At 43.9% G+C, this 144,179-nt stretch overlaps 1 protein-coding gene across 2 annotated transcripts; it reads right to left on the reverse strand.

Moving 5' to 3' along the window:
• Nucleotides 1–278: 278 nt before the first annotated feature.
• Nucleotides 279–95,882, reverse strand: KLHL2 (kelch like family member 2). 2 transcript variants are annotated; one of them, XM_056114093.1, is made up of 15 exons: nucleotides 95,753–95,882; nucleotides 83,457–83,582; nucleotides 68,304–68,410; nucleotides 58,994–59,115; nucleotides 36,995–37,157; nucleotides 23,212–23,321; nucleotides 20,343–20,459; nucleotides 18,476–18,625; nucleotides 13,177–13,294; nucleotides 10,764–10,961; nucleotides 10,134–10,235; nucleotides 8,268–8,396; nucleotides 7,072–7,212; nucleotides 2,603–2,746; nucleotides 279–1,388 (listed from the first exon to the last, which is right to left on the reverse strand). In XM_056114093.1, exons 1-15 carry the CDS (start codon nucleotides 95,776–95,778, stop codon nucleotides 1,360–1,362), a joined length of 1,782 nt encoding a protein of 593 aa, XP_055970068.1. In that variant the 5' UTR covers nucleotides 95,779–95,882; the 3' UTR covers nucleotides 279–1,359. The 2 variants fall into 2 exon arrangements, with proteins under 2 accessions (XP_055970068.1, XP_055970069.1); XM_056114094.1 differs by lacking the exons at nucleotides 58,994–59,115; nucleotides 83,457–83,582; nucleotides 95,753–95,882 and having other exon boundaries at nucleotides 68,304–68,393.
• Nucleotides 95,883–144,179: the final 48,297 nt, after the last annotated feature.

Below are 144,179 nucleotides of genomic sequence, written 5' to 3' on the forward strand. Positions count from 1 at the left end.
TTTTTATCTTTTATCGTGTGTTCTGTGCAGTTTAGAGAATGAGGAATAGAAAAGGATTAAATTTCACCAATCTTGGGAATTTCATGAATGGGAAGAACAATTTTTTAAGAGCAATTTTGAGCAACTTTAGTTATTGATTTGACATAGTTATTTATGTCATTGTGACAACAAACTAAAATCATGAAGTCAAAATGCAAATTTTATAAAGAACAGAGAAAATGAACACGCAACTTCCTTAATGTCAAATTAAATAAATAATAAGGACAAGATGAAACAAATAATATATAAAGTTTTATTCAAAGATAATTCAAGAAAGACATGTTTTGGTCATTTTTTTAAGTGAGAGTACTTGAAGATCTCAGAAAAATTTTATCTGATCAACGCACTTGGCTACTCACAGAAAATTCTCTCTTCTGTTAATAGCAGCTATATTTAACCACAGAAAAATTCTTAAGACCATGCAAATTCTGTTGAATTCCATACATTCATTATATTCATCAAAAACCTGCAGTTATGTTCATGCCAAAGTGTTACTTTTAAGGAAAAAAAATATACACCAAAACATGACCAAAGTTAAACTAAAGGAAATAATAAATAAGCATAATTTATATTTTATTTAAAAAAGTTTGGCATCATCACACATATTCAAGTGTGTTACACCATATTCATTCCTCAGAAGTGGCATTTTTAAAGTGTTAAGCATCGTTAAATATCAAAAAATACAACTCTGTTTTACAATGTGGGACTGGCATAATTCAAAGTACTGTGCCAATTATAAATAGTATAATCAAGTTTCAAACATTTTTTCAAACATATTGAAAGGAAAGCATATAGACACACATTTTATGCACACAATTATACTCATGGAATCAAAGATATTTTATAAAAGCAAACAGTTTTATCCCTCAACTAGGTCGTATACTTACATAGATTTTTGATGCCTGTTCAGAGTTTCCGTTTCTGTGTATCCAGGTTCTCAGGAGGAGGAATAAAGAGAAAAGTCAATTTTACAAGAGCACATTTTGCTTTCTCCTCCTTTCACAGAGCAACCCACCGTCACTGAAGACTGCGAGGAACCAGTCTTGATAAAAGCGACTGTTGCCTAGAGACTACAGAAGAAGTACCGCGCAGCCCACGGTTCTGAGAAAATTCAGTCAGCTGCTGCTCGTTGCAGAAAAAGCTCACACGATGCTTCTGCCAAAAGTAATCTTCAGTATCTGAGGCCGAGGAAGGCAGAGGAGCTTAGCTTCTGCTGAGACTTAAGGTGCAGCTGCAAGTGGAGCAGGGCTCCAGTCTCGTCACTTCAGAAACTCTCGGTGAAGCCTGTTGTGTCTGAACACGCCGGCGGCGTCTGCAGGCTCATAACGGTTTGTCAATAACTGTGACCCCTGAGCACAGAAAAGAAGCAACAGAACACAAGTCACAGGCAGCACTCTAGCCGGGACACACACAAACGCCTGGGTTTTACTGCTGAAGCAACAGCACCGAGCAAACCATGTGTCAAGACCTTTCTTCCATGTTAATCATTTTCATCAAAATGACCATGCACTCTGCGTCTAGTTTCGGACCACTTACATCTCACTGTTTGGTCCTGAGCTGGTCCTAGAGTTATAACTAATGAAACAGAACTTTACTCAGGAAATATTAAACCCACTGAATACTAAAAAGGAGACAAAGAAATCTATGGGGGTTGGGGTTAAATATTTTCAATACTTGAACTGTGGCAATAGTTTCATGGACATTGGTAAAAAAATAATTGTACACTTTAAACTTAAAAAAGCATAAATAACAGTCCTGTTTAATTCATGTAAATTTTTCTTTATTATAATATTAAAGCAATATAAATATCTATTATACTAGAATAATTATTCTGGAACATTGCGCTCCAAAGATTCATGATATTTATTAAAGATTTCTCTTATTAAAAATGAACCCCAAATGGTATGTTTTAATTTAACCTATGTTATTCTTCAGTAAGAAAACATTCCATACAGACTTTCTGGAATTCTATTCTATGACACCCTGCCAGGGGTGCAGTGAGGATATTTTTGAGGTATCTGAGTGAAAAAAAAAAAAAAAAGGCTTACCAACACAGTGAATTTCTTTTTAGTACAGATTCTACCCTACTGACCTGATGATCTGATGCAGCCCTGGAAAGGTTTGGGATTTGAATACAAATGACTAGAGAATGACCAAATAGCAATGCTTTATTTCAGAGAGCATACATTGAAAATTAGTTACTTTAATAATAAGGAATGGGGCGATAGCTCAGGGGAGGAGGCAGTGCCTAGAGTGTGGCAGACATGCCAGCCCTAGGTGCAATCCTGGCCCCCACGGCCCCCAGGGAGCACCGCCACACCTGAGCGGCACCACACAGCTGGGCCCCAGCTCCACAGTATCATCCCAAGCCAGCTGCCACCTTTGGGGGGCCGCCCACTCCACACCTACCCACTCCACTGGAAGAGACGAAGAAAATACAGTCTCAGAAAATACTCTCCTCTTATCAAAATGTTAATAAGTGGAAATGTTCATTTAAAGAAACCGAATAATTTATATGCTTACTGCGTAACAGAACACTAGTAAGAAATCAGACCATTATTACCTGCATAACTTCTCCCCGTGCTCATACAAGACGACACGACTGTCCATTTATCAGTTGTTGGGTTATAATATTCTACTGATGCCAAGTTACAGGAACCATCATCTCCTCCAACTACATATAACAGACCATTAACTGCACAAACTCCTTTAAAAAATGACACAGAGAAAAAGCAATTATTTAAAATGTGGATGAATATGACTGTCTGGTGAGTTGATCCAGAGAGAATGATTAACTGGCAAAGAAGCAAGAGCAGATAGTGCTCTTGGAAAAATTTTATTTCTAGGTAATAGTTTAATTCCACTTCAAAGCTCTTACTAGTGTCGTTTTTTCATCAGATGCTTTCTATCTGTACTATTTTACCTTATAGATTAGAAATATTACCTTACCTTATAGAATAGAAACTATTTTTAATCCTCATTTTATTTAGGTATAAATTATTTTATATTTTATTATACAGAAGTTAGCATTTTCTCTCCTTTGAAAGGGGAGAACAGTATTTTGTCATTAGAATAACCACTACTCCAAAAATTTTAAATGTGCAGAAAAGTATAAAGAGAAAAAAAATTACCTCTAAACCTTTACCACTTACAATCATGCGTAGTGAAATTCTGACCTCTATCTTTGCTTTTTTCTAGTACTCAGACACTTCATTTTTAGCCTCTGAGCAGCTCCAACCACATATACTTTTTCATTACTCAACCACTTCCACCAAATAATGTACTCTGGGCACTTGTCACATAATAAAGTGCAAACCTCTATAACTCTTTTTTTTTATTTTAATGTAGGAGTATTGCTAATCATTCTGCCATTGATTAGGCTGACTGAATTGGGCATGAACTCCACCACGCCTCCACAACTCTTAGTGGCTGCACTGCATCCTAAGTACGGTACTATCATGCTCTTGTCTTTTACTGATGAGTATAATTTTCGGTGTTCAGCTCTTATCTACGGCACTACCATAAACACGGATCCTTCTTGCATCCTTTTCTTGGCTTCTGCACGCAACTGTTTTTAAAAACACAACTCTGGAAAGAAAACTGCAAAATTTAAAAGCTGCCTCGGTAGAGAGGCACAGGTGCCGGCAGGGGAGCAGCTGAGCGCGGCCCTCAGCACCAGACAAAGCATGCTAGAGACAGACTCAACACCCAAGCCCAGGGCTGCCGAGTGGCTCAGGGGCCCAAGGTGCATGGTCTTCCGGGGCAGGGACCGGAGTTTGATTCTCAGCACCACACGGAACCATTCCAGCACAGTTCGGTGTGACTCTGGCAGCCTCGAGCACCACTGCCAAACTCTAGCATTAAACTAGCTGGCCCAGCTGGCCAAGCAGAGCCAGAAGGGGCCTTTATGATCCTCCAGGCACGCCTGGAAAGACCAAAGCAAAACAAGCAGAAGAGAAGTGCAGAATGTCCAATGTGAAGGCCCCAATGACAAAATTCACTGGAGAACACAACCACCTTTTCCAGGAGCCTCTGCGGTGGAAAAAAAGGTGCTGTGGCTGATTTGAAAGCTAAGGTGTGCTTTTGCAGGATGGAGAAGTAGTACAAAGACCCCAAAGATGGAAATATTGCCCTGAAAAAATGGAGGGGCAAGCCAAAAACCAGTGCCCGGACTGGAAACAGCCGAAGAGCTGGCATCACCCCAAAATAGAATTAGAAAAGAAATAAGACAGACTCACAAGATGTTGGAGGCCAGAGCGATAGTACAGCCGGCAGGGTGCTTGCTATGCATGCGGCCCCTGACCCCCACCAGGAGTGATCTCAAGTGCAGAGCCAGGAGTAAGTCTCTAGCACTGCTGAGGGTTGCTTCAAAACAACGAAAAACAAAAAAAAAAAATTCTGGAAACAACTAGTGCTGACAGGGTGAGAAGAGAAACCGTCACTCAGTGTTGGTGGCAAGGTTGTCTGGTGCAGCCTCCATGTAAAACAGCATCTCAAAAGGTGAAACCCTGAGTCTCCCAGCAATTCCAATCCTTCTCCTCAACCTCAAGAACACAAAAACATTAATTCAAATGATGTGCACACACTTAAGTCTGCTGCATGCTTTTTACAATGGCCAGTGTCTGGAAATCGCCCTAAAGCCCAACAGGACTGAAGAATACAGAAACTATGCTAAACACACACACTCACACCGAGCAACAACTACCCACTCGGTGAAATCTTGCCCTTCGCTATGACTTGGGATGAAACTAGAGGGTGAAGGGGGCTGGAGTTAGGAGTACACAGGGAGGGCTCCTGCCTTGCACCTGCGTATTCAAAAAATGAATACGAAACCAGGCGCTCTCTCGCGGCCTGCGTTCGGTGTTCACTTTCCCAACCCAGAATTTTTGACAGCAATGGGCAGACAAAGGAGGAAACAAGGGTCAGCCCGGGTGGTATCAGCTGCAGTTTTATTCCAATCTCATCTCTGTTCTCCTCCCGATTCTCCTTGATTCCACCCCCTGCCCACTCTTACAGCCTTAGTTATATTCCAGATCATGAGGGGTAGGGGGTAGCAATTACACATAGGTGTGGTCATACAATGTATTTACATACAAGTCCTTCCCTCAGGGGAAGCTTCTTCCAGGACAAATTCTCATCCAGCAAGATGACCCGCTGGAGGGGGAAATACCAACTATGGGTGCGTCTCTCCTTTCCTTAGTCTAACAACCATTTAAACATTCATCTTAATTCTACTCCTTAATAATATCAGTCATTCTGTATGGACACCGTAAGAAATACATTAAGCTTAGAGGATGCATGGCTCTCCTGGGGACATCTCACTATAGATCTACAGTACTCCGGCCAGATTAGTCTTTCCTAATCCTACCAGTGTCCTAAACCAGTTGTTACTCCTTGGATCATGACAGAATCTGTCTGTGATCATGCTCTTAACTTATAGTTAAGTATTATGGCTCTTGGCTTGGCCCATTTTGATGCCAGGGTAGCTCACAGTTTGCCCTGGATCCATTCAGTCTCTTGTCGCAACCCTGCTTCTGGGGTGCTAGGAAGTAAGGGCAACTGAGGCTTAAGTCCAGAAAACAGATGCCCAGAAGTGAATATTCTTCAGAGTCAATTAACTCCCAAGTTACGAAAGCATAGCATCAACTGTCTTCCTGTGCCTACACAAAAAGGACATTGCTCTAAAGTAACTATGCAAAGGACCTAAGGAGAAGAAAAAAGCAGTATTTCACTTACAATTACAAATCAGTGTCCTAGAAGGATCTGATCTTACAAGTCAACGGTCTGATAAGTGGATCAAGTTGACTGACCAGTTGGGGAAGCAGAGCACAGAGAAGAGGTTACAGATAAGCACAGAGGAATGGGAGTGCCAGGAACACTGTGATGAGTGTAACCCAATGAACCTTAGCTCCCTGTGGCAGGGGAGAAAGGACATACCAGTGTTAAACCTAAAATGTTTAGAGCTATATTCCAACAGCACACTACCAACCTGGGTTCGATCCCCAGCATATGGTTCCCCAAGCCCATCAGGAATGATCCCTAAATGCGGAGCCGGGAGTAAGTTCTGAGCATGACCAGGTGTGGCAGGAAGGGAGGGAGGGAGGGAGGAAGAAAGTGTCATGTAAAGCGAAGTAAGTCAAAGGGTGAAGACAAATGTGGAATGTGTGTTATCACTAATGTGTGGTATCTAATCAAGAATGGTGACAAGGCCTGAGAGACAGCAGATACTGGCACTGCATTCAGTCAACCCCAGTCTGAATCCCAGGCACCACATATGGTCTCCTGAGCACGGGTCACTCCTGAGGAAAACAGGCAGACACAGCCCCTGAGCAGGACTGAGTATGGCCCTACCCTCACTCCCCCAAGAGAAGGGGGATGGACAATGAACAATGAAAACGAACACTTGGGCTTCTGACAGCACCAATGAGGTTACCAAGGATGGGCTGGGAGGGATGAGGTGGAGAGAAGTGACACAGGGACACTGGTGGAGGGTTTAGGGCACACTGGTTGCAGTCGAAGCGAAATTGCTGTCCTCAAAGGTATAAACATTAACAGTGCCACAGGTCCCATGACATCAATAATAATATTAAATTTAAAAAATTCTTGTTACTATTGCTATCTCGTTTCTACTTACTAGAAAATCTGAAGCATATATCAGGATTATTTTTTGCAAAGTTCCCCTCTGCATTTGGAGCCGAAGCTAGATATAAAGCTAGCTTTTAATCTGGCATAAACTTATTCCATTAAATTCTCAGAAAACTGGGATCTCTTATACACGATGCACAATATGCCCTAAGAATGTTCATGGTAAGAATATGTTTAGTAGCCACTGAGAGAAATTAAATAAAACGTCAGAGACTTCGTGTTCCAGACCTGTGCTTCAATAGAGAATTATCACCTAAATGCCTGGATTGAAAATGACAGTCAGTTAGGAAACCCCGGCTCAGTAGAAAGACAAGGAAAGGCAGGTGGTTGGCTGAGAGTTTCAGTGGAATTCAAGAGCACGTTCGCCCTTGGATACTGGACAGATACCTGCATTTCTTCTGCACATGTTCATATCCGCAGCCTGTCGCCAGGTGTTGGTGGAGGGATCGTACACTTCGACACTTTTACGGACTAATGGGCCGTCATGACCCCCTACCGCATACAGTAAGTTGTTCAACACACCAACACCTACGAAACATAAGCAAACCAACAATAGCAGAGCAAAAGAAGACACCAAATGTGCAACACATGAGAGGTTACTCAAGTAAGCTGTAACTAAAACTTCTAAAATTGGTATTCATAGTAAAAGTCAGGCGCTATTGAGGAATGCAACGAAGGAATGAAAATACATAGAAATGAGAAATAAGAATCTCAGTAAGATATATTATTATAAACAGTGGGAAATCAAATCGAAATGAAATGGCATGTAAGTAAAATAGAGTTAAAGAAGCTCCTTAACACAATCCTTTTGTAAAACAACTGTCATGATAAATGCAAGCCAGGGCACAAAAAGCAATGGGACCAGAGTGACAGTACAGCAGGCAGGTGTTTGCCTTGTACCCAACTGACCTAGGTTCGATCTCCAGCACCCATATGGTCCCCAAGCCCTACTGCGAATGATCCCTGAGCACAGAGCCAGTACTTAAGAGCCCTGAGCACAGCTGGGTGTGGCCCCTATAATATTTAATAGAATTGGATATAAAGAGACTTCATGATTAAATTCCTCAATAAGCACAGGCAATAAAAACCACAAACGGAATACTAAAGTAAAACTGAAACAAAGCACTTAATATATCAAACAAATGAAAATTTACAGGCCAGAGAGACAGTACAGGATTAAAGAGCAAGCTCTGCATGCTGCCCAACTCGGCACCGCACAGTTCCCTGAGCACTGCTGGAAGTGACCTCCTGAAGTACAGAACCAGGAGAAGCCTTCAGAGTGCTGGGTGGAGCCCCAAAATGTGAAAATGAAAGGCAGGGAGGAACATGGACGGAATGAAAGGAGGAATGAAAAGAGAGAGAGGAGAGAAAGGAAGTGCCCTTTATGAAGCCAAACTTCACTGCAGCTTCCTACCGCTCTCAGAATAATGCACAAAAAAAGACATTTAGCAATGTCGTCTAAACCTGTATACAATCTGTTTTCTGATCCACAACGAGATAACAATGAAAACATCTTTGTTGCCACGACTGTCTGGTGACTGCCACCATTTTCCGCTCCCAGCCGCCCCTGTGCTCCCACTGACCTGCTCCGCTCCTCCTGGTGCCCATTTCCGCGATGTAGGTCCACTCGTTAGTGGTCGCATTGTAGCACTCGACTGTGCTAAGACACTGGCGGGAAGCACCGTCGTAGCCTCCTACTGCATAGAGCAGACCTAGACACGGAACACAGCGAGAGTCACGGCCACTGAAAGGACAAGGAGCGATCCTCCAAGTCGGAAAGAACGCACGCTCCCCGAGGGGGCAGATTTCCCTTAGATGGAGTTTGGAGGTGCGCCACTTGTTCTGCAAGCACGTGGTCCTGGGTTCCACCCTCAGCCCCACTGCATATATGGACTGTTACTGATTTTGTGAATTCTTTAAAATCTTAACCATGAGTGAGAGGCGGAGTGACAAGCTCTACTAAGACTATCAGGTATATGTAATAACATTAAATTTATATTTTCTTCAATGATCAGATCTATAGAACAGAAATACACCAATAGCTTTGAATATGTGAACAATTTTCTAGAAAACAAGTACACAGTTATCTTAGTAAACTGAAGGAGAGAGTTAAACCAAGAGTTAGTATTGGGGAGTGAGCGAGATGGCATAAGGGTGAGCCTCTTCTTGCCTTGTATCCCTCGGACCCTGGTTCACATCCCCAGCAATGCATAAGGGTCCCCTTCAGTACCACCAGAGGTCACTCTTTAGCAGAGAGCCAGGAATAGCCCCTGAGTACTGGTATTAGCCAAAAAACAAAATAAAAACAAAAGCCAAGCAAAAATAAGTAAATAAAATAAACCAGAATACAGTGAAGTATTTGCCAATAAAAAGAAAGGAGGTATAGTAAATGTTATAGCGTGAGTAGGCTATGACAAAGGGACCCGTCTCCGAGGATAGTCAGGCTTCAATAACAGGGCAAACTCTGTTGTGAAAATTTAGAGAGGATAAAAGTAGGTTAGAGGTTGCCAAGAGCTGGGAGGACAGGAATCACAGCAAAGGGAATGGGGATGTTTTGGGGGTAATAAAAGTGTTCTGGGATGAATTATGCTCATGGAGTATATTTTAAATGGCTGAACAGTATGGTAACTGAATCTCACTAGAATTTTCTTAAAAACTAAGTGGTGGGGCGGGGTGGGGGGATGGGGGGTGGGAGGGATGCTGGGACCCGTGGTGGGGGAGAATGGGCACCGGTGGAGGGTCGGGTACGATCACTGTATTACTGAAACCTAAACGAAAGTTTCTAAGTCTACAACCGTACCTCATGGTTTCTCACTAATTAAAAAAAAACAAAACTAAAAAGTGCAAAAAATTATGCTCAGAGTGAAATGGGAATGGGAACCCAAAATGTGTCAAGCATATCTGAAAACAAAAACAAAGAGTTTCTTATCTTCTGTTGGGATGCAAAATAGTGTAATAAGTAACAGTGGCAGTTAATTTATCCCTTAAGTGCCAAACACCTTATCTCCAGGTACAGTGTTTTACATATGTCATCTGATTCATTTGCCGAAGGACCGTACTAAGATCAATTCCCAACTTCCAAAGGTTACACCTACACACCCTCTATCTGACACACACAAAGGAGAAGGAAAGGAGGGAGAAGGTGAGAGAGAGCCAGAGTCAACTCTGGGCAAGTTCCAAGAGACAATCGAATTCTAACCCATAAACCTGGGCTGTTTACATGCTCTATCACCAAGCTACCTCCCCAGCACTGACAAAGGGAAAAATCAGAAATTATAGTAACTGTCAGTAACTGTTCCCTTCCCCTTTTTTGAGTGATAATCTCCTTGGCCAGCGAGAAAACTAGGGTTTTGGTTACCAGAACAAGCCTCCCCACTGCCCCGCCACACACACACACACACACACACACACACACACACACACACACACCTTGAAGGGTCAGCACCTACCTCCCACGACACCGACCCCAACACTGCTCCTCCGCGTGTTCATGGGGGCCACATGGAACCATTCATTGGACTTTATGTTATATGCTTCCACAGATGATAGACCTGTAATAAAGCTCAATGCTCTTCACTGCCTCCTTTAAAATAAGCAAGGGACTATTCTTTATTATGTAGTAGGGAAAAGCACTTCAGGTATGTCAAACTGGGCTAAATTTTCAGGCATATCATGAAACGTGAGCATATCAATTACACTGATACCAAAGATTTCCTGTCCAAGCTGATGCTCATCAGCCATCATACCTCGTGAGATGATACCGACAAGTAAATAATTTGGAATTTAAACACTTAAAACGATTCTTGATGAAACTTTCTCACAGCTTCATAATATCTATAAAAATATACAATGATGGGGCCAGACAGGTGGCTCAAAGCGCTGAGCATACGCCTAGCATGCAGGAGGCTGGGTTCTTCCCCAGCACTGCCTGATTCGGAGCACAGAGCCAGGAGTGGCCCCGCACGGCGGGGGAGGGGAGGGGGCAGCCCCAAACACAATCATAACAACAAACTCCCAAGTCTGCCCATCTGGTGACGATGTCGGACAAGGAGGCCGGCGGAAGGGCGGGAAAGCATCACCTGTGCTGCCGTCGAAGCCGCCCACAGCATACAGCAGCCCGTTTAACACAGCAGCCCCCAGGGTGCTTCTGCGGTCCCGCATGTTGGCCACGCTGGTCCACTGATCTTTCACGGGGTCGTAGGAATCCACGGTGCGCACTCGTAAGGAGCCATTGAAGCCCCCAACAGCGAACACAAGCCCGGACATGTAGACCATCCCTGCAAAGGCCAGACAACCGTCAGTGCCCCTGCGAGCCCAGATGCTGCTGAGCAGCAGACACTTGCAGCAGCTCTTGGCACGTGCGGAGCCATGTTGTCCCCGGCACTCCCGCCCCCTGCCGGGCACGATCCCACCACGGCTGCATGTGAAGCTGCACTCCACCGCGACGGTTGGTGGGGTGCTGCTCGGTCACCAAGTCCAGGTACCCAGCGCACGAGTGCAGCCCTCTCACACCCACCCGCCAGCCTGTTAGCATGTGACACCCAGGCAGCCGCCGGGCACGAAGCAGCAATGCAGCCAACTGTGACCCCAACACTGCGACAGCAACGAAAGAGGACGATGAGCCTTAAAGCTGCTTTCCAGTAAGTCTACAGCTGCGGCCAGAAAATCAGGTTCCTGTTTGCAGGGTCCTGTCTGAAGAGATCCTGCCCCGGAAACACTACTCATTAGCAAGAGGGTCAAGGGGGCCAAGTATTGCCCTCTCAGTGACGACTGAAAACACAACGGTGGGTGGAGAGAAGGTACAGTGGCTAAGGCACTGGCCTTGCACCTCACTCACCCTCTGGGGCTTGGAACCCTGCACTGCAGCCAGGTATGACCCCAGGGAGGTGCGTACGTGAGGGCCACACAATATGAATATGTACAATACAACTCAAAGGTTGCAGCCCCAGGCGAGCAACCAAACAGATGTGCAATCTGGTCATCACAACCTCAAGAATGAAGGGAAATGAGGGCCCAAACCCAGCATGCTGGAACAGAACTTTCCAGTTCTGTGTAAGAAACAGATCTCCAAATCCAAAGATGAAACTCTGATGGACAGGACTACATAAAAAGATAATTTTTCCACGGTGAAATAACACCAGTAAAAAGATGAAGATTACTACACTATATATAGAGAGAGAAAATGACAAAAAGGTCATTTTCTCAGCATGCATCTACCAAATTAAAAAAATATATATATAAAAGAAATCAGGAAACTCAAACAGACAGTTCAAAAAGGTATTTCATTTTTCTAAAAGAGAGCTATGAATTAAGATAATAGCACTTTGTGCCAAGAAGATTGGCAACTCACAAAGCGTTTAATTATAAGGTGTTAGGAATGTAGAGAAACTGGCACCTTCATAGTTTACTATTAAGGGAAACAATAATTAGTGTATCCTCTTAGGACACCCTGTGAGCCAGTAATTCCAGTTTGCGATTTATCGTCCACTAGAGTGGCAGTGGGGACTAAGAGCTAGCACAAGAGTTAAAACACTTGCCCCACAGGAGGCAGACCTCAGGATGATGATGGCTGTCACATGGTCACCTAAGCATTCGTGGGCCCAGGGCCCCACCACCGATGACCTGGATGGCACTGCAGCCTCAGTCTCTCACACGGACTCACTCTGGGCGTTCAACCCCCAACCTAATTGGCTGCAAATCTCCAGGAGGGGCTCCCCAAGACCCATGAGCACCACCTTGGAGGCTCCAGATCAAGAGAGAGAGAGAGAGAGAATTTCTATAGTAGCAAATCTACATGATAATGTTTGCAAAGGATTTACTATTGTTATAACACGTTTAATTAAAGAATAGTAAAAATTATATTCCATCTAATAACCCCAAATAGAACAAGTAACTCCAGGATGCTGAAGTGTAATAAAGTATAACAATCTCCATGAAGGGCTATTACACTAGCACTACCAGAATGAAAACGGTCCATTACACTGGGAACTGTGTTTTCACTCTGAGAATGGTGCCATTTTGCTGTGGGTGAGAAGAATTATGAATTTAACTTCGAGTCCCAGGAAGAATCCTCAGAGTGTGTAACGGCCTCTCCTGACTGCAGTGCCGCCTCGATCTGGGCCACTTCAACGAACGTTTCTAAAGTGCTGTCTGGAAGGAGGCAAGTATGGGCACAGGCTAAGTGAGAAATTTCCTAGAACTAAGGCCCCAGCCTAAAGAGTTCCTTCTGAGCACAGTAGCTGAGCAACTGGGAGAATGCCCAGTACAGTGGCAAACTTCTCCATCTTACACGGAAGAACAGAGATATGAAAATGAAGCTGCTCTCCCTGTCCATACTTTTTAAGTTACATGGGAGCCGCTCAATCATCATTCAGGCACACAGCGATTTTCATCGAAACTTTTCTTAAAAGGCTCCTTCTAATTCATAATCCGCGATCTTCTGAGAGAAGCTCCCAGTGACCCGTGGAAGTGGTCAGGATGCCTCCCACTGACCTGCTCTACATCTCCGGGAGGGCAGTTCAGCAACCTGGTGCCAGCGCTCTTCCTTAAAGTCGTAGCACTCCACGCTTCGGATAGCCTTTGGCGCCTGGCCCCCAACCACCACCATCAGCTGGAACAGAAGAAAGGGACACATTTGAACAGACCACCGGCACCGATGTGGGGATGGTAAGTGGCTTACAGAGACATCGATGATGAGAGTGTTCGGATGAAGATGGTAGGTAGGGTGAGTGGAGGGGAAACACCCAGTCGACATTTCAAAAACATCAACAAAGGGGGCACAGGTTAGAACTACAGTTCTATTATCTAGCACATTTAGTCAAAAGTAAGGATTTCAGAAACTACAGGAAGTTTCTGATCCTTCAAGCAAAAGCAGTTTTTAAAGCCAGAATACAGCAGGCAGTGAACACTGGGAAGGCTGTGGGGTCAGGGGGCGTTTCTAAACCAGGGCCTGGCTCTGTTGTGACCAGGGACTCGAGCTCCCCAGTCTGGGAGAGCACACAGAAATGAAATTTGTTAGTAGGCAGGTGAGGTGAAAAACACAGTAGAGGAACAAAAGAAAGATGGAAGAAAGGGCCTGGGGTGTCTGGGGGTGGAGGGAAACTTGAAAAAAAAAATGAAGATTAACTGAACTGGAGTTCACAAGAGCAGAATCCTGAATCTCCAGTAGAAAGACCCCCTTGATGCCCTACAGATAAAGTGACCTGATGTGACAGAGAGTGTGATACCAAAATCATAATGACAAATGCATGATAATCTAGTGCTAAGTGTAAATGAAGTACATGCATTTCTTCAATTCAACAAACACTAAGTGCCTATCACCTATACTTGTAAAACCTGTGCTAATTTTGATACTTAAGATATGAACACATGATTTCTGACCCCTAAGAATTAATGGAGCCTGCTAAGGAGATAAGACCCATGAACGATTCAAGAAAATACACGATTATAAATAAAAACAGCAAAAAGCTACAGCAGTACAGACACTCATCGATATGATCAGAAAATGGAATACTACCAAAATTTCATGAAAGCCTCCCAAAGGGGTGGAACCCTGAGCGAAAGATGGAACTGGGTGGTCTCTATGTTTGTGTGTTCAGCCTGAGGACATACAGGCACTTTCTGGCAAGACTCGAAACGGCCCCCAACTGGGGATGGCACACTCTAAGAGAATGGACCTGGGCGAAAGATGAGAAGATGACAGGAAAGCCTGGCACTTGGAAGAAAGGAAACTCACAACATGAAATGTGCACTCATACAAAAAGGATGAAGGCAACCTTGAACAAGCAATGGCCACGTGACCGTAAGGCCTACGGAAAGATGACTGCACAGAAAACACAATAAATACCAGCTTTTCAAAGAGAAGTCTATTTTAGTTTAATAGCTGAAAAGTTAGGAATTTAAATTTCAGTAAGATGGCTGGATGCAGACCAATAGGTTTGTAAATATTACTCTTTTTAATACAAGCACGTTCAAAAAATTAGAAAATCTACAATACCCCTCTATTACCAGAGTGGGGGAAAGGGAGGAAGGGCAAAGCTATAAAATCATAGATAAGATGATCAACTTTCAACTTTCTGACTAGAGATTTATAGGAGAACTGTTTACAGTCCTAACAAAATATAGCTGAAAGAGGCCTCGCTAATATCTGAGTGAATTCTGAAATTTCAGAAGAGAATATTTTAAAAAATCCTTGAGAATCAATAGAGGTTTTATTCTTAAATTGTGAAACTAATTACTTCCATGCAATAGTCCACTTTTGAACATCAAAATGAAGATGGAAGGGAAAATGTGGAGAATGATAGTAGTACTTGTCCATTACTACTAATTCAAGAGAAATAAAATGGAGTATGGATTTGAGATTTCACATGTTCAAGATGCCAAGGACAAAGAAGAATATATATAGGAATATAAGAGAGCAGAGACACTTTTATGAGTTCAAAAGACTCCTAAAAACCATTGCACTACTTACCATCCAAAAAACGCTCAACCCCAACACACAGTTACATCAAGAAACCATACTTTCATATACTAGTGTGACAGAACTTAAAAACTAATGATATAATTTTTATGTAAAAATTAAATATATTTAAGGAAGACAAGAGGTGGGGAGTTAAATTTAGGTGATCATTCTAAAACGTAGGTTAATTTGGTTATGTTCTTTTATCTTTTCACTTAACTGTCCCCTAAAAATCCAAGTTTTATAATTTTCCAACTGAGGGTCTTGATAGATATGCTGAGTTAAATATAGAGAAATATGTAGAGGGAACTATGATAACATATAATAAAACACAGATTCCAAAGAGAGAAAAAGAAAAAATATATCAGCAAAATGTATTTCTATATTATGGAGTCCAGATCAATACTTACACTTCCCTAGAAACTATGCGTTATAGATGCGAAGCTAACATCTGAGATATAAAGAATTATTTGGGAAAGTTTGTAAGACTCACAAAATCGGAGCCTAATACAAAAATCTACCCAAGTAGAAATATCAAAATCTTATAGAACTTTACTCAGGCAGCTTTTGTTTGTTTGATTTTACTTGTCATTACTATAAAATTATACATTACCACGAAACATTCATGCCCAAGCAATTGTTTCCCGCATCGTTGTTACCTTTCTATCTAGACAGAATTAATCTCAACTACAACTGCTTTAAAACAGAGAAATGTGTTGTTGAAACAGTACTTGCCACAATTCACTTTCCAACACTATGAGTTTTGGAAATACAAAAAAATAAAATAAAATACAATTTAAGAAGAGAACATGTGATGCAAAGCAGCGCAGCTCACTGCTAGCCTTCTCCTCGGTCACTGTGAAGGAGCAAGGGAAAGAGAACCTTGAGCCTACAGTGACAGAATTTTAGCCTTTCTGAATCAGAGAGATTTATCCAGAAGTCTAAATCTCTCCAACTCTTACAGGGAAGACTAAATAAACTAGGTTTGACTTATCCAAGGAGAAGGCAGACACCTGAATCTGAGCATCGTAACCCCTATTAACTGCGCCTTGCCTGTAGTCAACCATCACTGGACTGCCCCCTTTCCCTGACAACAATCCTCTAATATCCTGCGTTTCTGGCTGAAATCATATGAAGAAGTGACTTAAGCCATCTTGGTGAGTGTCTCGATTTTACTGGGTTTCTTTCATGTGTGTAATATATCGTTAAAAGAAAACAGATCCTTCATAGGTTAGTAGAACTACCGTATGATTAGAAGCTAAAGAACTGAGAAACTCAACAGTGTAACAGTTCGAACTGCTACTCCGAAACTATGTCCAGGGAAAGCCAGAATCATTGTCAACTAACATACTTTTTACAGGATTTTTATCAAGAACTTTAGAAAGTTTTCAAAAGTGATAATGTTTATTCCAGAAATCAGAAGCAAACTGGTTTTTGTGCTAAAGAACTCTTCAACACAGCTTAAGATGGCGAAGGTAGCAATGCCAGTAGGACTATACAAGTTAAGAATATACCAATTAAAATATTTAAAAGGTATCTTATAAGGCAAATTATTTAGAAGCTGAAAGACCATTATGAAAGATATGGTAACTGAAATGAGCTAAGATTCTAAACACTTAAAAAAAATCATTTTTTTGTTTGAAAGAACAAAACTGACACCAAATAATATAGACAGGTATGAAGTATGAAGACTTATAAAGATGGCTACTTATAAAAGCAGGTTAAAGGGCATTTGGAAAATGTAAACATTTATAAAATCAGCAGACCCAGATGGCATGCATACTAAGGGTGTTAAGGGAACTAGCTAGTGTACTTACTGAGTCACTTACAATTATTTTTGAAAAATCTTGGAGAACTGAGGAGAGATCAGAAAATTTAAAAACGGCAAATACCAATTTTCAAAACAGGGTAGGAAGTGAATGCCTTGTAAATATTTCTTAAGTGATAATAATTCTCAGTAAAAATTCAGTATATTTTGAGAAAAGCATCTGAAATTCTAGGGACTAACAAAATGATGAGTAATACACAGAAGGATGCTCAATGTGAATTTTTGCCTAATTTGAATCTATCTGATAGTGAATCTCATCAGATGTCACATGCCAACTAGCATTTAGGCTTAAGAAATAGATACATCATATGAATTTAAACTTTCTTCGAAAGAGCTATGTTAGTGAGTGGCTATTTCTAATGAGGTGTCACCAGGGAGAGAGTGTTGAGGTCCAGCCTGATTTAAAATATTTACTAGTGATCTAGAAGAGGTAAACATCATACTGATGAAAGCTACCGTTGGTTCTAAATTGAGAACTGTTGTCAACTCTGGGAAAAAAGAGAAAAATAATACTAATGTAGATTTGAAGCAATCAAAAATGTAGACTCTAAAACAAAACTTGGAGGAAAAAAACAACAAACCAAAAAGCACTGAAGTGAAAGAATTCAAAAGACAGTTCAATGGAAAGGATAGAGTAATAACCAAAGATGATAAAAGAACGAAAAACAATCTTATTTCTTAATCCATCACTGCCCCCAAACACACATTAAGAGCTAAAAATAAACACATACACAAAAGCAATATATTACAGATCATTCTGATCAGACCGTACACAGGGGTGCTTAAAGTGTTGTAGGTCTTCTAGAATTATAAGGAGGCCATCAGAGAAGAAGAAACTGCCAACAGACAGAAATGAGGTGTTACTTTGTAAGGAAATTAAACATGTAAATTATGAGTAGCTACAACTAAATAGATGAAGGTAAAATGGAAGAGTCACACAGCAGAAAAGGAGTGCTGGAGAGGTGGGAAGACAGGAGCTATCTACATTCAGTACTGCAGAGTCTGTGTGTCCACATCAACTAATAATAGTCTACAATAGGAAACAGGGAAGGAGATTACCTCCAGGAGCAAAACTATTTTTTTAATTACATTGTATCTTTACCTTTTAGATCCTTCATTCTAATATATATTTCTGTGTAACAAGTTTCAGTTATTATACAAATATGTAGCTTATGGAGAAATTTTTCTGTTTTGTCTGATTTTCCATTCTACTGTAATTAGAGCTGGTAGAAAATAAAAAGTCTTTAAAAGGACAGAAATCAGCTGCTTTCTGTTCCAGAAGATTGGCATCAATGTATTTTTTAAAGAGTAAATGAACCCAGCAACCCTCACCCTCTATAAGCAAAACAAACAGAAGCTGAACTATCCACAGCATTATCCACACGATTCTAAACTCCTGGGAACTAAAACAAGGAAGCATGTGAATTCCGATGAGTTAAAATATTAACAGCGCCATTACGAGCCTTTCCGAAGGGGTGATAACAAGCATAAACAACAGATCCTACTTTGGGAAGGTTCATGGGGGTCCTCAGTCGGGTCCGGACACTCTTCATTAATATGCGCTGCTCTGTGGGGAGCAGATGGTACTTCATAGCTTCGATGAGGTAATCTTTGCAAGCACTGCTGTTCTTGACTAGCGTTTCCTCTTCGACCCGCTGCAAGAAGGCATCAAATATACCCCATGAGAAAGCTATTTCATGGCAAAATGGATACTAAGGGGCAGGGGATGAGGGGGGAGATGGGGGAAGGCAAAATCTTCTCTAGTTCGGTCTAAAAAATCACAAATAAAGTATCATGCTAAGCAAAATGAGTCAGAAAGAGGAACAGACATAGAAAGACTGCATTCATCTGGGGAATAGAGAGTAACAAAATAGGAGACTAACACCTAAGAATAGCCAAAATAAATACCAGGTGGTTTACTCCTTGGCCTGGAGGCCAGCCACACATGCTAGGAGTAAAGACAGCTCAGATAGAGAAGGGAGCACCAAATAAAGGGTGTTGGGAGGATCCTTCCAGAATGGGAGAAGCATGCTGGAAGTAGACTATAGACCGAACATGACTGCCACTCAATGCCTCTTTTGCAAACCACAGGCAGGACCCAAAAGGAGAGAGAGAGGACAAAAGGGAATGCCCTGCCACAGAGGCAGGTGGGGGATGGGGGGACTGAGGGGATTGGGGGGTGGGAGGGATACTGGGATTAGTGGTGGTGGATAATGGGCACTGGTGGAGGAATGGGTACTCGATCATTGTATAACTGAAACCCAAGCACAAAAATTTGTGTAAGTCTACAACTGTACCTCCTGGTGTTTCACGAATAAAAATTTTTTTAAATCACAAGCAAAAGCTTATGAAAATTACTAAGAGAAGAATAAGTGAAGAGTCAGAGAGCTCAATGGGTAGAGTACGGACTCTGCATGCAGGGGCCCCAGCTCCAGCCCCAGCAGCAAGGGGTCCCCAAAGCAGTACCAGGACAACTCATGAGCACAGAAGTTGGAAGTAACCCATGGACACTGCTGGGGGTTGTCCCCAAAACAAAAACGAAGAGAAAAAAAAATGAATGAAGCCAAAATGTTCTCAGGTACTTGGTTAGAATAGAAAAACATGTATAAGTAATGATAAGAAACTGCAATAAAAATTACACAATTCGATGTCAGTTACAGGAAAATCTTAAGATATTGTATTCATCTATTTCTCAGTTTTAGATATGGGGCAAATGGTAACAAAACAACTTCAAAAATGAATCATGAACTCTTCAGGTGGGCAAGATAACGAAAGAGACACTTTCCCAAAGACAAGAAGGCAGTAAAATAAATATCCAGGAAAGGGATTCAAGATACTTTATCAACAGAAGAGCCTGCACCATGAACAACCTGTGCAGCTGTCCTGGAACTGCTGACGCTGGAACGGTTTCCTCTGTTCCATTTCTCAACGGAAGAGTGCTGGACGATTACGCACATCACAACAAATGAGGTTCAGAAAATCCTAAAACGTTCAGATCTAATTTCTCCATACAGAACTGTTCCTTTAGATGAGTCTAATGATAAACATGTTGAAAAGGTCCAAAGAAGCTATTGATAGAAGAACCACTTTAAAACTGGAGACGACTAAAAGTGATTTATCCCTGTATGTTTCCAATAACCTAGTCTTCACTGGCTTAGAAATAAAGACAGAAACCAAATGCACGCCACACGTAGAATTATGAAGAAGAATCAAACATTGCTTGAATACATACAACAAGTACCTTTACTGTGCTTTGTCCTGAATCCGTGGATCTGCATTCTGCAGCTCTTATTACCATTTGACTGTAATCTACGTGCTAAATGCCCAGTGCCTGGTGCTTCATATATTTATATATCTTGCTTATGGTTTTACCTGAACTAAATATTCCCGAGGAAGCAAGGGTAACCGTACGTGTTCCATCAGCCGAGCCATAAATTCTTGTCTTACATCCTTGTCATGATTCACCCAAGCTATTACTGCTTCAAATACCTTGAAGGAAACATAGAAGGTGGAGGGGAAATGTACTGAGTTAAGTTATATGATGAGACTGCATTTTATATATAATTGTCACTAAAACATTCAAGTTTAAACCAGGGATCAATATTTTCCAAAAATATGGACCTGTGAGGGGCCGGAGAGGGTACAGCAGGTAGGGTATTTGCCTTGCACGAGGCTGACCTGGGTTCGATCCCAGCATCCCATATGGTCCCCAAGCACCACCAGGAGTAATTTCTGAGTGCAAAGCCAGGAGTAATCTCTGAGCATCACTGGGCGTGACCCAAAAAGAAAAGAAAAAAAAAAAAACTATGGACGTGGGAGGTACTGTAAAAAGCCTTCACTAAATCTTTTTCTTTTTCAAATTTGTTATCCAGGAATGACTTCTTCCTCAGCATTACTGAGATATAACTTCGTAAAGTCCCTGACCCAGAAGCAGTGATACAGGAACTATCTTGGATATTCCCGACACAACCAGGTCCCCAGTCAAGCAGGAACTCGTCCCAGACACCTGCTCCAGTAGAAGCAATCCAGTTCTTCCCAGACAAGTCATGTGAGCTGTAAGCCAGCATATAGTCTGCAAGATTTTCTTCCTGAAGAACTGCACGCATAATAAAATACTTATCATTTCATATACCATTATGTACTGGTATAAATCTCAAAAAAAAATCATACAATACAGATATTATGGTGGCATTCTACTGCCGAAAACCCTTTAGACCCTCTTCATCACAAGAATAAAAGCAATTTTCTTTAGTATTACTAAGGCATTTCATGATTTCATCTTTCAATCTTATCTTCTACTGTGGTTCCAAACATTTCAAAGCAATTATTCTTTCATGTTTCTAAATTTACATATTCTTCTTCCTCTACCTGAAAAACCCTGCCATTCCTATCCATTTCTCTGGCAAATTCACTTTCAAAACTATACATACGGAGTCCATTCCCATCTTCATCCTAGGAATGATTAAATGCTCTTTCAGTACCCTCCACAGCTTATTTTTTTTTTTTTTGCTTTTTGGGTCACACCTGGCGATGCACAGGGGTTACTACTACTGACTTTGCACTGACGAACTACTCCTGGAGGTGCTCAGGGGGCCAAATGGGATGCTGGGAATCAAACCTGGGTAGGCCTCGTGCAAGGCAAATACCCTACCCACTGTACTATTGCTCCAGTCTCTTCCACAGCTGTCCTCCCATTGTTCATTGATTTGCTAGAGTGGGGCCAGTAACATCTCCACCGTGAGACTTGCTATTACTGTGTTTGGCATATTGAATACGTCACAGGTAGCTTGCCAGGCTTTGCCGTGTGGGCGAGATATTCTCGGTAGCTTGCCTGGCTCTCCGAGAGGGGCAGAGGAATCAAACCCGGCTCAGCCGGGCCGGCTGCATGCAAGGCCAATGCCCTACCACTGTGCTATCGCTCCAGTCCACAGCATTCTTAATAATTTATTTACCTCCGTCACTATCTTTCTGTCCATGAGTAAAGCATTCTACACTGTTAATCTTCCTGTATACAGGATTCCATAGTAGTATCTGGTACCCAGCAGATGCTTAATAAACATCTGTCACTGTCCTCCCGTTGTTCATCGATTTGCTCAGTCACATCTCCACTGTGAGACTTCTTGTTACTGTGTCTGGCATACTGAATACTCTCGGTAGCTTGCCAGCCTATGTAAATAGTAATGTCTTCCTCTCTTCTAGATTTTAAGAGTGCCAAGGTTACACATTTCACAAAAACTTCACACTTTTTCTTTATTAAAGTAAATGTATATCTTTACTACCTTAAGTAAATGAATGAATACTGCCAGAGAAAAGAAGTAATGATCATACAACTTTTAGTGCAAACACACAAAGGAAGGAATCGAGTTCCATACTTCTTCAATATAGCTTGTTGATCATCTTTTTTTTCCAGAGCCCTGCTTCCACTGGGCTGTGAAAACCTAGCACTCGACGGGAAAAAGCCCATTAAAAGAAGCTTCTCTCTCCACCTGGAGGAAAGGAGCTGACAAAGACTGAAAAAAAAATAAGAAGAAGAACCTCAAAATAGAGAGACTGGGACTGCAAGCGGATAAAACTGCTACAAAGAATAGTGGAATGGAGAAAATCAAATGCTGGCTGTGGCAGGGTGAGAGCAACAGGGGTTATCTTTAGAGAAAAGGGCTATCCCGGATGTGGAGTCTGAAAAAGCTAAACTTTAACTCGCTGGGGAACCTGCAGCACCATTGATAGCAAAATTTATTTGGTTTAGAAACTAATTCTATTAAGGTTACAGTTCTAGGCATCTAATTGAGAGAAGAAACACAGTTTTGCCAATGCCCTCAAAGAATACAAGTTCCCGCGATGGAGGTCAGATTCAAAACACTGTCTAACATACAAAGTATTATGAAAAGAGATTCCAAACAAAGAATCCTTTGGGTTATCACTCATTATTAAAGGAACAATAAAAACATTCCAAAACTCAAGAATTCAATGAACTGAATTTTCGAATTCTAGATCAAAGACCACCAGCTGCTTCCTCCCACCAACACACACACACGATTACAAAATCAAGGTTGAAGGAGAAATAAAAACATTTTGGAACACAAAAAGTCAATGAGCTGAATTTCTGAACTCTAGATCAAAGAACACCAGTTGTTACCACACACACACACACACACACACAATTTTAAGACAAAGAAAAATAGAGAAAGGAAAAAAAGTATATCTCCGTACACTTAAAAAATTATATATATATATACTTTACCTTCTCTTCTGAAGAAATGGTAAGTTTGTCACTTGAGATTAAGCTACACACTTGTTCAATGCCAAGATTGAGAAATTCTTCACTAAGCACTACATCTGCAAAATGTTGCTCTATTTGAAAGTAAAAAAAAAAAAAAAACCATTAATATTCCATTATCATAGTTTTAAACTGAATTTTAAAAACAAGAGTTTTCTTAAGCTAAGAACATTATAATCATCTATACCTTTCAGGCAAGAAACAAGAAAGTCAGACTCAAACTACTCACCGAAAGTATTAATCTGTACCAGAGTGCTCTGTAGCTATTACAGGGAGAGAGGAAGCTGCCTTACTATACACTGCTGAATCATTTCTGTGATGACAATTCTACAAGCATTCTAATTTGTATACTTTTTTTGAGGGAGATGGGAGACGGAGAAGGACCATACCTGGCAGTGCTTAAAGCTTACTCTTGGAGGGACTCGGGCAATCGTAAGAGGTGTTGGGGATCAAACCCGTGTTGGCCATGTACAAGGCAAGGCCCTACCCAATGTACTGTCATTTCAGCCCAAATTTGTATATTCTTTTCATCATACAAATCAGGAAAAGTACATGGTTTACACAATGTATTACATACAACATTAAAGAGTTCTAGAAGATCAGGGAGATCAGGTAGGGAAATTTGCCTTCTGAAACCTAGACTCAGGGTCAACTAAGTAGTAGAGAATATGAATGGATTTTTACTGGTGAACTTAATGTAATATATACATATGTAGGAATGTGTGTGTTTGTGTGTGCGTGTGTTAAATGAGTAGAGAATCCTTTTAGACCTGAAAGGATTCACACCAAATAACAGAAGAGTATATGTGTGTGGTGTGTGTGTGTGTGTGTGTGTGTGTGTGTGTGTGTGTGTGTTTGCATGCTGGACATGGTTACTCCAGTAAACAAAAGAAGAAGAAAGGGGAGAAGGAATTGAGGGAGGGAAAGAAGAAAAGGAAGGAGAAGTGGGAGGGGGAGGGAAAGAGGAGGAGAAGAGAAGAAAAAGAAGGGAATATCAAGCCAAACAAACAAATCGTAAATGCTGGTCACTCTGAATATATGGCCAAGGGTGCCCACTTGAGCAAATCAATGACAACTGGAGGACGGTGCTACAGTGCTTATGATCCAGATAGATTTATCTGAATTCTATTTAAGCAGTTTATTTGGAGATCAAATTAAATTATTTCAAACACCTCCTCCCAGTAACTAGTAAAATTAGTCATTTTTAAAATACTTAAACCTACTCCAAAATGGGTTAGAGTGAGGACTTTAGCATAGTGATGATCTTAAAGTTTTTTCAAGAGACTAACCATTGCTAATAGAAATTTTCTTTAAAAGGTTTTTCTAAGGTAAAACAAAAGACTTAATTCAAATTATGCCTCTACACATAAAAAGGTTAGTTGGCTTCTCTCAGAAACACCTGAAAAACAAAACCTGCATTACATGTACTGCACACATCAACTTTTTCGCTTTACAAAAGTCTCATTCATCATTGATTCAAAAATTAAAACCGCTTGAGGATAATTATAAAATGACAGAACTTATGAAAGTTCAGCTGTCAATCTTTTGAAATGCAAAGCAAGGTATTACAACAAAACAAATACAAAGAAAAAAACTTAAGAAACGAAGAGAAAAAAATCATTGAAATAGATCAGAATTTCAATACAGGTCCATACAGTCAGAAAATCCATATAATGAGGCTTATATCACAATCTTATAAATAAAGGGTTTTAAAAACTTTAGAGACAATACCCTATGCTGATAATTATTCTGATTTTATACAAAAAATAACTCCCCCACAAACTTCTGTCTTTGATGTTACCGTTTACTGTTGTGTGTTTTTTGGCGGAGGGGGGAGAGAGGATAAGAGAAGTGTTTGGAGGATACCCCAGAAATGCTCAGGGGTTATTCCTGGCTTTCCCCTCAGGGGTCACTCGCTCCTGCGGTGCTGGGGAAACAGATGGCTCAAACCAGGATCGGCCATATTCAAGGCAAGTACCCGACACACTCCTCTCTCTCCAGCTGCACCATTTGCTGCATTTTCCATTATAGACTGACAAATTATTGTAACTAGTCATTTGTAGCATTTTTACCCTTTCATCTTTTACGAGAGTTAATGTATCACCATATTAGCATTTGAGTATGCCCGATTCCCTCCTTATCTTTACCAGTATGTCACATATTTTCCTGTTTCAAGTTACTATTAAGTGTCCTTGCTTTCACATCAACCTGAGGAACTCACGTGGAAGGCAGCAGAAACGATAGTGGTAACAAGCAGTCCTCAAAAATCCTCAAAGTATCACCTCTTTGGGTCACTGACCTCAGTCTGTTCTTCGTGTGTGTGTGTGTGTGTGTGTGTGTGTGTGTGTGTGTGTGTGTTAAATGAGTACGGAATCTTTTTAGACCTGAAAGGATTCACACCAAATAACAGAAGTGTGTGTGTGTGTGTGTGTGTGTGTGTGTGTGTGAGAGAGAGAGAGAGAGAGAGAGAGAGAGAGAGAGAGAGAGTTTCTTAAATTTTCTACTGATGGCTTTGTTTCATTCCTTGATTTGAAGGTTAACCAAAAAAAAGTCTGTGTCTCCTGATTATCCCTTCAAAACAGACCATGCTTTTCCTGTGAGGAAGCTGCCTCTGGCTATTGCTAATCATGTGGACTACCTGACTGCTAGTTCTCCCCAGTGTGATCAACAGGGAGAACTCCCTTCTCACAGTGCCCGGTCATCCTCCGACCCCTGTTCCCCTCCTTCCTGTGCTCCTTTTTGACACCAGGCTTCTTCCATCACACAGACTCCAGGATTAAACGGACGTCTAGTCACAGCTGGCTCTTGGCTCCTTCCGTTATTTATATTCTGGTATAATCACATAACATGAAATGCACCTCCTTGACCACTGTTAACTAAACAGTTCAGGAGGCTAAATCTACGCATCCTGCTATATAATATAATGTCCCAGAACACATGCATCTTACACATGAGAAACGCTACACTTCAAACCCCAGTACGAAGGATTTTAACGGTCATCTAATACTACCTTCATCTTTCAGAGACTGTCCAAAATGTGCATACTCACTAGTTCTCTGGCTAGTGTCTGTATATCAGGAGGCAGCATGCAGCTTTGGCTCTCTTTAACACTTACTCTAATTGGAATTTCTTCCTAAGGTCACATTAAAATCCTTCTTAATTTATGTAACACTGCAGCTACTTCTGCCGACTACAGAGAAAGATAAATCTGTTTCATGAAACTCCTTCAAACTTTTACAAAGCATTATGCTTTGATGGCCTCCACATTTTCCTGCCATGGTCCATTAATGACCCAGTGTTTTGACCACACATTCTAGAACAGTTTGGTGTCTTCATCATTATCCTGGCTCTTAATTCAGGACTGCAGTTTACCAGTCTCTCTCGAAACACAGAATCTAAAAATACACTCAGTTTTGTAGAGATAGTCTGAGCCACACACACAACCCTAATTATTTTTTAGAAACTATTCCATATTGACTACCCTAACATCTTCAGATTGGTTTGGACAGCATACGTCTAATATTAGTCACAAATCTAAGAAATTCTTCACACTGAATTTTCTGAAACTCTTTAAATTATCTTTTGGGCTATACTATTAACTGCTCAGAGGTTACGTATGGAGGGGTTTGGGGGACCATATTTGGTGCTGTGGATCAAACTGACATCAGTCGCATGTAAAAGAAATGCCTTATTCCCTGTATTATCCCTCCAACCACTGATTTTTTTTCTCAGCATACTGTACGGTGAGAAGGTATGCTGAGTAAAGATTAGAAGCTACTGCACACTAGCCGTAAATACTCACATACACAAGCGTTCCTACAGAGCATTTGCCTAAAATGTAATGTAGAGCAGGTCACCTCAGAGTTTCGTGCTTCCTCTATACATCTCCAGGGTGAATCCTCAAATTCACAATCTTGCTGAGATGCCTCTATCTTTTCTTATCAGAGCTCACTCTACTACCAGTCTTAACTACTGTTTCCAACGCTCACTCACATCTTAATAGATTGTTCTGTTAATATGTTCCAACTTTCACTCTGACATAGTAGTCTGTCTTTAGTAGCCAATGTCTACCACTGAGCCAAATGGTCTTGCTAAATTGTCCTATAACAACCAAGTCCTTCTCTCTAAACAAGTCCCCAAACTGCAATAGGGCTCTAGTCCCAGAGTATGTGCCACAAATATGCACTCAAGATGAAATGCATATGTTAGACATACAAAACACACATATGCCATCACATATATGCATACATACATATATTTATATTTATGTGGATTCTCTACATCTCCTAGAACAGCTAAGATTCCCATTCGTTTCCCTCCTATGAGCCCTACAGGAGTGATCCCTGAGCCAGAGCGGGAGTAAGGCTTGAGCACTGCTGGTTGTAGCCCCAAAACAAATAGAAAAAAAAAATCCTTGTTTAAAGAAACCTTTGATTTGTTTACCTATTCGACGTACCCGAGACTGTACAAAGAAAGCCTGCCTAGCAGGGTCTGGAGAGATAGCATAGCAGTTAAGGTACCACGTGGGCCAGAAGAGCGCCCCAAGCACCACTGGCTCTGACCCAGAAACAAAATTTTCTTGAGTAGAAAGTGTTCTGAACTGGAAAAAGTTCCCCACAAGTGCTACTTTGTGTGATTCTTAGCTTCTCAATATTATTAGCTCTAGGAGAGAAACTCATGCATCTAGATCTCCAGCAGTCCCATTAACAGTCAATTTGGTGAAAGCTGAAGAGTCAGCTCATCTCAGCTGCAGAAACTGTAGTGGAGCGGAACACAGAAACTGCAGAGTTTTACTAAGGCACGATGGAGAACTCTCGGTATGAAAATACAAAAATGATTGATCCTTTTTTTAAGTATCATCTAAGTCAGCATGAATTCAATCTAGAAGTGCTACACAAAATACACTCATAGTTCTCCAAAGGAAGACTTTTCTGTAAATCAGTAAATTAATGATGCTGAGTCCCTCGAATAATCAGCACCTCTTCTTTCCTATGCCTAGCATTCACTCAAGACTCGTGGTGACATTATTAGAGACACCCTCTTATCATAAGGTCTTTTCCAGGGGGCAGCTTTCAAAACCATAGGCTTGCTTTGACAGAGGTTCATCCCAGGCCATGACCTAGCTTGTGTTACAGAAGAAGGGGAAAATGGCTGAAGAATTCAGATTGCAGAAGAAACTGTTACTCTGCCTTCCAAGAGAATAAGGCATAATGTACATACACTAAATTTGGGTGTGCATTAAATACTGGCCTCTAAGAAGGGTGGATTCAAGTGTACTGAGTGTTATCCTTCAGGGCAGTCTGAGTAATGTCAGGTACATAAACAGACACGATTTCAAATGACTGACCACTGGGTTTAAGCCGCACAGCCAACAGACGGCGAGAGAACGGGGAGCAGAGAGCACATTTCACCAAGAACAGCACATGCGAAGGCAGGAACAGGATTGTCACCCGGTGACCTGGGAGCAGCAGGTCGATTTCAACATGGTTTAAAACCGACAGTTCACAGAAGTGGTCGAAAACTACAGACTGATGGCACAGCAGACATGACCCAATGACTGATGGGCAACTGACAAGTTTACTCAGGGCAGGCAATGATTATACAGAGGCAAAAAGCAGGCGTATGTTAAACAGGGCGGGGGGTGGGGAGAAAAGATTAATGGTTTTGTGGCAACACGCAGCTTCAGGGGCACACACACATTCAGAGTCTCTAAGTTCTCTATACAGAAACAAAGCTTATACTCCTTTGAGGTTTTCAAAGGCAGCCCACATCCCCTGGCCCAGGCAATGGTAAATTATTAATTTCTACTATTCTCTGGGGAGCCGGCTTGGCCCCCTGGCATCAATCCACTGCCTTTGTCTGGACTCAGCATCCGAAGCCCTTGCCTCCAGGAACCCCGGAAGGGTCTCACAGGTTCTGCAGTCCAGGTGGCTCTGGAGCTGTGTCCGCATAAACTCCAGCACTGGATCAGTAAGAAGGCTGAGACCTGCAGGCTAGTTGTGGTCACAGGTGACAAACGGGCTGATGGCTGATGGCAAAAAGATGCTTGCCGTGACTCAGAGGGCGAGGGGAATGCTTTGCGTGCTGGAGGCCCAGGGAACCCCATGGACCCCTGAGCACCAAGTCGGCAGGCCCTGCCTGAGGACTGCTGGGTGAAGCCCATTTAATAACTTTTTTTTTAATTAAAAAAACTTAAAAGTAAAACACAGTTGTCCTTTGAGTTATGCTCTGAGGCCGCTGGTGGCGGGAAGAAGAAAGGACACAGAGGGTCACAGAGAGAGGTCAGAGAGCAGTGTGCGTGCCCTGCACGTGGCTGACCCCGGTTAGATCCCCAGCACCCTAGAATGGGTCCCTAGGCCCCGCCAGGAGGAACCCCTGAGCACAGCCAGGAGTGGCCCCCAAACAAAGGAAACAGAGGACAACTGAGGCACCCACAGTAGAAGAATGCCCTCGAGAGAGAAAGGGGCAGGGGCTGCTGCGGACCAGGCAGCCACTGCAGGGCTGAGGAGACAGAGAACAGCCCAGTGGCCCAAAGGGGGCGTCCCTCGACCCCCTTCCCAGTGAGGGGAGAGGAGACCCACAGGAGGGCTGGCTTCCGGAAGTGTATGGTCACTTTGTAAGTGAGGGTAAGGCTAAAGCAAAGAGGCTATGAGACGTCTGGGCAGGTGAAGGGCAGAGCAGGGCCTGCCGGAAGCAGCTGGAATCTCAGGCTGGGACTCTGGGGAAGGTGGCGTGGAGACTGGGATGAAAGCTGCATTGCCAATTCCCCGAAGGCCAGGAACCAGTGGCAGGAAGGAGCCGCACAACTGTTGAGTGGGGAGAGGTCGGGAATGACAAAATTCTCAGACTACTGTTCCCTTGAAATCTGTTTAACATTCTGAAACTCAACTATGAGCTACTACTGTATATCAACAAGGAGATTATTAAATGAAGTTTATATTTCAAGTCAAAGTAAACTCTGGGGCCGGAGAGGTAGTATAGCAGGTAGGGTACTTTCCCTGCATGTGGCTGACCTGGATTCAATTCCAACGTCCCATATGGTCGCCTGAGCACTGCCAGGAGTTATTTCTGAGCGCAGAGCCTGGGGTAATGCCTGAGCATCACCACATGCGATTCCAAAACCAAAAACAAAAATTAAAATGCAAGTTTTAAAACACAGTCTTTTGATAAACTATTAACATCGATATAAACTTATACACAGGGGGGCACGGGGTTGGCAGAGAGTAGTGTAGCAGGTAGGATGCTGGCCTTGCAATCCAACCAGATTCAACCCCTGTACCTGGTATGGCTCCCCTGAGCCCACCAAGAACCATCCCTGAGCCGAGCCAGGAGTAAGCCTGGAGCACTGCTGAGTGTGGCTTAAACCCCTACCCTAACCTCCAGGAAAGAAATAAAAGAAAGAAAAAATTCCGAGTTCAGTGTTTTTGCATGTAGCTGACTAGTTTTCCCAGCACTGCTTGCTGAAGAGGATTTCCTTGCTCTACTCTGTGTTCTTTGCTCCTTTCCGAAGATTAATATGGTATACCTGAGGGTCTGTCTGGGGATAAGCAACTCTATTCCATTGATCTGAGGGTCCGCCCTTATGCTCTTTTAACTACTACAGTTTGAAGTTGGGGAAGGTAATGCTACCTATCTTTTTTTCTCCAAGGATCGCTTTAGCTATTTGAGGCTAATCGCTGAATTTGCACAATGCTTTGGGAAGCATTGCTAATTTGATGATATTAATCCTCCCAATCCTTGAGCAGGTGACGTGTTTCCATTTCCTTGTGACCATTTTTATTTCTTGAAGTAGTGTTTTGTAGTTTTCTTTGTATAGATCCTTTACCTCTTTAGTTAAGCTGATTCTAAGATACTTAATTTTCTGAGGTACAATTGTGAACAAGATTGTTTTTAATATCTCTCTCTTCTCCTTCATTATCTGCATAGTGGAAAGCCATGGACTTTTGCATATTGTATTTTGAAGCCTGCCACCTTACTATACAAATCTATTGTTTCTAGGAATCTCTAAGATTTTGTAAATATAGTGTATCATCCGCAAGAGCAAGGGAAGTCTCTTCAACAAGTGGTGCTGGGAAAACTGGTTAGTTACATGCAAAAAACCTAACTCAGACCTCTTTTTAAAACCATGCATAAAAGTCATATCAAAATGGATTAAAGACCTTGATATAAGGACCGAAACCATAAGGTATTTAGAGGAAAATGTAGGCAGAACTCTCCATGGCATTGAAGCTAAAGGCATCTTCAAGGATGAACAACTGTAACCAAGCAAGTGACAGCAACGATAAACAAATGGAACTACATTAAATTAAGAAGCTCTGTACGTCAAAGGAAACAACCAAAATACAAAGACAGCCCATGGAATGGGAGAAACTATTTACCTAACACTTATTTAATAAGCGGTTAACATCCAAAATATACGGGGCACTGGTAGAACTTTACAACAAAAAAAGCATCCAATACCATTTTAAAAAATGGGGGGGAGGGGGGCTGGAGCGATAGCACAGCGGGTAGGGCATTTGCCTTGCACGCGGCCAACCCGGGTTCAATTCCCAGCATCCCATAGGGTCCTCTGAGCACCGCCAGGAGTAATTCCTGAGTGCAGAACCAGGAGTAACCCCTGAGCATCACCAGGTGTGACCCAAAAAGCAAAAAAATAAAAAGGGGGGGGGGGGGAGATGAACAGACACTTGCTCAAAGAAGAAACACAAATGGCCCAAAGAAACAGGAAGAAACGTTCCGCATCACTAATCACCACAAAGATGCAAATTAAAACAACAATAAGGTATCATCTCACACCACAGAGACTGGCACACATCAAAAAGAACAAAGAGTTCTGGTGTGGATGTAGAAAGGGACCTTCATTCACTGTAGGTGGGAGCGCTGGGTCCAGCCTTTCTGGAAAACAATATGGACATTCCTCAAAAAACTAGAAATTGCACTTCCATGCAACCTAGCAATGCCACTCCTGAGAATACACCCTTAGTTGTCCAAGAACGAAATGAAGAAAAGACCTTTGAACCTTTCTGGTCCTTGCTGCACTTTCCACAACAGCCAAAATGTGGAAACAACCGAAGTGGTGAAGCATAGATGACAGGATAAAGAAACGGTGGTACATATACACAATGGAATATTACTTGGCCATAAGGAAAGATATAAAAGATAAAGAAGTTTGCAGCTACATGGAGGGACCTGAAAAATAACAGGGCGAGTGAAGTTAGTCAGAGGGAGAGAGACAGACACAGAATGATCTCTCTCACACGAGGGAGTACACGAAAAGATAATGGGAGAATAATGCCCAAAGACAACGAAAACAGAGGACAAGAGAACTGGTGGTGAGCAGAAAACATGCCACCTGGGGGGGGGGGGGGGGGCGCGGGGAGAGAGGCCAGAGGGGGACAGGACTACTGTGGAGGGAAGAGCATAGAGGAGAGGAGGCAGTGCTGAAAAGCGGTGAAGTGTTGTACGAGACCTGATCAGCAACAGTATAGTAAATCTCGTGTTTTTAAAAGTTCCCCTGTAGAAGCAGACTGGTAGGTGGGAGGCAGAGGGGGTGGGTGATGGGGGAGATTGGTGAAGGGAAGTGGGCACTGGTGAGGGGATTGGTGTTGAGACAATGCATGCCTGAAACCCAATCATAAACAACTTTGCAATTTCGTGGTGGTTAATAAAAAGATAAAAAAATGTGAAATACCCTCAGCCTCTCAAACTCAATAAATAAACTGCTATATTCAGACTGAGGAGAAAAGGAACTGCACCCAGTGGTGCTCACGGCTTATTCCTGGAGGTAGTCGGGGAACCATATGTGGTGCCAGGCACAGAGCTGCAGCGTGAGGTGGGGGCTGACAACCCCTGTGTCATTTCTCTGGCTCCTACAACTTTTTAACTCTTCTGTAATTTGGGTCTGGCAAAAAAGAGCCGAAAAAATAAAGGTTTCAATGATTCCAGTAAGGTTTAGAATAGAAACAATATTCGAAACAGTCAGAGTCCACAAGCTGGCCTTGTCCAAACGTGCCAGTGTGCTTGGAGTCAGGTGTGAAATTTTCCATTTTTAGGTGTGAAGCCAAAAATGATTTCATACAGTTTTTGAGCCAGGGAAAGAATGATTCTAGAGCTGACAAATAATAAAGGCTGACCGTCACCCAAAACACCTTTTTTGACACTGGCGTCATTTCTCAGGTCGCCTCACTGTCACAGCCTGGAAGATGCTTAGGATGTACACTGCAGGACAGGCTGTGATGGCCAGTACCGAGCTGCTGAAGCCACGACAAAACACAGGGTGAGGGTAGACCTCTCCTCATCCGTCGCCTCAACCTCATCCTCTCCACACTCAGCTGGCTGTCACTTTTGAGCCAAAAGGTGGTGCTAAGTGTTCAGGAAAGAGATGTGCGTGGAATTCTCTCATCACACATGCAGGATTTAATTGAGTTGGAATGAAGAGAGAAAGCTCACTTCCTGTCTACAAGAGAGGCAGTGAAGCAGAGCTAGTGTCCAGCATCAAAGGACCCAGAGTGCTCTGGTTTCTTGAGACATTAACTGGAAGTTAGGCCATGTTTGTCCCTCCCATGTCCTACCCTGCAGACTTTCATTTAGAAGACACAGAAGACGATGCATTGAAAGTGAAGAATTAGGGGCTGGAGCAATAGCTCAGCGAGCAGGGCGTTTGCCTTGCACGTGGCCGACCCGGGTTTGATTCCCAGCATCCCATATGGTCCCCCAAGTACCGCCAGGAGCAATTCCTGAGTGCAGGGCCAGGAGTAACCCCTGAGCATCGGCTGGGTGTGACCCAAAAAGAAAAGAAAAAAAAAGAAAAAGATAATTATCAAACGATCCTGCTCTTACTTTGAACAGAAAGAAACAAAGCAAGAGATCAGACAAGGCCTTAAATTAGCAGACTTTAAGGGCAGCCAAGCCGGGATGGAACGGGATCTGGAGACAGTGGTGGAGGGTGACAGGCAGGCTGATGAAGGAGGACTTCAAGTACAAAATAATAATACAGAAACTCGTAAATCACCTTACTACATTAAAAATAAGAAATACATTCAAAATGAAGAATCAATTTTTTTTCCTTAAAATTTTTCTGAAATTGATACGCTTTTTCACTGAAAATTCTATGGATGAAGGAGGACTTAAAAAACTATGATGAAGAGATGTTTTCGTTGTGATGGAAAACTGTTTATATTCTAAAGGATATTATAATAAATTTCAGATTTAGAAACGGTGAAGAACAAAATCAAGTTATCACTTGGGAGCACACAGTGCATGAGTAGCTTTGAATATAAGTAGAGCTAAGAGTTCTAGTATCAAGTGAACTATGCAAGGAAAATGCTTCTTTATTCATTTTCTCCTCAGCCACTCTCTCCCTTTCTCCTTAGAGTCAGTAATATTACCAAGCATATGTAGATGGTATTAAACAGTGATTGCAGGGAACAAAACTACCCAAAAATATAAAATATGGGCCAGAGACATAACCAAAGGGTTAATGTACTTGCTTTGCATGCAGCTGGTCCAAGTTCAAGAATCACCAGAGCGGGTCCCAGGGCGCCCCCTCTCCCCCCAGCCCACTGCTGGGAAGGAGTCATTCCAACCCTCCATCCCTCCTCCCCCCAACCAAAATACACATACATACAAACACATATACACACATACACACTATACACACATTCATGGTTTGCCTAATAGAAGTCACATGCAATACTGTATCTAACAGTTAATCAACATTATGGTATTAGAAAGAATAATTTCTGTTTAGCTTAATGTGCACTGGAACACATCACTGACTCCAAATTTGTCTTTAGTTTTTCCTACTAATGCCTTATCCCATTCAAAAGGATTATATAAATATTGTCACACATTATAGGCATCCCCAACTTTTAGAAGGGGTGTGTTCTAATAGTTTGCATATAAATCTACTTTCCGGAATGAGGATCATATTTTCCCACTGAAACAAGTTTATAAAGGAGATATAGACTATTAGGACACTCTACAGAAATCCATAAACCTCAAATTAGCTGGACCTAGTATGTTTTGTTGAAGCACTACTATTTTCTGACTTCTGTATTATTATTTCTTTGATAAACACATTCTTTACACAGGTGCTCTCTCTCTCTCTCTCTCTCTCTCTCTCTCTCTCTCTCTCTCTCACACACACACACACATACACACACACACACACCCCTCACCCAGGTCTATGTGTCAAAATGTCCCTCATCTTCAGAGTAAGCACGACAGAGCAATATTTACAGGAGGGGCTCTGGCATTTGAAGGCTGAAGGAAGTTGGGGATTAAAGCTTATTAAAGGGCAATGTTCAGAGAAGGTTCTGCAGCAACTGTTATTATTGGAACTCAGAAGCAGGACAGATGGTAAACTGTATTTTCCCCCTAACTTTACCAGAAAAAAAAAGATTTTTAATAATAGAAAAGTTCCAATCATCATCTTAATATATATTTAAATGCTTACAAACTATGGAAAAAATTACAGGTTATTTTTGACCACAAACTCAATCCCAAACAATGGCAAGAAGTTCCAACTACCCTCTGTAGTTGGAAAGATGAAGATCTGGGGGCTGGGGAGACAGCACAGAGGTAAAGGCATCTGTCTTGCTCTCTTGCTCAAGACTAACCCTGGTTCCACCCTTGGCACTGCATATGATCTCTTGGGCACTGCCAGGAGTGACTCAGAGCACTGAGCCAGTAGTAAGCCCTGAACCACCAGTGCTCAAACAAAATGAACAAAACCAAAGTAAATAAAGAAGAATATCTGGGAGTCATGCACAACCCCCACAGTGACGGCTGCTGAAATAGCACAGGCCCTGCCAGAGGTCAAGTGCCACCAGTGAGCCCTGTAAATCAGTGTGAAATAGAAGCCAAGTACATTTGGGATCTACATTTCCATTCAATGCAAGGGCTGTCACTGTCACTGTCACTGTCCTCTCGTTGTTCATCGATTTGCTCGAGCAGGCCCAGTAACTTCTCCATTGTGACACTCGTTATTGTGTATGGCATGTCGAATACGTCACGGGGAGCTTGCCAGGCTTTGCCGTGCGGGCAGGATACTCTTGGTAGCTTGCCGGGCTCTCCAAGAGGGGCGGAGGAATCAAACCCGGCTAGGCTGGGCCGTCCGCGTGCAAGGCAAACACCCTACCCACTGGGCTATCGCTTTTTTACCTATTTCTTTGAAGATCTGCAACCAATATGATTATTTTCATGGATGCAAAATTAAAGTGACCAAATTTCATTTGCAAACACTTTCCCAGAGGCCTACTAACAGGACAACTTGAAAGACATTACTTTTTACCCAAAATTTTATGAGTGTGTTTCAGTTATGCACAGTAACAATAATGGGTCTCGTTCCTCTGACCCTGAAAGAGCCTCCAATATGGCAGCATTGGGAAGGACGAGTAAGGAGAGGCTGCTAAAAGCTCAGGGCTGGGACGAATGGAGACATTACTGGTACCCTCTAGAGTAAATTGATGAACAACGGGGTGACAGTGCTACAGTTTCAGTTACGCAGTGCCATCAGGAGATTTTAAATAAAAACTTTTGAGGGAGAGGAGCACTGGGTTTTGACTCCAGGATTCAGATGTGTGAGGTAATGCCCTCCACCACTGAGCGGCATCACCAGTCCCTCAATATTACTAAATTCGAGATCCAGAAACATGACACAAAGTTCTGGAAACCACTAGAAAATCTCGGCCAGACTCTGAGACTTTGCCAGGTGTCAAGCTTACCCATGGTCTGGTCTACTCACCTGCATAGGTGTTGGCCTTGTTCAGGAGGTCTGTGCATGCATGCATGTCAGCAAAAGCCCGGATTCCTAAGCAGTTAACAGGGTGAAGCTGAGACTCTAAAAATTCACAGCAAGTCTTCTTCACATCCTGTAACTGTAACAGACCAGCTGCTGGGAGAAGTACCTGCAATATACAAGTAATCATGGTTAGGCAAGCGGCAGGCACGAGACCACCTCTCTCCTATTTGCCTCTCCAGTCCAGGGCATGAAAGTTCATCCGCCAGTCACACTCTACTTCTACATACAAACTTTCCATTTAATACGAGGCAACAAGTATTTGGACGTGAGGGCGATCTGGCTGCAACATCTGTCACACCACTGACCGCCAGGGTAGATTCGGCTAATCTGGCTGGCTAGGCAGGTGTCCCCTTCCTCCCTCAACACTCCATGTGCGTCCCTCCTGAAGCTGCACACTCAGTCGAAGAGGACGGCCTTCCCCGAACGGAGACAGACCGGTCTTCGGTCGCGGGTATACGAGTAGCTGGGCTCCCCTGCTAGAACCTCCAAGCAAGCTCTCAATTATATGCAAAAAAAGGGGGGGAAAAGGTGATGCTTTCCCCAGTTCTGGTCTTCTTTATGAAATCTTTCAAAGGCCTCTTCTTGATCACAAGAATATAAACAATATCAGATTAATATCTGGGTAAGGCATTTACCTTGCATGCAGCCGACATGGCTGACCCGGGTTCAATTCCTCCGCCCCTCTCGGAGAGCCCGGCAAGCTCCCAAGAGTACCTCACCCACACGGCAAAACCTGGCAAGCTACCTGTGTCACATTCAATATGCCAAAAACTGTAACAACACGTCTCACAATTTGTTGTTACTGGTGCCCTCTCGAGCAAATCGATGAACAGCAGGAGGACAGTGCTACAGCGCAGGGCTATAATTTTAACCATAATGCTGACAAACATTCTCATAGACATAAACAAAATGCTCCCTTAAAATTTCAAAACAGGCAGGGTGGGATAGGAGGGATACTGGGACCCGTGGTGGTAGGAAATGGGCACTGGTGGAGGAATTTGATCATTGTATAATTGAAACCCAAGCACAAAAATTTGTAAGTCTACAACTGCACCTCATGGTGTCTCACTAATAAAAATTAAAAAGAATTTTTTTTTAAATTTCTAAACAAATCAGAAGGCTATGGGTTGCTGTGGTTCAGAAAAAGTGGTTTTATTCCTTTAGTTCCAGTAATCATGTGTTTCAATGATCTGTAGGGAAGGGGTGAGTACAGAGTAATAGACACCACAACAAAGTCTCGTTTTTTCATCCACTGTCTGAATAACATGATAAACTGTTTTCCTTAAAGAATAGAGCAAATTCAAATTCAACAGTTTCTAGTTATAATCAGCTGGTTTCTCTAAAATGTTAATAGACATGCTAGAAAAGAAAACATAAAAGGTAATTGCCTAGCGCTAACTTTTAAAGCTGTGTTTTTTATTTGAATAACCCAATAAATGAAAGCCTAGTGGTAGGTAAATCTGTGGGATCAAACCAGCGCCTTTATTATAAATTTTACGTCTCACACGACCGCTTTCCAAATCAATAAAGAAAATATTTTTCCTTGTGAGTGAGTTAGCAAAGTGTTATGTTAAAGGCCACATTTGAAAGTCAAATTAAGAAGGAAACTTTCACTAAAAAGGAATTCTTATATGTCTGTTGTTCGTTTATAAAAGTCAAAAAATAAAATAACACTCAACTACTTGAGCGACAATGCATTCTGGCACTGAAAATTAACTGGAGGATATCACGTTATGCAAAATAAGTCAAATGGGAGGAGACAATTTCCAGATGATTTCACTCACTGTTGACAAGCAGAGACACAAAGAAGTACAAACAGATAGTAGAGAATGATGACAAACCTTCGGCCTATGGATTAGAAAACTGAGATTACTAAACAGTGGGAGAACATGTGAGGGAGGGGGCAGATCAGAAGCGACCCTGAGGACAGTAGTGGAGAATGTCTTGGGCACTTTGGTGATGGTGAAGGTACAGTCACTTTGGACACCACAATCGTAAGTTAACTATTGCAACCATATTACCTACACTACAACACCCAAAAACTATACCCTGAAACTACATTCCTTCAGGAATTAACATATACATTCCAAGCTGCAGTCCAAAGATAAAAACAACAGTGGTTTTTATTATCTTTAATAATTTTCCTAATCTATATAACACCTGGGCTGGGCAATAGCACAGCGGGTAGGGTGTTTTGCGTTGCACACGGCCAATCCGGGTTCAATTCCTCCATCCCTCTCGGAGAGCCCAGCAAGCTACCGAGACTACCCCGCCCGCACAGCAGAGCCTGACAAGCTCCCTATGATGTATTCGGTGATATGCCAAAAACAGTAACAAGTCTGACAATGGAGACGTTACTGGTGCCCGCTCCAGCAAACTGATGAACAACAGGAGGACAGTGCTACAGAGCTACATAATTACCTAAATGTGGAGACAAAAAAAGTGTGTTCAAGTCTTTAACACAAATCGTATTTTCTTAAAGGAATCACAGAAGTTTTAAGTTTTACCTCATATGTAACAGCCACGTATTTGCAACATCTACACAATCAAATGGGAAAAAAATTAAGAACAAATATGGTAACTTTTTATATTTTAGCCCAAAGTAGTATTAACCAATAAGCTGATGTTCATGTTAATTAATATTATCTAACATTAATTAATATTCTCTCTGAAAAGCTGCAAATAGTATCTAATGATGCCTTTTTCATCTGAATTTAAGAATAAAATGTACAAATAATGTTTATGGCCAAATCTTTTGCATAATATGTGTAGTGCTTCATTATGTTATGAAAATGACTCTCCACGGAAGGCTTTAGTTTGTGGGTAATTTGAAAATTGGAGGTTTTCTACAATGGTGTAATTGTGCTCTGAAGCAATGTAAAGTACATTCCAAGATGCTTACCAGCACAACCATTTAATTCAAACACTACAGAGTTAAGAAAGCGGTCTTCTGAGTAAGATTCAGTTTGTGAAATTTGCAAATAGTAACGATCACCCATCTAATCAGCATTTCCCCAGAAATAACATCGTACAGTATACTAACAAGAATCCTTGGAAGAAAAAACAGCTGAGCAGAAAGCTGCTCACTCAAGCATTGCTGGCGGAGGCATATATTTGGCTCAACCATCACTAAGAGCAATTTGCCTATTTCAATCAAAATCAAAAACGTACACATGCTCTGAACTAGCAATTTTAATCTACAGAGACACTAACACATGTACATACAAGATACTCATTAAAGCATTATTGTGGGTAAAACCATAGCTAGAAAAAGTTCTAAATGTTCATCATCAAAAGATTGGGTAATTATAATCACATACTCAGTGCAACACTCTGCAATCATTCAAAAGAATGAGGAAACCATATGAATGAAACAATTTATAAAATATATTCTTCAGTGAATAAAATCTGTGATTGGTTCATATTACGCTGACACACACATGAGTCTTTTCAAAAAACACCTTTGAAGTTTTTCATTTTATCCGACCAATTTCAACTTTATCACTACCAAGTTCAGATCTCCCTTATTAGGAGATTCAAAGTCATAAAATTTTAGAATCTCAGATCTGGAAAAAGATCTATCAAATGTACCTCAATTTGGGTCATGGTACATAGATATTTTGGGTTGATAAGCCGAATGGTCTATGCTTGGCAAACACATATTCAACATATCTTAAATGTCAATCAGATGTATAAAATGAGTTTACTCATATTTTCATATTGCCAGTGTTTGGATTACTTTGAGCCTTTGGAAATATCCGATTTTAAAGAATTAAGTATTTAAAATGTTCCAAACTTCAGGTGACTCGCATCCAATAATCAGAACCACACAAAAAGTAGGCAGGCTGTGAGATGGATGGATGCTTTGAGATTAGGTCCAAGAAAACCTCATTTGATGAAATTAAACCTGAGAAAGGCCAGAAGACCTGACCATAGTCACAGAGCTGGACGAGCATGCAGTTCGTTCAGAGGTCACAACACGTGCCTTATATGTTAGGCCCTGGTTCTTAGCATCAGGAAGAACAAAAGGAAAGAAAAGGAAGGGAGGAAGGAGGAAGAGAGTAAGAGAGAAAGGGGAAGGGCAAAGGGAGGGAGGGAAGGAAGAAGGGAAGGAGAGAGGGCAGGGGAAGAGGAGCAATTTTAGTATACTGTGGAATTAGGAGATGTTGCTGCGTGGTCCAGAAACTAAAGGGGCAGGGGACCTGGAGGAGTCTGCAGAGAGTCTTTGTAAAGCCCTGGATTCAGGCCGCAAGGCCACTAACTAGGCTGCTGGTGGCGACAGCAGCGGCATGTGGTGCAGCTGCCTGGGTTTCCACAGGGTGGGTACTTGAGCTGCTGCTCCCCCGCCTCCTGTCAGGGGGACTCGTGTGCTCATGAATGGCAGCTGCTTGGCCTGCATCTGCTTGGAGACTGAGTTTGTGAATCAGAAGAGCAGGGCCAGTGAATGAGTGGACATGGCTTTGGCCAGGGGAGGTGGGTGTGGCTGCCTGGGCTTCTAGATGGACGGGGGAGGTAGGGGGAGACTGCCCATCCCCACTCTTGAAGAGACCCCAGAGTTCTCGGCCCAAACAGGGGTACCTGGAGTTTATGTGGTTTGGAGTCTCTGCAGAGATTCTCGGTGAAGCTGTGACATTAGGCCACAGGCCGTTGCTTCTTTATTCATTCATCTGTTGCTGGACATTTCTTTCCAGATTCTGCCTATTTTCAAATTAATGTTTTTGTGTTGGGGGAGATGGCAAGAATCAGATTCACTGGTCACCTGGATACTTTTTTTGAGAACGCTCCATAGTTCTTCCATAGAGGCTGAACCAGATAATTGGTAGGGGGTTAGCATTCTTTACAAGAATGGGAGGGAGAAAATAATTTTTTTTCATAAATAACAGTATCACAGAGGGTCCCAGCTTTTATCTATTTTATATATAAAATATTTTTATATTTTTTTCTCAAGGGAATTAAATTGTTTAGGTTCTTAGATTATCATTAACATTTAGAACACATAGCCCATATAATTATTTCTTCTTTGATGTTTTGGAATAAATTTCATGATTTTAGAGTGCTTCAGAGTTGCCTTCCTCAATCTCAGGATTAATAACTAGGAAAGCATATGGAAATTGAAAGTGAATGGGAACTTCCCATTAAATCTTAATGCTCTATGGCTGTCATTTATTATAACTATATAATTTTATTTCATATATGAAGTAGTACTTCTAAACTTTCCTTTGCTCGAGAGAGATAAAAAAATATTAGTTTTAAAGGCAAAAAATTTATTCTTCAGACTTCTTAATTACAATACCCAAGATATTTTTTGTGACCTAATGAGCAGATTAGAAAACATTACTAACCACTTCCCCCATTTATTATTATAAGCAATTTTCTGTTTTGTGGAAAATGAGCCATGGGCTTATGACAGCACCAGATTAAAGCAATTATTTCGGAGATACGTAAAGATAACAGGAATCAGAATGATTAGGCAATGAGAGTACTACTAAATGGCTCAAAAGGTGGGGGGGGGAGGGGGGACGCAGCGGGGAGTTGGTCGGGAGAAGGAGGGAGGCAAGGGGCCAGAAGAAGCACCAGGCCAGGAATGGAGGGTGTTGGGCACTTGGTAATGGAGACGTGATAGCTGTATTGAGAGAGAGAGAGAGAGAGAGAGAGAGAGAGAGAGAGAGAGAGAGAGAGAATGGTCTCCCCAAAACAGTCTTGATCGGGGGGATCTTCAGATCAGAATGGGGATCTTTGGCCTCGGCTCTTTCCCCTCCCTCCGTGTTTCTCCTGCAGTCCATGAGCTGAGCCTCTCGATTCAGACTCTGGCATTCCCCTTCTCAGACTCCTGCATTCCGCCATCATCTTGGTTCCTTTGGGGTCGCTACCAACAGCCCTGCTCCACTTTATTTGCTCTATAATAGCTAGCTCTGTCAAAGAAGGATCTTAAGTATATGCCATGCTCACTGTCTTTCTCTCTCTCTCCCTGCAAAAGAATACAACCCCTGTGAGAGCAGAGTCCAATGTTTCACCTGCTCTTCTACCCTCAGGTACCAGAATTATTCATCAATCTGAACGCAAATTAACTCCATGGGTATCTGTATGTTAAAAAAAGAACCAATGTTGGAAGTCTTTTGAACCAACCATACAAGCACTTTTAAGTGATGGGGTACTGTGTCCCACTGCGAATTCTCTCAGCGCCACTTCCCGCTCAAGCAGCCAATGCAGCCAGTAGGTGTGAGCAGTTACCGCTCTGTGAAGATGGGCCTGAACAGCGCCTCCCTCCCAGCCCTACCACACCTCTCTCTGGGAATGCAGTCTGTGGACTGGGTGTACGGGGGAGGTAACGCAGCAGGGGCCCTGAGTTGTGGAGAAGGGTACGGAGGACGAAAACGGAGAAATGCTTCTTCCCTATGTTCCCAAGCAGAACATTCTGAGACATGCGCAGAAGGCTGCTCTCAGAGTGCTGAAGAGAAGAGACACGAACACTCGGCTATGGCCATACACAGAGCACTGGGAACTAGCAGTGCCTCCTTTCCAGTTCAACGCCCTCATTCTCTCACTGCTTCTACTTTGGATCACTTTCCAAATAGACAAACTGCTCTAACACCTTGCTTTCAGGGGAATCCCAAGCCAGAATATGACATGTGAAATAAACTGAGGATGCTTACACATAGTGACAATAAAAATTGGAAAGAGGGACCAGATAGAGCAGCTAAGGCACTTGCTTCGTCCATGACCAAACAGGGTTCAAACCCTATAAGGCCCCACCAGGAGTGATCCCAGAGCATGGAGTCTGATGTAAGTCTTGAGCACTGCCAGTGTACCCCAAAAATCAAAACCAAGATCAAAAGTAAAGAAGAAGCTCATTTCTAAAGAAGACATATTGAAGGATCACCTTGCTTTGTAAACATAGTACAGGTGAACACAGAGACTACACCAGAGGGATATGCCACAACTATTGATAGAGAATATCTTGGGACAGTGAGCGTATTTAACTTTTATTTGTGTTTTCCAAATCTTCTACAATTTAATCATTCCTACCGAAACAGTTAAATATGATTTAAAAGAAAGTCAAGAAGAAAAAAAGCACAGAAGTTTCTTAGGATCTCTGAAACTCTAGCCAATATAGCACTGTTGCTATTCAGCAGTCAGGGGGACTACTGAGCGAGGGACTCTCGCCCACCGCCCACCACCACCAGACCCTGCGGGACCTCTGTGTTGAGCACCGTGAGTCTCAAAGGCCTTTAAGCACCAAGCAAGTGCCTTACAGAGCCTTAAGAAGGAACTATATATTTTTTTCTTGTTCATGTATTTGAGAAATATGAAATACAAAGAATATGGTCACTTAATTAAACATCCTCAAGTACTACCATTTGGTGAAAGAAGAAAGGAATATCTTTACCCCCATTTCTGATCCCAACATAAACCAAATTACAAGTGAAGACGTTTTATACTGTGATGTTTCTCCAACAAACAAAGCAGTGGGGGTGGGGCCACCATTCCCAGGGAAGTCGAACCCCGGACAAGGAAGACAGCAAGCCTAACAACAGACGCTGCCTGACACGCTCACACCAGCTGCACACTTGAAAGGAACACACTTTCATCCTGCCTCACGGGGTCTGACAAGCCAAATTACACATCCGATGTTTCACTTAGACAAGTACACTCCTTCTGCCTGGCTATTAGGATCCGTAGTTTATTTTCAGCTTGGGCACTTACTCCATAGAGAGAAATAATTTATGTCTAAGTCTTTGAAATCCCGGGCCATTAGCCTTGTGTTTATTAGAAGAAATACCATGCAGTCTGACTGCTCCCGATATAAGATTTCCAGGCATCTATGAAAACATAAAACTCTCAGCCCAGTGACTGTTAACTCTACACAAGTGCCCTGTGGATTTTTATTAATTTCCTGGCCATTCTCTATTCATACCAAGCGCTCTGATTTATTTCAAGTGCAAAGAACCTTGCAGGCCAGGAATGAGATGGAAAAAAAAAAAAAAAGAAGTGGCTGTCCAAAGGGGGTGGCAGCAGGAAGAAATCATCCCCTCTTCCTCTCTAGAGACTCTAGAGAGCCACACTAAAAATGCCTCGTTTTGAAATATAACCATTTGAAATATAATCGAGAACATGTTTAAAATCTGCAATTAGTCCTCAACTTATGAATACGTCATGTTTGGTGTGTGGGGGTTGAGGCGAGCTGTCATACCCAGCAGCGCCCAGGGGTTACTCCTGGCTCTGCACTTAGGAATTACTCCTGGCAGTACAAGGCAAGTGCCTTACCCCACTGTACTCTCTCTCCAGCCCCTGAATATGCCACATTAAAAAAAAATCTATTTTTTCCTGTTGGCTACTACTCTTTGAATAGTAGTAAAAATGGCTGTAGGCCACAACAGTGGACACAGCAGCAGCACACAACTGCTGTGACCTTTAAGAGGATGGCATGCAGGGCAGGAGAGGGAAGTTGGCACCCTTCCGCTTTCTGGGTAGAGGCCTGGCGCAGTACAGAGTTTTGAAATAGGAAATGTTTGTCTTTTCTTCCGGCCACCTCACTGGTATTTCTACACCTCCAAAGTCTTAAACCTCTACCTTGCCCCCTGCTGTGTGGGATTCTCCAACCAGATCTGCCTTTTGGCTTGCTACAGGTTTTCCTCCATCTGCTCTACAGACCTGCCCCACTGCCCTCAGCCAACATGCTCCCCACACGCCCTGTCCCTCAGGACAGCCACGGCCAGCAGAGCCAAGTCCTCTTCTTAATTCACATTAATGGTTCAACAATGCCAGACCTTCCAGGACAAATCCTTTCCCAAGTACTTTGATTTTTAAAACGCTCTGAGTTAACCTGTCACAGGTAGAACTTCCAGTGAGTAGTGTAACAGATGAAGGGGAGACTCAGAGCTCCTGAGGAAAGAAGCTCTGAAGGCAATTTGACAGGCAGGCTCACAGCCACCTTTTCTGACAGTTTCAACAGCTGCCGCTTTCATCCTTTTAACCTGTTTCTCTAGACCCTCTACCACATTCAGGAGTAGCTCAAGAGCACCTAACTGGAAGAGTGGTGGAGGAAACGAACGAAGTGGGTCAATCACCTGACACAGTGATCAGAATGTGGACAGTGGCTTGGCAGCTAGCTTTTTCTTGGATAGAAGTAAACATTCGTTCCTGAGAAGGGCAGGACTTCCCATCTCCCTCACAACGTGACAATTCTGTGCTGGATTAATAAGCGTAAGGTTGCTCTCTTTGATCAAAAATTCATTTCCAAAGTAAGAAACATAATCAGGGGAAATTCAGAAAATCACACATACATAATGGAAAATGTGGGGCCAGAAAGGAAATGCAGCAGACCAGGCACCCAGACTCAATCGACAGCACCCCATATGGTCCCCCAGGCCCGCCAAGAGTGTGCACAAGAAGCATAACGCAAAAAAAGTACACAGGGAAACTTCACTGAGACCTCACTAGTTATCAAATATAATCTATCAATGTAAACTGAAATGATGAGAGCAAACAATATGGCTACTGAATGACACAATGTTTTTAAACAATTTATACTTAGGCCAAGGTATAGTAAGCCTTGGTCTCAGCACATTTTTTGGTTTGTTTATTCTCTGAATCTACTGGGGAAAAATGATTGGGGAAAAAAGTAAAATATGCAACACCATATTTTACTTTGGCATTACTTACAGCGGGTAGGGTGTTTGCCTTGCACATGGCCGACCCAAAGGACCTGGGTTCGATTCCTCTGCCCCTCTCAGAGAGCCCGGTAAGCTGCTGAGAGAGTATCTCGCCCACACAGCAAAGCCTGGCAAGCTACCCATGATGTATTCGATATGCCAAACACAGTAACAAGTCTCACAATGGAGACGTTAGTGGGCCCGCTCGAGCAAATCCACGAACAACAGAACAGAGCTACAGTGCTGCTATTACAGGAGCACTTCGCACTGTCCACTGTCCTCACCCTAATGCTCCTTGACACAAAGCCAGAGTCTCTCCGCTTCCCATTCTGAGTTTCACTCTATCTCACACAAGCAAAACAACCTTCCCGCGCCCTTCATCCCCGTCCTGTTTCTCCGATGCTTTTTAGAAGACGTTCAGTGACACAGACCCAGCTGCAGCACATCTGCCTCTCACTGCCTCTACGAGACGATCTAGCGAACTTCAACAGCCTGGTTCCACTTTACTGCTCACTGAGAAGTTCCGCCCAGTACATTTCTCCCGCTAAGTGCCCAGGCTCCCCACCTGTCCTGTTTTGTCCAGGACCTCCTGGCCTGGTTTCGTTTCTGTTCATCTCACTGGGTCGGTCTGCCATCCTAGCAGGAAAAAAATGCTTTATTATTCATTTAACAAATATTGACTGGGGGGCTGGAGAGATAGTACAGCAGGTAAGGTGCTTGGGCTCCACCAGGAGTTAGCCAGGAGTGAGCCTTGAACACTCCAGAAGTGTCCCAAAACAAAAACCTAAAATAAGAACTGAGCCATCTAATCAATACCATTCTAAGTACTGAACAAAACATGGCCAGTCATCCTGGAGTCTAAATCCTACAGGGCGACACCACTAACATTTAGGCATTTCCATCACCCAAGCACTCCTCAAGGGGTTTTGAAATCTCCAGTCTAAAAGGCAGCAGCACTGAGGATGCAAAAATTGTGGATAGTAGTCCCAATCCATCACTTTGTTCCTATAAAGCCCCAGGAGCAGAAGAGAGTGATGGAAACAGAATGAGGAATGGCAGCCAGAGCACAGGCACTAGAGTCAGCCTCTAGACTGGGATCCCAGTCATGCTCATACAAACTGGGGGACCCCAGGAAATCACTCAGCCCTGAGAGCTGGAATTCTCTCACTCATAAAAGTAGCCTCTGTCCAGCAGGCTATGAAAAGCCCAGGAAGACAAGAGTTGGCAAAGTAACCAGAATCTGGAGCACAGGCAGCCTCCTCCTCCCACATGAATGTTTTATTCTATTTCTACCATCAGTTATCAGAATTAATCCACTTCGATCTCTTTTCCTTCAGTCATCTCCTTTTTTTTTTTTTAATTTTTATTAGTGAAACACCATGAGGTACAATTGTAGACTTACAAATTTTTGTGCTTGGGTTTCAGCTATACAATGATTGAGTACCCATCCCTCCACCAGTGCCCATTCCCCACCTCCAGTGCTCCCAGCATCCCTCTACCCCCCCGACCCCCCCATCCTACCCCACCCCTGTGGCAGGGCATTCCCTTTTGTTCTCTCTCTCCTTTTGGGTGCTGTGGTCTGCAAAAGAGGCATTGAGTGGCAACCATGTTCAGTCCATAGTCTACTTTCAACATGCATCTCCCCTCCTGGGAGGGTCCTCCAAACATCCTTTACTTGGTGCTCCCCTCTCTGTCTGAGCTACCTTCTCCCCCAGCGTGTGCAGCTTAGCCACCTCCTTTCTAAAATGACTACAAGAGGCCAGAGTGATAGTAGGGCGGGGAGAGTATTTGCCTGGCACATGGCTGACCCCAGTCTGATCCCCGGCATCCCATATGGTTCCCCAAGGACTAGTTTCTGAGTGCAGAGCCAGGAGTAACCCCTCAGTATCACCAGGTATGACCCAAAAAGCCAAAAAAAATTTTTTTTAATTTGAAAAGACCACAAATCAGGTCACGGTCCTCCCATTGTTCATCAATTTGCTCGAGCGGGCCCAGTACCATCTCCATCATGAGACTTTGTTGTTTCTGTGTCTGGCATATCGAATATGTCACGGGGAGCTTGCCAGGCTCTGCCGTGCGGGCGAGATACTCTCGGTAGCTTGCCGGGCTCTCCGAGAGGGGCGGAGGACTCGAACTCGGGTCGGCCATGTTGGCTGCGTGCAAGGCAAACGCCCTACCGCTGTGCTATCACTCCAAAAGACTACAAATAAAAAAAAAATAACAGCTAGTCCCTGTCCTACCTTACTCCTTACTCTTACTCATACATCTTACTCCCCTGGATAAGGAAAGATTCTTTATCTCTTTTTTTTCTTTAGCTACATAAGATCCTCCAGAGTTGATCCTTTCTAGAGCTCAGAAGTTCATGAATAACTAGAGGCAGACAAGCCACAAATTCAATTCATGTTCTAAACAGAAAATTTCAACTGGGACGATCAGGGTAGTAGGATGGTGGCATCAGAGAGACCACAAAGTACCATTAGCAGAACCTGAAATATTTTTGACATTTCAAAACATTTTGAAACCATCTGCTAATCTGACCCGGCCATGAAAATGAAAGCAAGATGATCAGTGAAGTCGAAGAAAAGAATATACATTTCATATGTCTCTTAATACGCCAGCAAGATGGTCCAGTTGGTAGGTGCTTGCCTTGCACATGGCCAATCCAGGTTTGATTCCCAGAGCCCCATATGGTTGCCCGAGCTGCTAGGAGTGATACCTGAGTGCAGAACTGGGAATAACCACTGAGCACCACTGGGCGTGGCCTCCAAACAAAACAGAAACCAAACGGGGTTACAGCAATAGTCCAGCGGGTGCTTGCCTTGCATGTGGCCATTCTGCATCTGGGATCCCCAGCATCCCATATGCTCCCTCGAGTATGCGTGAAGTGTTTCCTGAGTACAGAGCCAGGAGTTAGCCCTGGGCACTGCTGAGTATGGCCAAAAACCATACAAAGAAAAAAAATTAAATAATTTCATCCATCTGACTTACAGCCTCAATGTGAACACACCTCGTTCTTTATCGTAGTGTATGTGTTACTCTCAATGGAATTCCTTATCATAGTGCTAAAACGCTTATTAATAAAAGCCAAGAACTTTTAAAGTATGGTCATCAACATACTAAATTGCAACAAATCAGTAAGATGCTGCATTCAGCAACAAAGAAGTACTGGAGCATGTAACAACACAGATGAATCTCAAAAATATTAGGCTATGCCAAAGAAGTCAGCCTCAAAAGATACACTCTGTATGGTTCTACTTTTATAAACTTCAACAACAAGCAAAACTAATCTCCTGCAGCAAAAATCCTATCAATGGCTGCCCGCAGTCAAGGGTGAGAGATTTCTCGGGAAAGTCCTGAAGTTATCAATGTTCTGTATATTGAGTAGGATGTGGGTTCATGGATATGCGCATTTGTTAAGTTGCCAACTGGTTCTAATATAGCATATAAAAATTACAGACCACTAGAAAAAATAAACAATGCTTTAAACCCACACTAAGAGGTAAAAAGGAGGTCAGTATCAGGTTTATAGGTCATGAAGCAATTTTTTAATAGAAAATAGTCATCCTACCTGATAGAATGCACAGTTAGTAAACAAACAAATGAAACAAATGAAATGTTCCTACAGGGCCAAATTTCTACCCTTAAAACAATTTGGAACAGTAGTCCGTGTACACGTTAGTGATAAAGCCATCCTCCACTAACAGAGAAACACACACACATCCAGAGTTCAGGCAAATCACATCTCCTGAAGAAAGGCACAAGCGCACTTAAACCAGCTGGACAGAAGCACATTCGCTTTGCTAATCTGCAGCTCCTAAACTGTGGAGAGGGAGTCGGAAGAACGGGATGCGGCCTCACTCTGTTCTCCTCTCCAAGTCTCCAACCTAAACAAGCTGAGGAAAACAGCAAACACAAAAAAAGATGTCATTGAACACAGGCTTATTTGTTCATTTCTGTGGTCTACGGTGTGGGTGTCGAATCCAAGTTCTCACACGTGAGGCATGTGTCTGCCCCAGCCACAGACCCAGCCTGTGTCCAAGAGTTGTTTCTGACTATTCTCACCCTGGCCCAAACTACAATTCTGTAATAAGATGCGAGGTCATCAGGTTAGAGACATTTTTGCTCACAAAGATAAATGTCTTTCATGTACAACGTGAAGCTCTTTAAAACGCAAGTCACAAATGAGTCAAGCATCTGGACATCTTCAAAGATGATTGTAATAACATAAAACCACAACAAGTAGCTAATTACTGATGCTTCTGCGGTACCCAGCTTTTTTCCTTCAAACTAGATCTCAAAACACTTCAAGTCTGATGTCCAGAGGTTCCTAAGATGTTCTTATAAAAGTGGATATTCTCAAGCTAGCTGACCTCCAATAGATCATTCATATTTAAATTCAATTATGAAAGCAAACTTTCATCTTTTCTATGCTCTGACACAGAATGAAAGATTAACTGAACTTGTAAAAATGAAGAATGGGTGCTCTAGTTGCGTCCAGTGTTTCAATTAAAATTATGAATATTATCAAGTTTGAAATTTTAGATAGAATTTAAATAATTTTAAATTTCACAGAAATTTTCATATAAAAGTCACTATTTATAGTGTCCTCCAGATAATAATAAAAGAAAATATTACTCTGCCTGTTATATGATAAAGCAGGTAAACAGATTTCAGAGAATCCAGATAAATTCACTTCAATGACAGGATTTCCCACTAGTATAGCATAAACAACCACAAATCCTAAATTTTGAGTCACTTGTCACTTGCCATCCTGTTGACCATCGATTTGCTCAAGCGGGTGCCAGTAACGACTCCATTCATCCCTGTCGTGTGCTAGTGTAGCCCAGTGGCGAACTGGGGGCTCTTTCAAGGTCAGGGGAATGAGGTCCGTTATTATTACTGTTTTTGGCATATCGAATACTCCATGGGTAGCTTGCCAGGCTTTGCCATGCAAATTTTGAGTCATAGCATTTTAACATAACTTTTATTTTGTAAGTTTTAGCCTGTATCTTCCAGGTTCTTATGTGACAAATTCAGTCAAAAAGGATACTCTGATAAGAAAAGTGACATGACCAGAAAGCCAACAAGCCTTCTTCAGACTGTGCTGGGAGTTAGATCACTTTTCTTCCAGTCAAAAAAAAAAAGGCTGTTATAAATCTAAAATATATATCCGCAATTACCTCCCAAAGTACAGTCTCCAACAAACCCAACTACACAGATTGCTGGTGGAAAAAGAAATCTATAGCAAACTACGAATTTTGTTTATATATATATATTTTTTTTTGGTCACAAATGTCAATGCTGGTTCAGAATACATCAAAAGTGAAGGGAAGGCCTTGTGAACCAAGTTTCATCCAGTGATCCCACAGTCTCACTGAGTTCTTCTTCAGGCCCAAGTTCTTGTACTGTCACACGACTTCTTATTTCTGCTCAAAAGTGATGTACTTTAGAGTATTTCTATGAAATGCCAAAACATTAGTCTCGTTTTTATAGCAGAAAAACAGAAAGGTCAGTATCTTAAGACTATTCACAAAGTCAATGACAACTCCAAGACCTGAGCTCTGAATTCTAACACGACAGATAATTAAGAGCCTGGTGGCCAATGAAGCTATGTAGCAGAGAAGTGATTATCATTTTCTGAGTTGTTCAACTGCATATTTAAAAATGCAATGTTTTTCACTTAATTTAAATGATGTAATCCTAAAATGCTATTAAAAACATTTACATAACTGCTCAGTAGATGTTTTTATTTATCTTGAAGATAAGTTTTCCAGTGAACTCGTTTGGTATTTGGGCAATTTCTGTGTTTTTTCCCCCCACTTGATTTAAATACAGTGGTTTACAAAGTTGGTCATAATGATTTGTCACAGGCGTTCAATATTCCAACCCCAATCCCACCACCATTACCTTTCCTCCACCACTGGCTCCATTTTCCCAACCACCTCTCAACCCTACCCCCTTCCAGTAAAAGATAATTTGTGAAATTATTGTATTTCACCACTGGAACATTAAGACCTTGTCTGAGGGTTGACAAAGTTGTTGTTGCTAGTTAAGCCTTCTTGTTGCTAGCTAAGCCTTCTGTGCTCAAGATTTTGTTAGTCAAGCTCAGCTGGCTTCCACGTTATATTCCATCTAATCCCGTGTGCGCCTACTGAGACATTAATATTGTAGAATCTGGAAATAGTCACTCCGGAAAATCCAGAATATTTAACTGAGCAGTGAGCTTACATGGCGGTGAGCAGTGGACAGTGTGTGAAGCTGCTGGGGCTTCTGGAAGTACAGGGAAGAGGGGGACATGTTCACCTCAACTCTGAGAATGCCCCAAGTTTTGAGCCAGAAAAGAAAAAACAACCAGTGTACCGGAAATCCTCAGCAGTTTAGCATTTCTGTGAATGAGGCAGTGGAGCGCTGTGCTACGGCGGTAGGTGCCGTGGCATGGGTGTGGTTGACAGGGCTTTGGCAGGATGGAAACTTGGCCTGTCCCCCGCTTCTCGAGAGCACCCTGGAGGTCAGTACTTGAGCAATTTTATGTGTGACTGAGAACAGAAAAAGGTCATTCGTTCATGAACAACTCAAGAGCACTTTTCTCCACTTCCCATCCTCTCCTATTTCCTAAACAAAACATTTCCTTCACTTTTAAAAACCCAACTGTATAATTATAATCTTTATCTAAAATTATTTTCAAGGTAACATACAAATGGTCCATACTCCAGACTGCACAAATAGCTTTGAGACAGAGAATTAAAAAGCGCAGGCCCTGTCCTCAAGCTGAGAATTCAGGTCTCAATGACTCACTGTGCTGGCAGTTTGTCACATCTTCAAGTATTTGGAGGCAGAAAAAAACAACCACTAGATTATTAAAAGCTTGGAGGCAATTACTAGAGTTTTTTCGGTGCCACAACAAGGCAGAGAATCAAGGCATTTGGTAACACTCAAACTTCTGGTCACCAGAAATAGATATTCTGTAGTGGAATAATAGATCTCTAGGGTCTTCATCCATTTGAAATAACCCCCCATTCTCTGTGACTTGAAGCTGACCTCTGATGGCTAATTCTATTCCTTAGAGTCTCTGATCCTGAGAATGACACGCATTAGATCACACACACACAGAGCCACTGGAGATGCCTATTAACAGGTCAAGGCAGAAGCTTGCAAAGGTTTCAAGAGAGGGCTTCTGTCTATCTTACTTGACATCCCATCACCAGTCGCTGGAGCATTTACCTGGAATATAATACGTGCCCCATACACTTTTAATAAACTTTTAATAGAAAGCTGGACTTGATTGGAATAAATACTGGCCATGACAGACATGGCAAGCTCGATAGCTCAGTCTTAGAAAAGGGAAGGGGGAACACATGACTTTTATCAGTAAGATAGTTATTAATCCTTGCTGATCTAGCATACTCCAGCTACAGATCCTAAAAGCCTTGGATCTGAAACTTCAGCCCGAGTCTATTCCTCACCAGGTCTAAAATCCATCAGATGATTGTCTGTGGCCTGCCAGTCTCGCTGCCTTAAAGATAACACAGGACTCTCAAACACACTCATTTCACCAAACCGCAAGTTGAACACAAAAGCCCTGAAAGACGACGCATGGCTCCAGATCTTGGGTTTGCTGCCCAGTTCCCTGATGGGCCTCTCCACAGTCCCAAATACACTTGCTATGGGCATTACAAATCTCTATCTGGGAAAAACGGAACGTAGAAGGGGGCAGCGATCTGAATCTTCCTGAACCAAAGACACCTGAGCTTAACAACAGGTACAGCTGCCTTTACTCTCTCCTGCCATGGCCCCTGTGGCCCCTCAAACACACTTGAATCTGTCACTCATCCTAGAACATTTGCTTTTAAAGGGATCAACTGCTTGCTCTCCTACATAATCACACCTATTGTCGTCCCCGTTCATATCTGGTCAAAGTCTCCATAACAACAGAGCTTTTAGTGAAGCCCCAGGACCTCTCATCTCTATAAAAATGTTACCTAATGGCTAATGTTCTGCGTGCTTATATCTGAAAGAACACAATAATCCCTTTACACAGACAAGAAAATGAGGCTCAAAAAGTCAGGAATTTGGACAAAATCACATCATACTTAAACGGAAGACAAGACTTAACTGATTTAAGTCTACACTCCATTTCTTATGCTTTATTCCTTCTTCATTTTTTATGGCATCAAGACCTAAGCTCAAGGTTCAGTACCTCTATACTCTCATAGGATCTACTGATAAGTGTCTACAATTTGCATTTATGAAGTAAATATCCATCTGATGGGAATCTCAGGTTAGTATTTATCTACATAAAAGAGTACAGCACATGCATAGCAAAGCTCAGGGGTTATTTCTGGCTCTGTATTCAGGAACCACTCCTGGTGGTACTCTGAGGACCAAACAGGAGGCCGGGGAATCGAACTTGGGTCGTTCATGTGTAAGGCAAGTGCACATGTACTATCACTCTGGAGCATCAAAACTATTTTTAAGAGAGATATAAAATAAGGGTTTATATACCAAGGAACTCCTATGCTAAAGAAATTGTCCCCTTGCCAAAAAATAAAACAAGAACAACAACAAACCCACATAGTCTATATTAATGCTAAGTATTTAATAAGTCTGCCAAAAACAAAACTTTGAATAGATTCCTACAAAACCGAGCACAGAAGGCAAATTAGAGTAGAAAGAGGTTTTCCAAAAGAGTGTAAATGACTCAGGACTGGAATATGATGGTTATTACAAGCAGCACAAGAGGTGTTACCCCACTCCTTGGAGGCCAGTATTCCACCACAAAAACTACCACAAGCAGCATTAAGGGCTGAATTCACTGTCTAGACTCTTAGGCCTACATTGTCTTTTGCAATTTTCCCTCCATGCAACCCACTGTGTGAACCAAAGAAGGCAATCTTAATTCATCTGTCGAAGGTTGATTACAGAGAACAATGAATAAAAAGCAGGAAAAAAATAGAAACCCAAGATACAGTCTTGCTGAAAATAATCACCCGAATCCTTGCTAAAAGCATAACTGAATAGAAAAGAAAACACCAGACTGAAAAGATTTATCAGCGCTGTTATCTCATGACATGCACCGCACACTTGACTTTATGTTGAAAAAGGTTCAGCTTCCTTGATTCCGTTATACACAAGCCCAGTATCAACGAAGGTTTTTCACATACTTTACCTCAGGAACAAGCCTTCAAAGTAAAGGCTGAGGCATTCTGAGAAATCACCAGGACATTGTAGCAGGGACACTATGTTAGACTTGACCATCAACCTGTGTTAACAACTACAAAGACTGTAGTCCCCGAATTAAATATTCTGAAGCACGGTTCAACTAATTACAAGGAGCAAAAGATGAAACCCACAATTTTCTATTTGTGCCAGTATAATTCAGAGGAGTTTTTGGTTGGGTTTTTTTTTAATTTTGGTTCCGTGCTCAAGGGGTCCAGTGGCTACACCCAGTAATACTCTGACAACTGGGTTGAACCCAAAGACATGGTGCTGCTCAGGCACTGCACGGCCTGGGCCCACCGGGACCATGCCAGTGGTGATCAGGAGACTACAGCAGGGCCAAGGTTCAAACGAGATCCACAGATACCTGATCCCTCTACCATCTGCCTAACAATGACAGATTATTTCTTTTTTGGCGGGGTGAGGGGTTGGGGCGCATGCAGCTGCAAGTACTCAGGGATCACTCCTGACACTGCTCAGTGGATGATATGTGGTGTGAGCAAACACCCTGCCAGCTCTCTCTCTTTCTCTCTCTCTCTCTCTCTCTCTCTCTCTCTCTCTCTCTCTCTCTCTCTCTCCCCCCCCCCTCCCCCGCCCTTTTCTCTTATGCTACAGATGGTTTCTTAAGAATTTAACCCTATGTTCAGCAGTAAAGGCACTTGCCTTGAACATGGCCAACCCAGGTTCAATCCCCAGCTTCCCATAAGATCCCGTGAGCCCACCAGGAGTGATCTTTAGGCAAAGAGGCAGGAGTAAGCCCTGAGCATCATCAGGTGTGGTCCCAAAACCAAACCAAAACAAACAAACAAAATGAGGGCTGGAGTGATAGTATAGCAAGTAGGGCATTTGCCTTGCATTCAGCTGACCTGAGTACAATTCAAGGCATCCCATATAGTCCCCTGAGCACCTCCAGGAAAGAGCCCTGAGTATAGAGCCAGGACAAAGCCCTGAGCACCACCAGGTACACCCCTATGCTTCCCTGCAAAAAACTAGCAATTTAATCCTAGGATGGCAGAGACAGAGCTCAAGGAAGTGAGCGTTTTGCAAGCAAGAGGTTCAATCCCTGGCACTGCATGGTCCACAAGGAACCTCTAGCTGTGATCCTGGGAAACAGCCAGGAGTAGACCCTGGCACCACAGGGTAGACTCTAAAAGAAAAGAAAACAAACAACCTTTTGTCATTCTTAAAACATAGTTCCCCTATTAAAATGAGTCTAAATAGAAGTTTTTAGATAGAATTCTGACAGAGGTATCAAAAAATTAAAACTTGCACACACTCTTTGACCCTTCAATTACACTTGGAAGGATCTGTCACATGAAACTTTCGGGTGCAAATATAAAATGCTCGTTCACCGCAACATTTTTGTAAAAGTGAAAAAGTCAAACATGCTGATATAAATGTGGGATTCTACACAAAAGAATAAGCGGTCCTGCAGGCACTGATGTGTAAAGAACTGAAAGACATTTTGTTTAGTCTTAAAAACAAAAAGCAATTTGTAGAAAACAAGTACAGAAAAAATTTACTGATATGTGAGCACAACTAATCTTGAAAAGAACATGATGCCGCCTAACCTTCTGAGGCAGACTGGTCCGGGCTAAGAACTCTGGGGCCCTCAAGGAATGGAGGCAGGTAGATTCCCCTTTCTGCCTGAAGGTCCAGCAGCCCGCAGTCCACCCAACACCCTCCTCCACAGAAACAGCCCAGCTGCATAACAGAAACTCATCAAGTTGCCAAGCCACCAAATCTCTCCAACCCCACAGCTCCTGGACTGGGCAGCAAACAGCACAGTATTGTCAGCACAGTAGGACCACAGCAAATATGACGGGAAAGTTTCGCAGAAGCCCACCAAGCTCAATGAGTGAAAACAGTAACACAGAAGGCTCAACTAGCACCAGTCAGTCCGGAGAAGTTCAGACAATGACTTCAGTAACACGATGGTGAGATACAATGATCACAAGTTGACTTTCATTGATCTAAACTTTCATCTACCCTTGTGTTGTACCAAGCAATAAGAAGTGAATCTGTTCGTGCCTACTATGGGCATAGGCTTGGGTGGGAGGGTGGAAAACTAGGAATACTGGTGAAGGGAAGGTCACGCTGGAGGTGGGATTGGTGTCAAGACATTTACTACCTGAAACAACTGTATTATGAACCACTTGGTAAATCAGGGTGTTATACTAAAAAATTATATATATATATACACACACACACACACACACTGGTCAGGAAAAGTAAGTGCGCTGTGTGTTTTGAATTAAGTGGAAAACAATCTTAAAGGATTCACATGATATAACAAAAGTGTATCAATGTGTACGAAAGGGAGCAGGGGAGTGACTAGGAGAGATGAGAAAGGAAGGGAAGTTTTAATGAGGACTTTAGTTTTTCACTCCATATACATCTGTATCATTCAAACATACATCGATATCATTTAAATATTAACTCCTTGTATATGTCACTGGTTCTTGGTTGGGGAGATTACACAAGAGCTTAGCACATGCTTTGCATGTCAGAGGCCCAGGTTAGAATCCCAGTACTGCACTGTATTGCTGAGTTTTTGTGCTGGGAGCTGACACTGAGCGACCCGGCTCTGCTTTCCCCCTCAAAAAAAAAAAAAAAAAAAAAAACACTTATTCTTTAGAGAACATAACTGTAATGTCAAATTTTAATAAAATCGAGACTGACTTATAGGTGATGTTGAAGTAGGAAAAAAAGTAAAGATTACTGGCAGTAAAGAACATCCTTTGTAAACTTTGAATTTCAGAGGAATAAAGAAAAACTGTGGGCCACATCAATCAAGTAATAAATGAACATAACAGTGTTTTCATGCTGCACAAGTCCTGTTCGGAGAACCAAAAGATCTGAATCTTCTAACTTGAAGAATACAAAAGATACTGAAATCTGAAACATTATTAAAAAGATAATAGGGAGAAGGCTTGAGCATCATTCCAAATGTCTCTTAGAAACACAACTCTAACAACAAATTCTGTCACTTTGGAACAAAATGAACACTGTGTGGGTATGCTCTTCAGATTTAAAAAGCTGGCACAGACAAGAGCTGCGGTGTGGCTCTTACCTGCACGTTCTCTTCTGTAACCTGAATTTCTGCAGTGTAAACATAATCAATGAGCGTCCTCAGGGTCCAGCCATCCACCTCTTTTATTCGCACCCTCTTGGCTCGGCTCTCACTCATCTCACCTGGAACACAAGGACAGAGAGAGATGTTCCATGACTCGCGGTGCAAACAGCCGTGCTGTGACCCACAAATCCATTTTCTCCATTTTCTCACTCCTCACTGCACTCCTCAGACATGACCCGTCATTTCTTGCAGGCCTAAAAGCTGTTCTCAGTAAAGCAGAAAATGTATGTTTGTTACACACTTGTCCCTGAAAATCACTTCTCAACACCGTGAACAGTGTATCCTGCTGCATAATGCATGTAGGCACATTCAGCTTTTTAAATCTGCCTGCGCTTCTGAGCAGCTTGTTTTCTTCTTGGATTTTCACGCATGAAGAGAAGAGCCATGGTGTTATTCCCCACTGGCTCAGGACAATGAGCACTTTGAAAGGAATGCTGGTCAGTTCGATTCCTCCGCCCCTCTCGGAGAGCCCAGCAAGCTACCAAGAGTATCACCACCACACGGCAAAGCCTGGCAAGCTATCCGTAACGTACTTGATATGCCAAACACAGTAACAAGTCTTACGATGGAGATGTTACTGGGCCTGCTTGAGCAAATTGATGAACAACGGGGGGGACAATGACACTGACCACTCAACAACAAACCAGTGTCTGCCATGAGCAATGGACACAGAGGTCTTGCCCTTCAGGGACAGCACAGCCCTCACACAGGAAGAAACGACAATACAAGATGCTCCAGGGAAGGTAGGCAAAAGAGGGATCACACAAGGGTCAGTCCATGGCAAAGGCTTGTCACTGAGGTGACCTAGCTCAAGTTCATTGCTGTTGGTCAGCCGCAATCACTCTACCCTAACGTCGCTTTCTTACCTGATCACTACACAGCTGGATAGCTTTCAGCATCAATGCCTGCTTAAAAAGGCTACAAGACGCTGTCCTAAAACCTACTAAACCAAAAATTTCTTTAGTGAATAAGTCCTCTCTTCTGGAAAGAAACAGAAAGCAGGAAAAAGAAGGGGGAAAAGGAAAAGACTGAAACACTAAACCAAGGAGCTCAGAGAACTAGGGAGAAGGCTTGAGCATGCGAGTTAACGATATAAAATCACCAAGGCATAGGGAGTCAGAAGCAAATGGTGTCAGAAGAAAACTTCCATGAAAAACTCAAAGGGCTGTCTAAGAATGCTGAGTACTATGAGACACCCTGAGCACCAGGTTTGGTTCTGAAATTCATCAGATTTTTAAAAAAGAAGCACGAAAGCCAGTACCGCTATCCCTTTTCCTTCACCTTCATCTGGCATCTCTTAGAAACACAATAGTGGGTACTGAGAGACAGCACAGCAGGCAGGGCTCTTGCCTTGCACACGGCCAGCCTGGGTTTGATCCCCAACACCCCATATGATCCCCTGAGTACTTCCAGGAGTAATTCCGGAGAGCAGAGCTAGGAGTAACCCCTGAGCATCACTGGGCATGGTCCAAAACCCAAAAAATAATAATAAAAAAGAAAAACAAGACAATGGCCTCAAGGTTCCTGGAAAGTTCACTTCTTTTCAGATAGAGCAACTATTTACCGTCAGAAACACCTATGGACATCCATAATCAAACAAAATTCTTTTGCAAACACAAAGCCTTGGAGGAGGAAGAGAAAAAAATAATAGAGAGTAACATACATTCGAGTGTATGCTTTCCTGGAGCTGATCTGACAAGATCTCAGAAAGAAGCTATTCGGAGAGCAAAAATATCTCAGAATTACCCTGCAACTCCTCAGGGGAGAGAAACCACCACTGGTTTTACAAGGAAAGAGAGAGGTAATGAGGAAGAGGTACATCTGCCTCCGCCACAGGAGGGCGGGAGCCTAGGCTAGTGTCTGCTGCTACAGCACGAAACCGACTGAAGAAAGGAGCAGGCAAAGACTTGGCAAGGGAACTGCACCCACTCATCAACAGATCAACTTTCCCTTTCAGGGTCTTGAAGAGAGACAGACAGGGTCTGCGTCATCTGGAAGCTCTTCTTCACTTTAAGTTAAGATCCTCTGCTGAATTCCACTTGGAGTTCAGACAAAATCTTTCTGATTTAGACAAAACCCATTCAAAGTGCAAAGTGCTAGATGGCTGGTGGCACAAAAATATAAAGCCATGCATCTCAACGTCAAGGAGCAAATTCAACCCTCAGCACTGTCTGACTCGGGTTAGAGGAAAACCTGACTTTCACTCACATAGGTCCTCTGCCAAGCAGTTTTTTAAATATAGTTTTCTTAGGTATTGCTCTAAGAGCTACTCAGTTAAGAACAGATTACTACTGTGTCACTTTCTAATGTTCTCTCCCCAGAAAATTGTGTCTACTTCTAACAAATTCAACTTCAATCTTACACTACTTACAAACGTCTTCATATTAACTGGAGATTTATCCACAGAACTGAGCTTTCACAGGAGGAAGGGTGGGGAGGAGCCCCTGGGACATGGGTGGAAGGAAGCAACACTCAGTGATGGGTGTGGTGCTGGAATGATGGATGCACGAAAAGGATGATTCACAGCATTGTCAGTCCCAGGATAAATTATTAAAAACAGATTTTAAAGAAAAGTCCTTTAAAAAGAAAAACTGAAAAATTTAAATGTCTTCATCTTCATTGTTCATATTGATAAAAACATTAACAAAATTGCTTGCCAAAGGTTGTATTAATAGTTTAAACATTCCAACACCAGCTAAGAAGAAAAGTGCATACTGGAAAGTGCTATCAAATCTATTTATACCAAATCTTAGCTGTGATTTATCACCTCAGCTACTTCCCTTTGCTTTATTTATAGTGCTTTTGAAGCCGTATGGTTTTGTAATATTTACTTAAGTGACACATATCAAGAAGCTCTTCTGTGGGGGCCAGAGAGATAGTATAGTGGGTAGGGTACTTATCTTCCATGCGGTGACTTGGGTTCAACCCCTGGTACCACATATGGTTCCCTGAGCCCAACCAAGAGTGATCCCTGAGCACAGAGCCAGAAGGAAGCTCTGATCCCCATAAGGAGAATCCAAACAAACAAAAGCAGCTATCTTGTGACAGGGTTTATCATGGATTATTTTTCACTTCCTGGAAGACTATTATTTTGAGCCTGAGGAACTGCCTCTATGGCAGACAATTTCCCCCATACTCTCTCTCTATTTTGGGGCATTATGGTTTGCAATACAGATACTGAGAGGCCATCATGTTTTGGTCCTCTATCTACTTTCAGCACACATCTCCCATCCCAAAAAGTCCCTCCAACCATCACTGACTTAGTGACCCCTTCTCTATTCCCGCTGTCTTCTCATGCATAGGCTTTTATCCAGTTCAAGAACTGAATATGCAAACACTAAGATCCATTTCACTTAAAAAAAAGTTCTACCCATTTCACTTAAAAAATCAAAAAATTCAAATTTTTTAGCTATTCTTTAACACATAAAGGTAAAAAGGTAAAGGCCCTCCCGTTGATCGTCAATTTGCTCGAGCGGGCCCAATAACGTCTCCATTGGAGACTTTGTTGTTACTGTGTCTGGCATATCGAATACTCTCGGTAGCTTGCCGGGCTCTCCGAGAGGGGCGGAGGAATCAAACTCGGGTCGGCCATGTTGGCCGCGTGTAAGGCGAAATCCCTACCCGCTGTGCTACACATAAAGATATAAGGGAAAAACATAAACTATATACAGAGGCTTTTATTACTTGGCATTGGATGATAAATTTATCACTCCTCAAGATCTCCTAGATACCTATTCTAATCATTTTTGCCCCTACGTACATGATTACCAGTCTTGGACTGCTAAAAAGAGACTTTCAGATACATTCTAGCAACCTGAACCAGATGGTCCTGCCAACCCCAACTTATTGTGGTAATAGTACCTAATACCCCAACTCCACAACTGATCCACATTCAGCCTACTGACTGAATTCCACTGCCACTCTGAGTCTAGTCTGGATAACACAGAATGCCTCCCTCGTTCCTATGAAAGAACAAAGGAGAAGGACTAAAAGGAAGATTTAAAATGTTTGGTTTACAAACATGATTGCCACTCAATGCCTCTTTTGCAAACCACAACACCCAAAAGGAGAGAGAGAACAGAGGGGAATGCCCTGCCACAGAGGCAGGGTGGGATGGGGGGCTGGGGGCTGGGACGGGATACTGGGATCCTTGGTGGTGGGAAATGAGCACTGGTGGAGGGATGGGTATTTGAACATTGTATAACTGAAACCCAAGCACAAAATGTATAAGTCTACAACTGTACCTCATGGTGTCTCACTAATAAAAATTAAAATGTTTGGTCTACTCTGGTAAGCATCTTGCATTCAGGAAGGGATTCAATCTTCAAAAAACAGATAAAACCTGTTTACTGAGGTGAACAGGGAACAACAATGAAGGAAGCAGAGCCTTATCATTTTCTCAATGCACTCAACATGCTCAGGCAAGATAACTTTCCTGTAGCCAAGGCCTTGGAACTTATGCCCTTCGTTCACATCCCATTTCATTTTCTTCACAGCACGCACTAATATAGGGCTGGAGCGATAGCACAGTGGAAGGGCATTTGCCTTGCACGCAGCCAGCCTCGAGGACCCAGGTTCGATTCCTCTGCCCCTCTTGCAGAGCCTGGCAAGCTACCAAGAGTATCCCACCAGCACAGCAAAGCCTGGCAAGCTACCCTCAAGTATTCAATATGCCAAACACAGTAACAAGACTCACAATGGAGATGTTAGTGTCCACTTGCTCCAGCAAACGATGAACAACAGGAAGACAGTGCTACAGGACAGTGCTACAGTGTTACTCAAAAAAAAACTGTCCATGTGTTCACTCTATCTTCTCCTCAACCCAACAGACTAAGATTTCTTCAAGGAATAGTGCCTAGCACACACCGCAAACAAATGCTCAAGTAGGGATCAGAGCAATAATGGGGGGTCAGGGCATTTGCCTTGCACACGGCCAACCAGGCATCCATCCAGGCATCCCTATGGTCCCCCAAGCCCACCAGCGATCCCTGAACACAGAGCCAGAAGTAACCCTGAACACCACCAGGTATGGCCCTGAAAAATAGGCTTCAATCAGTACTTCAAAATCAATGGAAGCACATATCTTTTATACAACTTGGAAAAAACCTCACAATCAAATGATAATCTACTTCTTTTCTATTCCAACTTATCTTAATAGTTTGTGTTCAATATGACAAAAGAAATCATAAAAAGCACATACAAGAGAGAAAAATAGGGTAACAACCTGTATTTCCCACTAGCTATCAGGTATTTTAGCCGATGACGTGAAATAAGCCCCAAAAGTACTCGCAAGGGTCCTTTATAAGCGCCATGTGTGTATTAAATAAGTAATCTAAAAACAAAGGAACCCAATTTGATGTATTATTTCTCAAGCACCAGTTAAACCACCTGGCCTTGCTCGAAATAGTCTCCGACTTCACAAAGTAAAAACCTGTGACTCCACCACGGAATTACTTTTCATCTCCCCTTCTATAAACAAATACTTGAAACTATGATGAGTAACAGAATTCTTTTTTTAGATAATGTAATTTGAATGAAAAATTCACCTACAGCTTACAGAGGATTAAGGACAGGGGCCAAAAAAAGAACATCAGCATGTTATTCAGTTCCTAAAAGATGAATCATGGGAAAACAAAAGAGGTGACAGGTAATGCTCGTTACTGCAAACCCTGCTCACTATCTACTGGGCAAGAAGGCTGCAACGCACACAGCGTTAATGGGATGGAAACAGGCAAAGGGCCATTTAAGTATGTGCATGTGTGTATTTATACATGCATACACACATATACACATAAATACACATACATGTATGCTTGTGTGCATTGCTTATTATAATCGAATCCAGGGCATCATACAAATAAGTCCTGCATGTCTTCTATGAGTTCAGGGCTATAGACCCCCTACTATATTCTTTAGAACATTTAACAGGCCTCATATCAAGAAAATAGATTTAAAGATACAATGGATGCATGTTCTAGCACACAAAGTGAAAATACATGAACTAACTAGAACAAATCTCCTTCTCCTCCCTAGCAAACTATTTCAAAAATAGGAAACAGTGCAAAAATTGCCAGGAGATAAACAGCTATCACTAAAGAAACATAAGAGTCTCAGTAAGAAGCACAAGAAAAGCTGGCTGTTCAACGTCATTGATCACAATGGAAATGCAAATTAAAATTATAAGAGAGCTGAAGAGAGAGTACAGTCAGTAGGGTGCCTGCCTTGCACGTAACAGATCCAGGTTTAATCCCAGGCACTATATATGGTCCAGTAGACCCACCAGGAGTAATCTCTGAATGTGGAGCCAGCAGTGAGCCCTGAGCACTACTGCTGTACCCATAAGCAATAAATAAGTAATAAATATTTCACTAGCATTGGCTTTTTTGAAACAGTTTCATCGAATGTCATTCTTTCAAATCATGTCCCCAAGTTGCCTCACATCCCACTGCTATCCTATCCTTCCCAATTTCCAGATTCTTTTTTTTTTTATTTTTGGTGGGGTGGGGTAAGGGGGACAGTTGGGGCCATACCCAGCAATGCTCAGCACTTACTCCTGGCTCTGTACTCAAGGATCACTCCTGGTAGGGCTCTGGATCCCCATTTTTTTGAATGCTGTTTGGTTAACAGCAAGACTACAATTAGCTGCAAAGTGAGGGGCCTCCATATCTTCTCTACTCCCCAAACACTATGCCTTTTTCATTCCCTCCATGTTGCTTTCTGGGCTCACGGACATCCCTGCAAACCCGGTAGGTTCAGGAAATGCCAAATCCCTTTTTCTCATGGGACCTAACATGGTCCTCACCATCGACACTGCTGCTCCCGTCACACAGACCTTTCGCACATTAGTTGGTATTTCAAGGACACACACCTCCACCTTCCCAACTACAAGGGAAAGAATGCAATGGGACATTTGCTTATGCTGTTTTTGTATTCCTTGAGTTCGTGATTTCTAAAATAGAAGTGTGTACACACACACACACACACACACGGGTGCGCATTTGCTTTCATTTTACTAGTTTGGCAGCAGATATAAGAGTATACATAAATTAGCATTCATGTTCTTTCTTGTTTGTTTATTGAATCGACGTGAGATACACAGTTACAAAATTGCTCATGATAGGGTTTCAATCACACAATATTCCAACACCCATCTCTCCACCAGTGTAATTTTCCCACCACCAACGTCCTCTCTCTCTCTCTCCAACACACACACACACACACACCTGCCCCTCCCCCGTTCTCTCCTTTTGGGTATTATGCCATATGCCATTATGGTTTATGCTCTTTTTGTCTGATGGTTTACTGTGGTTTAATGCTCTCTTTCTGGACATTATACCCAGAGGCAGTAGAAACAAGGGTCGGGAGGATTGCTTCCTGGTTGGAAGCCTGCCTCAAGTGCTGGGGGAGAAGGCAGTTTGGACAGAGAAGAGACCACTATGACAATGATAGTTGGAAATGATCACCCTGGATAAGAACTGCATGCTCAAAGTACAAAAAGGAACAAATGTGATAACCTCTCAGTTAACCTCTCAGTTTGCAATCTACACTGAAAAACATATTTTGTTTTTAAAAAGGAAGACATCATTTTCTTCTTCTTTTAAAATGGAATCACTGTGAACTACAGCATGATGTGAAATTACTTAAAACTGAGTTTCAGGTGTACAATATTCCAACATCAATTCCTTCACCACTGTCCATTTCCCTCCACGAATGTCCCCAGTTTTCCTCCTGCCCCAATCTGCCACCATAGCAGGCACTTTCTTCTGTTTTTTTCTTCCTTTTAGGCACTGCGGTTTTGTAAATATTCTTTGACTTGAAAAAGTAAAAATCTAAACCTGCGAATAAACCAGCCTATTTCCTTATATTTCCAAATCAAAATAGACATCTCTGGTCACAGTAACACTGGACGAAGCATATCTCAAGACCACTTGGGAGACTAGGAGATGATTCGGTGGCAAAAAGCCAAACAAACAAAAAACCCACCTTTTAGATGTGAGGTTGGATGCCCAGCGCTACCCACAGTTCTAGCTGCTCTGCAGCTGACCGCGGGGTCCCAAGAAAGGCACAATCTCAGGCTGCATCGACCCGAGCATCCAACTCCAATACGCAAGCCCAGCCTGCCCCACAACCAAAAGCTCTGCAAGCGTCTCTGCCAGGTAAGTGGACCCTGGAAGCACACATGGGGTCCCTGCAGAGGCCAGGTAGCAAAAAAACCAGAATGTGCGTGAACACAACTGAGAATGGGGCTCCCTCCCACGCAAGCGGGCTAGTTTAAGCCCCATGAGTGAAAGAGCTCAAGCCCTGGTGAGCACAGACAAGTAGGCAGCATCCCTCCGCTTGAGCCGCACAGCCAAGGGCCAGCACATCAAGCAAGGGATGGGGAATAAGAAAATGAAAACAGATCTCTTTTCCAAATCACCTGAGACAGAACCAAAGAGATTATTATAGCGGGTAAGGTGCGTGCCCAGCCCACGGCGACCTAGGTTCGATCCTGGCATCTGAGTGATTCCTGAGCACAGAGACAGGGGTATCACGGGGTGTGCACTACCACACACCTCCCAAAATTACGTAAGTCCACAGAAAATAGTAAAAGTACCCCTTGGTATCGAAATAATAAATGGCCATGAGCTGTTATCAGTGGCAAATTGACAAACCGAAACAGTATCTTAAATGTAAAGGAGAAAAACAAAGCCGACGCTTCGGAGCACATGAATGTACAACAGCATGCCACATGATCAACATGAAAAACAGAGAAGAGTCTGGAACAAAGCAGAAGCATTTTCCTATAGAGAAGGGCCCATGATGACAATGACGGTTGAAAAGGATCGCTCCGCTCTGGATGGAGACACGTGCTGAAGGCAGACAAAGGACCAAACATGATGGCCTCATGGTATCTGTATTGCAAACCATAATGCCCAATGAGGAGGGGGAGAGCGTGGAGCTGGGGAGGGAGACGGGGAGGGAGAGTGTTTACCATAGAGGCGGGCTGGGGGTGGGGAGGTGTGGCAGAAGGGATGAGAGGGCATATTGGTGGTGGGAATGTGCACTGGTGGAGGGATGGGTGTTGGAACATTATATGACTGAAACTCTATCATGAAAGCTTTGTAACTGTATCTCACAGTGATTCAACAAACAAATAAATAAAAGAAGCATTTTTCTTCCATTATAATACTTATTTTCACAAAAGTGAAATGTTTGCGGAAGAAATTTTTATTCTGAAGATACTCTTAAACAAATGATTTCTTACCTGTAAACATGGCATGAAAATAAGGACTACAGGCAGCCAGCACCACTCTATGAGCAGAGATTTCCATGTCTTCAGCCACAATTGTGACATCGCAGAGCAAATTTTGACTGTTCAGAGAGTAAAAAAAGGGAAAAAAAAATTAACGATGCTAATAATAACTGCTTTGCACATACAGTGAAAATCATTACATTAAAAGCCCGCTCGTCTGCAGTTAAAAACTAGCAATCACCAACGGGACTCCCAAACAAGAAGCACAGGACAAATAGTTGTGACCTGCATTGGTCCTCACCTAGAACCTGGCTATTGCTTAACACAGAATCCTTACAAACCTCATTATTGATTTCTGTTTTTTTTTCTTTTCGGGTCACACCCAGCGATGCTCAGGGATTAATCCTGGCTCTGCACTCAGGAATTACTCCTCGCGGTGCTTGGGGGACCACATGGGATGCCAGGGATTGAATTCGGGTCGGCCGCATGCAAGGCAAAGGCCCTACCTGCTGTACTATAGCCCGGGCCCCATTACTGATTTCTTAACTGAAGAGAAATTACTAGCAGCAAGCCATCAATGGACTGCACAAGGGGAGGCTTGTGAATGAAGAACATCATCTACGGGAGCAAGAGGGAGCTAAGGAAGAAGCTGGGCAGCAAGAAGACCCCCCTCGTATGTGTGAAGGGCCCTGGACTCAACGTCTGGGCCCTGCCAAAGGAAATCACAACACAGAAGGAGCGACATGTGTCAGTGTGACACTAAGATGAAGGCAAAACAAAACACGCCCAAAAAACCCAAACACACACAGGGGCCCAAGTGAGAGTACACTGGACAGGGCACTTGCCAGGTACCCGGCCAGCCCAAGGTTCAATCGGTGAAAGCCCATATAGTCCCCTGCTCCATAATCAGAACACTTTATCAATGCAAATTATTTCATTCCTCAGTGCCAGAGAGGTAACTGTACAGCGAGCAGGGCACTTGCCTTGCACCCTGCTGAACCACATTCAAGCACCACATTTGATCCCCTGAGCATTGGCAGGAGTGACCAGGTACACAAGCCAGGAGTTAGCCCTGAGCACTGCCAGGTGTGACCCAAAAACAAACGAAAAAAGTTTTTTCATTACTCCAGACAAGAAAATGCCATACATATATTTTGATTCTAATTTCTTATGTTGTATTGCCACAAACAAGTTTTTAAAAAGAGTCGACTACCTTAAAGCCAACACAATTCAACAAGACATAATTATACCTCTAATTCTAATCTAACCTCATTCATTTGAAACACGTGCTGGGAGCCTGAGAGGTGGCACAGAGGGTAAGGTGCTCACTTTGCAGATGCCTGACCAGGTTTAATCCCTGGAACTACGTATGGTTCCCTGATCCCTACCAGGGGTCATCCCTGAGCACAACTAGGTATGATCCCCGCATCCCCCACTCATAAAAAAAAAAAAAATTTAAATAAATATAGTGAACACTGTTCATCCTCTACAAAAACTAGTAGTTGAGATTCTAAGGCCATCACAAAACAACTTTTCTTTTTTTTTTTAATTTTTTTTCTTTTAATGAATACCGTGAGATGCAGTTGCAGACTTAAAAACTTGCATGATTATGTTTCAGCCATACAATACAGAACCTTTCCTGTCCAGAAACAATAACCGAGAGGTGGCTGATGCTTATTCCTGAGCAAGCAAGCCGACCCTGACCTAATCCCATCGCTGGCAGTCATGCCATCAGTGGTGACTGAGGCAGGCACAGCCAAGGGATGGGCTCTGTGACTTGCCGTACCCCACAGCGCTCACCCTGTTTACCAGATGACTGCCTACTTTTGTGACTTCCCAGCAGCTTACAAGCGACTCTCACACATGCTGGACCGATCTTTGAACATGCCCACTCCAGCACACCACTCAGAAGTTTTTCCTGTACCCGAACTGTCTAAAATCCTACTGGCATCGATTTTCCTTCCCTTCCAGGGAAACTGAAAACTATGACGACTCGCATTCCGCAGCCTCACTGCTCCACCCTTTGGCATAAGGCGGGCTCATTCAGCCACTTCAGTGACACATGATGCTGTCTGAAACGCCCGGCGGGGCACATGGGAGAGCCTTGAGAGATGCCACGATGTCACTCATTCAGGATTCCTCCGGATCAAATTGGTCAAGTCTATAATCTGTTCTGTATCACTGTAGCACTGTCCTCCCGTTGTTCGTCGATTTGCTCGAGCGGGCCCAGTAACCCCTTGTGAGACTTGTTGTTACTGTGTTTGGCACGTCAAACACGTCACGGGGAGCTTGCCAGGCTCTGCCGTGTGAGCGAAATACTCTCAGTAGCTTTCCGGGCTCTCCGAGAGGGGCAGAGGAATCAAACCAGGCTCGGCCAGGCCAGTGGCTTGCAAAGCAAACGCCCTACCGCTGTGCTATCGCTCCAGCCCTAATCTGTTCTAAGAATATATTAAGGATTCTGAAATACCATGAATTTGTGAACCCCACAAACCGCTAGGCGAGTGATGGCAGTGTTTCAAAGGATGCCGATCTCCGAAGACCTGTGCGTGTTCTATGAACCCCAGCTTCATGAGTTCAGAGCTGGGAAAGTCAGGGTTAAAGAGCGATACACAGTCATTAAGTTCCTGCTAGTGGCAACAACAGGACCTCAACTACCGGAGGCTGGAGCCATGTCATTTTGGAATAACTGGAAACAAAGGGGAGGACCGTCGCCAGCACAGGGCTATCCAGGTGTTCCTATGGGAACCAGCGGCCCTGGACACAACTCAGGCACGAGTTAATGCAGCATTATGGCCTCTCCCTTTTGTCAGTAATCCTTCTTGGTTCTCTAATTTCAAGATGGAACGTGAGTGGAATTACATTTGAACACCTCAAAATCACATAATTAATTACATTCAGCTTCAATTACAATTATCCATTGATCCAAACCACCTATTATAACACCTGCTGGCTGTCACTTGCATAATTAGCTCGGCCTTACTGGTTGCTTGGTTAACTAGAACACTGCCAAGCTGGGACACAGCCACACTGTGGGTGAGGTCACAAGATGTGGAAGGGCCACTTCACAAATCAAAGACAAAGTTTCAGTGTTCAATATTTAAACCTTTTTGTCTTCAACAATAACATATTTTGAAATGGCACTCAAAGACAGAAACCAACCTTCTTATCTTTCAGTCAAGGTGTTTATATTAAATCTGACCGTTACCTCTTTCCAAATGTGCATATTCCCAAGCTGAGTGTCATCTGAAGGAAGAAACGACTAGAAATGAAAAGTCGGACAATAAAAATAAGGAAACTCAGATTTGGAGCAAGCATACAGTTAGTTAGGTGCTTGCCTCACAAGTAGCTGACCTGAGATCTAACCCTGGTACCCCATATGGTTTCCTGAGCCTGCCAGGAGTGAACCCTACGTGCAGAACCAGAAATAAGCCCAGAGCGCCAACAGGTGTGGCCCAAATATCAAAAAATAAAAGTAAACATTAAAATCACGAAAAACTCTTTAAAAAAATTTAAAAATCTTGTTTCAGTAGCTCATATCCAAAGTGAGTTGTATAGTGAGTTTGGGGGGTTATCTGAATTATAACGGAGAGTACAAAGTCCTCAGAAGAGTGGAATAAAGTTGTTACTTAGCAACATTTTGCTCATTCGATGAATTCATTCATCAAATATCCCAAGAGCCCAGACACCAAACACTAGGCCAAAAGAAATTAATGTTCAAGAAAGCAAGACATTTATAACTGAGTAGAAAGAACATGTGACTGTAAGATAAACATATAACTCGCAACAGGCAGTGTGGGGGATTTGAGACCGCTCAAGAGACCAAGTCCAACATGAATAGGATGCTTTGGAAACACGTAAAACTCAAATGGCAGGAAAAAGAAACCTCCTAAATTACGTGATATCATGAAAACTGGTCCCTCTCAGAGAAAAGAAATGCTTGAAAATGAATGAAAAGATTTGTGCATAATCCAAGACAATTTTAAGTTTCTTGATGTAAAAGAAAAGACTTGCTAAGACTGAAATGTCAATCGCTGCTGTGTACACACCCTCTTTGAGATCTTAATGTGACACCAAGAACTTCAATTATCAAAAATAGTAAGTCAGGACGGACAAAAGAATTTACTTCCTACTGGAGTGGAGGTGGTTAAGATTAGATGCCACCTTTCTTCCTCAGGAACTGGGTACAATCTGGAGGAAGCTCCTGCCACACAGAGCAGAAGCAGAGTAGCAGTCCAGGTGCAAGGCTGGTGAGATGAGCCAGAGGCCAGAAATCACATACCAAACGTCAAAGAGGGAATGGTATTAGATGTAGAGATCAAAACACGGAGAGCAAGACAGAAAAATAAATGAGGAAAGAGGTCAGAAGTCAAGGAAGTCAAAACTTCATCAAGAAATGAGGCTGTTGGGCTGGAGAGCTGGATCATAGGGTAAGGTGCTGGTCCTGCACTTGGTCCACCTGCGTTCAATCACCAGCACCACACACAGTCCCTCATGCCCCACTAGGAGTGATTCCTGAGTTCAGAGCCGAAGTAAACCCTGAGTATAACAAGGTGTGGCCCCCAAAAGAGAAGTGAGGGTGACCCTATGTGCTCCTCGGAATTTACTCCTTCCTCACTGTTTTAAAGGTGAAAGGCTCCCATACTGTTTACTGCTGATGTAACCAAGTCAGAAATACTCAAACCTCTGAAAACTCTGACCATGTTGTGAACACTTGACGACAAACGTTGGGGCTCTTTCTTCTCCTCTATAACCATAGTGGTTTGAATTTGAATCTGTGGCAGATAAGAACACAGAAAACCAAGATACTGGGTTTAATAAAGATTTGCCAGCATATTAACATTCTTGAACATCAGCACAACCCCTCAACAATTTTAATTTGTACCTGCTGAGATGTTCACACAAGGAGAAGTGACGTCAGTCGAGGGTCCTGGGGAGTGGGGTTAGCAGGAAAACCTACAATATTCAGTGATTTACAAAGACTTTAAATGCAACAGGATCCCAAGAACAGAGAATTGACCATTTCAGACAGAAAAGAGATAGAATGACAGTGAAAAACAACAAAACAGAGACACAAGAAGACAATGGGGGAAATCACGCCACTGTGTGTAGAAAGAGAAGGTAACATCTCCACATCTGAGGAGCTTACAAGAACATCTCGTCAGGGGTGAGAGGAGGAGATGAAAAGAGTTAGTGAAAACCAAGTGAAAGAAGCTCTGAGGGACAGAAGAGAGCTTCTGTGGCGAGGGCCAGGGCGCAGAGATGAGGGAGTTAAAGGCCTGCAGCCAGGAACCAGTACTGCAGATAAAAGCAGGACTGTCTGCACAAGGCACAAAAGGAGCCATGGGGGAAAGAGGAATACGGCAGAAAAAGAAAAGATGTACAAAGGAAACCTCCAGGCCAAAAATACTTTTTTTGAACTCGGTGAACTGAATCTTGAGATAGTCTGAGCTATCATCATTTCAAAGAAAAAAGGAAAATCTTCTGATGTCAGAGGGTGCACTGAAGGCTAAGCGTGGAGTCGCGCAGCATCTCACATGTGGTGAGCAACATGGTGGCTGGCTGGGCGGCTGAATTCATTTACTACTATCTGTGCTTCACGTTCTTTGAAATGTTTAACGATTCCATCCATTAAACACTACTTAAAAAGGAATTCATCACAAGCACTTAAGAAACACTCGAGATAACCAGCTAAAGGGACACTAAAATATGATGCTGTGCAACAGAAACCAGGGTCAGGAGGACTGGTCCACGACAGGAAGCTTGCCACAAGTTGGGGGAGGGCAGTTAGGACAGAGAAGGGACCACTATGACAATGATAGGTGGAAATGATCACTCTGGAAAAGAACTGAGTGCTGAAAGAAGGTAAAATGATATACACGATACTCTTTCAGTAACAGTACTGCAAACCACAGAGCCTAAAAGAAAGGAGGGAGGGAGGGAGGGAGGGAGGGAGGGAGGGAGGGAGGGAGGGAGGGAGGGAGGGAAAGCTTCTGCCATAGAGGCAGGCTGGCGGGGGGGCGGGGGGGGAAGAGAAACTGGGGACACTGGTGGCAGGAAACATACACTGGTAAAGGGACATGCTAGAATGCTAGAACACTGTATGACTGAAACTCAATCAAGAAAACTTTGTAACTGTGTATCTCATAGTAATTCAATTTTTTTAAATAAAAAGTCTGCAATTTGGGGGAGGGAAAAGGTTTGGCCACACCTGGCTCTGCTCGGGGATTAATCCTAGCTCTGTGTTAAGGAATAACTCCTGGCCATGTTCAGAGGACCATAAGGGATGCCAGGGATTAAACCCAGGTCAGCCATGTGCAAAGCAAGCATCTTACCCACTGTACTATCTTTCTGGTCCCTTGTCTCTGCAATTTTCTTATACAAACTAAGTTTCCTTGATTTGGGGGTCTGTTCCCAACAGTTCTGTCCTTCAGAAATGTTTCACATTTTATTCTAGTATAACATGGGGGGGAAAAGGATATTTGACAATATCTCTAAGTTACATATACACATATAATTATATATAAAGCAATAAAAATTCAGTCACAGTCACAGTCCTCCTGTTGTTCATCGATTTGCTCGAGCGGGCCCCGTAAAGTCTCCATCATGAGACTTGATGTTACTGTGTTTGGCATATTGAATATGTCACAGGGAGCTTGCCAGGCTTTGCACCTATGAAATTTCTTAATATCATTTTTAAAGAGCTATGAGGAGAAAGGCAGATTTGCTTAAGTTTGCTTTCTATTAGTCACTTGCCATCTAAATAAATGACAAATCATCGTAGAAGAGCCACAACTCAAAACTTTCATACATGCATAACAGATAGTTTAATACTAGTAGCAATCCAGGTTCCATGCCGGAGTGCTGGAGGAAAATACAGTCAGACTACCTTTAAGAACAAACTGCAGAACCTTCTGTTTAAACTACCTCTTGGATATAAGAGCAGCTGTTTTAATTCAGCAACTAAATATTTAGAACTTCTCTGTGGTCAACATGTGAACATTTGAACTGCTTCATGTGATTTATCCCTCCTAAAACTTTTAGCTCTAAACACAACTTAGGATCAAAATTCTCTTCCTTCTAAACAAACAGGCTCCCCCTCCATCAATATTCATTCGCATTCCTCAAGCTCAAATACGCTGCTTCTCCGGGGGTGCAAACCTGGAACTGCACACCAGTGAGACTCCAGGGCCCATCTGTGGTGCCGGGACCAAATCCGGGTCCGCTGTGTGCAAGGCAAATGCTTCCCCGCTGTCCGATGTCTCAGGTGATTCAGTTTCCCCTGTTGATGCAACGCAGAGTGTGTGGCGCGTGAAGAGCACCATGAAAAGAGCCACTAGCTTGACTAGATAAAGTCTCTACACTGAAAACTCCCCCTTGCCAACCTCGTGTGACATTTAAAGAGCCGCTTCCTCGCCAGAGCGGTGGCCCTGAACCAGACCTTCCACAAACCCGCCAGGCTGTTCTCCCAGCATCACTCATCTCACCACAGAGCTCTCTTTCAAAAACCGCCACTGAGTCCAACTGCCCAGAGGATAAGTCCAAATTCGGCACACTACGGAAATCCGCCGCAATACTGTCTTCCTCTCTCTGCCTAACCTTGTCTGCTTGGACTCCCCGAGGATGAACTCACAATTCATTTCGCCCAGCAGGTTGTGATTATCTAGTTCCTAGTTCATGCAATTATCCACACCAGGGATTACTCTTTCTCCGTTTCTTTGGATCAGAGGTTCCCAAACTTATTTGGCCTGCTACCCCCCTTTTCAGGAAAAATAAAGTTACTTGGCACCATCCTGGAAATCAGCCAGGGTGACTTTTTTAAGCAAACAAAAAGTTCTAGTGCCTTTGGGAAACACATCTTTGCCTGAACCCTTCAGCACGGCATGTCCAGGTAAGATCACCTCTGCAGGGGCCCTGCTGAATTCTGACAGCGTCTTTTCAGCCCCATATCTTGCTCATAGTCTTCCACTGCGTCGTCCTCTTCTCACCCTTTCTATAGCTGGACATGGGCCAAGTCTGCTACTGTTTGGGCTCCCACTCAGCCTTCTGGCCAGGGAGCTTAGGAATCCTTGGTGAGGGGTATGGTGCCACCAGCAGGTCAGTCTGTACCTGTGAGGCGAGTGCATCAGCAGCCTGATGGTGCCTTCAGACTTCCAGATACCCCAAAATTGCTGCTGTGCCTTTGGTCAGACCCCAAAACCTTGGGGCAAAGTTTACCAAGAAAGTAAACGGCCGAAAGTTAGGTATGTGGGAGACATATCCTCAAACCAACTCCGGCTCAGCTATATAATTGGAGGCATGGTTCCTGGTTCCTGATCAAACTTCTTAATGGCCATGAATCCAGAGACTCGGAAACAAATCTCAAAACCCAATGGCTTTTGGCAGAAATGTGTCCAGTCCCTGCAGTAAGTTACAGGCGCCGGGCCACCCGAGGTGGGAATAGGTTTTGTGCGTCGTCCTGTTCCCCCTGACGGCCCGGTGGCCGCCATCCTTCAGAGGCCACTGGACAGTCAGGTTTGGGCCCACATTGACGAGACATGTGGGGTCTCGCTGGATGGGTGTGAAGCCAGCCCTTTCCTCCCTGTCCCAACGAGACCCTGAGTCGTCAGTGGAGAATGGGCACTGGTGAAGGTACGGGTATTTCATTGCATGACCGAGACTTAAAGCCGAAAGCTTTGTATTTATAACTGCTCTCACTGTGATTCAATAAATAAAATTATAAAAAATGAAAAAAAAAAGTAAGGTGGAGTTCATGCCCAATTCAATCAGCTAATAAGTGGCTGAATAAACAGCAGTACTCCTACATTAAAAAAAAAAAAGAATCCTTGGTGAGCACACTGTTCAGAAAGCGTCTGAAGGTAGGGGCTTCACCCTAACAGCACAGGAAAGTGAAAGTAAGGCCACACACTAAGGGACTACATTAAACTGAAAAGCATTTGGGTAGCAAAAGAAAACGTACTCAGAACGAAAAGTCAGCCTGAGTGGGAGATGGTCACATTTATAAATCTCATAGGGGACTAATATCTAAAATATATCTAGAAGTAACACAGCTAAGAAACAACAACAACAACAACAAAAAAAAAGTGAATGACCCAAACCAAAAAAAAGAAAAGAAAATGAGCAGAAGACCTGAATACATATTTCTCTAGAGCTGGCAATAGATATGGGGGGTGGGGGGCAGGGGGGAAAGATCCTCACCGTTGATTATCAGGGAAATACAAATTAAGATGACAGTGAGAGATACCTAGACCTGTGAGAATGGATTCCAGTCAGGTAACAACAAAAACTGATGGAGAGTGTGTCAAGGAAAGGAACTCTTGGACATATTGTAAACTGGGCTCATTGCAATCATTTCTTTAGAAACTGTTATTAGAGCGGGCATGTTTGGGCCACTCCCAGGTGCTCAGTTCTTCCTGTCTCTCTTCTCAGGAGTGACCACTGGTAGAACTAGGGAATCATATGCAGTGCCAGGGGTTCAAACGGGTAGGCAGCATGCAAGGCAAGTGCAAGTTTCAGGCCCCAAACTTATTTTTGTATTTATGCTTTGTTCGTGGAGGAAGGGAAGGAGGTGGGACCACACCGAGCTGTGCTCAGGGCTTACTCCTGGCTTAGTGCTAAGGTGATACTTAGGAAATCCCCAGCTAGGGATCAAGCCGGGGTCACCTTAACCCCTGTACTATTCAGTCCACACAGTGCAACCATTTTAGAAAATGCCATGGACTCCCTCAAGAAGTGATAGAGACAGAGCCAACACAGGATCCACCAATGCTGCCTGTGGGTGTCTAGCTGAAGGAAACAGTGATGCCAAAAATTATATTCAAGCTAGTGTTAACTGCAGCATTATTTACAACACCTAAAATATGGTCAAAATCTAAGTGTTCATTTGCAGATGACTAAAGATACGGTTTATTAGTATGACAGTAAGTTGGAAATAATCACTCTGGACAAGAACTGAGTGTTGAAAGTAAGTAAAGGGATGTACATAATAACCTTTCAATATCTTTATTGCAAAACATAATGCCCAAAATGAAAGAAAAAGAGAAAAAGTAAATGGAGGGGGAAGAGGAGAAAGAAGGGGAAGAGGATAGGGAAAAGGAGGAGGAAGGAATGGACAGGGAAGCTAGCTTAAGTGGCAGAACACATACAAGCATTCTCAAGGTCTTGAGTTTGATCCCTGGCTCTGCAAGGTTCCCCATGTCCCAGCGGGTGTGGCCCTGCTGTCCCCTGAGTATCACTAGGGGTGGCTCTGATTCCAGGGGCCCTGCTGAAGGTTCCTCCTACTTAAAAAGTAATAACAAAAATAAAGATGAACAAGGAAAATCAGAAGAAAAAGACAAGTGTTGATTATTTCACCTAGAAGTACACTATGGGGATATAAAATCAAAAACAAGAGAAAACATTATAAAGAGATTACGCAAAGGCCCAGGTGACAACTCAGGAGCAGGGAGCATGTGGTGTATGCAGAAGGCCCCGGCCCACCCACCCACCCCTGGCCCCAAATCAAAGAAAAACAGATAAGCTAATAGACAAAGCTGTAACAAAACTGAGGTTGGAAGGAGAAAGGGGGGTTGAGGGGATTGGGGGAAAGAAGTTCTGGTGGAAGGAGGGGGTTAAAAAATCAAAAACCATAAAGGTAGTGGGTTTTACTTGTTAAAGGAACTGCAGGGTTTTATAAACCAGTATTTTTTCCCCACAAAATATGGTGTTGAAGTTTAATAATGGGCTGGAGCACAAATACATCTGGGTATTCTAAAAAGGACAAAAAAATATTTAAAGAAAATGCCATATTTCTCTTCTACCATAATCTAGATAATCTCACAAACGGTCATGGTCACGGTTCTCCCGTTGTTCATCAATTTGCTCGAGCGGGCCCAGTAACATCTCCATCATGAGACTTGTTGTTACTGTGTTTGGCATATCAAGTATGTCACGGGGAGCTTGCCAGGCTCTGCCGTGCGGGCGAGATACTCTCGGTAGCTTGCCGGGCTCTCCAGAGGGGCGGAGGAATCGAACTCGGGTCGGCCATGTTGGCCGCTTGTAAGGCAAATGCCCTACCGCTGTGCTATTGCTCCGGCCCAATCTCACAAAACTCTTTTTCTTTTTTTTTTTTGCTTTTTGAGTCACACCCAGCAATGCACAGGGGTTACTCCTGGCTCTGCACTCAAGAATTGCTCCTGGTAGTACTCACAGGACCACACGGGATGCTGGGAACAGAACCCGGGTTGGCTGCGTGCAAGGCAAACGCCCTACCAGCTGTGCTATCTCTCCAGACCCTCTCACAAAACTCTTATCCTGCCATCCCTACCCCACCCAACCTTATACCTAGAACAATTTGAAGAAGCATGACTTTTCTTTTCCCCTCCCTTTTTTGTGTCTTTTGTTTTGTTTGAGGCCACACCCAGCACTGCCCAGGGCTTACTTCTGGCTCTGCACTCAAGGATCACTCCCAGTGGTGCTCAGGGGACCACATGCGGTGGTGAAGATGCAACGGGGCTGGCCGTGTGCAAGGCAAGCACACCACACCACGTACTGTCTCTCTGGTCCCTCGCTTCTATTTCCCAAAGTTCAATCCCATCAGCCAAAGGTTCCCGAAAACACCCTAGCACCCCAGCAAGCTGTCCTGCCCCTGGGTGCTACAAAGCCACCAGCATGTTGATGAAAACAGGGAAATCCTCCCTTCCCCGAAGTCAGGAACCCACTCTCAGCTGCCCTTTCCTGGCACAGGAAGTTGAAGCAAGAACAGGAAATAATAAATGATCTTCAGCTGTAAAAGGAGAAGCCTTTTCAGGCATTTTTTTTTCACAACTTACTGAAAATGTCCGTAAAGGAGAAGAGAGAAAAGAACAACACTAAAACATAAGCATACAAAAAAGGTTCTGGGGCACCTCAAAGGGAGTTTATTCTGCAGAGCACTGTGGACCTGGCAGCCAACGCTCTCCGACTACTCAAAGTTTCCTCAAAATTGAAAAAAAAAAAAAGTTTTTTTAAACCAGGTGCCATGCTAGCTCCCCAAATGGTGTGAATCCAAATAAGGAGAGCCTATTTTACAGCCACACAGCCCACGCAAAGTGGACCAACGGGAGAAGGCAGGCAAGAGCGAAACCTAGGGTGGGGCCAGCCCGAGTCACCAGGGCAGGGGGGGGGCCTTAGGGGCTCAGAGACTGTCATCTTCTCGGCCCTCCTCACTTTAGGTCTCAAGAGAGTCAAACAGCTGGCCAGCAGCCAGAATGTGTGGCAGAGAGAGAGAAGCATGGCCCCATGGCAGAGTCCCTGGCCTGAAGCCCAGAGCTGATCCCTAGCAGGGCCCCCGTGCCAAACGCAAGCTCAGCAGCACTGTCATCTCATCGTTCGACCAACCCCTCTCCTCCAAAATTTGGCTCTCTGAAGCACCACATCCAGGAGAGCGGGACCCAGCGCAGCGCCACCACGACTGTGTACCTCCCCGCTGGTCCTCACAGCAGCAAAGGGGAGGGGACAATACCAGTAAGAGCCTGCCTCAGGAGAAACAGCAGTGACCTTTTGAGAGTGGGGGAGGCCAGCCAGGGTCCACAGCGACCCTTTTCTCCCCACCCCCGGCAGGCAAATAGAGGGGGCACGTCTGAGATTGTTCCACGACAAAGAAAGCTAACATAAGTACCAGTCTTAAAACAACCAGGCTCCAGGGGCTGGAGAGAGAGCGGGTAGGGCTGGTCAACCCAGACTTGATCCCAGTCACTCATATGGTCCCTTGAGCATTACTAGGAGTGATCGCTGAGCACAGAGCCAGGAGTAAGGCCTGAGCACCGCCAGAAGTTGCCCCCAAACCCCCGCGATAAAAAGTGATAATAATAATACAATACTCCAAGCAGAGAGAGAGTTCCACAGCTCAACAGCCTTGTCCACAGGAGACCCGGCCTGGATCCGGGCACATTCCCCCGCACCAAGCAGGGAGCGGGCCCCAAGCACTGCCAGGTGTCGGCCCCTCTACAAAAATGAAACAAATGTCCAGACTCTCTTTCTTTCTTTTCTGTGGGTTCCACTTAGTCACCACTGCATTTTCTATTTCTCTTACACTCTACTATTGTCACCAGGGGATTAAAACTCAATAGCACGGTCAGATGAGCTGTATTGTCCCGGCGATATGTTCTCTCCCAAGGTTAACACAAAGTCCTTCGCTGAAAACGCTGTCAAAGCCGGACGAGGAACCAATCAAACACCCACGACTCTGCACTTTAACTTTTGTCCTCCTCTCCAATCCACTCCCCAACCACCATGCTGGGGTTCATTCCAACATACAAATCGGATCACGTCCTTTTCCTCATCACTCTCCAGTGGCCTCCTCCCTAACAATTCCCAACAAGGTCCGACAGCCCCCGGCCCTGCCCACGCACCAGCCCCACTCCCACTCGCCGCCTCTCCTGGAATGACCCCGGCCACCTGGTCCCACCACCCTGTTCCCACCAAGGACGCCAGCTCCTTTCACCACCAGACTTCCGCCCAGCCACTCCCTCGGCCTGAGTTCATTTCCTTGCCTGTTTTCCTTTGAGAACTCAGTACAATGATTTCTCCTTTCTCAGGAAGCCTCCCTGACCACTTGTATCACCTTCAGAGCACCACACTGCCCTCCTCGGCAGCACTACCACGAAGATTTAGAGCAAAAGATTTGTGTCATTTCTTTGACTGACGCTGGCTTCCTGAGATCAACCCTAAACCAGTGTCCAGTTTTGCTCATTCACAGGTAAGTATCTAATTAATTTTTTAACAAACAAGCCCCACATGGGGCCAGAAATGGAGGTCAGTGAAGTGGAGAGCAGAGCCCCAACCACCACAACAGCAAGAACGACTAGGAGAGGGGTGAGGAGAGTTTGAGGAGGGAGGAGGGAGAGAGGGAAAGAGGGTGGGAGGGCGGGAGGGAGGGAGGATGGCCCTAAAGGTAGGCTGTTTGGAAGATATCACAAAGAAGGTAAGAGGGCATTTAATATCCTCCCATCCCGCTAGTGCGGGCTTTTAAACAGAAGCAGAGTGCTCTCTAAAAGGAAGAACAGGATAAAATACAAATCTTTCACACAGTGATTAAAAAAAATCATAATAAAAACACCGCAGGACCCAAGAAACAACTAGTCAGTGGGTTGAACACCTTCTCCGCGTGCAGGAGGCCTAGTTTCAATCCTCAGTACCCCTGAGTCCCCCGAGCACACGACCTGCCACCACCAACTTCATCAGGGGTAAGTCCCTAACATGGAGTCAGGAGCTGCCTCTCAGCACCAGGGAACGTGGCCCCCAAACCAAAATTGCTCTTAAAGCACTCTTTTCATATTAGTGACTTTTAACACACTTGGAAACTACCTCAGCAATCATAAATCTCTACCACCATTCCCCATCCCTCCACCCCAAAGATCCGTTTTCTTCCACCTGGAAGAAGTCTTTCTATATTCTTAGCTATAATTTTAAAATTCTTGGCCAACACTGTCCAACAGAAATACAATGCACTTCACAATTTTCTACTAATCACAATGAAAAAGGCGTGTAAAGTGAAACTGATGTTGACAATGTTCGCTTTAACTCAAAATATCCAACGCTTTAGAATGTTACCTTCTATTTTTAAGAACTTATACATACACACTGTCACTGTCCTCCCATTGTTCATGGATTTGCTCGAGCAGGCCCAGTAACCTCTCCATTTTGAGACTTGTTGTTACTGTGTCTGGCATATTAAATACGCCACGGGGAGCTTGCCAGGCTTTGCCCTGCAGGAGAGATATTCTCGGTAGCTTGCTGGGCTCTCCGAGAGGGGCAGAGGAATCGAACCCGCCCGGGCTGGCTGCATGCAAGGCAAACACCCTACCGCTGTGCTATCGCTCCAGTCCAAGAACTTATGCATAAACTATCCTAATTTCTCCTTCTGTAAGAAGTCTTGGACGTCCATCATACGTACTGTCCCAAGAGTAGCCACAGACGTCATGAGGCTACCATATTAGACACAACTACCCTGTGACCAAATCAACCACACATCTGATCAATTAGTTTAGCTGCCCTCTTGCCTTTAAAAACCTGCAGAAATTTTTTTTCATTTTCTCTGTAACAAGGAACAACTGAGGTGAGGGGGGCTAGGGAGGGGATATTCACTACGAATAACTGGAAAATAAAGGGAAGAGACCCACGGTTACATACATATCAAAGTAATGATACCTTCTTAATTCGTTCATGACTTTAAAAGCTTTCTTCATATGCCAAGGATTCACTGTCACTGGGCAGTGTTTTTCAGTATTATCATCTTTTGAATCGAGAGACTTCTGATGACCCTGCTTTGTGCATCTGTACAGAAAAGAAAAAAAAATTTTAAACTTATTATTTAGTTAAGGCTTACCAGGTTACTGAGATACAGTGAATGCCTTCACCCCCCAGAGGAAGGCTCACAATTTATCCCAAAGTTAGATGAAGACAACTCAGAACACTTTCTGATAGTCACAGATTTGTTAAGTACTTAATTTCAGCCCTGGTGTCAATTCTCTCTCTCTCTCTCTCTCACACACACACACACAGACACACACACACACACACACGCACACACACACACGCACACACGCACACAAAAAATTCAGTAAAAAATAACCTAATGGATCCCTTATAAAAAAAAAAAGATGATGAGACATGATGATCATTTTGGAAATGAACTTGCTTTCACAATCTCCTGTAGTCAGTCATTAGGTGCAAAACAAGTCAGGAACAGAATCAGATTTGCCAAATTTCAGAAACGGACTCCAGCATGAATTTTGTTTTCTACCTGCAAGGCTGTTTAGCCCACATATTTTGGGCCTACTCAAATTAGAGAGGAATTATGTTCACTAAAATTTACTGAGCATTTGTACTGCAGCCACTGTGCTAAGCAGTTGTTTTCTTATTTGCTTCATCTTCACAACTTTTCATGTTAATTACTATTATTATCCCCATTTAACAGATAAAAGATTGAAGCACAAAAATCATCTGAGGAACTTGGTAAATGGCAGGGCTGGGAAAGAGTGCAGCCAGCCCAACTCAAGGCTTCTTTTAAACTGATGTTCAATGCCATTTCCTACACTGAGCAATGAATATTTAACATTCAAATTTACGAGTTTTACTTATTTTGTTTTGGTTTTGAGGCCACACCCAGTGGTGCTCGGGACCATGCACTGCCAGACAGAACCTGGAGTTCCCATAACGCAAAGCAAGTGCCCAGCCTTCAGCTATCTCCCTGGTTTGTAGATTTATAATTTTTTAAGAGTACAAGACTAGAACAGTACTCCCGTGTAAATTATTCTTTTGAGACTTGAGAGCCAAAGATTTAAATAAAATGGATACTGGAGGAGCTGAGAGGAATGAAATCCAATGGTGAACAAAGGTAACGTCCTGAGGGAAGAGCTGGACGACTCTCGAAATTTACTGAAACGCAGCTGATGTAGAACTATAATGGGAAAATCTTAAGGCAGCAGATTAAATCTCAGCAAAGTTATTGCAGTTTTAAAACTCATACTTGTATATACGGCAAAGAACATCATTTACTGCTTTCTCTTCATAACCCTTCTTTTCATGACACATTCCTGAAAGTTATTTTCAAGTGTTATCATTCACTCAGAAAAAATTTTTCTACTAATCATGTACTAAGCAAATGTCCAAAATACCAGATGTCCTGTCCTTCCTGTGCTTGGAGCCTGAGGTCTGGGGTGGGGGTGTGGGGGAACAGGTACACCAAGGTCAGTCGAAGAGGTGATAGAAAACCGAAGAGGTGATAGGAACTACAAAGACAAGGACCAGATAAACACAGGCGTGGGGTGATGGTGACTGAACCGGCAGGACAAACCAGAACCCTCAGAGCAGACCGAGTTGAGAACTGGGGTTTGAACTTGGCCGAGGAGGCAAAACCAGGCCCAGGAGAAAGAGCGGGTGAGCCAAGGCCAGGAACTGCCTGTGTTCCTGGCACTGTGCGCCCAGGGCCGAGGCTGGGGGAGAGGAAGTGCAGAGGATCCGGGCCACCCTGAGAGAAAAGGGGAGGCACTGCAGCCCAGTGACACAGTCCAACTTACGGTTTCAAAGGATCGCTTTTGCTGCTGGCTGAGATCAGACCGAGCGGGTCAGACAAGAAAGGGGGGAGCTATTTGGGAGAGTAATGCAGGAGGAGATCAGAGCAGGGCAGCCGCGGTGGAGACAGCAGCAGTGTGAAGTGACTGGGCTGTGGATCGCGGTGTAAAGGTACTTGCCAACAAGATGTGTTGATACTATATGCCTGTGGCATGCCAAAGAAAGTCGGGCTGGCTCCAAGCTTCAGGCCAGAGCAAACTGGCAGAACTGAGAATCTGCTCATTACAACGGGGAAGGCTGTAGGCTGCAGATGTTTAGAGATAGAAAAATCAAGAACATGGAGGCTGGAGAGACGGTACAGCAGGCAGGGCACCTGCCTTCTACGCAGGAGAGCAGGGCTGGAGTTCTGGTACCCTATATGGTCCCCCAAGCACCGAAAAAGGATTCCTGAGCACAGAGCCAAGAGTAAATCCTACTTCTAATTCTACGCTAATTCCCACTTTCTCCTACTCCTAAACTTAATTCCTAATATCTCAAGAACATACAAACACTGTTTATGATAAACATTGCTAGGTGTGACCCAAAAACAAAAAACACAAACCAAAAGACAAATCAGGAATTAAAACTTCCTGTATTAGAGAAGTTTAAGGCAGCTACCATATCTAGATATCCTTTTTTTTGGAGGGGGAGGAATTGGGCCACCCCCCCGCTGTACTCAAGGCTTTCTCCTGGCTTTGTGCTTAGCGATCGCTCCTGGTAGCTCTCAGGGGACCATATGCAGCGCCAGGATCCAGGTAAGCCACATGCGAGGCAAGCACCTTACTGGCTGTGCTCTCTCTCCAGTCCAATATAAAGAATTTCTTAAAGCAACATTACACTTCTGCTTTTTTCTGATGCACTAGAGGAACACTGAAAAGACTTTATTCAAAAGTTTCAAGGAATAAGAAAAAAAAAAGCACTGATTTTTTTTAAGTGTTCCGTGGACCAAGAGCCACTTACAAATATAGCACCCTGCTTCACAAGTCCACATTTTCAACACTCAAGTCCTTTCCATAATTTCCCACTTCTTCTATGGATTCGTACCAGAGGGTCTCTCCTCCAGAAGCCTAACATGAGAACAGTATGAGATATCTAAAACCGTATGTGTGGAAATGTACTAGAAGTAGCTATGATGGAGGTCTCGGTCGACCCTCCCAATCCAACCGGCAGGAAAAAAGTCACAGGTCTGCTTCCCTCTGAAGCAAAGGGCCAGCCTCGCCTCTTCTCAGAAAGTGTCTCATTCTGAAGTGTCTCCTTTAAAAGGTCAAGATGAGCTATCCTGTCTCAAAGTTCTTTTCGCTTTTAGGTCTCTCCACAACTGTACACCCATTAAGCAGTCTAAGAATTATCTAATAGCTTATGATTATCAAAACCTACTCTGAAATCGTTGAGGAGTCTGAGGGCTGGCTCCCAGCACTTGCTATATCCAGATTACCTGCAAGCCTTTCCTCAGTGACTGACTGCAGAGTCCCAGCTGGTGACAAGGCTGACTCCTCAGACAAGTTTCTTATGCTGCCGAAGAATATGCTACAGACAATGAACGGGATTCTCTGGAAGGAACAAAACAAAGACTCCTACGGGGGCCGTCTCTTTCAAAGAGTCGTGATTCCTGCACCAGGCACAGGCTCAAAGATGTGGCAACCATTCCGAGGGCATCAGAGAAATGAGGCAGGGCTTCTCTAACCGTACATCCTGCTTTGGAGAAGTGATTTCCAATGGTTGGCTAACAGAGGACCAGAATGGCCTAAGCAATTTTTTTCAGATTCTACACAGCCGTCCTTTCCTCATGGGAATATCTTTTTATAGGACCAAGTATATCAGAATGATGACTCCAAGAGGAGGGGAAAGGCAGCTGTGGATAATTTGTTTCGAAAGGTGATGGAATCTGCCCCACCACCCACTTACCTCCCACCCCAGAATAATCATCTCAGATGGGGAACAGACACTTTCAAAACTACGGGCTGCTCATGTTTTTCGGGTTTCCTGGTGCAAACAATGCGATCATTCACGTGCACGGTGCAGCTGCGGAACTGAACAGGGGAGCCGACACAAACAGCGCTTGCTTGGGTGGCCACCCGTCTCTGTTCTCCCCTCTACCCATTCACCTCAAAATCTGCAAGACTCCCCATGCTCGCAATGAGTCGCCCACCATTCCTCACAACTTTCTGCCAAGTTCACGTCAGCAGCTGTTGTTTTCGAAGTCCCCATCCACACTGTACTGCTCTGAAGTTTCTCCATTACTTCCAAATCTATTTCCTCTACTGTCTTCCGAGCTAAGCCCGTGTTCGGAAGCTGGCTTTCTTACCGATCTTGCCCCCACATACACGCGTCCAGGGTATCAGAAGCAGAACTTCGGCTAATTCTCACAACTGTTGTTTCTTCTGTGACTCTATAGTTCCCCAGGAAAATACCCTCATGTCCCTCAACCCACCTAAATAGCTACCACACTACTTAGAGGCCATAAAAGTAGAGGGTTTTCTGCCTTGGGAATAGGTTTTGGTTTGCGGTAGTGTTGAGGTTTCTGTTTTGCAATTTTTCAAGTCAAAGAAACAAGCTCCCAGATTTTCTTCAAGTGTTTGGAATCTGAACACTTACTGGGTACAGAGCCAGTAGACCAAATGTATCCTACAAACCATAATAACCAGATACATACAGCTATTTAAAGAAAAAAAAAGACTACCATACCCAGGACATGTAAAAATGCCACCGTACCTTCAGTGTGGGGGTCTAGAGAACTAAACATAAAAACATCTTATTTCTATATGATATGAGATTTAAAAAAAAAAAACTCTTAGCCTGCATCCAGTTAGACTCCCTAGGGCCTTGAGAACAATGCGTCTATGTACATTAACACAGCACACATATTGATAAGCTGTGTCTCAAATGCATCAGAGCTGGAAAGGAGAGGTTTGGAAAATCCGAAAAGCCCGATTTGAGGAGAAGAGATCAGCACTGGAAAAAAGCAGAGCATGGAGCCCAGGGGAGCACATAGGGAAGGCTGAGCCCGGGCCCAGACTCCGGAGGGCTGTGTGGCCCGAGGTGAAGCCTGTGAGGAAGCATGCGGCAGGAGGCCAGGCCGTCTGAGGTGGAGAGGTAGATGGAAATCTGCACATAATTGCGCTCTGACAGTAGAACAATAGAACTGTAAAAAGCTCTGCTCCAGTTCCACTCCGCTCTCGCCCTCCTCTTCCCCTCCCACCTACTTGACAAACAGAACACAATCAGGCACTTTTTGTCCCTGACAGCGACTATTAGCCGGGAAAGGGATCAGGGTAGAAAGCAGGTCTTACACAAGCCCTCTCTTGTTTTACAGAATGTTATAAACAAGGACTAAACTGCTGCGTGGGATATTTCAGAGGGGCTGAAATAAGAGGACGCTGCTGAACCATTGCAAACACGCTCACGCCTTCGATCCACTTCTCACCTTCCCTTCTGGAGTCTTTTAGGAAGTGGCCGTGGGCTGCTCAGAAGGAGCGACACCTGAGCGGAAGGACCTGCCAGAGGACCACAATCTCGGGCTACCGGGTGACCTAGCATTAGGCACTTAGCCTCTCGGAGCTGCACACTGCTGACATATAAAATAAGGGCTTGTTAGCCCACAAATCTCATAGGCAATGTAATAGGTTTTTTTTTTAAGACCGTAAATACTCTCACCTCTTGGCCTCAGAAAGCTATGCATATACAAAGATGAAGAATTGCTGAGGTTCAGAGCTACGCTGAATGGGGAAATACATGCATGTGGCTTTTATGGGCTTTCCTCATCCGTAGCTGCAGCATGCAATTAGAAGTTCTGCGCGATACTCCAGACAAGGAGCACTATTCATCAGGGAGATGAGCTGTGCCCGCCACAAAGCAGGGCACAGAGGCAAGCAGAAGAAGGAAGCACCTCCAGCTCGCCGGGGACACGCACCTGACACCACCAGACATAAAACCAATCAACCCGGGAGTGCGTGATGATAAGCACGCTAACAGCGTAGAGAAGCTGAAGTGAGCTGGAATAAATGGTGACAGGGCTCTCTGTGAAGAGATGGGGCTTCTTCTGGCCCTGGAGGAACCCCAAGTTGTTTTACTGAGCTAGAGAAGGCCTCCTAGCTTGTGATAAGGCAGGGTTTACCTGCGGGGGTTAAAGCACATGATGACTTTGAATGTATAAGATAAGGTCAAAATGATGAAAGGCTATGACCATTTGTCAGAGAGCTCTGATTTGGGTAAGTCATTTGACATAGCTCTAAAACACTGGACCAAAAAAAAAAAAAAAAGATCAAAGGTGAGAGAAACCAGACTTCAATAGGAGAAAAAGCAGGAGAAAATATTCAAGTATCACTGATAAAATGTGTTCATCAGAATATTAGGAGCTGGAATAGCCACAGAAACCAAGATTTTGTTCTTGGATATTAATAAGATGTGAAGGATGAAGAGGGAGAAATCAAAGACCATTCCAAGGCTTTGGATATCAGAGAGAGAAAGAACGATTATTCCACAGAATAACCAGAGGTGCATAAAAGAAAATCTACTCAAGAACAAAGATTACAGATGGGGCAGACAACATTAAAACTGCAGCAGGGGGGAAAAAATGAAGATTATGAACAGTTTTAGACCTACTGAATCTAAGATGTAAGTAACTATTCTGTTAAAAAATAAAATAAAATGAAGCCCCCACACAACAAAGGCCAGAGTGACTATTCGTTCAGCAGGTAGAATGCCCAGGATGCCACCTTGCAAGTGGCAGACCCAGGTTTGATCCCAGCACCTTAGAAGGTCATCTGAGCACCATGCCACCAGGTGTGATTCTGGAGTAGAGCCAGGAGTAATCCCTGCGCATCATCGGATATGACCCCCCAAACAAAAAAAGTTAAAAAATTTAAAAGCCAAACAAAATATAAAACACATATTTGCACATCCAGAGCCCAGGCTGAGCTAGAGATGGGGCCCTAAGTTGACTGAGAAGAATACCTTGCCTGTGGGACAGTAATGCCAAGGGGCAGCAACAGAAGCCATTTGTTTGGTGTTTTTTGTAGAGGGCCACACCCGGTGTTCAGGAGTTACTCCTGGCTCTGCACTCAGGAATCACTTCCTCCCGGCAGGCTTGGGATGCTGGAGATCAAATCCAGGTCAGCAGCATGCAAGGCAAGCCCCCTACCTGCTGTACTCTCTCTCCCACCCCAATTTAAGATGGAAAAAAGCAACGAACAGAGATCCCAGTGCCAGTTTTCTCGCGTAGTTGATCAACATGGTAAAATAACTTAACCTTGAGAGGGGAATAATGAAAGAAAGCAGCCTATAAGACATTGAAGTGATTAAATGGTTTAAGTTAATAAGGCAAAAATACTTAGCAATCTGCGACCTAGAGGAGGACACGAAGAAAAAGTAACGTCATGGAAACCAAGGGCTTTTCTGAGGAAGATTAGTGAAAAGAATTTGTCTCAAGAAGTAAGTAGTACTTCTGCAAGTAGTCTAAAATGTAAAAACATTAAGTCAAAGATACAGCAACCCATTCACTACAAGAATTACATTATACATCTGCTTACTATCAGTTTCAACCATGAAAAAAAAGGTCTTTCTTTTCTATGATATCCCTGATAATAGACATAGTATAAAATAAATAAATAAATAAATAAATATAGAGAGAAAAACTCTCAAAACAAACAGTAACTATATTTGGAATCTGGTAGAATTCCATAGAAGAGCATCTGAAAGGCAATTTACATTTTCAGTATCACCTTGAACAAACCTTCCCAAGTCTCATCTTAAGAAGTTCATTGTTTTCACAAACATCCCTGGCACGGCTCCACAGAGGAACGAACTTACAGTCACCTTCACAAAACCACACTGGGATTTATTTACTGAATGCCCACCATGTGCATCAGAAAATGTAGTTTAGGGGCCATTTAGTGGGAAGGGGAAGGTGATTTCCCAGCACCAGAGATGTTTAAGACTACCACTCCATTAATACTCCCGATTTCCAGAATTCACTTCTCATGTTCCCAAACGCATCCCCAAAATTTCCATATTAACGTCATTTCCTTCAACACACGCATTGATCCTTCCAGATCACATATCTTCTTCCCATTACTTTGTAGGTCATAACTGCTACTAAATATTTTAAATATCTCTACCCCTGAGAGACAGGCGCTTAATCTGTGAGAAGCCCATTTACATTTAGGACTGAACAAAAATAAGACTACATTCCAATGGGTTACAGAAGACCAACAAATGAATATGAGGACAACAAGCCTGGGCAACATTCCAAACTGATAGTAACCGAACGTTAGAAAGAACACAGAGGGTAACACAGAGGATAACTGATCAGGACCACGGAAAATGTCAGTTTTCAGTAAACTTTTTACGAGTCTTGACAAAATAAGGACACTGCAGCAAGTTTTCATAAAGATAGCACAGCAGGTAAGGTGCCTGCCTTGCACATAGCAGACATGTATTTGATCCCCGGCACCCCATAAGGTCCCTGTCAAGAGTGATCCCTGAGCACAGTCAGGTAAAGCAAAAAACAAAAAAACAAAAATGAGGGACTAGAGTGAGAGTCGAGCAGGTAGGGCGTTCGCCCTGCACACAGTCAACCCAGGTTCGATGCCCGGCGTCCCATACGGGCTCCCCAAGCACCGCCAGAAGTAATTCCTAAGTACAGAGCCAGCAGTAACCCCTGAACATCATCGGGCATGACCCAAAAAGCAAAACAATAATAATAATGACTACCTATCCTTTGATCCTCTACATTTATAGACACTAAAAAGTCCCTTTTTTTTTTTGCAAAAAGATAGTAACAACTGGTAATTAGTATTTTATCAATTTTTTTTAAACTGGTGAAGCAAAGTACAAAGCAAATCCATGTTGAACTACAATTTTTTTTTTTTTTTCATAAAAGCAGGTCAATGAAAGCCAAAAACCTGACAGCCTCTGAATGAATCCAAACCAATCTTCTGCAGCCTCGATTCTTGCGAACGCAGCCAAGGAAATGTCTAACTGCCCGAGCTGGAACAACTCTGATGACAGGGGTCTCCAGCGGCATGGAATCACCCACCGTAAAAAGACAGGACTGCAGCTGAGGCATGCCTGCTTAGTTCCATGAAAGAAGAGGATAAAGGTAAAACCTGATGCGAGAAAGTCAACTTGTAAAAGAGGAACAAACAAATAAGAACTGCAGGATCAGGGCTGGAGAGAGAGTGCAGTGGGTAGGTGTTTGCCTTGCATGGAACAAACCCAGCTTCTATCCCCAGTCCCACTAGAAGTGATCTAAGAGAGCAGAGCCAGGAGCAAGCCCTGAGGACAGCTAGGTGTGGCCCCAAAACAAAACAAGAAACAAATGCAGGATTAAGCCAACTGAGATGGAGTCCCTGGTCACACTCCAACCTGTACCCCTGGGTCTCCCTCCACCTGAGAATCAGAAAACTTCTTACAGAAAGGCACAGAAAAGCTCAAGTGTGTGTAACATCACTGAGGACAGGGTTAAGCACTTGCATTTCATTTTACACAATTCAGTTTACTGCCTAAAACTCCTTTACAAATCTACATCCAACAGCTGAGAGCACATCTTTCCATTTCAACCAGAGTCGGGGGGAAAAACCCCATTGCCCTAAATAACACCCCAACTCCAAAATGCCACAGAATCTAAATACCACCCCTATTCAGAGATGCAAAGGCCTTGAAGTTTCACAACCCAAAGACAATCTGTATGAAAAATGAACAAAAGGGACCAGTGAAAGAAAAGAGGGAAGAGCGCACAAGAGCTCAGGCCCCGAGTTCAAGAAGCCCGTCCTAAGTCTGGGCAGAGACACACCCTGGACCTGGGGACAAAGCAAAACAGTCTGTTAAAAAGAGAGGACTGAGCAAAAGCACCACCCAGGGCCGCCGGGCCTCCAAGGCAGCCGTGGGTGATCGATCATTGTATAACTGAAACCCAAGCACAAAAATTTGTAAGTCTACAACTGTATCTCCTAGCGTTCCACTAAGAAAAAAAATTTTTTAAAGAAGTGAATGAATTAATAAACAGACCCTCACACAAAGAGGAGAGCCTGCTCGCAACCACATCATCCCAGGCCAGCTCAGACATCTCCCTCCGCCTTAAAGCTCAGGTTAAAAAGTAAACCCTGCAGGCGAGGGGAGAAGTTCACCGGAAGAACGCTTGCCTTACCTGTGTGAGGTCCTCAGTTTGCCCCCCAAAAGAAAAGCTAACCATCACAGACAAAATGAAGCCTCCTCCTGACTTCACTGGCCTCCGTTCTAGCCCAGCTGTCGCTCTTCAAAATCACCGCCTACATTTCTCAACTCCAACACCGTGATTCAGAACGGAATTTAAAAAAACAAGTTCATGGGAGTGGAGGCAATCCGGTCAAGGGGTGGGAGGGAAAACTCTTTTCTGGTCTACAGGACGGTGAGTAACGCTACAACCAAGTCTGGGAATTCGCGTGAATCCTTGGTAGTCCAGATGAAAACAGAACTCAATAAATAAAACTGTTGCATGCATCAGTAATTGAACAGACACCATAAGACAGTCTCACCAACTTCAGCTACTCCTCACTGAAAGGAGCTTTAACCCTTTCTTCAATCCTGCTGGCGTCCCTGCCTTGTCATCACATCTGGCCTCCCTTCGTTCCAGCTCAACCGATGGAGTCTCAATCCCAAAGAACTGTGCTTGAGCACCAGAATGATTGCTGGTGTGTTGCAGCGTCCACTGATCGAGAGTCCCCTGCACACATCTGTTCCTCTTTCATCATTTCTATTTTAACCATTTTCCATGTCCCCACTCCCTTTCTGTCGTGCCAGCTTGTCCACACCTTTTACCTGCATCTCAAGATTTCCTTGTTCTTTAGTTGCGTCTGCTCCAAAAAATGACCAGAAAATGGCTATCACGCTATCATGTGCTTACACGTTGCATTGCTTGGTGTGTGGAGTCTGTCTATACACGGAACTGTGAGCTGTCTACACAGAGAGCACTTCCTGCCTTGAGCGCCTCTGAGCCTGGATGGAGCGCTCCACCACCACGTCTCCCCAGGGATGGGGCCCCTTCCCCGACCTGCTGAAGAACAGGTCCAGAGCACAGAGCTCTCAGAAGCAACGCAGCAAGAAGCAAGGGTGTCCTGGTTCCCTTCAACTCGGGGAGGCAACCCAAGAGTCTGATCACTGACAACTCAGCCCCTTCGACACGACCTGCTCCTGCTCCTCCTCCTCCACCACCACCACCACCACCACCACCCGCTGGGACTGCGGTTCAGGCACTCTCAGAAATTGGGAGTCCCAGAATCCTGCAAGCTCTCTTCAACGAACTCCCCTTCGGAAAAAAAAAAAAATATTATTCCACCCACCCAAGCCAAAGATGCCTATTTGGGGCTGGAATTCCGCCCAAAAAGCACAAGAGGCTGATGCTGTACAAATGCCCTGGAGTGAGGCTGGCCAAAGCTCCCAGGGGAAAAAGAAGAAAAAAAAAAAAAAAGGCCCTGGGTCCGGAATCCGGCGTCCCCGGTACCCTCCTGCAGAACCAGGCTCGGCCGTCCGGCTCGGGCCGATCCCACACAAAGGTCGCGCCCGGGAAAGCCCATCCAGGCTGCCCTTTCCCGAAACTCCCGGGGATTCACACTCCACCTGGCTCGGGATGCTTCGAATGGGCCTCACGGTGACGGGTCCCGTGGTCTCTCCCCGCTCCCCCGCACCCCTGGGGGCCGTTCCGCTCTGCCCAGCAACCTGGCGGCAGGGGAACGACCGATCGCATTCGGGGACGGGGAAAGGGACACCTGTGCCTGGCGGGTCGCCGGGAAGCCGAGGAAGCCCCGCGGAGGGGCGGCGGGGAGGGGTGCGGGGAGGGGTGCGGGGCCGCGATCTTCCGCAGCGCCGGGGGAGGGGAGGGGGGAGAGGTCACGGGCCCCGGGGGGCGGCGCGGCTCCCCGGGCGTCCGTCGTGCTCGCGACTCGGGGCGCCGGCGGGCGGCGGCCGGGTCCGGTCCAGACGCCGGGACGGACACACACACACACGCGCACACACACACACACACACACACGGCGTCGGGGACCTTCTCGGCTGCTCCCTGGGGTTCCGCCGCGGACCCCGTCGTGTCCCCTCGGCCCGGGAAAGGGGCGCCGCAGCCCACGCGCGTCGGGGGGGGGCTCGGGGGCGAGAGGGTCTCCCCGCCACACACGCACACGCGCACACACACACACACACACACACACACCCCGAATCGGATCGCCGTCTCCCGGGGGCCCGGGAAGCACGACACACACACACACACACGCACACACACACCACACAGGGACACACGCACACACACCCCACAGACACACACGCACATACGCGCATACACACCCCACAGACACACACACACATACACACACCCCACACGCACACACACCGCGCCCCGCCGCGCCCGGGCCCCCCCGACTCACGCGCCGGGCCGCGGCGGCGTCTCCATGGCGGCTCCGGGCGGGCTTCGGGTCGCGGGCACCGAGCGCCGCCGCCGCCAGCACCATTCCAGCCGCCCGCCCGCCGCCGCCGCGTCCCATGCGCCCGCGCCCGCCTCACCGCGCGCCGCCCCCCGCGCCGGCCCCCGCCGCCATGCCGACGCGCCGCCCGCCAGCCCGCGCCCGGCGCCCGACGACTGCGGCGGCGGCGGCGGCGGCGGCGGCGGCGGCCACTTCCGGGTCCGCGGACCCGCCCTCGGCCCGCCCCTTCCTCCCCGGCCCGCCCGTCGCGGGGCGGGGCGCCCGGAAGCGCCGCCTCGCGCCCGCCCCGCCCCCGCCCCTGGGGCCGCCGCCGGGGGCGGGGGCGGGGCGAGGCGCGGGCGCGAGTCGTGACGGTCCCCGGGGCCGCCCAAGGCCACCGCCGAGGCCGCTTCGCCCCGGAGCAGCCGCGCAAAGTTGGGGGCAGCCTGATCTGAGCACCCGGGTGCGGTCTCAAGAATGACCGCCCGGAGGGAGGGCGGGGGGCGAAGGGGCCGGTGGGCACCTCGCGGGGGAGGGCGTCCGGCGTGGCCTCCCGAGTTGTTGGAGGGGCCCGTCATGCGGTGGCTTGCTTTGGTTTGGGGGGTTTTTTGTTGTTGTTTCTGCTGTGTGTGTGTGTGTGTGTGTGTGTGTGTGTGGACAAGCAACTGCTGTATGAGTGATAAACACAAGGAAGCAAGAGTAGCCCCCTCCAAGGCGGTCCGAGGTAAAAATCGGAGTGATGGGAAGAAGTGGTCAGAGGCTGAGGGTCTGGACGGAAAGCCCTGGGGAGTTGCCCGCGGGTCCAGGGCAGTGTAGGAGAAAGAACCGAGTCCGGGGCCGGGGATCCTGGCAGCACCCGGTGACCCCGTCCCAGAACTCTAGCGAGAGGCAGGGTCAGTTGGGGATGCCAGTCTGTGATGCTTGGAAGGATGGACACGCGGAAGGGGGCATCCATCCGCCTCACTGCGGAGGTGCCTTGAGATGTTCAGTGCGAGATCAGGTTTGGGAAAAGAAGAGGACCCAGAGCCAGCCCTGGGGCTCTTTGGGCCTTAGAGTGAGGATTCGGCCAAGGGCCTACTGAGGGAGATGCGGGGAGAGAAGGCTGGCAGGCCGTGGTCAGCAGACTCTGGGGGCAGTGCTGGAGACCGACCTGCAGGCCTGGGCCTGTCCGTGTGGGCCTTCAAATTCAACGCTCAGGCCTGACAAGGTGGTGCTGCTTGACCCAGTGGAGTTGGGGGCCACTGGGGACACCCAAGCCTTACCCACCCCCGGGTGGAGCCTGGCACCTCCGTGCTCCAGTCCTTTGAAATACTCCTCTGGCCCAAAGGAGACTGACTGAGAGAAGAAGCTGGAGAAAAGGAGAGAGGACCAGCAGTATCTTGGAGCCTAATGAAGAATTCTGGGCAAAAGGCACGAGTTGATGGAAGGCACTTTGCCTTCGAATGAGCTCACCTCTCTGTTATTGCCCCCCCCCCTTGGATAGAATATACATGGTGGTGAGTCATTTCTCTAGTGTTGGTGATGGTTTTGTTCACATCAAAAAAATAACATTCCTACTCTTAATTGGTGGTTGTAAGAATGAAATGAGGGAGAGATATCATAGGGGATAAGGAGTTTGCCTTACACCAGACAAATCCTCATAAGATTCCTGGCACATATGATCCCCAGACTATAGCATGGAGTGATCCCTGAGCAAAGAGCCAGGAGTAATCCCTGAGCGCAGCTCATTGTGGCACAGAAAAAAGAACAAGACGAAGCAAACGTTAAATGGCACGGCCTAAGTAAATCCTATCACCCTGAGATGTGATGAGACACTTGGTGAGTGTTGACTGCTGTCGGTATTCTTACCCATTTCCCCGACCATCAGTTCTGCCTGCCGCAGTGAGCTGCGATGCGTACACACTCTGGTTCGGCCTGCACTTTAGTCTGACTTCCTTCAGCTTCCTGAGTGAGCAGGGCTCTTTCAGGGAAAACAGAAAACCAAATAAGCAAAACTCTTGTACTGTTTTGGGATCTTCCCATCCAAAATAGTGTGTACAAGTAAATATGAAAGGGGGGTGGGGGGAAGCATGTGGCAATCCAGCAACTAAAACATGCAACTCCACATCACAGCCTCCTTCACGTCCTCCCTGCAAATGAGTTTGATTTCGTTATTTGGGTGTTGGAAATCTCAGGCAACAGGCCGCAAGGCTCAAGCGGCTTGGAACATGTTCAAGTCCCTGGGGACTTGAACCCACTCACTGGCAAGGTTGCAAGGCAGATGGTCCAAGCCACTGTACCATTCCTCCAGGTCCTAGAGGAATCACTGCATCACCGTCATCCCATTATTCATCAGTTTGCTCAAGCAGGCACCAGTAACGTCTCCATTCGTCCTCGCTCTGAGATTTTAGCGACCTCTCTTTACTTGTCCTTCCCAAAGGCACATTGGAGGCTCTTTCAGGGTTAGGGGGCAACAAAACCCATCATTGTTACTGGGTTTTGGCATATCGAATACACCACGGGGAGCTTGCCAGGCTCTGCCATACGGGCAGGACACTCTCGGTAGCCTGCCAGGTTTTCCAACAGTGAGAACTAGACAATAAGAGGTCGTGCAGCCGCAAATGCGGCCACGCCTCTGGGAGCTTGGTTTTATAGTCTCTGAATCTTGGCCATTGACGGGATTACACGGTGCCACCGGGTGCAGTTAGTGGGTGTAACTGCCTAGCTACTGGAAGATGGGGGGTCTGGGTGGAGGAGGCCCAGTCCCCATGCGAGCAGGATTGGAGATCTCAGCCCCGGGTCCCGCACGCCTGGGTTCCTCTGCTGGTTCCTTCATGCATGAGGCTCGTTCGAGCATGTGGAGAGTGGTCTCAGCATGGCTGTGGCTGGGTTCAGGAGGTCTTCAGCTGCCAGGGCTCTGCTCGAGGCAGAGAGGGAAACTCAACCCACCGCCCTCCAGTGGGGTCTCAGTGAAGACAGCCAGGAGCAGGGGCAGGAGACTTTGTCCTAGAGGAATATGTCAGGATAATATGGATGTTATCTGTCACAATTGTCTGCTGCTTTAGCAACCCAGCTCATTCACCAGCTAAATGTCTACCAAACCATATATTTTTCACACGTCCCTAAATTTGTAGGTTCTACAAATGAAATGGGCAAGAGGACTTCTCCACACACCCCTCAGTCTTGCTAAGCACTAGTGTGCTAGTCTGTGTATTGATGCTATGCAGATGTGAAGACCATCCATGTACCTAATGTCAGTCTTCATCCTGAACCCATTTCCCTACAACAAAGAGAAGGTTTTAAGCCCACTACTCAGACTTAAATCTAGATTAGGTCCTGATTTAATGAAGTATCTCCTTAAGGATCTTGACGCAATTTGAAAATGCTCAATGATCCACACTAAGTCTTCGCTGTTTTCTGAAAACAGGCAGAGCCCTTGGTGTTCCTACATAAGCAGATCCACCTGGGATGAGTAGAAATTTGTCTTCAGGCCATAAGTTTTCATTTCTATTTTTACCAGGGCCAAGTAACTTCACAAACTTGATTCGCAGCCAGACACCGTCTCAGCATCTAACCAAGAAAAAATGACTGGTGGGATCCATCACAACTGTGGAAGAAAAAGAATTTTTTAAATGTATTTTCCTTTATGTTTTGGATTTGCCCTCTTCTCAAATAAAGAACAGTTCCCCCCAAATCATCAAAGACTTCATTTCCACTTCCTTTAACACAAGAATTGAGTGGAGCACCCAACTTACTAGCACTACTCCTCTTTTCATTCTTCACCTCCTGCAGAGGGAGGAAATCTTACAGAAGTACATTCATCAGAGTTGAAATAGAAAAATCCTCCTTTGGTGGGAGAAGAGGACCTGGGTTAGGGGAAATGTTTACAAAAGTGTTCGTGGAGTTCAGGTTCTATCCTGTGACATTCAACTGTGCTGGATGAGTCCATGTGAGAACCCTCCATTGTGGGGTGACTCAGGGCCCTCAGTTGCTCCAGGTTCACCAGAACCACACTCAGCTGTGCTGGAGCCCGCGAGGGCACCTGGCAGCGCTCAGGGAGCTATGTGATGTCAAGCATCAAACCAGGACCAGGTACCTACCAAGCATGCACCCCTCACCCCCGTGCTAACTCCCTAGTCCCACCATTTTGAAGCCATTTTAGCAACCATAACCTAACAATAATTCATCTAAGTGTCTGGAATATATCACTTGTAAAACAGATAAAAGTACGCAGAGAAACAAGTTCATGACAGTAATTGGTGGCAAAACATTACACAGACTGGGATGGCATAAGATGTGGTGCCAAATGAATGCCAGGGTATGGCAGACACCAACGCCATCAAAAATGACTTGCATCTGGGAACCAAGGAAAGGCATAATTTCACAAAGAATGTAAAACTGTAGATCCTGACTTTATCATTCCTTTCAAAAGTGTAAAAATAGCAAGTATTGCAAGAAGAAAAATCAACATAGCAAGTTAACATCAAGCTCAGTTCTCTTAAATCATTGTTTAAAGATAGTGTACTAAAGGGACAGGGGAAATACTTAAGAGACAGTAGTGCTGGGGACTGGAGTGAAAGCACAGCGGGTAGGGCGTTTGCCTTGCACGGGCCAACCTGGGTTCGATTCCCAGCATCCCATCTGGACCCCTGAGCATCGCCAGTAGAAATTTCTGAGTGCAGAGCCAGGAATAACCCCTGTGCATCGCCAGGTGTGACCCAAAAAAAGCAAAAAAAAAAAAAAAAAAAAAAGAAGATAGTAGCGCATACCTTCCACACGCAACGCCTCGAGTTGATCCCCCTGCACAGCCATGTTTATGACCTGTGGCCTCCGCAGCCAGACACATCACTGGCCTAAGCATTGAGCCCTCATTTCTGCATAGCTGGACCAAGCTGAACCACCCAGGAGTGGCCCCTGCCTCCCCACCGCAAGCATTGTTTGGTGGTCCCAGCCCCACAAATAGAAGACAAAAACAAGGTACTGAAGAAGATGGAGACATTGAAGAAAGTCTTACTTTTTATTTCAAAGAGTTTATAATGCATTACTGGTTTTTTTTTTTTAAAAATTGGGTTTTATAATTCTTTTGGATGCAATTTAGTATACTAAGTGAAACAGTATACATAATCTACTATGAAACATTTGAAATATCCTTGTGAGACTTTCCTGTTTAGCAAATGGATTTGCCAATACATGAAGGTATTTATTACATGCTTTGCGGTGTTAAGTAGGGGTAATGTGAATCTTCTGCTTCAGACAATAGGAAATCTTTAATTGGAGTCGGAGATGTGGTTCAGTGGTAAAGTGCATACTTAGCATGCAGGAGATCTGTGGACCATCCCTGCACAAGGGAAGGAAGGAAACAAGGAAGGGAGGGAAGGAAGGAGGGAGGGAGGAGAAAGAAGAAGGGAGAAAGGAAAGAGAAAATTGTAATTGGAGAAGTCTTTCATTTTTAAGTCCAGTGATTCTATAAATGATTGATTCTTGTCTTCCTTGAAAAACAAGATCTTTAAGATCCCAATTTTATTTCCAACAGCACACCCAGCACACTGACCAATTACCCTGTATCTTTGCTTCTCAGAGAAACAAAAGCAAATTGTTTACTGCAAAATGTAATTGGAAATCTGTTGGAATTGGTACAGGAAATATCCAAAAATAGGTTTCACACTAATGTATATCAAGTAAGCAGTTTCTCTGGGCTTTTTTAAGAAAAGGAAATTTACTTCATCTATTTTTACTTGTATATAGTTATAAGGTCTCTATTAATGTAGCCTGGTGATGTAATACCTCATTACAGAATTAACTAGGATTGAACATCTTTCTGCACAGTCAGCAAAAACTGGGGGTGGGGGGATTGGTGGTGGGAGGTGGAGAGAGAAGACATGTTAAAAATTCTTGATAAATGCAAAGTATTATTAACGTGTAGTCATTTGTTTCAAATTATGCACAGGCCGGCCTGTACAGACTTCTTTATGTCTCTCCATCTGACCGTTAATAGCAGGGACCTTAAGTGAAACTGCAAAACAAGTTTGATTTGCACATTTTTACCATTTTCTTCTTTCCTTTTGGCATCAAGACATCTATTGCCAGAGACCCTTAGCATCTGCCGTGTTCCGGTGTCCTCTCCTTATCCCTACTTGGGGCAAGGGGAAACTTCACGTTGCTATTATTCGGACTAAATAATTTCATCTTATCCCTGGTCTCCTTCCTCCTGGAATATATCCCAGTGCTTTTTAAACATTATTTCAGATATATTGTTTTTACAATGCTGTGACTTTCCCCCACCCCACCCCCATTGATTATAGCATTAACAATGGAAAAAAGTGTTTTTTATGCTAATAAGGGACAATCCTGAGAGTGGAAATGAAGAATACTCTTCTTTCTTCCTCTTCAGTATGCTCCCATTCACAGTACAGACCAGACAGAGAGCCTGGACAGGGGTGTATATGGGGTATGTGCCTGGACAGGAGTGTGCGTGGGGTATGTGCCTCCCCGTTCTATACAGCAGAGGTAAAGAGCACGACCTGGTAAGCACTGGGAAGCCAATATTCTTAAACTTGAGACCTGAGACCAAATCTCTGGGAGCTCAGATTATTTGTTCCAACGGCTCACATGGTAATGTGAAAAGATAAGTCTTGAATTTCCACATAAATCCTAAAATTTGAGCTCAGCCCAGATACTTGAATTATTTTTGCAAGTAAGGATCCCTTGCCAAGAAATCCTTTCTAGTTCTTAATCTGGTGCTAGTCAGCTTCTGGATGTCGAGAAGCATGTTTAATGCAGGATATAAGTGGTTAGTCAATTCCTGAGGCATACATATTTCTTCATTTTCCTTGTTAAGATCTTGGTAATAATCCAACCCAAGAAATAGAATTGAATTCAGGCTGCATATGTATGAGAACTATTCTTCATTGAACTAAAAATGAACTTAAGCTGCCATTTTGAAGTCTTTGTTAAAAGCCAACTAAAATTAAATCAGGATAAAAATATTCCAAGTCCTATTTTCTGGGGCAAACTGATTTAAGCCAATCTTAATTGTGTTATATTTATTAAATCAACATTTTCCTATGCCAGAAAAGGAAATTACTGACCATCATGTTTTAAGTTACAATAATTCCTTACACCTCAACACACACACACACACACACACACAAATTCTTTTTTGATTTATTTTCTCCAACGTACCCAAGGTAATTTGCAAACTATATTTTACTTGTTTATTTCCACTTTATCTGTTTTATGCTTTGAAAGTGAGCTCTAAAGTAGGGCACTTGCCTTACCCATGGTCCACCCAGGTTTGATCCTTAGCATCCCATCTGGTTTGCGGAGCACCCCCGGGAGTGACTCCTGGGTGTAGCATTGCAATGGCGTGCCTTGGCCAGAGCCAGCATTCGGGGAATCTAGCTCATGGCCTCGAACTGCAAGATGGATGTTCTACTGCTGAACCACATCCCCGATCTCTTTTCTCTTAGAGCATCCCAGTCCTCAAGTCCTTCACCCACACATATCTGTCTTCGTCGGCCTGGAGAATAGGGCCTTCACAGCAGTGCTCAGTATGCACAGCTTTTGCCTGTGGCAGATCTGGGTTTGATTCCCCAGCATTCTGTATGGCCCCCCAAACACTGTCGGGAGTGATTCCTGAGTGCAGAGCCAGGAGTAACCCCGGAGCACTGCCAGGTGTGGCCCCAAAACAAAAAGATTAAGAGAAGAAAATAACGTGGGATAGATGATGATGTGTAATATTCTAGGGCTGCAGAGTTTTGGGTCAGAGCACCGAGCCCAAGCAGACTGTCCAGCAGGAAGTCGTTGGTAAACCAGAATGACTCTGCACAGAGAATCACTCATAAAGCTATTGGTCCCTGAAGACACTGATAATGCAGCTTTCTGTGGGGAACCATTTTGCTACAAGATATTTTGTCACAAATTCTCTACGCATTTCTCTCTGTGTAGGGTACTCTGGTACTTCTTTCTAAACTGCTCATTTTTTTAATTAAGCAGCTAATGCATGATTATATTCTTACAGGAAAATACTCAGAGCAGCAAGTGCAATTCACAACTGGTTCTCCCTTCCCTCTCCCCTATCAAACCTGTTCATAGTCTTGTACTCTTTCATTTTCTTCTGCACTTATGTACAGATGTGGTGCCTATAGAAATCCATAGGTGTGTATTTGCTTTACAAAAGTGGAATCATGCTGTATGCTACCATCAGTCCATTAGCACCTGCTAAGGCAGCTTTACTGCCAATTTGCTGTAGCCATGGGGAGCCTGGGCAGGGAGCACTCTGCTGCCAATTGCCAATACAGCCAAGATTTCAATGGATACCAACTATGAGGAGGATTTTGAACATCAGAAATTTGGCTGATGCATTAAATAGTACCCTGCAGATTAAATAATCTATTGCATCATAGTACTGCAGGCAATGTTTCCTTCCCAGCCCCAAACCCCAAAGCACTCTCCCTCCCTCCCTCTCTCTCTCTCTCTCTCTGAAAACGATTTTTGGAGTGTGTATACCTGGCTTACTCCCGGCAGGCTCAGACCATGATGGACTCAGACCGTATGTGCTGCCGGTGATTGAACCTTGCTCGGTGGGATGCAAGCCAATTGCTCTGCCGCAGTGCTATCTCTCAGACCCCTGGAAATACTTTTTACTTTCATTCATAGGGAGCAAGAAGCAAAGTGACTACTTCTTCAGACAAAAAATAATAATAATAATAATGCTATTTTTGCTTGCTTGTTTGTTTGTTTGTTAGCCAGCCCTGGCTGTCTTAGGGCTTACTCCTATCTCTGTGCTCGAAGGGTTACTCCTGGCAAGCCAGGAGGACCATATGTGGTGCCAAAGGATGAACCTGGGTAAGGCCAGCACAAAGCAAGCACCCTACCCCCTGTACTGTCTCGCCAGCTCTTCAAAATTCCCAAAACCTTGGGAATTTTTTCTTTGGTATACTAAATAGTTTACTTATTTGGGGGTTTTGGGCCCTATCTGACAGTACTTACAAGCTCTTCCCAGTCTGAGACTCAGAAAAATTAGTATTTTAAAGTTAGATCTACTTCCAAGTCAAGATAACAATGAGGTACAATCTCACTCCAGTAATAATGCACATATCATAAATAGTAAGAACAATCTGTGTTGGCAGTGATGTGGTGACAAAGGAACTCTCGCCCACTGCTGGTGAGAATGTTGTCTGGTCCAACCCCTATGGAAAGCAGTATGGAGACTTCTCAGTAAACTTAGAACTGATCTGCCATATGAACCAGCAGTGCCACTTTTGGGTATCTACCCCCAGGACAAAATAAAGAAAAACTACTCTTACAAAGGGACATACGCATACCATTTATCACTCATCGTTGCAGTCAGTATAATAGCTAAGATATGGAATCAACCGATGACAGATGAATGGGTTATGAAGATGTGCTTTATATACCCAAAGGAATACTACGCAGCTGAAAGAAATGATAAAAAACCAGAAACTTGCTGCAATATGCTTGGAGCTGGAAGACATGTTTAATGAAGTAAATCAGAAGAAAAAAGACTAACACAGGATGATCCCACTTATCTGTGGTATATAAAATACTGGGTAAGGAAATGTAGTAAATGGGGAATGCCTAGATCACCCTTAATCCTTGTATTTAGATAGGAGAAGGACAGAGAAGGAAAGAAATCAAGAGGGGAAGAAGAGAATGGAAGGTAATGGGGGAACAGGCATCAGGGCTTCAGTTATACTGGTGATACAGGTGAGTGGTACAGTCATATATTCAAAAATCAAATTCAACAATACTAAAACCATGAGATCTAAACTACAACAACTGAAATTTTGTATTATTCCTGTCAAGCTGACAGGCAGGGATGCAGAGGGGATTGGGGTGAGGAGGGAATGTGGGGACCCAGGGGGAGGGAAGCTGACAATGGTGGTGGGATCGCTACTGAGATATTATATGCCTAAAACTCAACTATCAAGAACTTTGTAAATTAAAGTTCTTTCATAAAAAATTAATTAAACGAAGTTGTATTTACATTGTCAGAAATCTCTATGATTTCTAGATTTCCCATTTCTGGTATTTGGGTTGGTCTCACCACCACCTCCCACATCACATATATACACCTTTGCTTCCAATGGGTACTTTTTCTTCACCATAATTTTTCTTCAAGTTACTTCGTGCTCTTTAAAACACAGGGTCTGAGGAACACCTTAAGAACTAGATATAGTGGATATCTGCGCATTGTATTTTAGTCAAATATTGCTGAAATTTATGGGCTGGAGAGAGTACAACAGACAGGGCACTTGCATTGCCTGGGACTACCCAGGCTGTCCCCAGTCCCCTATGCATTCCCCAAGCACGGTGGTTCCTTAGTGCAGAGCCAGGAATACCCTGAGTGCCACCAGGTATGACCCAAAACCATTTTTTTAAAAAAAAAAACTGCTGATATTTTATTTTTGTATCTTTTAATCCTTCTAAAGCCATAATAATTACATGACTACTTAAAATGATTTACTTTAAATCGTGTTTAAATATTACAGCAACATGCATTCTTTTTAGCTCAATTCATCTTTAAAGTTCTAACTGTGAGAAACTATATATGTTCATAATTACAGTTTGTTTGAATGTGTTGTATTTTTAGAACAGTGAAATACCATATTTTGGGGGGTGGAGTAAAAATAATTCATGTATTTTTAAATGAACGAAAGTTTTGTTAATGTTCCATATCTAGGGTAATTTTTAAATTCTGTAGCTCTATTTTATACCATAAGTTATTAATAAAAATGTCTTTATACAATGAAATCTTACTAATGTGGCCTTTTAAATACATGTCACGTGACCACCATTAGCTACTTTGGTAATTGGGGTGATTAAATCATCTTTGAGAGATTTTCTTGTGCCCAATTCCATACAAAATAATTCTGCAAATGGGGGTGTCTTCCAAAAGGCCAGCTGACAATTTACTTACATTTTATCAATAACTATTTATAACCACATTGTTCGAAAAATATAGCTGAACCCACTTTGAAAATTCATCTGATCCATTATTCATCTGCGTTCACATCTGAGTAATACCAATTCTGAAGGCATTCACTGATTACTTCAGAATTTTCTCCAGCAACTCATTCCATACCTGAGAATGCTCAAGGTTTACTCCTGGCTCTGAATCCAGGGATCACTCCTGGTGGGACTCAGGGGCAATATGCATGGTTGGGGATCAAATCAGGGTCAGCATGTTCAAGGCAACCCTTAACCCTTAACCCCTATATTCTCTCTCCAGCCCTTGTTCCACAGTCACTGTCGCTATCACTGTCACTGTCATCCCATTGTTCATTGATTTCCTCGAGCAGGCACCAGTAATGTCTCCATTCATTCTAGCCCTGAGATTTTAGCAAGTGCCACATCGGAGGCTCTTTCAGGGTTAGGGGAATGAGACCCATCATTGTTACTGGGTTTTGGCATATTGAATACGCCACAGGGAGCTTGCGAGACTCTGCCGTGCGGGCAGGATACTCTCGGTAGCCTACCGGGTTCTCCAAGAGTGAGAACTAGACAATAAGGGTCTAATATCTCGTTCCACACTTCTGTTTATTTTCGTAGGGGTCATACCCAGTGGTATTGGGGGTAAGGTAATGATAATGTGGATTAAACTCAGGTCATCGCAAATGCTAGCCATTTACCATTGACTTATCTCCCTAGCCCCAAGCAGTGCTTCAAGGGGTTCAGGGCCCACTGCAGTGAAGTTTGGCCAGACAGGCTGGACAATTAAATAGTCAGGTTCGGCAGTGCTGGGGACCAACATAATCACGACTACTGAGCTATCTCCTTGGTCCCTCATTCCACACTTTTATAATTCTTTTCAAGATTTAGGGGCTGGAGCGATAGTACAGAGAATAAGGTGCTTGCGTTGCATACAGCTGATCCAGATTCAATCACCAGCACCCTGTACGGTTCCCAGGGTGCCCCCAAGAGTCATCCCTGAGCACAGAGCGCAGGAGTAAGCCCTCAGTATTGCCAGGTGTGGCCCAAACACCAAAATAAATAAATAAAGATTTAATACCTTGCACTTAGTTTTGGAGACTTTTTTAAAAACCTGCTTGGGAACAGCTTGTCTACCCTGAATAAATTATATATATACCTAAAATTATAAGAAATATGATTCACAAATGAAAAGATAATTTGGGGGTCGGATTATCCCAAAAATACTTTCTGAGGGAGGTATAATTTGATCTGGGCTTTGGGGGATATACAGGATTTAGATTAGTAGAGAAGAAAAAGAAACAGATTTCTTATGGGAAAAGAAGAAATCAAATACTGTATTTGGCAGAAATTATAGAAGCTGTCCTAATGGAGCTAACAGGTAGTCACTGTCACTGTCACTGTCCTCCCATTGTTCATCGATTTGTTCGAGTGGGCCTAGTAACGTCTCCATTTTTTGAGACTTGTGGTTACTGTGTTTGGCATATTGAATACATCACGGGTAGCTTGCCAGGCTTTGCCGTGCAGGCGAGATACTCTCGGTAGCTTGCTGGGCTCTCCAGAGGAATAGAGGAATCGAACCTGGCTTGGCCAGGCTGGCTGCGCGCAAAGCAATCTCCCTACCGCTGTGTAGTAGATAAGGTTATACAGGAAGGCCCGGGGCTTTCTCAGAGGGCCCCAAAGTCCAGGTAAGGGGTGATTTAAGACTAATATAATAACCTGAAAGATTCAGTCTTTCTGAACAAGGGAGTAAAATTCTCCAGTATGATTCTCGTGAGATAAATCTGGCTGAAGTGGACAGACTGAGTTGGGAGATTTTAGAAGGAAAGATACTGATTCAAGAAATATTAAACATGCTCAGAAATTTAAAAAAAAAAATCAATGTGCCCCATGACACAGCATCCCATTTCTAGGAATTTATCCTAAAGGATTCATTAGAGATGCAAAGAAGACCATTGCCTGGACACTCAGTTGGTGTAATAATAAACGGGAAGTTTAAATGGATCATAGTTGCCTGGCCAAATGCTAGTACAATAACCAACAACTGTGGAATAGTATGGGATTATCAGATTTATACATTATAAGACTACTAATAGTATAAAATACAGCATGCTATTGAAAAGACAAGGAGAGCTACAGAGTACCGTGGCCTTATGCTACAAACGTCGAAGAGGGAAAGGTGCGTGCGTGCGTGCAGGTACTTGTGCTTCTTTGCATAACTGGCAAGTGGAACAGCGATGATACAGTCTGTGTAGAAAACGCTGTACGTGTCTCCCATTGTCCTTTTGGACATGTGTTTATTGGCGCTACTTTTTGCTGCCCGAAGATCAGGTATGGAAGAGACTGTTTGCTCTTACATATTGTCCTTGAGCCATTTATAGTAAAATCACAAAAATGGGGTAGGGGAACCCACAAATCAGCTTTTCAGTAGTCCGAATGCCAAACTGTGGGCTGATTTTTCTTCCCTCCCAACCTTTGACTATTTGATGCTGAAAGATTTATTGGGGGAAGGTGGAGGGTGTGTAAGGTCTGTTTGCAACATTGTTTTTGTTTGTCACACTCCTAGTGTCCAGGGGCTACACCTTGCTCAAGGGACCATGCAGTGCTTGGAATAGAAACTGTGCCCCCCACATGCAAAGCATGTGCTCAGTTCACTGAACTATTCCTCTGTCTCCCAAAATATTGCACATCAGGAAATTTGAATTCTAGGACCAGCTCTCTACTTCATACCAGTAAATAAGCCACTCCAGTTTCTCATTACTTCACCAGAAAAATATAACTAAAAATGCTTGGACTGTCTACGTCCTCTATGTATTATGAATAGCAACTGATATCACAGAAGCAGAATTATTTAACAGTGTTAAGAAGTGTTTAAGCAGTCTGTTGTCCAATATAACACTCTAGACTTGGAATCCAAAAAAGCAATCACCAATCCAAAGACGAGGCAAGTAACATAATCGGCTCTATTAGGTCAGGAGTCAAGTGACAAATAGAAGCTGGCACCCGATCTTGATGTCATAGAATTGATATCGAGCAGTAGGAAAGATGGTGAGACAGGGGTCGAAGCAATAATATAGGGTGTAGGGCGTTTGCCTTGCACGCAGCCAACCTGGGTTCAATCCCTGACATCCCATATGGTCCCCTGAGCACCATCAGGAGTAGTTCCTGAGTGCAGAGCCAGGAGGAACCCCTGAGCATCCCGAGGTGTGACCCCAACACACACACACACACACACACACACAAAGATGGTGCATGCATGCACGCATGCACGCACTCACACACATGCACACAAAGATAGTGAGATAGACATGGAGAGCATTGACTCAGTAAGAAGCCAGTAATCTCAGATCTAAACTGCTTGTGCTGTGCAGAAATACAGGCCATGTTAGTAAATCTTCTGCTGTCTCAGAAAAAGCCCACAACTAAGATTACATAGAATCTTCAGATTTGCCAACATTGAAAACTGATTTAACAAATGTTGTACTGTCGAATGGAGTGTGAGTGGAATTAATGAAAAATAAAGGTTAGATTCAGATCATAACTGAAGAATTCCATATTAGACGATAAACAACATGAAGACCTGGATGTGTATCTCTGCAATTTTAGTGCTTTACACAAGTCTGATATATTTGGTGTTTGTGAATTGTTGTTGGAGAGAGAATGCCAAATAGCTGGATGCTGGATTCTTGCTCTTCATGCAGAATGCCAGGTTTCAGCCCTGGCACTGTGTGGTTCCCCTCTTACCAAACAGAGCATGGCCCTGTATGACCACCCCCCCCCACAATACAATAAAATAAATTCTAGTAAAATGATAGATGCAAACTGCTAAAGCAAAAGATTGTTTCTTAGGTGAATGTCAATTGAACCCTGTTTTCTGCTAAGAATTCTTTATATGCACATCTACTTATAACAATTCTTTTATTATTTTTCCCAGCCACAGTGTCGTGGGGAGGACTAGGGGGATAGCTCAAAGGACTGGAGTACATTCTTAACATGTGTAAGACCCCAAGTACTATCCCCAGCACTTCATGGCCCAAAGCACCAGCAGGTCACCTCCTACCATTGGGTCCAAGTAGCACTAGTGTGAGGAACAGTTTTATACTCTGGCTAAGCTGGAGTCCTTGGTTACACAAACCAACAATTCATCTCAGTTGTAATAATAACTCCAAGGTTATTATACTAGCCTGGGTGGGCCTGATCCAACCAGTCCAAAGGTCTCAAGAGTAGAACCAAGTTTTCTCTAAAGAACAAGAAATCCAAGAGGCAGGTAGAGACGGAAGTGGACACTGGGGACACTGGCAGAGGGAAGTAGACACTGGTGAAGTGCTCGAACATTGGACCCCTAAAATTCAATCATGAATATCTTCGCAACTTTAAAATTCACGGTGATTTAACAAATTATATTTTAAAGGAAATCCTTTAAATCATGTGAGCCAGCTCTAGCCTGCCTAGTCTGATAACGTACCCCCTGGCATCCCTTGCCTAGCTGCCCCCTGCAGATGCATAACCCAGTTCTTTGCAATATGTGTATCTACTGCTGGTTCTGCTTTTCTGGTGGAACCTGACCCAAAAGGATAAAGTGCTAGGAAGGACAGAATTATAGCAGGACAGTAGGAAACAGATCACAGGATTAAATCGATTTCACTTAGGTTTGAATGGGGAAGAGAGATTTGGGCAGATTTTGAGAAGCTAAGGTAGTTAGGAAAACCTATTTCTCTGGGATGAGTTCTGTAAACAGAAACAACTGCTAATACTAAGTCCCTGTGATAGAAATTTTGGAGGAGAAGTCAGAGTCAGTGTAACTGGCACTGAGTGAAGGAGGTGGGCGGAGAGAGGAGATTGGAGAAGGAAGGGCCAGGGGCAAAAGTCTTCAGTCAGGGCTCATGGACCCAACTATTGCAAGAGCCCAAGAGCTTACTCAGTGAACTGGAGACTCATTGCTCTGTTTTAAGAGAGAGGTGATATGACCTGACCTGTTTTAAGTGGATTGTAAAAGGATGACAGTGTAGAGAACAAATTGTGGGCTGGGGAGACACCAGTGCGGAAGAAGGGGACTCTGACAAGGAATGCCAACAATCCAGGCAGCAGGGAGGGGATGATGATGCTTGAATGAGTCTTGAAGACAGACTTGACCTGCTTGTGCTTGGTGCTTACATCATACCGGTTGTTAAAGATGCTTACTATCCCCCTGCGAGGACAAAGGAGAGGCAAGGAGCCATTGAACACAGGCAGGAATGTTTCAGGCACATGTGAAGGCACAGAGGAATATGGCTTCGAATTTTCAGGGTCTCCATGATGAAAAATACAGCTTGAACTATTTTGTTTGTCCTTTGTTTGGGGGGCATACCCAGAGATGCTCCGGGGTAGGGCTGGAGCGATAGCACAGTGGATAGGGTGTTTGCCTTGCATGCGGCTGACCTGGGTTCGATTCTCGGCATCCCATATGGTCCCCCGAGTACCGCCAGGAGTAATTCTTGAGTGCATGAGCTAGGAGTAACCCCTATGCATCGTTGGGTGTGACCCAAAAAGAAAAAAGAAAAGAGATGTCAGGACTTACTCCTGGTTTTGTACTCAGGGATCACTCCTGGTAGTGCTTGGAGGACCATATATAAAGGCAGTGGATAAACCAGGGTTGGCTGCATGCCAGGGCCTTATCTCTTGTTCTATCTCCCCAATCCTGGCTTGAAACATTGGTAAGTGAAAATACACCACAGATATCATGCACCTGTCTTGTGTCAGGAACCTTTATAAATCCTTTTTATTATTTACAAAGAAGCTCTTTTGTCAGAAATGTGGTTCAGTGACAGAGCGCACGGTATAGGTGAAGGACCTGAGTTTGGTCCATGGCACTGTAGCACTGTAGAACTGCCATCCCGTCGTTCATCCATTTGCTTGAGCGGGCACCAGTAACGTCTCCATTGTGAGACTTGTTGATCCATGGCACCTGAAAAAAATAATCAAATGAAACAAAATTTCATTTGTCTTTGTATCAATTAACCCTTCCTAAATCACACCCTCCCCAAAGTTTAATGATTCAATCACCAGTTATTTGCTCAAGATTCTGAGTTTTGACAGTTTGGGAAATCATCTCTGCTCCACGTGATTCAACTAGAATCACGCACATGTTTGCCACCACTTGATCGGAAGGTTACGTGACTGGCTGGCCCCATATGACCCCTTCCACATGTCTAGTGCTTGATGCAGCAGGTGGGATCCACAGGTGGGAACAACCGTAACTTCTTATCCCTTAGGCCAACCCAGACCTCTTCACCCAAGTGACTGGATTCTAAAGCAATAGCAAGTGAGAGAGTATAAAATCTCAGTGCACAAACACTCAGCAAGCTTCTGCTTCTGCCCCTGGCCAAAGCAGGCCAGAAGGCCATGCCCCAATCCATTTTACATTCCAGAAGAACAGGAGGCATTGGACTTGCTGTTATTCAATGACCCACCAGTCTTTAGAAAAACCTTTGCAATAGGTCCTGTCAAAACTCCCATTTTGGCATGGGAAACTAAAAACAGCCAGGTGTTAAGGAACCCGTACTTAGTGCAGGGAGGGCCAAGATAAAGATCCTGTCTGGCCTCAGACTTTGCTCTGAACCCTGAAGCTCTATGCAAGGAGTAACACCCAGGGTTACATTTGGGATGATCTTGACAAGCCTTTAACTTGAACTTGAACACTTTTAAGGCCCCATCCTCCAGGCCAATGCAGATAGGGATGAGTGGGTGAAGGATTCGTGGATCGCAATGCTTGGAAAATTAAGAGAAAATAGATCAGGGATGTGGCTCAGGGGTATGCATGTGTGAGACCCTAAGCTAGATTTCCCACATGCTTGCTCTGGCCAAAGTAGGCCATTGTATTCCTTGTCATTTGCAAGTATGAGGACCCACGGCACACAGAAATCAACGACAAACAGAAAGGAAAGGGGAAAAAAGGAAGAGAGAAAAGTTTTCACCATAAACAAAGTCTGTATTATGAAGAAGAGGCTCTTCAGGGATGGAGCAATAGCACAACAGGAAGGGCAATTGCCACCTTGCACCCGGCCGACACGGGTTTGATTCCCAGGATCCCATATGGTCCCCCGAGCACTGCCAGGAGTAATTCCTGAGTGCACAAGCCAGGAGTATCCCCTGTGCAATTCCAGGTGTGACGCAAAAAGCAAAAAGCAAAAAAGAAGAAGAAGACTTTGAAGAACTTGCAGCAGAAGAGGTGGCGGGGGGGGGGGGGGCGGGTAAGGGGGCAGATGCCAAAGCCAATATCTGGAGGCTGACATGCAAAGGCCAGGGGCTGGAGTGAATACAGTTCTACACATCATTCCATCACCGCAGACAAACAAAAGAGAAGTTTGAGTTTTGGCAGAGGGACTTCTGAAATGGAACCTATTTTGGTAAGTGTCTAAAATTCTGGTCATGAGCACAGAAATAAAAATGGGTTTTACTCCTTTTTGGTGAGAGTGCGGGTGTATGTAAAAACTGAGAATAGTGAATGTGCTGAAATAACAGAGAGCAGTTTTGAGCAGCCTCTGAGCGTATTTATAGACAGCGAGCACACGAAACACGCCCACATCATACACCCTCTCCCCAGGAATCCAGGATGTATGAAGAATCACACAAGGTATACATTTGGCCCCTAATAACATACAGATATGGAGGGCATAACAATAACAAAAAAATACCTTATAGGACCTAAGCAGTGCGTCCATCAAAGCCTAAGGTGAATGATTGAAGGCTGAGAGAAGGAATTCTTTTGAATGAAAGTGCTTTCTTTTCTCAGATGTAGATAGTGACATGCCTTTCTCCCTTTCATAAGATTGAGACGTGTCAATGGTGAGCTCGTGTGAGTGGATTGAAGGAGGGATGGCAATGAGTTAGAATTCTTCATATTTCGTTCAGTTCTTTACCATCAATTCTAACATTGAAATCAAAGGCTTTAACAAGCACGCAAAGACAATTTTTAAGAATCAGCTCTCTAGACAGCACTCTCTGAGTCAGTTAGTGGGAAACAGAGAAAGCAGTGGAGGAGCAGAAGAAAGAGGTACTCTGGTTAGAAAGGCATCCACCCCCCAAAGACTTGAGAATGAAGTGATTAAAGAAGAGGACCAGGGGCTGGAGTGATAGCACAGCAGGTAGGGCGTTTGCCTTGCACGCGGCCGACCCGGGTTCGATTCCCAGCATCCCATATGGTCCCCTGAGCACCGCCAGGAGTAATTCCTGAGTGCAGAGCCAGGAGTAACCCCTGTGCATTGTCGAGTGTGACAAAAAAAAAAAAAAAGGAAGAAGACCAAATCCCAAGCACTAACAGTCCCTAGGCATGAAAAATAGGGGCTCTGATGACATTTTGATTTGTCATTTCTTAGAGGCAATGAAGATGTCGATCATCCTGCAGGAGATTCATCACTTTTGCACTCGCTGGAGGAGGGAAAAAAGGGAGAAAGAAAAACAATGGATGAGAACACACTATACAAAAGACTCAGGGCATCTGGGCACCAATTGAATGAACTGCAAAGAATCAAAAAGATGGACAGAGTCTCAAAAATGCTCCATAGGAAATAGAACAGACATTCACTTGTCTTATCTCTACCCCCTTTGCTCTGAGTTTGTCACACCCTCACTGCTATTGCACAATGGGGGGTTTGCAAGTAGCTACCCACACCCACTGGCTTCAAGGTATTAATCATTTAACCATCTAAGACTTTCTAAGACTATAGCAACTCAACACACCTTCCTAATTTCTTGGAATTTCTCCACTTTTTTTCTCTTTTCTTTTTCTTTTTGGGTCACACCTGGCGATGCTCAGGGGATTTTGCACTTGGTTTTGCACTTGGGAATTACTCCTGGCAGTGCTCGGGGGACCATATGGGATGCTGGGAATGGAGCCCGGGTCGGCTGCGTGCAAGGCGAATGCCCTACCTGCTGTATTATAGCTCCAGCCCCGCTCCACTTGTTTTATTCGTGCTGGTCTATCACTGGGCTAGAGGGATAGCACAGCGGTAGGGCATTTGCCTTGAGCACAGCCGGCCCGGTCAAACCGGGTTCTGAACCGGGTTTGGTTCCTCTGCCCCTCTTGAAGAGCCCGGAAAGCTACAGATATGCCAAACACAGTAACAAGTCTCAAAATGGAGACATTACTTGGCCCGCTCCAATGAGAGGACAGTGTTTGTTTTGTTTGGTTTGGTCTATTACTAGTCTCTCTAACTACCTGAGGAGTGGTGTGCTTTATTTTTCATAGTATCCCCTCCTTATCCATGTGAAAGATATTCAAAGATACTCCCCTTAGACAGAGAAATGTACTACAAGACCCCCAGTGAAACTGTGAACTGAAGCCTGTGTATACTATGTTTTTTCCTGTCCATATATACTTATGATGAAGTTTAATTTATAAATATAATACCCAAAAAGGGAAGCAGGAATAACTAATAGTAAAATAGAATAATGAAAACATTCTGTGATAAAAAAAATTATGTAGTCTAGTTTTTCTCTCAAAATACTTTACTGTCCATAATATTTTCAGAACAAAATTGACCTCAGATAACTGAAACCATGGAAACAGAAACATAGATTCAGAAGGTGGCCACCATACTTCAAGTCTCTCACATCAGACTTCCTGGGAGAAGAAAAGACAAGAGAACAATATGGTATCTATCGACACATTTTCAGCAACTCATTCTGGTTTTCTAAATTTACAAGAGCTCACTGACAGCAGAAAACATATCTTTCCCCAAGCTGTTAATTCTTCCTTTAGGTGTAAGTCATATTTTTTCATTTAATGGAATTCCAAAATGAAATGTTTCTACATCATCAGCATCGAAAATGTTACAAATAAATTCTTACATACAAGTGACCAATTATTTACTATGCATCTGCCTAGTTTATGAGACCTCAAAACATCACACAACTGGTTTCATTTTCATCCATTACTCTGTCAAAGAAAGAAAAACTGGAGCCATCTGGTCAACCACAGAATTTTTTGTTTGTTTTCTTTTATCTCCTAGCTGTAGCTAATAAAATGCTCTTAGATGAGATCTTCAATAACTGAGCACTTCTATTCATAGGAATTCACTGTGGCACTGTAGCACTGTCCTCCCATTATTCACTGATTTGCTCGAGAGGGCCCAGTAACATTGCGAGACTTGTTGTTACTGTGTTTGGCATATCGAATACATCACGAGTAGTTTGCCAGGCTTTGCCGTGTGGGCAAGATAATCTTGGTAGTTTGCCGGGTTCTCCGAGAGGGGTGGAGGAATAGAACTCGGGCCAGCCTGGTTGGCCTCGTGCAAGGCAAACGCCCTACCCACTGTGCTACCGCTCCAGCCCATTCATAGGAAAAGGGAGAAATAAAACAATAAGAATCTAGGAGGATCGGGAGCTGGAGAGACAACACAGAGGGTAGGGCGTTTACCTCGCACGCAGCCGGCCCAGGTTCGATTCCCAGCATCCCATATGGTCCCCTGAGCATCGCCGGGTAGAACCTCAAAAGCAAAAAAAAAGAAAAAGAATCTAGGAGGATCATCTATTGGAAAGAAAAAAAAAGAAAGAAAAGGAGGACACAGCATACTTCATTTCTGTTCTAACCTTTTACCTCTCAGTAAATTTCTTCTCTGTGGAGCACCCTTCTTAGTTTGCATGGATGTCCACAATATTCTTCAGAGTGAGATCTCTACTTTTGGGGGTTCAAGCAGGCTTTGCTGAAAAGCACCCTGGGGAAGAAAGAAAGAAAGAAAGAAAGAAAGAAAGAAAGAAAGAAGAGAGAGAGAGAGAGAGAGAGAGAGAAAGAAAGAAAGAAAGAAAGAAAGAAAGAAAGAAAGAAAGAAAGAAAATCAAGAAAAAACACACTGTATTGCTGTTCTTTTAAGAGCTGACAAGGTGATAAAATCCATAGACATCTCAATGTGAAAAACACCAGTTAAAGGGAAAATAGAGGAGTTGGCTATTGAATTCAGCTTTGAAGGATGGGAGGGATGCCCTGGTGGGGAGGACAGATGGAGGAAGATAACCCCCTGTGTGAGTCTGGGACAGCATCTTCCTGAAATTCAGTAACTTCCTCTCCCAAGTGAAGCTCTGAGGCTCTGGTGGGTTCCCCACGGCCCCTCCATCTCATCTCTTGATTCTAGCATGCAACAGTCTCCAAATGCATCTTGGCTAGTAAAAACCAAGATTTTGGTCACAAATTTTCCAACTCACTTTCTCTTTCATGTAATTTTTAAAAAAATATTATTTTTGGCACCGTGATTTACAATACTGATAATGGCAGGGTTTTGTACCTAAAACTTGCCACCAGACTCTCTTACCAGCATCAGCTTTTTGTCTTTATTTACTCCCATTTATTCTCCTTAACTCAATAATGAAATGCGGCCAGGAAGATAGTACAGCAGGTAAAGCTGTACCATCTTGACCTTGCACACGATCAAAAGCTTGATCTCCAACACCATATACGGTCATCCAAGTCCTGCCAGTAGTGACCCCTGAGCACAGAACAAGGAGTAAACTTTGAGCACTCTGAAGTGTGCCCCTAAACAAGACAAAGCAGAACCAAAAAGTGCTTAAAATAAAACGATTGCAGCTTATTTAAGTATTTGTCAGCCACTCTTGTGATCATGCCACATTACAAACTACACTGCAGTGCACTGCTTTATGATAGCAATTCTCATGGCAACAGGTTGTGGAGGTAGCTTCTCCAGCCTTAACTTTGCTGGTGGTTCTGCTTCACCCTTCGACCAACCTGGAGGCTCTCCTGTGTATTGAGCATCACTTTCAAATCATGTTTTGGGTCCTTGGATTTCTGTATCTCCCAATACACGGCTTATGTGGAAAACATTCCACATACAACAAAGATACATATTCATTAGCTAAATCAACACAAGCTTCATAAAACTTTCCAGAATCTTATTGAATGTTGTATGTTCTAGAAATAGCTAAAATCCAGCCATAAGGAACTGCCGTCTGAACTATTTTCCATAAGGTTTAAGCACACAACAGTATTGTGATGCTTGTGTGATAAAGCAATGGTGAGGATTCCAGTAATGCCTCATTAAATAAACCCAGTATTTAAGAAGATGGGATAATTCCAGCGTGACAAGATCATGACCTCTGAGCTTCTTCAAAAGAAAGTGTTTGTTAAGTGAGTTATTAATGAAAAAGCAATTCCAGAAGGAATTATTAGCATTCCCAGAGTCTTTTGAACATTCTTGAATTTCTGAGGCAGCATCATTTGCATGTGAATAATGAAAAAAATTTTGATGATTTTGTCATTTTGCTAAAACAGGTCAAAAAGAAGCTCTCCTTAAAAGTTTTGTGCGGATTAGTCCAAATAGTCGGGCTGCTTGAAAATATAAACTTGGGGTGGGGTTGGAGCAATAGAGCAGAGATCAGGCACTTGCCTTGCATGCGGCTCTGAAGGCCCTGAACCTAGTTCGAGTCCTTGGCGCCACATCTGGTCTCCTCAGCACAGAGTCAAAAATAGATCCTGAACATCACTGAGTAGGGAACGATAGCACGGCGGTAGGGCGTCTGCCTTGCACGCAGCCAACATGGCCGACCCGAGTTCGATTCCTCCGCCCCTCTCGGAGAGCCCGGCAAGCTACCGAGAGTATTGGATATGCCAGACACAGTAACAACAAAGTCTCCAATGGAGACGTTACTGGGCCCGCTCGAGCAAATCGATGATCAAAGGGAGGGCCTTTACCTTTACCCAAAATAAATCAATAAAATAAAATGCAACCTCAGAGCTGTGGAGTTGGTTTGAGAGACTGAGCACATCTTTCGCCTGCATGAGGCCCAGGTTTGATGCCCAGTATCACTCGATCCCCCAACTAGCCCTGGGAGTGAACCTCAAACACAGAGAAATTGGTTGCCCCCTGAGCACTGCCACGTATGGTCCAGAAACCTAAAATAGTGAATTTGACTAGTTATTTAACCACATACTTTTATAGGACTGAAGAGACCGCTCGGCTGATGAGAGCACCTGTTTTGCATGCAGGAGGCCCAGGGTTGTGCCTTGGACCTTATGGTCCCCTGAGAACCACTGGGAATTGCCCCCAAACCAAAACATAACCAAAAAATTGATAAAAATAGAAACTTGTAAATCTCAAAAAGACCTCTATAACCTGGCCCTTACTTTACCTGAATCTTTGAGATGGTTATTCTGAATTAGTTTTCACTGTGTAATATTGTGTGATCCACTTACTGATGATACCCGTGAACAAATCATTTAGGAGGAAAAAGCAAATGGGGGTTTGCTTTGGCTAAATCAACTCAAATAAGTCAGCTGACCAACCTCGCTATCTAGTGACCAGCCCTTCAGCGCCGCCTGAAAAGGAAGGTAGCAGGGCTGGGAGGCAGCATGGAGAAAGTATCCACCTACCTCGCAAATGGGAGTTTGTTCCTGGGGCTGTTTCACGCACCACACACAGCCCTAAAACTCCACTTTTTGTGCCCGGTGGCTCTGCAGTCTGCGATCCCTGGTGGTGTAGGCGGTCACCGTGCACCATGACCAGTGCTGTCTGAGTTCCCCAACTAAAGCGGGTGACCCCCATCAAGCACCACACTAAACGATCAGGAGTAGTGCAGTCAGCAGTGCGGCTCCTTGCAAGCTCACGTGGGAGCACATCAGGGCTCCCTGAGGAGCACCAGGAAGGCCTTTGTCTGAGTGTGAGAGCACCACAACTAAGTATGTGTGTAACCCAATCACGATATCAACAGAGAGGAGGGAAGGAGGAAATAAATAAATAAATGCAAATAATTTTAATAGATTCCTAGGACAGGGAGAAGTTGCCTGTCGGCTCATGGCCGATCCTGGTTTGATTCTTGGAACCTCATAAGTCACCTGAGCACTGCCAAGAGTGATCCCTGAATGCAGAGACAAGAGTAAGCCCTGGAAATAACTGAATAAGTCAAAAAAATGATTTTTATAATAAAAAGAAAGATGACACTCACAAAAAGATAGGAACATTATTCTTCCAGAAAGGACTCTGTTTACATCTTAAAATAAGTCTTCATTAGTGCACCAACAGCCCTGGGCCAGAGACACAGCAGCGAGTCCTGGAAGACACCACAGTGCTGGAGATCGCTCCGGGCCCCATACTGAGCCAATTTCACCAGGGCACCCCAGATAGAGCAGGTGCTCTCTCTCTGCCTACTCCAGGTGGAATCTTGGCGACCAAGAGAGTACTGGGGAAATTGTCTGCCATAGAGGCAGAGTGAGGACTGGGATGGGTTGGGGGGAGGATACTGGGGATTTTGGTGGTGGAAAATGTGCACTGGTGAAGGGATGGGTGTTCGATCATTGGCTGAATCTCAAACATGAAAGCTTTGTAAATCTATCTCATGGTGATTCAATAAAATAAATAAATTAAAAGTCTTCCTTTCTGGGGTACAGTGCTCCTGTTTGCTGTCCCAGGAATATAATGCACTAGCAAGTCAGCACAGTACCACACAGTAACAACAAGTCTCACGATGGAGACGTTACTGGGCCCGCTCGAGCAAATCAATGAACAACGGGAGGACCGTGACCAAGAACGAACAAGTCAGCAAATGGTTGGAAGATGAACACTTGTGTAGCTTCTCTACTACTGGTCTCTAATCACATCTACTTTTGGCCACTATTGGTAAATCCAGTTTCTAGAAGTAATAAACTTGATATTTTAAAATACTAAATCCTCTGGGGCCAGTGCTTTATAATAATATCAAAGTTCAGGAGTATAACTTCTTCTTCTTCTTATCTGTGTAACGACCTCATCATAGCGACCACCAAGTGAGCTGTCAGGAATAACCCCTGAGCACAGAGCCAAGAGTAAATCTTGAAAATTGCCAGGTATGGATCAACACCCACCCCCACCCCGCATCAAAAATTATGAGTACCAGAGCTAGGACAATAGTACAGTGAGAAGAGCATTTGTCTTGTACGCATCTGACCCGGGTTTGGTCCCCAGCACCTCATAAGGCCCCCTGAGCATCACCAGGAGTAATCCCTGAGCACAGAGACAGGAGTAAACCCTTTGCTGGGTATAGACACACACACACACAAACACACACAAACGAGTCCATGTATATTTTAAACATTAGGGCGTTTGCCTTGCATGCAGCCAACATGGCCGACCCGAGTTCGATTCCTCCGCCCCTCTCGGAGAGCCCGGCAAGCTGCCGAGAGTATTCGATATGCCAGACACAGTAACAACAAAGTCTCCAATGGAGACGTTACTGGGCCCGCTCAAGCAAATCGATGATCAACGGGAGGGCCTTTACCTTTGCCTTACCTTATTATTTATTGGAGTCCTCCTCTCACTGGTAAATTTCTCTTGTTTTTTCTCTTTTATCTTCCACGCCACCCCACCTCCTCCAGTTTCTTATTACCAGTTTTCCCCTTTTCATTTTCACTCTGAGGCACAAATTTTAAAAGATTATTTTAATGTAGGAGTACTGCTATTTATTCAGCCACTTATTAAACTGACTGAAGCAGGCATGAACTCCACATTACTTTTAAAAATATTTTTATTGAATATCTGTGAGATAGACCATTACAAAGCTGTTCATGATTGGTTTTCAGTCATACGATGATCCAGCACCCATCCTTCCACCAGTGAACAACTCCCACTACCAATGTCCCAGTTTCCCCTCCCACCATCACGCAACAACCCACCCCCACACCTACCTCTATGGCAGGCACTTTTCTTCTCTCTCTCTCTCTCTCTCTCTCTCTCTCTCTCCTTTTCTGCATTATGGTTTGCAATACAGGTAGTAAAATGTCATCATGTTTGTTAGGGCATTCAGTATTTTTATCAGGAAGGTAAGGCTGGAGTAGCTTTTGAACTGGGTGCAGCTGCAGCTTTGGGGTGTGGACATGACTGCCGAGGCTTCCAGAAGTACAGGGAAAGGGGGGACGGTAGTCCATCCCAACCCTGAGAAAGTCTGGAGATTTCAGTCACAAAACCCGCATACCCAAATTTTATCCTGAGATAGCAGAACCCAGCCAGGGGCATGGCAGCAATTTTGGATTGTGGGAGGTAGCAACTGCTGGGGGCTCTGCTTGGGCCAGCGCCAGGCTGACCCACCCCCCTCCAATTTATCTCGGTCTTCTTAGCCTTGCGTGGGTCCGAGATTAACTGCAGCTTTTGATCTCTTTCAAAAGAGATTTATTTATGGGTCGCAAAGCAAGGCCCATAAATGAGCTTGTACAGCTGAGTTGGAGGTGGTTTGTGGGCGTGTCTCCCATATACCTAACTTTTGGTCGTTTAGTTTCTTGTGAAACTTGGCCCCGAGTTGTTGGGGTCCAGCCAGAGGCACAGCGGCAATTTGGGGTATCAGGAAGCCTGACGGCACCATCAGGCTACTGCTGCACCTGTCCCGCAGGTATAGGTGGACCTGTTGGCAGCACGACAACCTAAAGATTTTTTAAAAATTTTAAAACCTAACAATTTTCACATTGCCACATGGCAAGAGGGATGTTTATCTGTTTCAGTTCTGAGAGGCAGTTTGAGAGATTTCAACTGAAGTCGGCCTTTAATCAAGCTAACCCAGGCAGAGATTAAGCCTTCCAACTTCACAGCTTGCTGGTGAGCAGACAAGTCTGGGCTGGGGGAGGAAGCTGGAACACTGCAGGCTGCCTAAACCTCCCTTTGTCCCTCTTTCACCCCTTCTCCCAAGGAGGTTTTCTCGAGCTCACAGCTCAGTGGCTGGCGTTTTTGTTCATGATTTTCTTTGACCTGGGTGGGGCCACGCTCATCAACGCTCTGAGCGCACTCCTGGTGGCACGGATACCAAGAGCCAGAGATCAAACCCAGGTAGGGCTGCATGCAAGGCTAGCCACTTCCTTCTGTACTGCTTCTCCCACCCCAGGCAATTGTTTTTATTCCCCTTTCCTTTGCAGTCAATTCCTGTGCTTCTCAACATTTTAACCGACGAAATGTTCTTCCTCCTCTATTCCACCCCCACCCCACCATCAGTTGTAAAATGCGTAAGGATGAGGCCCTGGCTTTGATCCGTCAGCATCAAAGAAGTACACCATGAAAACATTTGGAAAGCGAAAATTGTAATATTGAATTACTTTCCCTTATTGACCTAAGGGTAGGGGCCAGTCACAGCCCGTGTGGTTCAGAACTTATTCCGAACTAGTTGCTCAGGAGTAACTCCTGGTGGTATCGTGTGTGAAACCTGCTCCTTAAATTCTGCACAGTCTCTCCAGACCCACCTAGAGGCTCACTCAAGCCCCAAATAAGGAGTGGAGGAGCGGGCTTACTCTAGTCGCCAGCATAGTTCTCTTTAGAGACTCTCTGGTCTCCACTCTCTGGAGCTTGCTTAATAGATCCACAGAATTTGAAAGGGAAATTCTAAAGTGTCAGTCCTCACGTATGTGGATATTCCAAACTGCCTTCAACCAAGAGCTTTGCCTATTTATAGGGACTTAATTGGTCCCCGGGGGAAATCTTTAGATTTTCCAAGAGGATCTGTGTTGGTTCTAGAGTCTTGGCACTAATGGCTTGAGATCAAAAGTCTTTAGATTTTGCAAACTAATAAAAAATGAGCAGACCCTGATAATCCCTGGGTTTCCAAGCACAGCATACTAAAGGGAATTTAGAAATCTGTTTGACTAGTCTAAATGAGGTGGTTTGGTTGTCTTTTTTATTTCCCCAAAGCTTTTTTTTTTTTCCTTTCCGCCAAGCTTTTATCCAAAATAGGTTCTGCATCTCCATTTCTTCACTAAATTGGTGTGGATGTATCCCTGAAGAAGTCAGTGACCGACACACAAGACTGGACCATCGTCTCCCCTTCCCACCTCCACCCCATCCTTCACTGAGTGCTTCTCTGACCCGGGACTTCTGTATCTTCTAAGCTGAGGGTGGTGTCTGCGGGGGTTGCTTTTGCTTTCCGGACTTGGGAAAATGGAATTGCTTGTTCAATAGAGTGTTTGCACTAACGCTCTGAAACGAGAGGGCCGAGGAGGAGACTCCAGGGATCAGGCACACCTATTTGCAGCGGGGCTTCAGCAGGGCAATTAGTGTCTCCTGCTCCCGTCCAGACACTGGGCAGTGATCACAGGACACCAGCCGCTACTGCAAGCACCGTCAGATGCCCGGAGCACAGCCCAGCTCTGCCCTAGACACCGAGCGAGAAGATCGGGGGAGAGCAGGGGCCGGTCCTCCCCAGGCAGTAAGGCTAGGGTCAGCCCCGGGGCCGCCCGCCTCTCTGGACCTTCCTTGGAAAGGCCCTGGGGAAGAACTTGTCTGTGAATGTGGAACGTGGAGATTTTTATAGATGACACTTATTTCCATCTGGGAGGCTGGTTTCCTCCCAGGTTAGCTGTCAACATGCAATAAGATATCCATAGCAATTTCCCCCTTTTCTCCTAAAAATGACGCCTCGGTAATATCTCATTAATCCTTGCCCCGTGGTGTACAGTGATGTTCTCTTGTTTTCTCTGTCTCTGTGTCTCTTTTTTTCAAAACTCTGACTGATCTGCCCTAGATGAGTCTCGTGGGCTGAGCAAGTGCTTCACATGCATTTCACCCCTGAGCATCCCCCCGCCCCAGCAACCTTCTCCCGCTAACCCCCTCATCCAGCACAGAGCTGGGAGTCACCACTGAGCACCAGTGGGTGTGGCTCAAATATAGATAAAGGGAAAAAAATGAAACTATCCGATCTTCTGGAAAGCATTTATCTAAATATGTGTAGCATGCTACACCTAGAAATGGAATTCAAGACAGCAGACACTACATTTTCTCAATTAAGTTGAAGGAGAATTTTTTTTAAATTTCAATATATATAGAGTCTGGGCTGGAGTGAGAGTGCAGCAGGTATGGCACTTAGGATTGAGAAATATTATTTAAGACAAAATTTTCATTAGAAGAAGCCTGTTGGCATCATCACATGAAAAAGTAACTTCTGGTAGTTGAGGTTGGAAGATTTGCCTCCTCTGACTGTGCTCAGGGCTGCATGCTAAGAATCACTCCTGGTAGCCTCCAGGGACCATATAGAGTGCCAGGGATTGAACCTGAGTTGACCTCATGTAAGGCAAGTGTCCTACCCGTTGCACTATCTTTCTGACCCCGAATTGTAAAAGGCTAAATAAGCACAGGTCGAAATTTGTAAGATTCTAAAACACGTATTTATTGCTTATTGTATTACAGAACTCCTGCCTCATCAGGCCAGTACTCAGGAATGCTCCCAGTCAGGAAAAGGAAGATTAAATCTATTTCTAAATCTATTTCATTCTCTCTGAAAAGTAATACCCTCTTGAAATATATTTGATAGTTCAGTTACCAATCTCTTGTTTCTTTGCCAGAAATACATTTCCGGCAATGATGTATAATGAACTTGGCCTTGCCCCGACACTATTTTTTGGCCTCTAACTGCAAATGTTAAGTTTCCTTCATGGGAGTCAATGGTGCTTTACGGGGATGCTTTCCCTGGCCTGGTGCTACTTCTTCTTTATGCATTTCACCACAGGAATATGTGCAAATTCAAAGGATTTAAATTTCAGAATAAGGAATGTCACTTTGAGTCTAAATGACTTTTGAAGGTGAATATTTTAAAGGGATACACAGACATAAGCTCCTACTATTCACTACAGAGTTATCTGACCTCAATGCACCGCCTAAGCTTAGCGCACTAAGTACCTCCCAATCTCTCCTCTGACCATGGACCATTTTTACATTTTTCTTTAGGGTTGAAGGTGTTTGGGGGATGGCATGTCCTTGACATGATTCTTGCTCCCTCCCACATCTGTGCCAGACTACTAGCACACGGTTGCCATGACAAAAAAAAAATCTGTATTAAAGCTAGCAGCCTGCTTTCAAATGGGCTGCACACTCATTGAAAACAACATGCAAAAACGGCAGAAAGCTACAAAGAAGAAAGCAAGATCATCCTTAAAATCCCTTTTCAGAGAAAATGTCTGATAATGTGGGACTGCGCTTTGGACATCTCTTGATGTCATATATGTATGTGTTGGTCCATACAGTTTTATATCAGTGGAACCGCATTGTTGCCATTCTGAAACAAGCCTCTTTCCAATCACCTATCCCTGGCATCCTTCCATAGCCACCAGATCAGAATTACTTTTCTTGTTTCACAGGCTACAGCCTATTTCACTGAATGAATGCATGGAGCATGGTTAATTACCTAGATTGCTTCCAAATTTCTACTATCATAAACAAAGCCATAATGAGTGTACACAATGAGACCATTGTTGTCATTTATTCTTTTATTTTCTCTAGATAATTCTGGTGTGTGTTGAGTTTGGTACCTTTGATATATGTTGCCAAACTGTCCTCTAGAATTACTGTGCCAATTGGTATTCCCACCAACAGAACATGAAAGTATCTATTCTGAAGTTTAATCCACAGCACCATATGGTCTTGGGCCCGAGAGCACTGACAAGTAAAACCCCCAAAATGAAACAGCAAAAAGAAAGTATCCATTTCCTGGTGTCATCTCTAAATGTGAATATTATTGACCTTTTAACATTTGTTGATTGGACCAAAAATGATATTTTACTCGTTTCATTTCACTGGCTAATCTTCGATTCCTATTTAGGCTAAACATCTCATTTGCTAATTGGATATTGGGGGTTTTTTCACTGTAAATTTTCTCTTCAGGAACCAGAGAGATAGTACAGTGGTAAGGTGCTTGCCTGACACATGGATGACTCAGGTTCAATCTCTGGCAAACCTTTTGGTCCCCAGAGGATCAACAGGAGTGATCCCTGAGCACTGAGTCAGGAGAAAGCCCTGAGCACCACCACTGTGACCTCAAAATAACAAAAAACAAAAATATTTATCCTTTTTTTTCCTTTTAGTTCTTCCACCATTTCCTCTGTCACATTTATGTAAGGAGTTGAAATCTTCACTGATTCTTTTCCCAGATGACTGACTTATTACTCAAAAACTTACTGAATAACATTTTATTACCTACTCGAAATGCCACATAAATTAATAGGCATGAGTAGGTCCAAGAAAATAATTTAAGCATGGTTCTTGCAGTCAGACAGACCTTAAAAAAATGCAATTGTATTCTTTTAACCTTCTTATTAAGGTTTTCTTATATAATTTGCATTTTCATTATTATCGACATTGATGTTTTCTGTCAGTAGCATAGACAGACAGACAGGCAGACAGACAGGTAGATATTGGCTTGGGGGCCAAACTCCAAGCTGTTCAGCTGGACAGGTTTGAAGCAAAGCAAGGCCCAGTCAGTGCTGGAAGACATCAGACCACAAAGTGCTCCTCATTGGAGTTGCAATCTTTTTTTTTCTTTGTGTGAGTGTAAATGTGTGTGTGTGTGTGTGTGTGTGTGTGTGTGTGTGTGTATCTGGTTTCTGTTTGGAAACCAACAGTGCATTTCTTACACCTAGCAGTGCTCAGGAGTCGCTCCCAGATTTGTGCTCAGGAGTTCCCTCTCTGTGGTGCTTGGGGAAGTATTCAGTGCTGGGCTCAAACACCAGGTTCCTGACACGAAGCATGTGCCCTGGCCTGAAAAGCCATCTCTCCAGCCCATGAAGTTGTTAATTTTATTTTAAAGAAATGCCTCAGGAAAACTACTTTTTGCTTATGTTTTGGGGTCACACATGGCAGTGGTGAGGAGTCACTCCTGGTTACTCTGCATTTGGGGATCATTCCTAGCTGGGTTGGAACACCAGGGATCAAATTCAGGTCGGCCACATGCAAGGCAAAGCTCCCTACCCGCTGTGCTATTGCTTCGGACCCTCTCAGGGAAAACTATTAAAGCCCACAGATGGGAAGCTATTATCGACTCCATTATTTTTTTCTCTTCCCAAAGGCTAACGGAGGATCTGCAGAGCTCTGATAAAAACAAAAACTGCAGCTTGCAGCTAGAGGAACAAGAAACACTCCAAATCTGTGGGCTAATTAGGAGAAACATATGAAGTTCCCCAACCACTAAGCAAAGTGTACACTGGAAGGTCATAATTTTAATTTTTGTTTTGGTCTATAAACTTTTGTTAACAATTTTTTTGCTATAAATTGTGCTAGCATTTTAGAAGATACAAAGTTAAACATATTTGCACAAATGCAGTTGACTTTCTGTATCTTTCTACAAAGATCTGGCCAATGGGAGGGGTGGGCAGGAGGGTAGGAAGGGAGGAAGACTCCACAGTGACTAGGAGGAGGAAGGCAGGTATGTTGGGTCTTGCTGTTCAAGTCTCATCGGAATGAAGTTCTGATCCATCAGCATTTCCTCTAGGCTTTGGTCATGACCAGATGCTGATCACCGACCCTGCTCGTCAGGTCAGTCATCAGACTTCAAACCTTCCTGGGGCACCCGGCCCTCATCACAGTCCCTGAAAATTCACCTCAGCTCAGCTGAGTCACCAAGCAAACCCAAGTGACCCCTTTGCTGCCTAACGGGGCCATGGTTCATCATAATAATTAGTCCATCAGAGTCTGGCCTGGGGATCCTTCAGGAAAATGTAATCAAGCCTGTGTTTAATACTTAATTCCCAATTCAGTAGGGCATGTTAATGAACACTGGCTAATTTGGAAATGATAATGCTGTGGGACCCAGTTGCACTGATTTCAATCATGTCACATCACAAGCAAAAACAACAGTGTTGGCAGGGATGTGGGGACAGGAATCCTCTTGTACTGCTGGCGGAAATGTTGACCTGTTCAGCCTCTTTTGAAAATAATACGGACACTTCTCAAAACACTAGGAATTGACCTCCCAATTGATTCAGCGATTCCACTTCTTGGTGTTTACCCCAAGGGTCCAAAAACTCTACTCAAAAAAGACATTTGTGGGGCTGGAGCCATGGTATAAAAGATAAGGCACTTGCATATGGCTGACCAAGGTTTGACTCCGGCACCCCATGTGGTCCCCCCAACCCTACAGCACCACCAACAGTGATTTCTGAGTCAAGAGCCTGGAGTAAGCTCTAAATACCTCTGTTTGTGGTTCAAAAGGAAAAAAGAAAGAAAGAGAGAGAGGGAGGGAGGGAGGGAGGGAGGAAGGAAGGAAGGAAGGAAGGAAGGAAGGAAGGAAGGAGAGAAAGGAAGAAAGGAAGGAAGGAAAGAAGAAGGAAAGGAAGGAAGGAAGGAAGGAAGGAAGGAAGGAAGGAAGGAAGGAAGGAAGGAAGGAAGAGAAAGACATTTACACTTCTATGTTCATTAAAGCATTATTCACAACAGAAAACTCTGGAAAAACCCAAGTATCCAAAAGCAGATGACTGGATAAAGAAACTACAGTACATTCACACAATGGGATATACATACAGTATATTACTCAGCTATAAGGAAAGATTAAGTCATATAATTTGCTGCTCCATGAATGAATCTGGATGTCGTGCTGAGTAGAGTAAGTCAGAAGAGGAGGAATAGAAACAGAATAATCTCCCTCATATCTGGGGTGTGAAAAAGCATAGTAAAGGAAGAACAAATCCTCAAAGGCAGCAGAAACTAAGAACTGGTGTTTAGCAGGAAACATCACTTAGCCGGGATGGATGGAATAGAAGGGGCACTGGGACGAGGGTGGAGAAAGCTGATACTCAGGAGGAGGATGTGATATTAGAATGTTTTATGCATGACACCCTGCCATTGTCAATATTATAAATCATGATGCCTAAAATAAAGTTTTTAATAAAAAAAATAAGCTGATGCCCTGACCCTAGAATTCTTTTCTACTAGGCCAGCTCCAGATACTAATTGATGATGTTTCTTTCTTAATCTTGAAATTTTTTTTTAGTGTGTGGTGTCAGGGTTATTAAACCTGACTATCTCACCCACAAGGCCAATGCGCTACCTCCGAGTTACGTCCCATGTACATTATCTTGGACACCTTTGACCTTCCATATTTCAATCTTTGTCCCATTTTTGCCAATATTTTGCCAGATTCGAGTTCAACACAGCAGTCACTAGGACAAACAATCCCTGATCACCATTCCATTCACAATCAGCTTGTTTAATAGCTACACAGAATTTTCCACACTCAAAATGGATACCTGTTCCTGTACACAGGAATATTCCCTCCAACACCCAGAATAAGATAAAAGTATGTTTGGCTCTTGAACATTCCAAGCATAGCTATGCTTGGAATAACACGTTTCACTCAAATGAGAGAACGGATCCGGAGTTCTGACATCCGTCGACGATCAAGAATCAGGGACGCTGTCTCATTTGCCAAGGTGTCAAAAATCAGATGGGCTGGTCACGTAATGAGATTTAAAGACGACCGTTGGACTAGAGCTGTTACCGACTGGATTCCACGGGATGTCAAGAGACCGCGTGGCCGCCCACCTACCAGATGGTCAGACTTCTTTGTCAAGATCATGAACGATCGGTTTGAGGCCCTCCATGTTCCCGGAGCGAAGAGATGCCATTGGGCTACACTAGCACGCGACAGGGACAAATGGAGACGTTACTGGCGCCCGCTCGAGCAAATCGACGACTAACGGGAAGTTAAGTAATTAAGTGATAAGTGGCTCTTGAACGGTACTGGTTCACACAGTGAGGATTAACTTGTGTGAAGACTTTCTTGTAAGTGGGTAATATAAAAGTGTGGTATCAATAAATACAATACATTATACATATTTTCCTCTTACAATTTTTTCTTAGTTTATTATAAGAAGACAGTATCTTATACATTTAACAACAAAGGAGTTGTTAATTCACTCTATGATATTAATAAGTTATCCAGTTGAAAAGAGGATTTCAGCAGTTAAGTTTTGTGCTGTCAAAAAAATTGTATGGGGGGGCAGAGAGAGTGCTTAAGGCATTTATCTTCTACACCGTTGACCTGGGTTGGATCCCCAGCACCCCACATGACCCTGAGCATGCTAGGAGTGATTGCTGATTACAGAACCAGGAGTAATCCCTGAGCACCACTGGGTGTGGTTCAAACAACAGCAAAATTATATGTGAGGCCGGAGACATAGAACAGCCAGTAAGTGCCTGCCTTACATGCAGCTAACCATGATCAGTGCTGGGTGCTCAGTCCCCAGCACTACACATGATCTCCAACTCTGCAGTGATCCCTGAGCACTTAGCCAGGTACTTCTGGCTGGGCACCACTGGGTGTACCCTCCAACCCAGCCCCCCCAATAGTATGTGGAGTTTTTACTATGTGGGACCTTGATATTCCTAACCTCCATGTTGTTCGGGGTCAACTGTAATGTGATTTAAGTTGCTCTCATAAGGGAGGAAATTTTGTTATGTATCTGGCACTAGGATATTATAAATTTTAAGTAGATATAAAATGGGATGTGAGTGATGATCTTGAAGAGAAAAAGGGAAATGGGGTATATTGCTAATCTTGGGGAGGAAGTAGTGACCATCTTGGTGGGGAATGGAGTACAGTCATGATCTTGGTATGAAGCAGTAGTGGGACTTAATCTTTTTTTTGGGGGGGGGGTCGCATCCAGCAATGCACAGGAGTTACTCCTGGCTTATGGACTCAGGAATTACTCCTGGCGATGCTCGGGGACAGCATGGGATGCTGGGAATCAAACCCTGGTCAGCTGTGTGCAAAGCAAACTGCTGTGCTATCACTCCAGCCCCAACTTAATCTTATTTTAAATTTTCAGAGGAACTATAACCACCCCAACAAACAGCTTTGTAATGGGTTACAGCAAAAAGACATGGGCTTGGTGATCAGAAGGATATTCAGAAAACCAGAACACGCCTTTTTAGTCTTGAGGAGAGGGGTCTTCCCAAACAGAGCCCAGGAGACCTTGGGGAAGAGCAATTCTCGGCCGATCAGGCTGGTGGTTCAATGCCAGGGTCTGAGGGCAGAATGCTGGTTGGGCATGCAGTGCTGAAACCCGGGACACACGGACTGTGCTGGGAGTTTCTGGGAACACCTGCATAGCTCAAGCCAGGCTCGGGCGAGGCCTAACCACTGTACTGTGTCCTGCTGTCCTCGTCCATTGCTTTTAAAGAACCTCAGGATGAATGTTTGGTTTTTCCATAGTTTTCAATCCTATTAAGGCAGGAGAGGTAAAGCTGATGGGTTTGCATGACCGTGTAAATTGTTGATAAAACTAGATCTTTCTAAATACACTGATAATTAGCATAACTATGCAAATTTCTCTAACAATGCATGATTAAATTTTGGTTTTCTCATTGTGCTTTTACCTGCTCTGAAACTGGGGCATAATCAAGTGTATACCTCACTTAAAAAAAATGGGAGTTTTCCACTGAAATTTGTATCGAAATTAATTAAATTTGATTAATTTAAACATTAATTAAAGAATTTCTGCATGGCAAAAGAAATACAAGCTGAAACTAAAAGTCAACTAACTGAGGAGGGAAAAATATTCTCATTCAACACATCAGGTAAAGGGTTGATATCCAGGATTGATATAAGCACTCACAAAGAGCAACCAAAATATTCAAAAACCCTATCAAAAATTGGGAAGAAAAAATGAACACAATTCTCAGAGGAAGATAGGCAGATGGCCACTAGTCATGTACAAAAAAATGTCCAGTATCACTTATCATTAGGGAAATCCAAATCAAGATGACAATGAGATACCAGAGAGAATGTTACATATCAAAAATAGTAGAAAGAATCTGTACTGGTGCAGATGTGGTGAAAAAGGAACTCTTATCTACTGCTGGTGGGCATGCTGTCTGATCCAGCCTCTGTGGAAAATAGGTTGGCGAGTCGTTAGTAAACTTAGAGTTGACCTGCCATATAACCCAGCACTTGGGGCATCTACCCCCAGCACAAGAAAAAAACCACTCTCTCAAAAGGATATATGCATACCATCATTCATTGCTGCCCTTTAATAACTAAGATATGGAGTCAGCCTAGATGTCCAATGACAGATAAATGCATTCTGAATATTTAGTATATATACACAATAGAATACTATGCAGCTGTAAGGAATGATGGAATCATGAAATTGGCTGCAATCTGGTTGGAACGGGAAAATCTTATGTTGAGTGAAGAAGAAAGACAAACACAAGATGATCTCACTTATCTATGGTGCATAGAATAATGATGCCTAGATCACCATTTACCCCAGAGCTGAGGAAGGAGAAAGACGGATGAAAAGACATCAAAAGGGGAAGGGAGAAGATAAGGAAGGGAAGTAACAGGGAAACAGGTAGTAATACTGGTGGTGTGGTAGAGTGGTATAGCCACATAACCAAACCATAGACTCAACAACACTGAAAACATAAGATCTAAGCTGCCACCACTCAACTTTATAAAGTACCTGTCAAGGTGACAGGTGGAGAGGGGGTGAGGTGGGCAAAGTGGGATGAAATATGGAATGCTGCTGCTGTTAGTGGCATTGGTATTGAAATATTATAAGCCAAAATCTCATCTATCAATAATTTTGTAAATCATGGTTCTTCAATTGGAAGTTTAAAAATTAAAAAGATTTTTTTTTTTGCTTTTTGGGTCACACCCGGTCTTGCTCAGGGGTTACTCCTGGCTCATGCACTCAGGAATTACTCCTGGCGGTGCTCGGGGGACCATATGGGATGCTGGGAATCGAACCCGGGTCGGCCATGTTGGCTGCATGCAAGGCAAATGCCCTACCCGCTGTGCTATCGCTCCAGCCTCCTAAAAAGATTTTTTTAAACACAAAATAAGAACCCATTAAATGTGTGTGTGTGTGTGTGTGTGTGTGTTGTGTGTGTGTGTCCTTATTTGGGCAATGTTTCCAACTCCCAATCAAAAAACTTTAATAAGGGGATTGGAGAGATGGCCCAGGGGCAGGGCACTTCCCTTGCATGTAGAAGACCCGGGTTCAATCCCTCGTGTCCCATATAGTCCCCCAAGCCCTTCGGGAATGATCCCTAAATGCAGAACCACGAGGAATCCCTGATTTGGGTGTGGCCAAAAAAAATGAACATAGAAAAAAACTTTGATCAGAATCGTTGAATTATTGTTCTCATAAACCAAGTCTCTGATATTTTAGAATAACAAAGTCTTCTAATGCATAAAAAAGAAAATCTATTTCTGCCAAAAAGGAAAAGACTGGAGATGAGACTAGCCTCGGGGAAAAGAAAGAGCACTTTGGCAAATGAAGTAACTATCTATTCATGAAAATTCCTCATATTCCAGGTGCTCTTAATTTCTTAGAAACAATAAACTCTTTCAAAAGTCTATTTTTAAAGAGAAAAAATGTATTTCAAAATGTAAATGAACTCATCACTTCCTTACTATTCTTGCCTCTTAATTCCTCGGCTTTGTTTTTCTCTTTGTGGTCTGAAAATAGAAAATACCTGGAAAGATAAATGTCCTAGACATGCAGAATCCACAATTGACTTGGAGGCTAGATGTATTTCAAACTATCTAATCACTTAGAGGTGCATGGTAACTTTGCAATGATCCAAGAAAAAGCAGTATTTTAAAATCTTTACAAGTGTGGCAAGGATATGCTCAATAAAATAATTTTTTTATTTTGTTTTTGCGGTCACACCCAATAGTGCTCAGTGCTTACACGTGGCAGTGCTCAGGGAACCATTAAGTGGTGCTTGGGATCAAACCAGGGTTGGTCAAGCACAAGGTAAGCGTCTTTTCTACTGTACTATCTCTAGCCCAATTATTTTTTATTATACATAGAAACACATAAGTAATAGAGCAATAGCAAGCAAATATAAGAACTGAGTGGGTTTTTTTTTCTTTTTGGGTCACACCCGGCAATGCACAGGGATACTCCTGGCTTTTTTTGCACTCAGAGTTATTTTTGCGCTCAGGAATTATTCCTGAGGTTTTTTTTTGTTTTTGTTTTTGTTTTTATTATTCCTGGCTTTTTTTGCTCTCAGAAATTATTCCTGGCGGTGTTCAAGGGACCATACGGGATGCTGGGAATCAAACCCTGGTCAACTGTGTGCAAGGGAAACGCTCTACCCACTGTACTATAGATCCAGCCCCTGGGTTTGTAACAAAAACTAAAATCAGGACCAGAGAGACAGAGAGGAAGGAAGACCTTACACGTAACTGAGCCTGAATTTGACCCTTGAAACTGCGTATGGGTGGCTCCCCCCTAGGGGTCACTCCTGAGCACAGAGCCAGGAATAGCCTCTGAGCACCACCAGCTGTGACCCTCACCCACAACCCCTCCACCCACACACAGATTGAAATAAAATCTAAAAATTTTTAAAACCTCTGAAATCATTTTTCCCCACAAAGGTAATAAAAGCAGTAAAGGGCATCTTCTCTATAGCTGAGACCAAAGGGACCATGAAAGTCATGCTAAGGGCTCTCATGAACACACAAGAGAAGCGTCAGGGCCACGGAAATGACTCAAGGCGGGCTGGAGAGCATGCCGGGCGCGTGGGAGGGCTGGGCTCGACCCTCGGCTTCTCCACATACATGGGGCCCAGCAACTCCGGAGCTCCTCACAAGCAGTGCTCCGGGAATCATTAACCCCCACCCCCACCAACACTGCCAAGTGTGGCCTAAAACCAAAATTTAAAAAAGAAAAGACAAGAAAAAGATTCACCTGTCACTCACCTCCTGCCATCTCCTGAAACTTCCAAACACAACTGGAACCTTTTCTTGTTGTTTTTCTGGTTTTGGCCACACTTGGCAACGCTTATGAATTTTACTCCTGGCGGTGCTCAGAGGACCATATAGGATGCTAGGAAGTGAACCCAGGTCGCCCAAGTGCAAGATAAATGACCTGCCCGCTGAAGACACAACTACTCTGAAGACCATCTAAGGAGCACTTGCTTCCAAGCCTAAGGCGGAGAGATTTTTGATCCCCGGTCACTGCATAAAACTGCATCCGTGAGCACAGCAGCCCTGCTATCTGTATTCTTGATGCAAGTGATTTCTGAGGGCAGAACCCCAGAGAGTACTACAACTGGAAGACGCGTGGGGACCACAGTAAGGAGTGCAACCCTGGAGAGCACCGTACAGGAGCAGCGCAGCAGCTGGAGAGCTCTCCAACCCGAAGATGCTCAGAAGCAGCCACAGTGCAATGAGGGTGACCCTCTTGGCACTGTGTCAGCCTAGGGGAGTGTGATTTCCCCAGCATGCACCCCCACCAAATGGTGTGCACAGCAACCCCTGACAAACTTCACAACCAAGTGTGCACGTAAGCCCTGGCCCTCAAAACAGCAACATCAATGAGGAGGGCAGGAGGGGGGAATTAGCGGAAGAAAATCAGACGAAAGGATCATCTCCTCATCAAGAGAAGGAGGAGAATGTCAAAGATGCTTTGACTTCACGAACAACTTGTTGGAATTCACATGTACCTGGAAGGCTGACATTGTGTGTAGGGAATGTCCTGTGTCCTTCACAAGTAGACAGGGTGCCAGCTAAGTGCAATGTGTTTAGGTGTGTTCCTTTTCAGAGTTAACATGCCACAATTTCAGTCAGTCTGTTCATGTACTTAATCGCCTTCTGTTATTGTATTTTGTAGGCAAGAAAGTAGCTAGAGACCAGAGAGTCAGAGCAATTATGCTGGCTTACACTCCTTCCAATGAGAACAGAGCCGACCAGTGCTATTCACCCTTCACCCAACTTTCAATTGTCTGCCTCAACCAGATTTGAACAAGCAGAGTGTTCAGTAAGGTCTTCAGTAAACCCAAAAACAAGGCACGGAAAAATTATTTTTCAAGGTGGAGAGAGGTTTAAAAATGAATTTTCAAACATGCAATGTGGTTATTAATTTGGTCGGTATTAAGAGTTCCTTTAATCCACTATTTGTTAAAAAAAATACTCAGTTCTTCTCTTCAGTAGAAAATATCCATGTGACAAGATGTATATGATACAAGCAATCAAAAGGAAACGATGGCTTGCAACTCACTGTCACTGTCCTCCCGTTGTTCATTGATTTGCTCTAGCGGGCACCAGTAATTGTGAAACTTGTTGTTACTGTTTTTGGCATATTGAATACGTCATAGGGAGCTTGCCAGGCTTTGCCGTGTGGGCGAGATACTCTTGGTACTTTGCCAGGCTCTCCGAGAGGGGTGGAGGAATCGAACCCCAGTCATCTACGTGCAAGGCAAACGCTCTCCCAGCTGTGCTCTTGCTGAACTTGTCAATCTGCAGCAGTCAGACATAAAACTGAATATTTTCCTTTTTCTGGTTTTTTGTGCCCAGCCAGCCCGGTTTAGCCGGTTTCGATTCCTCCACCCCTCTCGGAGAGCCTGGCAAGCTACCGAGAGTATTCAATATGCCAAACACAGCAACAGGAAGTCTCACAATGGAGACGTTACTGGGCCCGCTCGAGCAAATCGATGAACAACGGGAGGACAGAGACAGAGACAGAGTAATATACAGAAGCAACCTGTGAGAACACTAGATAGTAAATTATTTCTCCATGTCCAGTTGTACTCTTCAGATTTTTGACTCAGAGAGAAAATGATGCTGACTTCCCTTGAACAGGCCCATACCGATCTCCAAATTCACTTAACATCGCTATTACTTTTCCTCCTGATTCTGTAGGCACCACTGGGGGTAGCCCTGGAAATCCCCGTCTGTGGCTGCAGTACCCACAGTGCCCACCTTGGCACCTCTGCATTCTCCACCTGAGCATTGAGTCAACAGGTTAAGTATTGTTGGGAGTGCTTCCTGCCCCTGGGTACCCTGAGCACCCAGGGGGAGACTCACTGTCCCCCAAATAATAATATCCACTGAATAAAGGATTGTTTCTCTAGGTCCCCCCCCTCCACTTTCTAAGATTTTTTTATACCATGACCGATTTTATTTTAACTTTCTTACTAATTGAGGTTCTGTGTTTACAACATTGTTAATGATGGTTTCTAATGCACATAATTTCCACACCGCACTCATTCTCCCAATTGGTTTTAAACAGAACTTCTCCGGCTTTATCCTTTGGAGCCGATATTTACCTTTGCATCATTTCCTTGTACTTGTGCCATTGTTTGTTTCGTCATTTAGATAAGACTATCTCAGTACAGGTCCTTTACTTCCTCAGTTAAGCTGATTCCTAGGTACTAGATTTTCTGGGGCACAATTGTGAACGGGATTGTGTTTTTCATGTCACTTTCTTCTCTCTCACTATTTGCATATAGGAAAGCCACGGACTTTTGGATATTGATTTTATAGCCTGCAACTTTATTATACAAGTCTGTAGTTTCTAGGAGTTTCTTGGTAGAGATTTTAGGGTTCTCTAAGTATAGTATCATATCATCTACGAATAGTAAGAGCTTGATTTTTTCCTTTCCTATTTGGATGCCCTTAATATCTTTTTCTTGCCTAATCGCTATTGCAAGTACTTCCAGTACTATATTGAACAGCAGTGGAGAGAGTGGGCATCCTTGTCTCATCCCTGATCTTAGAGGGAAGGCTCTCAGTTTTCCCCAATTGAGGATGATGCTTGCTGTAGGCTTGTGGTAGATGGCTTTAACTATACTGAGGAAAGTCCCCTCTATCCCCAATTTGGCGAGGGTTTTCATCATAAACGGGTGCTGGATCTTGTCAAATGCTTTCTCTGCATCTATTGATAAGATCATATGATTTTTATCTTTTCTTTTGTTGATATGATGGATTATGTTGATTGATTTCTGAATGTAGACCATCCTTGCATCCCCGGGATGAATGAATCCCACTTGGTCATGGTGTATGATCTTTTTGATAAGTTGTTGAATTCTATTTGCTAATATTTTCTTGAGAATCTTCGCATCCATGTTCATCAGGGATATTGGCCTGTAGTTTTCTTTTCTTGTGGTGTCTTTGTTTCCTTTTGGTAATAGAGAGATATGGGCTTCATGGAAACTGTTTGGGAAAGTTTCTATATCTTCAATTCCTGGAAAAGCTTGAGAAGAACTGGCAATAGGTCCTCTTTAAATGTTTGGAAAATTTCGCTAGTAACAAAGGGAGTTGAGAGAATCCTCCCAGGATGTATGCTGAAAGTAGACTATAGACCAAACATGATTGCCACTTAATGCCTCTTTTGCAAACCACAGCACCCAAAAGGGAGAGAGAGGACAAAAGGGAATGCCCTGCCACAGAGACAGGGTGGGATGGGGGGGATAGGGGGTGGGAGGGATATTGGGACCCGTGGTGGTGGACAATGGGCACTGGTGGAGGGACGGGTACTCGATCATTGTATAACTGAAAACCAAGCACAAAAATTTGTAAGTCTACAACTGAACCTCATGGTGTTTCACTAATAAAATTTTTTTAAAAAAAGACTATCTTCAAACTGAGTTCCAATTTCTCAAGTCCTTGTGTACCTAACTATTTCTTCAATATTGCCTCATCCCAGTGATCTCAGCCAGACAAAAAATAATCTGAAAATAAAACTAAATTATAGGGGGCAGAGAGATAGTACAGCAGAAAGGGCATTTGTCTTGCACATGGTCAAAATAGGTTCAACCCCCAGCACCTCATACGGTGCCCTGTGCTCTGCCAGGAGTGAACCTTGAGAATCACTGGGCGTGCCACCCTCCAAAAAACTAAATTATAGCTGGAGTCACTGAAACACCCTATTCAGTGAGAGAAGTAAAGTTCATTCTCACAAAGTTCATTTTCAACAGCTTGTATTTTATTTATTGTTGATTCTGCTGAAGTCTACGATCACAAAATACATTCAATCGGATTATATAATGAAATTCCATATTCAAATGACTTTCAGATATTTCCCTGATAGCATTACACGCAATTCCCAGACACCCCAGTCCATCTGCAGAGACTTGTATCTCAGGAATTTTTAATTCAGCACATTTTGGCTATAGAACATTTGAATGCAGCAGAACTGGATTCCTCATGGATTAAAACCATCCAAGCTTATACTCCAGTACTGCCGTCTGTGATAATCACCTACTCACCAGAGATAAATAATCCAAATTATAAAACACTAAATTTTATTAAAGTGAAGAGACGAGAAAAACAGTTTCATTTCATTTAGAAGCATGAAGAAATCTTACAGCTAAGAATTAATTCTTCAATTATATTTCACCATAAATGTCCATTTTTGTTCTGTTTTGTTTTTCATCACAGAAGGAGGAAATTTATTCCATTGCAAGCTGAGATAAAAATTAAAGGGGAAAAAAATAAGAGTGCCAACCTGCAGACTTGTTTTGTTGTTGAGAAGATGCAGAAGTTAGGAGGTCTACAGGATTTTCTCTTTTCCCATTGAGCTAAATTTTTCCAGTGAAGTATGAGATGAGAAGAGCAGTTAGAATGAAGCTGAAAGAGAGATGAGGAACGCTGAGTAGAGACCAGAAATTTTGGGGCAGGAGACAGTGAAGGAGGCAGGGCATTTGCCTTGTATGTTAACTGATGAAGAATATTAGGCTTCATTTCTTTAAAAACATAGACACAGGGATTAAGGAACTATCGCTGCATATGTGGGAACACGTGATTCAATTCCCATCACAGCATGGTTTCTTGAGCACTGCTGGATCTGGCCTCCCCTGCCACAAATAATTCAATTAAAATGTAAGTACTGTTTTAATTCAACAAAATACTTTTGAGTACTTGCTATGTGCCACACCCTGATTTTGACACTGGTCACTCAACAGTAAACACAGTGCATGGTATTAAAATCCTTGCTCTCAACAAGGATAGATCTGGGGAAGGGGACATACCTGGCAATGCTCAGGAATTACTCCTGAATCTACACTCAGGGGACCATATGGGATGCAGGAATCCAACCTGGGTCAAACATATGCAAGGCAAACACCCCACCCTCTATATAATCTCTTGGCCCAAGGATACATTCTAATGAATCCAACTAACTTAACACGGTTTGTTCTACAGATATATGCTTAAAGGTACCTATAATCAAAGGTTTTGAGTATGAAACACGGACAGGTGGCATATGAATGGTTTCTATCTTAGAGAATATTCAGCAGATGAGTGATAAGTGACTGATGAACGAACCAGAGAGACAACGGAAAGGTTACTTGTCTTGCACATGGCAAACCCAATCTCAAGCATCCCAGTGGTCCCCTGAGCACAGACAGAAGTGATTGCTGAGCACAGAACCAGGAGAAAGCCCTGAACACAGCTGGGCATGGACCAAAACACAAGCAACGACAACAACAAAAGAATGATGGCCTCTTCATAAAAAGAATGTTGTGAAACTATTAAAAGAATGAGGTAGCACATGTCACGGTCACGGTCCTCCCGTTGTTCATCTATTTGCTCGAGTGGGCCCAGTAACGTCTCCATCATGAGACTTCTTGTTGCTGTGTTTTGGCATATCGAATACGTCACGGGTAGCTTGCCAGGCTCTCTCTTGCGGGCGAGATACTCTCGGTAGCTTGCCGGGCTCTCCGAGAGGGGTGGAGGAATCGAACTCGGGTCGGCCATGTTGGCTGCGTGCAAGGCAAACGCCCTACCGCTGTGCTAACGCTCCAGCCCATGTATCCTGATCTAAAAAGCTTAAGATGATTGGGTTTTAAAAGTACATCAGAGACCTTTTGGGTGAAAGATAGAGCCTTTGTATGAAAGGTGTTTATGTCCACGATGTATGAGAATGAAAAGAAGAATGAAGGCTACTATGATGGTTAATTTTATGCGTCAGCCTAACTGGGTTAAGGGGTGCGCAAGATGCTGGTAAAACTCATTTCTGGTTGTGTCTGTTTGGATGTTTCTGGAAGACATTAGCATCGAAACCAATAGAGGAGCAACGGAGCTCATTGTTATGCCATAGTCCTCACTCAATCCATTGAGGGTGTGAAGAGAACAGTTGGGTGGAAGAAGAATGAACTCAGTCTCTGCTAGAGTAGAACATCGTTTCCCATTGCCTCAGACATTAGCACTTTTGATACTAGGCTTCTGGACTCAGAGGGAGGTTCAAGCCCTCATACATTCACACACACTGTCTCCGGCTTTCAGACTTGGCCTGAATCACTCAATCGACTTTTTTGGTTCTCCAGCTTGTGGCTGGAAAATTGTGGACTTCTTTGCCTTCAGAGCTGTGTGAAACAATTTCTGTAATCGATCTATTATATCTCTACATATCCTGTAGGTTCTGTAGATTCTTCTTCTTCAGAAGAATCACAACTAATACAGAAATTCATCAAACTATAACAGCAGTGATTACTTCTGGAGAGGAAATTAGATAGGAATGGGAATGGGACTAGATATTTTTAGGGGGAGCAGATTTGGGTCACACCTGGTGGTACTTAGGGTCCTTGTGCTCCACTACCACTTCTCACAGTGCTAAAAGACTATACGGAGTAACAGGGATCAAACCAGGATCAGCCAAATGCAAGCCAAGGGCTTTAACCACTGCACTACCTCTCTGACCCTAGGATGATTAGAATTTGAACCATTTGCAATGAGAATTTATTTGTGCATTATCTATGCAATTTTTTGAAAAAGAGAGCAAGAGAACAAAAAAAACAGACCAAGCTGCTGTGATACCCACAAAATTTTGACAGATGGTCTATCAGAACTACCAGGGGAAGAGAAAACAGCACTGGGAAAATAACAGAGGAGGGGAAAAACAGGGAAAGAGTCACAGTGAATTAGAACCAAGAATAAAAAGAGATGCGGAGAAACAATATAAATAATAAGAACCTGAAACCAACATAGGAAAGCTAAGAGATCATGAATTGCTATAAACTATGTCCATGGTCCATTACATCTGGGATTTATGAGGATCGTTTTGTCAAAAGGCGAGCATCATTCCATTCTTTTGAGCTCTATTTCAGAAAAGCTGGAAGGCATCTTCCTTTTCAACACCCAAGAGGAAAAGATCATGAGCCAAGAAAGATTTAAATATCCTCACAGACAAGCATTTTGCATGCCAACATTTAAGAAACCAAGATTTACTTGTCGTGATAAACCAAGATGCTGAACAGAGAACAGATTCTCAAAGTCAAAGGCAAGAACCCAGCAGAGTGACATCTACAAATCAGCCGTTTTCATGCAAGAAAGATTTTTAATTAAAAAATTAAATAACAAGATTGTTTTTGATACAAGAGATATTTTGCATCAAAATCATATTCTATCTAAAGGGTGACTATGGTGGTCTCTGATACTTGCTGCAGGTACCTCTAGCTCCTATCCTACCCACCTAGAGGTTTATGAAATTCTCCCACGTTATCTCAGGGGGTTCGCAAAATGAGTCCAGGGATGGGACCATTGGTCTTATGTTCCAAGTGGGGAGAAGCTCAGGGAAATAGTTTCTACAAGGTCATACCTTGCATGCAGCTGGCCTGGGTTCAGTCACCAGTATCCCGTGTGGCCCCCGAGACTGCCAGGAGTAAGGCTCAGAGGTCCTGCAGAAAAAGCAAAAGCAGAATAGGCAGGGAGCACCTCAGAAGAATTCTTCCTGGGAAGATAGTCTCTCGTGCTTTCCGGAAGGCTCCATCAAGGGTCTCATAAGAGAGAACCGCAGGGATGGGGAGACAGCTCTGTGGGAGAGCATTCGCTTAAATGAGTGAGGATCTGGGTTCAGTTCCCAACCTCACAACCAACCAACAAACAAAAATAATGTAAAAAGTGGACCAGAGGGGCTGGAGCGATAGCACAGCGGGTAGGGTGTTTGCCTTCCATCCGGCCGACCCAGGTTCGATTCCCAGTATCCCATATGGTCCCCTGAGCATCGCCAGGAGTAATTCCTGAGTTC

The sequence above is a fragment of the Sorex fumeus genome, unplaced genomic scaffold (genome assembly GCF_029834395.1).
Source record: "Sorex fumeus unplaced genomic scaffold, SorFum_2.1 ptg000024l, whole genome shotgun sequence".
Lineage (NCBI taxonomy): Eukaryota > Metazoa > Chordata > Mammalia > Eulipotyphla > Soricidae > Sorex > Sorex fumeus.

Excerpts from the sequence above, each read along its gene's own strand:
- KLHL2 (XM_056114093.1), bottom strand. The coding sequence starts at position 95,778 with ATGGAGACGCCGCCGCGGCCCGGCGC. Across the intron at positions 20,460-23,211 it reads CCATTTCTTCAGAAGAGAAG|GTATTTGAAGCAGTAATAGC; the intron begins GTAAAGTATATA and ends GTTTCCTTCAAG. Across the intron at positions 7,213-8,267 it reads CACCAGGAGGAGCGGAGCAG|GTGTTGGTGTGTTGAACAAC; the intron begins GTCAGTGGGAGC and ends TATGTTTCGTAG.